Source organism: Crocuta crocuta, unplaced genomic scaffold (genome assembly GCF_008692635.1).
Source record: "Crocuta crocuta isolate KB4526 unplaced genomic scaffold, BGI_CrCroc_1.0 scaffold147, whole genome shotgun sequence".
NCBI lineage: Eukaryota > Metazoa > Chordata > Mammalia > Carnivora > Hyaenidae > Crocuta > Crocuta crocuta.
The window spans coordinates 1,581,420-1,725,598 of record NW_027532594.1 but is presented as its reverse complement, the minus strand read 5'-3'; the positions used below and the strand labels follow the sequence as shown (position 1 = coordinate 1,725,598).

Genomic DNA, 144,179 nt, shown 5'->3' with positions numbered 1-144,179 from the left:
TGTCTTCTATGACAAATTACACTAAAGCCAATAAAAAGCCCCTGCTCCCAGGCAGAGTTTGAGCGAAACATGGAGGAGTGGGGAATATGCAACAAAGACTTTTAGATGTTGGTTCTCTGGCAGCACGAGGAGGAAGTTATAAGGCCAGAACAGGTTGATGGATGAGAGAGAACGCATAAGGAAAACAAAACTTTTTTTTTTACCTTATATTTACAATGAATTCATATTTAATATATTTTAAATTTTCATTGGTTTTGGAGGGTGGAAGAGGAAATGTAAAGGTGCCTCACCACCGTTTTTTGTTTTTTTTTAATGTTTATTTATTTTTGAGAGACAGAGACAGAGCATGAGTGGGTGAGGGGCAGAGAGAGAAGGGGAGACAAAGAATCTGAAGCAGGTTCCAGGATCCAAGGTATGACGTGGGGCTTGAACTCACACTGTGAGATCATGACCTGAGCTGAAATCAGATGCTCAGCTGACTGAGCAACCCAGGTGTCCCTCATCATTTTCTTTTTTTTTTAAGTAGTTAGCACAGATAGCCTGGTGGCTCAGTCAGTTAAGTGACCGACTTTGGCTCAGGTCATGATCTGACAGTTTGTGAGTTTAAGCCCCGCATCAGGCTCTGTGCTGACAGCTCAGAGCCCGGAGCCTGCTTTAGATTCTGTCTCCCTCTCTGTCCCTTACCTGTTCATGCTCGCTCGCTCGCTCTCTCTCAAAAATAAACATTAAAAATTTTTAGAAAGTAGCACAACTTTAAAGCACTTCACAAATACACTGTAGTTCCCATTTTAATCATTTAACTGCCTCAATAGGAACACAGGTTCTCTGAATTCCCACTAGACCCAGCACTTACTTGGGGACATCAGAACACATGCTACAAAAGCAGTAGTTGATAATCACGATCAGAGGTGGGCTCTTAAAACAATTGATATGAAAAAATAAAAATCTTTATTGATGGAGGACCAAACTGCTGTGAATATAAAGGAGCAAGTTGAAGGTACCCAAAGAGCTTACATATGTAGTATCTTTTAGGTCATCATTAGTATCAATACTGGCACAAGTTTATGAATGGTTTTAGCTAAGTCCTCTGTTGTACTTTCACCCAGACTAAGGAGCAAGGGAAGGCATTTCAAAACAAATAAATGGTAACGATGTTATTGTCAAACATCCCACACATTATATAGTTCTAACACTTGTTTCTTTTTAACACATGCCAATTTCTGGTATGTTTCTGTACTTAGTTAGCTTTCTGATGCTTCTATCTCCCCTCCTGTCATCCCTGCCAAAGATCATCAGTAAGAATATAATGGAAGCTTCCTTGCATTAAAAAGAGAGTCTACACTGCCACACTCGATCTGCTGTCATGATTACGGCAGCTGCACCAAGCCAAGAAACAGCCTAAATGTTTAATGAAGCTGGAAAGTCATTCTTCAGTTGTAATGCAGACCCACTAGATGGTCTGAAAAGATCAACTCTGTTTGTTTTAAACTGGGAATAGATTGCTGAATATTTAATGAGTGCCACAGTATTTTGCTCTGTGAGGGGCCAAGCAAGGGTCAGGTTACAGCTGACTGCTGCTTCCTGCAATTCACGATTCCCTCAGGTTTATTAAAGTAGGAGAAATCAAGGTCAAACCAAGACAATGTTTGGCACACCCTCTGTAGCACTGTATACGTGGAAAGAATAACACTAGGTCACATGCCTGTCCCAGTGAAGTGTGTTAGGAATCAGGAGCCACCTTTGAGGAAACCCAAAGTGTAGACTGACACAGGGTGATTGTTGGAAAGACCACCAAACGCCGAATAGAAGCGAAGCCAGATTTTATTTACGGCCGGGCCAAACCTGATCTCCTGATCTCATGGAGAAATGCAGAGAATGACCCCGAACAAAGGTGGCCGTGAGCTTCTACGGATCTCAGTAAGGCAGAATATGTCAATATTCAGTTAACCAATTACACTCTACAGCACACCATGGTAACCAATTGCATTGTGACACTCAGGTGTTAGTTTTGGCAGAGACCTATCGATTTTAAGTTCTTTGTCTTGAAATGACCAACCGTAATTAGACATTTGAGAAGCCGTGGGGTGGTGACTATGTGACAGACCACCAGGGTAGAATGGTGACGTGGTGTTCTGTAACCTCGTGTATAGGGTGTGGGTGCGGTCCCCTAGAACAGGGAAGTACAAGCTTGCCAAGCGGATTTACAGACGCAGAAATAACATGTTAGTATTTAACTGTGCTTGAGGTTAATCAGCTACATAGATCTAGCATTTACTCACCTATTCACAAAAGTGGGGGAAGGACAGCGATGTTAGGAGAGAGAAGCAATTGAAAATCTTGTGATTATGCTGGGAAAGAGATCTTACTTATTTGTGGTATTAAGTACCCTCTACTACCTGGATGATTGTAGGCCAAGAAAAGAGTACTTGTGTGAACAATTTACTCATAGCCAGATTCAGTCTTTACGTGATTGAGAATCTGTTGCAATAATACGGATGAGAGTTGATAGTGGCCTGGATAAGGATGACAGCAGAAGCGGCACCAAGAGGCATTTGCTGGTTGAATGGATATAGAATGTAAATTTTTTAAAAAAATGCATCAAGGATGACTCCAAGGTTTGGGCCAGACCATTTACGGAGGATAAGGAATGAAAAAAGCAGTTAGAGGGGGGAAACAAAGAGTATAGCTTTCAACAATGTTAAATTTGAAATGCCCGTTAGACAACTAAACCTAGATGTCTAACTAGACAGTCAGATATATTGAGCTATCACTCTGAGCCAAGATATTTGGGATTCACCATTGTAGTGATGGAATGTAATGAAATAAAATCACCTGGGGAATGTAAATGGAGAGGTCAGAATGCTGATCTCTGAGGCACTGCAACATTTAGTGCTTAGGAAGCCGAAAGGAACTCTCAAAGGAGATTGAGAAGGAGCCCCACCCAGTATGTAGCAAGAGAGAAGAGATGGGTAAAGTTAGTCAAGTGAATAAAATGTTTCACAGAGAAAGTAACAATGTGTCAAAGGCTCCTGGTGGGTTAAAAATTATGAACTGAGAAACAGCCATTGGATTTGGTGACATGGAAGTCACTGGTGACTTTGTTAAGTTTCTCTGAAGAGTGGCCAAGAAAAAAGCCTGAATGGGGGCGCCTGGGTGGCTCAGCTGGTTAAGCGTCCAACTTCTGCTCAGGTCATGATCTCATGGTTCGTGGGTTCGAGCTCCCCGTCGGGCTCTGTGCTGACAGCTCAGAGCCTGGAGCCTGTTTCAGATTCTGTGTCTCCCTCTCTCTCCGACCCTCCCCTGCTCATGCTGTGTCTCTCTCTTTCTCTCAAAAATAAATAAAACACTTAAAAAAAATTTTAAAGCCTGAATGGAGGGGACTCAAAAGAGGAGAAAGTTAGTGGAGAATGTGAAGTATAGGTGGGTATTTCAAAGAATTTTGGTACAATGGTAAGTAAGGAAATGGAGTAGTGACTGTAATGGGAAAGAGAGTCAAGCAGATTTTTGTTGTTTTGTTCTGCTCTATTTTGAATGGAAGATATTACCCTCTATTTTTAAAAATATAATTTATTGTCAATTTGGCTAGCCTACAGTGTATACAGTATGGTCTTGGTTTCGGGGTGGGTAGAGACCCATGATTCATTGCTTACATACAGCACCCAGTTCTCATCCCAACGAGTGCCCTCCTCAATCCCCCTCACCTATTTTCCCCTCTCCCTCTCTCCCATCAACCCTCAGTTTTCTGTATTTAAGAATCTCTTATGGTTTGCCTCCCTCTCTCTCTGTAACTATTTTTTTCCCCTTCCCTTCCCCCATGGTCTTCTGTTAAGTTTCTCAAGTTCCACATATGAGTGAAAACATTTGATATCTGTCTTTCTCTGACTGACTTATTTCACTTAGTATAATACCTTCCAGCTCCATCCATGTCGCTGCCCCCCACAATGTTTATAGCAGAACTTTCAACAGTAGCCAAATTATGGAAAGAGCCTAAATATCCATTAACTGATGAATGGATAAAGAAGATGTGGTTTATACATTACCCTCTATTTGTAGGATGATCAGAATAATCAGAAGTGAAGAAAAAGTTGACAATGAGGAAAGAGACTGATATCCTTGAGCAAGCAGAAAAGGATGGCATTCACACACAAATGGAGGGGTAGCCTTTATACAGGAGCACGGACAGTCATCCACTGTGGCAGAAGGGAAGCCGGGTGTAGGTACATAGAGGAGCAGATTCGTAGATTTAATGGATGTGTGTTGTAGTCATTTTTGAATTGCTTCTATTTTATAAGGTTCTTATATTTCTCAGGAAGTGGATGGTATCAGGTAGAATATCTTTGTCTGGAAAAAGCAAAATATCCAACCAAAAGTGGCTTAAATAATGGGGATCATTACAAGAAATTCCAAGATAGACAGCTCAAGGTTTTTTTTCAGTAGCTTAGAAATGACTCAGAGGATCTAAGCTCTTACTGAATTTCCATTCCTTGTCTTCAGGGTATTGACTGGGATTTCCAATGTGTCCCTTCATATGTGCAAGATGGCTGCTCCAGCCATAACAGTACCTTACTGAAGAAGAGCGGAATAGATGAGGAATAGCAGAATTGCTTCTCATTTTTCTCTTGTTGCTAGGTAGGAACCCTTTTTTATCCAGCAGGCTTCTCCTCAGCGCCATGGGTGAAGATTCTGTCACAAGCTTGTGTTCTTGTTAGTAGATAGATCTGGGAAAGCCAGCATCTGTATTTTCAACACCTTAGTGGGAGGCAACTCTATGACAAGAAAGATGTGAAGACTAGCCTTTGGGTTGGGTATCAACATCAGACAAAATGAATAAGTGTGAATTCTAAAATTTAAGGATAATTACAAAAATAGAAATAAAGTGAATAATTTCCTTATTTTGGATTGAAATAAAGGACAATTTAGGGAACAGATTCACATAGGCAAAGCGACTCATCCAAGGTCACACAGGACAGAAAGCTGGCATTCACAGATCTGGATGCCTAATCTAGAACTCTTTCCACAAAAACAGCCAGTCTCTTGGTTTATTGTTCATATTGTTATATCCAATGGTTTTATAACTACCACTAAGTGAATAGTCTTTCTGTCTCTCTCTCCCTCTCTCTCTCTCTCTCTCTCACACACACACACACACACACACACCAATCTTCTGATTCACTGTCACAGTGTATTTGTTTTATTTTTCATGAGAAATGAATGATAAATTTATATTGTTCTATTAGTACTCCTTCCCACCTTCTTTAGACCCAAACGATGCATTCACACAGTACTTAACTAGGGGTAATTGGACAGTCAATGTCCAGTAAAGAAAGCTGACAGGTTCATATGAACAGAGTCTATGACCTTGGTATCACCTTTACCAACCATCAAATTTCCACATCTCTCAGAGTCCACCACTACCCACCTTGTTCTTCATGCTATCATCTCAAGAGTCATTGTTCAACTGCCATTCATTCAATTGTAGTTTTTTCGTTGTCTTTCTTTATTTTTTTTTGGTATAGTCGACATACAATGTTACATTAGTTTCATGTGTACAACATAGTTATTCAACTCCTCTATACCTTATGCTTTGCTCACCACAAGTGTAGCTAACATCTGTCATGCAATACTACTACAATATCATTGATGATAATCCCTATGTTGTGACTTTTATTCCTGTGATTTATTCATGCCATTGTAACTGGAAGCCTATACCTCTCACTCCCTTTCACCCATTTTGCTAATCCCCTTAACTCCCTTTCCTCTGGAAACCACTGTATCTATAGGTCTGATTTTGCCTTTTGTTTGTTTATTCATCTGGGTTTTTTTTTTAGATTATACATATGAGTGACATCATATGGTATTTGTCTTTCTCTGACTGACTTATTTCACTTAGCATTATACCCTCTAGGTCCATCCACGTTGTCTCAAATGGTGAGGTCTCATCCTTTTTTATGACTGAGTAATATTCCACTATAGCTATCTATCTTCTATCTATCCATCCATCCATCTCACATCTTCCCTATCTATTCGTCTATCAATAGACATAGTTTTTTCCCATATTCTGGCTACTATAAAAAATGTTGCAATAAATACAGGGGTCCATGTATCTTTTTAAATAAGTGTTTTCATTTCTTTGGGTAAATACCCAGTAGTAGCATTATTGGATCTTATAGTATTTCCATTTTTAATTGTTTGATGAACTTCCATACTGTTTCCATAGTGGCTACACCAATCTACATTTCCATTATTAGTGCATGAGGGTTCTCTTTTCTCCACATCCTTACCAACACTTGTTATTTCTTATCTTTTTTTATTTTAGCCATTCTCAAAGGTGTGAGGTGCTATCTCATTGTGGTTTTGATTTGTATTTCCCTGATGGTAAGTCATATTGAGCATCTTTTCATGTGTCTGTTGCTCATCTGTATGTCTTCTTTGGAAAAACGTCTATTCATTTCCTCTGCTCATTTTTAATCAAATTGTTTGGGGGATTTTGATGTTCTTTATATATTTTGGATATTAACCCCCTACTATATATATCATTTGCAAATACCTTTCTCCATTCAGTAGTTGCCTTTTTGTTTTGTTGATGGTTTTCCTTATTGTGCAGAACTTTTTTTATTTTGGTATAGTCTCAATATTTCTTCTTTCATTTATCTGGCTTGTGGAGACCTATCTAGAAAAACGTCACTAAGGCCTATGTCAAAGAGATTTCTGCCGATGTTTTCTTCTAGGAATTTTATGGTTTCAGGTATCACATTTAGGTCTTTAATCCATTTTGAGTTTATTTTGTGGGTGGTATTAGAAAGTGGTCCAGTTTCATTCTTTTGCATGTTCAGTTTTCTCAGCACCATTTATTGAGGAGACTGTTTTCTCCCCATTGTACATTCTTGCCTCTAGATTAATTGACCATATAAGCATAGGTTTATTATTGGGCTCTCTATTCTATTCTATTGATCTATGGGTTGTGTGTGTGTGTGTGTGTGTGTGTGTGTGTGTGCGCGCGCTAGTACCATACTGTTTTGATTACTATAGCTTTGTAGTATATCTTAAAATGTGTGATTGTAATACCTTCAGGTTTGTTCTTCCTCAAGATTGCTTTGCCTATTTGGGGTCTTTTGTAGTGCCATACAAATTTCAAGATTATTTTTTCTAGTCCTGTAAAAATAAAATAGGTATTTTGATAGAGATTGAATTGAACCTACAGATCTTTGGGTAGTATTGGACATTCATTCTTCCAATCCATGTGCATGAAATATCTTTCCATTTCTTTATGTTGTCTTCAATTTCTTTCATCAATGTTTTATAGTCTCTTACCTCCTTAGTTAAGTTTATTCCTAGGTATTTTATTCTTTATAGCACAATTGTAAATGGGATTGTTTTCTTAATTTCTCCGTTCTTTATTGTTAGTGTATAGAAACACTACAGATTTCTGTATATTAATTTTGTATCCTACAACTTTACTAAATTCATTTAATAGTTCTAATGGGTTTTTGGTGGAGTCTTTAGGATATAGTATGTATAGTGTCATGTCATCTGCAAATCATGACAGTTTAACTTCTTCCTTATCAATATGAGTGCTTCTTACTTCCTTTTCTTCTCTGATTGCTGTGGCTCGGACTTCCAATACTATTGAATAAGTTTGATAATGGACATCCTTGTCTTGTTCCCGATCATAGAAAGAAGTTCCCAGTTTTTCACCACTGAGTGTGACATTACCTGTGGGTTTTTTACATAAGACCTTTTATTATATTGAGGTATGTTTTCTCTAAAGCTACTTTGTTGAGTTTTTAACATGAATGGATGCTGAATTTTGTCAAGTGCTTTTTTGCATCTACTGAGATGATCATATGATTCTTATCCTTTGTTTTCTAATATGGTGTATCATGTCTATTGATTTGTGAATACTGAACCATCTTTGTATCCCCAGAATAAATCTCACTTGATTGTGATGAATGATCCCCCTAAAGTGTTTTTGAATGTGGTTTGCTAATATTTTGTTGAGGATTTTTACATCTATATTCATCAGTGATATTGGCCTGTAGTTTTCTTTTTCCTTCCTTCCTTCCTTCCTTCCTTCCTTCCTTCTCTTTCTTTCTTTCTTTCTCTCTCTCTTTCTTTCTTTCTTTCTTTCTTTCTTTCTTTCTTTCTTTCGGTAGTGTCATTGTCTAGTTTTAGTATTGAGTAATGCTTGCCTCATAGATTAAATTTGGGAGCTTTCTATCCTTTGCTATCTTTTTGAATAGTTTAAGGAGAATAGTCACTATCTCTTATTTAAATATTTGGTAGAATTCACCTGTGGATCCATTAGGTCCTGGACTTTTTTTTTTTTTATGGTGTTTGATTACTGATTCAGATTCATTGCTAATAATTAGTTTGTTCATATTTTCCATTTCTTTCTGGTTTAGTTTTGGAAGACTGTATGTTTTGGGGAATTTATCTATTTCTTCTAGATTGTTCAATTTATGGGCACCTTTTTTCTTTTGTTTTTATTCTGGTAATCTACAAGGTACCATTTTGACCCTTTTTAAGTATATAATTTAGCATCATTAAGTACATACACATGTTGTGTAAACATCACTGCTATCTCTTTCCAGAAGTTTTTAATCTTTCCAAACAAATTCTGTGCCCGTTAAAAATAACTTCCTATTCTCTCCTCCCCATTAGCCCCATGGTAATCACTACTCTACTTGCTGTCTCTACAAATTTGCCTATTCTAGGTACCTGATATAAGTGGATCATACAGTATTTGTGATTTTGTGTCCAACTTATTTAACTTAACATAATGTCTTCAAGGTTTATACATGAATTTATCAGAATTTCACTCCTTTATGGCTGAATAATATTCTATCATATGTATATATCACATTTTGCTTATCCATACATCTATTGATGCACACTTAGGTTGTTTCTACCTTTTTGCCATGTAACCTTCACATTGCCAAGAGTGAAGGATTTGTCTTCCCTTCCTTTATTCTTAACATTCAGCCCCTATTTTGGCTTATTTCTCTACAAGCCTCATTACTGACCTTCCTACCTGCACATAATTCTAGGCTTCTTTATTCTCATTCTCTCACTCGAAGATACAAGACTCCTCTTTCTCCCATATGATTTTGAACACTTCATCTTTCAACACAAGAGGTAATTCCCAGTTGCATCTCAAGTCACACATCTAAGAGCAACAGGTGATACTCTCTCCTTCCCGTTGCCCTAACTCAACTGGATTTATTTCAGTCTCTACTCTGGTTCATGCAACCCAGATTGTTAGCCAGTATTCACATGTGACTTATTTACTCTCATAAAATAGATCTTTTCTACCTAGTTAGAATGCTTCTCTTCCTCCCCTTCCAATTATCTTCTAAAAAACACTCCTAAAACATTTCATTGAATATTCCTAAATCATTTTCTTTAAAAGTCTATGACAATGCCTGGTTGTCACTAACTGTACCAATAATACTCTTGGTCTTTCTTGGTCTTTGTAAGTGGATCTGCCTATTTGTGGTAATATGATGTATGGAGATAAATGGGGTTAACTGGCCCCATGGTCATATGGTTATTGTACAAGTAAGAACTTGGAATAAAGGTGTAGTAATCATGTTTAAGAAAAATTTTTTTTTAATTTCATGATGTTCCGACATCTTAAAGGCCTTGCTGGCTGGGGAAAGCATGTCCCTCTTAGGTCTAGCTAATTCCTAGAGATGCTAAATAACTCCCTGCAAACATGTTTTTCATACACAAACCAACGAATTCCGAGTCCATATCCCCAACCACCCTTTTTATCTAACTTACACACCAAGCCAGTATTTCCCCTGCCCTAAATCATCCCAGGGCCAGGTATCAGAAAACCAGAGACCACCCTAATAGTCCAGAACCCACTGAGATTATCCACACTCACTAATTCTAAACTGTTCCTCCCTCCCTCCCTTGTCTTTACTGCAGGAAACAAGAAAAGGTTCTGGACCATGCTTTCTTTTCACTCCTTCTGCCTCCCAACCCTATCTGGTGCTTTCCTATGTGGGTTTTCCAGGCATGGTGTGCCCTTCCACTTCCTTCTCTTAGGAACTGTAAGGAAAAATTCTTCTTTCAGTGGGATTAGCCTCTCTATTTTGTCACCCAGAGACTTCCCTAAAGTAAAAGTTCTGAAGGGACACCTGGGACAAGAGGCCAGTCAAAACCACCAACGGTATCCATACATTCCAAAGAGGAGAGAGAGTTATGCGAAGATTCTCTATCAACTTGTTCTGCCCAAACAGAATCTAAACTCATGATGTGCAGAAAGAAGTTAATATATCACACCTAATACTCTTTTTTAAAAGGCCTGCTAAGTGTCCATCAACTGACGAATGGGTCAAAAAGATGTGGTTTATCTATACAATGGAACACTACATGGCAATGAGAAAAAATGAAATCTGGCCATGTGTAGCAACATGGATGGAACCTGAGGGTGTTATGCTGAGCGAAATAAGTCAGGCAGAGAAGGACAGATGCCATGTTTGCACATATAGAAGGATTAGGAGGAACTTAATGGAGGATCATGGGGGAGAAGAAGGGGGAAAATAGTGGGGGAGAGGGAGGAAGGTAAACCATGGGAAACTTGAATGCTGAGAACAAACTGAGGGCTGATGGGGGTGAGGGGGAGAGGAAAGGGAGTGATAGACATGGAGGAGGGCACTTGTGGGGATGAGCACTGGGTGTTATATGGAAACAAACTTGACAATAAACTATTTAAAAATAATTAAAAATTAAAAGAACATATTAAAGGAAAAAAATAAATAAAAGGCCTGCTAATTTGACCCTTGTCTAGTGTCTGGGACATTCGGTTTTAGAAGGGCTCTCACCATTAACTGATAAGAGTGTCTTACTCTGTCTGAACTATTTGTATAAACAATGTGGTTTATGGTAAACACATATTTTCCTCCTGGGAGTCTGGATTTGGGGATTTGCTGAGTAGAGGGTGTCCCCAGTAAAAACCCTGGATGCTGGGTCTCTGATGAGCCTCTCTGGTTTCAGCATTCACATGTGTTGTCATAATGCAGTGTCGGGAGCATTAAGCACATGCTATGTGGCTCCGCTGGGAGAGGCCCCTGAGAATCTTTCACCTGGTCTCCTTGGATTTTCCCCATGCACTCTTTCCCTTTGCTGATTGTATTTGGTATCCTTTCACTGCAGTAAATCATAGTCATGAGTACAACTATGAGCTGAATCCTGTGAGTCATGCTAGCCATTCTTCCAGTTCATATGCTGTAATTTGTCCTTACTTTTCTAATCAAAGCAATTCTGGTCCACATCCATCATTCACCAAGGCTGATATATACTGTCATCATTTTCAAGGTTCCTTGCTCTCCCTAGAATTATGGAAGAGCCCTGCAAGAAGCTATCCATCTGTGGTTGCTCTTTCACTATTGCTTCCTTTCCTGTGGCCCTTTCCGCGGTGCTTCCTGCTGCCCACAAGCTGAGGAAGGGACATTCCACTCCACCCCCTTACATCCCGGGTATCACAGTTCAGACAGCCCCAGGATAATATAACTTCTAGAGATTCCATCCCAGTCCCTTCCTTTCTCCCCTTTTCAGACAACTAGCTAAAATCCTTAGCTCCTCAGAGTTTGGTCCGCAGTTCCTAATCATTTAATTCTTTCCAGGGGCTATGGAACACCAGCACAAAGATCTACTATCTAATGTATAAGGGTGAGGGTAGGTGTGTGTGTGTGTGTGTGTGTGTGTGTGTGTGTGTGTGTGTGTTAAGAACACAGAGGGAGAATATTTTTTAATGTTTATTTTTATTTTTGAGAGAGAGACAGAGAAAGAAACAGAGAGAGCACGCACGAGAGGTGGAGGGGCAGAGAGAGACAGAGACACAGAATCTGAAACAGACTCCAGGCTCTGAGCTGTCAGCACTGAGCCTGATGAGGGGCTCGAACCTGTGAGATCATGACCTGAGCCAAAGTCGGGTACTTAACCGATGAAGCCACCCAGGCATTCCAAAAGCAGAGGGAGAATAAACAGGGATAAAAGAAAAATCATGTCTCTATTCACAACACATTTGACACCAAATGTGTGGGATGTTTACCCACACCAACCAATTTTTCAACTCTCTGGACCCTAACTGGGCATCCTAAATTTTAATTTAATTCTGAGACCAACTGCCAAATGTTAGCATCAGACCCTACATTATAAGGGATCAGTCTTACAAGAGTGCCACCATTTTAGATGCCACTTGCAAGTCCTGGGCCTCCAGACTTCTGACTTATTTGGCTACAAAGCAGAGGTTCACTCACACAATCATTCTCAGATTAGGTAATTTGCTATATAGTGACTCACAGAAATTAGGGAAACATTTTACTTAGCATGACTGGTTTATTATCAAGGAGATGCAGATAAACAGCCAAATGAAGAAGTACCTAGAACAAGGTCCAGAAGAGTCCAGAACACAGAAGCTTCTATCCCTGTGAAGTTGGGGTATGTCAGCCTTTCAACATGTGATGTGTTCACGGAAAGTTTTTTTTTAAATCATTTTCTTTAAGTGTATTTATTTATTTATGTATTTTAATGTTTATTTATTTTTGAGAAAGAGAGAGACAAGAGTGTGAGCAGGGGAGGAGTAAATATAGAGGGAGACACAGAATCCAAAGGAGGCTCTAGGCTCAGAGCCAGATGCAGGGCTTGAACCCACTAGCTGTGAGATCATGGCCTGAGCCATAGTCAGACGCTCAACCAACTGAGCCACCCAGGTGCCCTTAAGTGTATTTACTTTTGAGAAAGAGAGGGGGAGAGTGCAAGCAGAGGACGAACAGAGAGAGGGAGACTGAGAATCTGAAGCAGCTTCTGTTCAAGCCTGACCAGGGACCATGACCATGAGATCAGGACCTGAGTGGAAGTTGGACATTTAACTGACTGAGTTACAGTGGGGCTCCCTCCCCCAACATCACTTAAAGTTTTCATGGAGGCTTCATTATGTAAACACGATTGATGAAATTATTGGCTATTGGTGGTGAAGTTGCTCTCTGGCTCCTCTCCCATCCTCAGGGGATGTGGCTGAAGGTTCTAACCCTCTAATGGCATGGCTAGCACCTCCAACACCCAGCCCCCATTCTCAAGAAGTCAGCTCTTAGCATAAACTAGGTATGGCTGAAAAAGGGCTTATAATGAAAACAGAGATGCTCCTCTCATCCCTATCATTCAGGAAATTCCAACTGTTTTAGGAGTTCTGTGCCAGGAACTGAGGACAGAGACCAAATATATATTTCTTATTATATCACAATATCAGAGGAAAGTGAGTGGGAATTAGTTCTTTATTACTTGAATCTTCTACAACAGTATGAATAAAGCATAAAAATTGTATACCAATAGATTATCCTGCTACAAAAATAGTAAACTTGACTTTTTTAGGAAACATTCCGACCAAAGTCATCTACTTATTAGCATCAGTCAGCAATTTTTCTTCAATATCATCTCTCTGCTACTAGAAGACAATTCACTATTCCTCAACCTTTCTCTAATATATAATCTCCACAGGACATCTCCAGCCTGTTTTTTGTTTATAGCTCCCACAGACAACTTCCAACAACAATTTATGTCTGAGAAAAGAGATTTCTAACTGAAACAACTATTGGGATAGTGGCATTAAGATTAATTCTGGAAGACTAACAATCACAGATAACAACCACAAAGGCATATTTTTTTTAGATATACCTAACTTTGGCATCCTAATTCTGTTGAGAGCCTGGGGAAGAGGATACACATCTCTCTGCATCAATTCTAAGAGGCCAAGCAGAGGGGTCTCTGATATCTCACATACAATTCAAATCCTGTGGATCCATGCCCAGTGGCCCCTTGTAGGACCACTTAATAGTGCTGTCCTTTAATTCCGTCTGGGCCCAAGGTGGATCCACTCTGTGCTAAAGTTTTCTCTGTAGAGAACACTGCTGAGGAATCTGGAGTACTATTAAATATAGGAACCAGAGTTTCCTAAAATAATAACTGATATTGGAACTGAAGTTCCATTCATGTATGGAACTTGAGAAACTTGACAGAAGACCATGGGAAAAGGGAAAAGGAAAAAGATAGTTACAAACAGAGCGGGAGGGAGGCAAACCATAAGAGACTCTTAAAGACAGAGAACAAACTTATGGAGGATGGGGGAGAGGGGGAAGGGGGGATGGGCATTGAGAAGGGCACTTGTTGGGATGAGCACTGGGTGTGTTGTATGGAAGTCAATTTGGCAATAAATAATATTAAAACAATAATAGCAATAACTGATTTTAGGCAATGAAAATTCAAGATAAATGGGAAGCATCTTTCAGTGCAAGAAAGGAAGAAAGTGCTCAAAAATAAATAAATACAAATTTAAAAGAAAGGGCATGTTAAAGGGACTCAAGAATGAATCTGAAAGAGCTCCCAGTGAACCAAGAGCTGGAAAAATGAAATAAATAACATGACATTGGGTTATAATGCAGAGTATAACATAAAAATCCATGGGTCCATATTGACAAAAATAAGTGATTGAGGAAATAACTGTAGGAGGACAGATAAACCTTCCTTAAAATGTTCCTTAAAAAGGAAGATCATGTATATAGATACTCCAGCCTCAAGTAGGTGAAGCTTAATCTTCTTTCCCCCACACCCCCAACTGCTATCTCAATGTGTTTCCAAAGGACAGACCATGGCAAGGGGGAAAAGTAACTTTACAGAGGAGCAATCTAGCAAATACAACTCTGGCCAGGTGATCAAGGTTAATATCACTCATGACAAGCCAAATTCATCATGTGTACTCTCTGATATGATGTGATGAGAATGACACTTACCCTCTCTACTATTTTTTCCCCAAACCCCTAACCCCAGTCTAGTCATGAGAAAGCATCAGACAAACCACAAATTGAGGGGCAATCTATAAAATACCTGACCAGTAATCTTCAAAACTATCAAGGCTATGATAAACGAAGGAAGACTGAGAAACTGTCCCAGACCAGAGGAGATTAAGGAAACATGACAACCAGATGCAGTGGACATCTCAGATAGGACCCTGGACCAGACAAGGGATAGTAGTGGGAAAGCTCGTTAAATCTGAATAAAGTCTGTAGTCATGTTAAGAGTATTCCAATGTTAATTTCTTAGTTTAACAAATAGATTACAGGTTATGTAAGATGTTAACATCGGGGGAAACTAATGAAGAGTGTACAGGACTCCCTGTTCTATATTTGCAATTTTCTATATATCAAGAATTACTCCAAAATAAAAATATATTTGATATATTTAATACACTTGTTATATAATAAATAAAGTGTTGTTAAAATATATTATAAAGAGCATCCTCTCCATCTTGGTGTTTCTATTTTATTTATTCTGAATTTGCTTTACCTGGAATCTGAAATCTGATTCCTTAAAATCAACTAGAATGAGCGGATATAAAAAAGAGCTTTGTCCTCATGAACTAAGTGAGTATACAGAAATACTTTCAACCCCATGTGTAGAGCCTCTGATGCCCCAGGACAGCATCTGCCAAAGATGAGCAACTAAGAGTTATAGGTCTGTGTCGAGAAGGCATCATCTCCACCTTTTGTAATTAACAGTTTGCTTCAGTGCCATAATTCAGCATAAAGAAACCACAAAGGAACCAGCTGTCTTTGCCATTAAGAATTGCCAGTGAACATGTTATTTGCAGTTATTAACACTTTCCAATTGTGATCTTTGGTAATTACTTTTATACGCCAACATTATATTCAGTTTTCACTTCAATTCTTTCTAAAATGCTCATGTAACACATAGTGTATTTGGATTAATTTCATTTGCAAAATAAAAATTTTAAAACTATAATTTAAAATATATTTGGGTCACTTCTTCAACTAATATCTATTTGAAAAAATAAAATTCCCTCTTTTACAAGAGATTTAAAGATTTAAACATGTTACTAATTTCATGCTGTACATTTACAACACACCTTTGTATACCTACAATCATCCTTATGATAACCCTTTCATGTAGGCAGGACAAATACTGATAGGGTGAAAAGTCAGGCAAGTTGGCTTATGCCACACTGGGGTCTCAGCAGCAGACAAGTGGGAGATAGGAAAAAGCTATAGTGGGAGGGACTGGAGTTAGGAGAACTAGCATTAAAATTTTTTTAAATGTTTATTTATTTTTGAGAGAGAGAGAGCACAAGGCAGGGCAGGGGCAGAGAGAGAGGGACAGAGGATCCAAAGCGAACTCTGTGCTAACAGCAGCGAGCCCCATGTGGGGCTTGAGCTAGAGAACTGCGGAGAGCTGTGAGATCATGGCCTGAGCTGGAGTCAGACACTCAACTGACTTAGACACCCAGGTGCCCCAGAACTGGCAGTGTAGCAGGCAAAGCCCCTCAAGTGAAAACAAGGGCACACATTACAGAGAAGATGGGCTGCATCTGGCCTGGGCTGGAAGACATTTCATCTGGAGATGGGGAATGACAGAAAGACATCAGAGAGCCTATAGAGAAGTCCAGCTGAGGGATGACTAAGGTCCCCAGAGAGAGAAAGTATGGCAACGCTCTGACCTTGGGTAGAATATTAACCAAAACCCAAGCAGAACACCTCACCGGGTACTTCTTACCATCCTAGATTGTTTCAGAAACTATACAGAATTCAGTCTTCTTCTGGAGACCTCAATACATCAGTTTAGAAGCCTGGAGAAACCAGTTGTAACAGTCACTGTCATTTTCAAATAAAGAAATAGGTTAAGTGATAGAACCAAGGTAGAGTCTGCAGCCAGACTGTCTGGATTCAAATTCAGATTCCTCCACTTCCTAGGGTTTTAGCCAGTTCTGGGTACCCCATGGTAGCAGGTAGAGCTCTGAAGGGGTAACGGTTCAGACAAAGTAGAAGTTTGTTTTTCATCTATGTGATTCTCTAAGAAGCCTGTTCCTGATTGCTGAGAGTGATTCAGGAACCCAGACCCCTTCCACCCATGGCTCTGCTACCCTCCAGTGCCTCTTCATCATCTTCATCTAGCCAGCGACAGGTGCATGGGGAGGGGTACACTAGCTTCTAAAAATGGCACACATCTCTCCTATTCCATCAGCTGGTACTTAGTCCACTGGCCTCTCTCACTGCAAAAAGGCTAGGAAATGTCAGATTGGCTTTGTGTCCAGAAAAAAGAAACAGGTTTTGAGTGAACAATGTCTGCTATACTAGCTATACGACCTCAAGGGACTTACTTAGTATGTCTGCCTCATTTGTTCTCATCTATAAAGTGGGGATTATAATATTACTTGCCTCAAAGAGTTTCTAGTACAATTCATGTATCACCATGAAAGCTTCTGAACAGTGTGCCATGTCATCAGCAAGGGCTCTTACAGATGTCGGCTATTGTCAGCAGCAGCAGCATCTTCTTTGTTGCTAATTTCATCATTACCATGATTATTTGAGAACAAAGTGGCTGGGATTTGCGTCTGGATGGCTCAGTCGGTTAAGTGTCTGACTTTGGCTCAGGTCATGATCTCACGGTTCATGGGTTTGAGTCTCGCATCAGGTTCTGTGCTGGCAGCTCAGAGTCTGGAGCCTGTTTCAGATTCTGTGTCTCCCTCTCTCTCTGCCCCTCCCCCACTCATGCTCTGTCTCTCTCTGTCTCAAAAATAAATAAAAACTATAAAAAAATTTAAATCTACATCTTTTGACTCATAATCTCGAGAGAATTCTTCCTTTTCTTCCTGACTGCTGCTGCAGTCCCAAATGTCTACATAAAATAATTCAATTCTCAGTTTTCCTCCTCAAATGCAAATACTGTTTCTCTAAAAAAACGCAGATGAGACAATTTGGTCACAATAATTGGAAACAACTGTTGGGGCTAATGCAAGCATGCTATAGCCTTATTTGATTTCAAAAGGAATATTTCAGGGCTTCCTCTTATTTTGAGATTTTTTTATTGCAATGAAAGAGAGCATAGATTTGCCATACTGGGGAGAAAATCCGACTAAAGGCTCATTGTTCCCTTGGTCTGTATTTTGAGGGGATAATATACATATTTAATTTTTTTTAGTGAGTAGCTCAGTATCTCTTCCTACATTTGGGACATATTAGAGCAGCCATGGAGTGGTCGCTCAATCATTCCTTGCCCTTCTAGCCTTTTGGCTAAAGCAGATTATATCATTCCATTTTTAGTTAATTCTATTTCATTTGCTCAAGTACTGAGAAGGGTATCAGGAAATGAAATTTTCCTTCAGTGAATAAGCCAGACACTTTTCAATCAGGTAAATAAAAATAGTAGGACAAACATCATCCCTCATGAACAATAAGTTTTTCATTCAATTTTCATTTTCATCCTTGAGCTATTTGACCATCTAATGTGTTGTCTGTCTGCATATAAACTGGGGCTTTATTGTAAATGTACTGTGATTATGATTCATTCTCAGGCTGCCTGTGCATCTTGCCAATGGCCTGGACTCGTTTATTATTTTATCTCACTCGCTGGATGGGAGAACCTGCAAGCAAGTTGATCCAGCCCAGCAAGACTGTCTTTGCTGGAACGATATGATCCTGGGTTGGAAGCATCAATTTATTCTCAACAAAATGGGAAGCATTAAATACGTCGATCTTGAAGTATAATCTGGTCATTTTGTTCACTTTCCAAGTCATGAAGGTAGAAAGAAAGTCTGTTCACACATTCTCTCTAAAGAGACCACCTCTGTACTCAGGAAATTCCAGGAGCGGAATTTTTCAAGAAGGTGCGGAAGGAAAGAATGCTGTGAAGTGCGGGTCTGGAAAGCATCCCGGACACATCTCTGGGTATGCCTCACCTTCTGAGGTTTCTGGGAGGTGCACGAGGGAACTGTAGATAGAGTAATGTGACAGGGACTGTGAGCTGTCTGCCAACATCTGCTCCTCATTCTTCAAAAGTAATAGAATTTTAGCTGTGCACACGGCCTCCCAGCAAGATTGCATTTCGCAGATGTTCTTGCAGCTAACAGTGGCTACACCACTGAGATTTCACCCAAGGAATGTAGGCAGATGTGCTATGTTTCACCTCCGAGTCATCAAAGGGGCCTCTGCCACCCTGCCTTTCCCTTTCCTGCAGGGCAGCTTCTGGATGTGCCAGTGGCTCCGTTTTGACAGTGCAGGCAGTAATAACACCCGGGGGCCTTGCTACCCCGGTGAGGTCAGGGAGCAGCAGCACTGCATCATCAGGGAACTGTTAGAAATGCAGAATCTCAGGTCTCATGCCAGACTTTCTAAAATATAATCTGGATTTTTCACAAAATCCTTGGGGACTTCTTATGCACACTGAAGCTGAAGGCACCCTAGCTGGGAGATGGCAGGGTCATGACTTGGAACTAATCTGGGTCCTCAGATGAAGAAAGCTACCACACTGACCTGCCACACTCACTTTGAAACAACTAGGTGAGAGAAAGAAATTAAATAAAACCTATTATTATAATATTTTTTAATGTTTATTAAACACTGGCTTGTTCAGAACATGGTGGTCTTTTCCCTGTCCATCTAAGCTCCAAAGCTGTTTTAAGATCAACATCTTATCTATTAAGGAGATAAATAAATAAAATTTGCATTCTGTAATTTAATACCTCACAAAGACATGATAGAATTAGAATAGCACCATTTTGCAATTCATTATAAAATGAGATATTTTATACCTATCAGTGGCTGATGACACTCTGTTTTTTAAAAATCCATGGACTTATAATGATATGCTCTCACCTTCCTGAAAAAAAAAATTAAAATCCCTGATGGAAGCAGGCAGAGAGGTCTGCTTTCTTTTTGTGGTGGGAGAAAGGGTCTTTCTTCTCCCAAAGACTTGTATGTTCTGAAAGGTTGTATCACCTGTGTCTTTCATACCTGAGTGTCATTCCTCCTTTAACCTGACACCATAACCTGTCATACTTCAACCAAAACAGCCTTTCCTTACTACAAATACAACCTGCACTTTTGTTTTAATCTGTTTTATTGTGTGTGTGTGTGTGTGTGTGTGTGTGTGTGAGAGAGAGAGAGAGAGAGAGAGAGAGCACAAGCCAGGGAGGGGCAGAGAGAAGGAGAGACAAATCCCAAGCAGGCTCTGCACCATTGCCATCAGTGCAGAGCCCTACATGGGGCTCAAACTCATGAACTGTGAGATCATGACCTGAACCGAGATCAAGAGTCAGATGCTTAACCGACTGAGCCACCCAGGCACCCCCAACCTGCACTTTCTCAACACAACACCTCTCATTAATCACCCTTTGACCATTGTTGAAAACTCCACAGAAACTGCCATCTCGAAATGCATACAGAAGGACTGGGAATGGAGAAGCATTCCACAGATCAAAGATATGTGCACAAGGTTGGCCCAAGTCTATGCCAGTAATGACAAAATTGAAAATAAATTTTCCTCCATCAAGTTTTCTTTGAATATTTACCAAACAGAAGTTATTTTTTTCCTCCCATGAGTTTCCAAAGCACTTGTTTTGTAATTTTTGCAAGCCAGTTAGTACTTCCATCATTTTCAAACTTAAGTATTTATACCCACACTGACAATGGACCAAGATTTAGGCAAAACCACAGGGTAAACATGACCATTCCTAAGTTATCAAATTTACTTAAGTATTTGAGAGATTAAACAAAAACTCAGAGTGTTTTGATGTGAAATGTGGCTATATATACATGGGAGTGCATACTTTGCATAATTTTTTCAGATAAAATATGTAGCAGGCAGCTTCAAATTTGATTCTAAGCTTCCCTGAGTTACACTCCTTGTATGAGGTGGCGAGGATGTAGATGGGCAGGTTTAACATGCATCTGGTTTAGTAAGGCCTTGGTGAGTCTGAAGGCGTCACACACCTCCACTGCCATTACTACATAGAGCTTGAAGATTTTTGAAAATGGTGGTTACTTTTATAAGGAGACAAGAAGCCCACTGGAATGAAAAGATTGAGACTTTGTCCCATTTTTTTTCAAGGTTTAAGATTTGGAAAAATGTGCTGAGAGCCTGGGATGTTCCTAATAAAGTCTAGGTGGCAGGGGAGAGCTACAAGTCTCCTGTAAGACAGCACTATAAAGACAGTGGCTTCTGTACCAAGTGTGAGAGGTCCTCCTGGAGACATCAGCTTGGTCTTCAGGTCCCAACTAGTAAGGGACCTTGGATAAAACAAATGGGCACACTAAAAGACTTCATAAATCCTTCTGCCAATGTCAACTCTAGACTACAGTTCTTTATAGAATGAAGAGGTTGGTGGGGAACACTGAAGGTCCGAGTGTGTCCTTCGTTACTCTCCTGCTGCAAGTTCTTTCCATACTCTTGCTGTAGGACAGTCATGTATGTCTATTTTAAGTCATACATGGTCAAACTAAGGCACTGACTTGAAAAGAAAAGAAGTAGGGGTGTCTGGGTGGCTCAGTCAGTTAAGTGTCCAACTTTGGCTCAGGTCATGATCTCACGTTTCGTGGGTTCAAGCCTCGTGTCGGGCTCTGTGCTGACTGCCAGCTCAGAGCCTGGAGCCTGTTTCAGATTCTGTATCTCCCTCTCTCTCTGACCCTCCCCTGCTCACGCTCTCTCTCTCTCACTCTCTCTCAGAAATAAATAAAACATTTTTAAAAATTAAAAAAAAAAGTAAAGAAAGACGTAGAGGACTATGACAATGGTAGCAGAGATTTTTAAAAATTATGTTAACTGTACTTTCCAACTCACTACTTCCTCTTTGTCCTGAACACAACCAGCACCCCTAGTTATAATCTCTGTATTTAGCTGCAGAAGATCAATAATGATGATGATAATGAAAGTAGGTAACATAGATACGTGTGTATATGTATACACACACATTGTGTTCTTATATGTTTCTCATTTAAGATTAATTACAATCCTTGAGGGCAAAACACCTCCTCCAGTATTTTTCTCCTGATGCTCCAGAGCATGTAAAGTAGGCTTCTACACACTGTGGGTGACACTCAAGGAAATTTATGAACTAATTCATGAAGTTATTGTAGGGAATGTCCTCATTTGCTTTCCTCTTCCAGGAAATAAGAATTTGATTTTTATGAATACCAATAAAAAGCTGCTTCTTTGGGTTTCGAAACATTATTTCCTTCACTAACACATCCATATTCTCAAAACATAATTCTCCAAGTTCAGTGAGAAGAAACCAATGGTAAAAGGTTTAAGAGATTACATCTTATTGCATGAAACAATTCTTTTATGCAGGAATTCAATTTTACTGTAAAAGTTAGAAAAGACCTCGATCTATGTCAACACAGAGATGGATACGATTTAGTGTTTTTTGTGTTGATGCAGGCATTATCAGAATTCAAGGCATGCTTTGATTTCCTTGGTGTACAGAGAATGCAGGAATAGAGAGAAAGATGTGTTCTGCCTGGAAATAAACAAATACATATATATATATATACTGGGATTTTTTACACTGGGATTTTTCAAGGAAAATTGTTTGATTCAGGTAGCAATGGTCTCTCATTGCAAAGCAACTCTCTTCAGGCCAGTGTTCACAGAATCACAAGCTTGTGCCAAAACATTTCGTTTCATGAAGCATTTTGGACGTTGGCCATAATGAGGATTTGTGAATCTAACAAGGTCAGTAAAGGTTATCAATAAAGACCCAGAGTCTACCAATCAATCCTAGCCAACTGAGTTACAGGACTGCTATAATAAGACTACCAGCATCAGCAGAATTACAACCAACAAAGAAAAATAATGACTTTCTCAATCTGAGTGCAGAAAGTGGCCAGCTTATTAATAGGCAACAACAGAACCAGTCTGCATGGACTGTGATTTCTAAGACTTCTCAGAAATGCCCAGTTTGTTTTATTCATTATTTCTTACTATGAGATTCACAGTATAAATTAATGTCATTTGGGGTTTTTCTATCAACTTTCCCCTTATTATTCCTATTCTGTTAGTGTAATTCCAATTCCTAGCTGTAATAAGAAAAATAACTTATGTCCTATAAGTTATTATTTGTAATGATAACCAACCAAAGAGACAAAATGGGAATCAGCACTCACCAATCCGCTATACTCCTTTAATGAACATTTAAATATATATTGTAAATTTCATACTACATTAAAATTATGAAACCTGTCACATCTTTCTCTTATTTCTTAGCAGATAAGAATAAACCAATTAACTTGAAAAATCCACAGCTAACATCATCCTCAATGGGGAAAAACCAAGAGCCTTTCCCCTAAGGTCAGGAATAAGACAAGGATGTCCACTCTCGCCACTTCTATTCAACATAGTACTGGAAGTCCTAGCCACAACAATCAGACAACAAAAAGAAATAAAAAGCATCAAATCAGTAAGGAAGAAGTAAAACCTCCACTATTTGCAAATTATATGATACCATGTATAGAGAAAAAACAAAAGACTTCATCAAAAAATGGCTAGAACTGATAAATGAATTCAATAAAGGCTCAGGATACAAAATCAATGTACAGAAATCTGTTGCATTTCTATACACCAATAATGAACCATCAGGAAGAGAAATTAAGAAAACAGTCCCATTTATAAATTGCACCAAAAATAAGAAGATACTAATGAATAAACCTAGCCAAAGAGATGAAAGACCTGTACTCTGAAAACTATAAAACACTGATGAAAGAAACTGAAGACAACGCAAAGAAATGGAAAGGCATTCCATGCTCATCGTTTGGAAGAACAAGTATTGTTAAAATGTCTATACTACCCAAAGCAATCTACCCAAGTAGTGCAATCCTTATCAAAACATTAACAGCATATTTCACAGAACCAAAAAAAAAAAAAATCCTAAAATTTGCATGGCAGTGCCTGTCTGGCTCAGTTGGGCCTTGATCTCAGGGTTGTGAGTCTAAGTTCCACATTGGGCATAGAAATTACTTCAAAACAAAATCTTTTTTAAAATGTTAAAATTTGTACGGGATTACAGAAGACCCTGTAGCCAAAGCAATCTTGAAAAAGAAAAACTAAGTTGAAAGCATTACAATTCCAGACTTCAAGTTGTCTTATGAAGTTGTAGCAATCAAAGCAGTATGGTACTGGCACAGAAATAGACAGATAGATTCATGGAACAGAACAGAGGACACAGAAATGGACCTTCAACTCTATGGTCAACTAATCTTCGACAAAGCAGGAAAGAGTACCCAATTGAAAAAAATACATTCATTTCAACAAATGAAGTTGGGAAAACTTGACAGCTACATGCAAAAGAATGAAACTGGACCACCTTCTTATATCATACACAAAAATAAACTCAAAATATATTACAGACTTAAATGTGACATGTGAAACCATAAACATCCTAGTAGAAAGCACAGGCAGTAATTTCTCTGACATTGGCCATAGCGATATTTTTCTAAGTTAGATCCCCTGAAGTAAGGGAAACAAAAGCAAAAATAAACTATTGGGACTACATCAAAATAAAAACCTTCTGCACAGCAAAGGAAACAATCCACAAAACTAAAAGGTAGCCTACAGAATGAGAGAAGATATTTGCAAATGACATATCTGATAAAGGCTTAGTATCCAAAATATACAAAGAACTTAAAAAACTCAACACCCAAAAAACAAATAATCCAATTAAAAAATGGGCAGAAGACATGAACAAACATTTCTCCAAAGAAGACATATATGTAGCCAACTGATACATGAAAAGATGCTCAACATCATTCATCAGGGAAATGCAAATCAAAACACCATGAGATATCCCCTCACACCTCTCAGAGTGGCAAAAATCAAAAACAGAAGAAACAGGGGCTCGTGGGTGGCTCAGTCGGTTAAGCATCCAACTTCAGCTCAGGTCATGATTTCACGGTTCGTGGGTTGGACCCCCGCGTCGGGCTCTGTGCTGACAACCAGCTCAGAGCCTGAAGCCTGTTGCAGATTCTGTGTCTCCCTCTCGCTCTGACCCTCCCCTGTTCATGCTGTCTCTCTCCCTCTCTCAGAAATAAATAAAACATTTAAAAAATGGAAAAAGAAAAAACAGAAAAAACAAGTGTTGGTGAGGATGTGGAGAAAAAGGAATGCTCTTGCAACGTTGGTGGGAATACAAACTGGGGCAGCCACTCTGGACAACAGTATGGGGTTTCTCCCAAAAGTTAAAAATAGAACAACAACCCTAGGATCCAGCAATTGCACTACTAGGTATTTACCTAAGGAATACAAAAGCACTAAATAAAAGGGATACATGCACCCCTATGTTTATAGCAGCATTATTTATAATAGCCAAGATATGGAAGCAACCCAAGCATCCACTGATTGATGAATGGATCAAGAAGATGTGATATACATGTACATAAAAGAATGAAATCTTGCCATTTGCAACAACATGGATGGAGCTAGAGAGCAGTAATGCTAAGTGGAAATAAGTCAACCAGAGGAAGACAATAACCATATGATTTCATTCATATATGTAATTTAAGAAATGAAACAAAGGAGCAAACAGAAAAAAAAAGAGGGAGACAAATCAAGAAAGAGATTCTTAACTATAGAGAACAAATTGATGGTTACCAGAAGGAAGGTAAGTGGGACATGGGTGAAATAAGTGATGGGGATTAAGGAGTGCACTTGTTGTGATGAGTACTGGGTGATTAAAATAAAAACTTAAAAAAAAGAATAAACCAATTATTTAAAAAAATTTTTAATGTCTATTTATTTTTGAGGGACAGAGAGCATGAGCAGTAGAGGGGCTTTATTTCTACTTTATTAATAGTTAGTTGCTGGGGTGCCTGGGTGACTCAGTGGGTTGGGTGTCCGGCTTCAGCTCAGGTCATGATCTCATACCACTTGTGAGTTCAAGCCCTGCATCGGGCTCTGTGCTAACGGGTCAGACCCTGGAGCCTGCTTTGGGTCAGACCCTGGAAACTGCTTCGGATTCTGTGCCTCTCTCTCTCTCTCTCTCTCTGCCCCTCTCTTGCTCATGCTCTTTTTCTCTCAAAAATAAATAAATGTTTAAAAAAAACAGTTGCTGAACTTTGATTAGATGTACCCAAGTGTCATCAGTATAAAAATGTCAGATGGTTGTACTGACCATCATTTTGGTTAAACTAATACAAGAAAATGACATTTAAAAGCTTAAAGAATTTGGTAAAGAATGAACATGGTATGATTATCAGGGTCAGTATTACATCTCCACTATTATGGTAGACATGGTTTAAACATGTTTCCTTTTTAGAAAAGTCATTCTTTATTTCTCCTCTCAGATAAGATTTCTTTTATATTTAAGCAATTTTCATTCCTTTTTGAAGATGGTGAGTAAAAAACTATCTTAATATCACTTTCTGGCTGTTTATTCCCTGTCCTTTGCAAGTTGACATCATCCTTTCATGTTCCTTAGAAACAGTGGATATTGTATATAGTTACTGTAAAGTTAAAATTGAATATTTAAGATTTAAAATATGAAAATTGAATATTTTTTATCATTACAATGTTTGAAGGTCTAAATATATATTTGAAACATAAAACAAAACAAGAAATAAAACAGCACATAAAAAGAATTATCCACCATGATCAAATGGGATTCATTCCTGGATTACAGGGCTGGTTCAATATTCGCAAATCAATCAATGTGATACATCATATCAACAACAAAAAAAGATAAAAACCATATGATCCTGTCGATAGATGCAGAAAAAAGCATTTGACAAGATACAGCATCCTTTCTTAATAAAGACCCTCAGGAAAGTCAGGATAGAAGAAACTTACTTAAACAAGCCATTTTATGAGAAGCCCTCAGCTAACATCATCCTCAATGGGGAAAAACAGAGAGCTTTCCCCCTGAGATCAGGAACATGACAGGGATGCCCACTCTCGCCACTGTTGTTTAACATAGTGCTGGAAGTCCTAGCATCAGCCATCAGACAACAAAAGGAAATAAAAGGCATCAGAATTGGTAAAGAAGAAGTCAAACTTTCACTTTTCGCAGATGACATGATACTCTACATAGAAAACTCGACAGACTCCACCAGAAGCTTCCTACAACTGATACATCNACATGGCAATGAGAAAGAATGAAACCTGGCCATTTGTAGCAATGTGGATGGAACTAGAGGGTGTTATGCTGAGGGAAATAAGTCAGGCAGAGAAGAACAAATACTGTATGTTTGCACATATAGGTGCATTAGGAGGAAGCTAATGGAAGATGATGGGAGAGAGGAAGGGGAAAAATAGTTGGGGAGAGGGAGGGAGGCAAACCGTGAGAGACTCTTGAATGCTGAGAACAAACTGAGGGCTGATGGGGAGGGGGGCATGGAGGAGGGCACTTGTTGGGATGAGCACTGGGTATTATATGGAATCCAACTTGACAATAAACTATTTAAGGAAGAACCCCCCCCCAAAAAAAACAAAAAAAGCACGTAATGGTCATTATACAGTAAATACTAATGAAGTAACTTTGTGAAGAAAAACCTTGTTCTTAATTAGGTTTTGCAAACTTCCAATTTCTAGTGATGGCTTCAAATAAAAATTAACTGAAAAAAAACAAAACAAAACAACAAAAGCCAGGGGCACCTGGCTGGCTTAGTCAGTAGAGTGTGTGACTCTTGATCTCAGGGTTGTAACTTTGAGCCCTGTGTTAGGTGTAGAGATTACTTAAAAATAAACAAAAATAACTAAAAACTCTTTAAAAAAGAAATAAAACAAAGAATATGATGAAGAAAAAATTCCAAATCCCAATCTCTGAGAAACTCTGATATATATCTTCTACATAAGTCAATCAGTTCAATGTTTAAAATACTTAGATAATAGGGGCACCTGTATTCACTATCTAAACCAAGAGTCAGTTAAGTGTCCAACTCTTGGTTTCTGCTCAGGTCATGATCTCGAGGTTCGTGGGATCAAGCCCTGTGTCTGGATCTGGGCTACCAGCACAAAGCCTGCTTAGGATTCTCTCCCTCTCTCTCTCTCTCTGATCCTCCTCCGCTCAAATAAATAAATAAACTTTAAAGAAATCTTGAAAAAAGAAAATATAGTTATATACAAAAAAACCTCTCACAAAAAAATTAGTACCAAAAATGAGCTAGAACAAAGCCTTCTTGAATTTCTTCTCATGAAAGTAAAGTTGAAAAGTAGTTTGTGCTACCAAATGGCTAGTGCTATATTTTGCAAAAATGAAGCAAAGCATTTTAATTGAGTGAGCAGAGACTCAATGATAATGTGGTGAGCAAAGCAGATTCCTGGCTCCCGCTGGACTCATATGTTGTAGCAAAGAGGTCAGGGAGGCAGCAGCAGACAACTAAAATTTTAAAAAACACATATTTTTATAATGTCATAAATGAACAAATGTTACGAAGAAATCTGAAGCAGGGTTGGGCATAGAGGACGGCAGGGGACATTTCAGGTCAGGTGATAAAGAGAGGGCTCTGTGAGGACAGACCTAAGAGTGAGGAGTTGCTGCGCGAGGACCTGGGAAGGCAAAGCGCAGATGGAGGGAACAGGGAGGGCAGAGGCCATTCATTTCTGAATGCAGCAGCGCCTGATTCTTGGCAACTATGGTGCAATCGGATCTGAACTGTAGATTCTCCAAAGAGAGTAAAACCTTGCTTTGCGAGCATAGCTCATTCCAGAAAGAAGCTTGTAATGCAAAGCACTTGTATATCAAAGTGAATGTCCCCATAAGAAATAATAGAAACTCAGATGATTCATTCCACAACTCAAACATATTCATTTAAAAATGATTACAATATTGTAATATAATACAAAATAATAAAGAAAATACAACTATAAAGAACAATAAACAAATTAACCTCCATTTACCTTTGAAAACTTTGCGGCTGGTATGAAGGAGACAAGAGAGAAGAGGGTTATTGTGTAGGACGGCTTTCACTATCACCAGCGGAATCAGTGCTATCTCTTGGCTCACTGGAATCTTTCATTTTTTGCAGCTTTAATAAGGAAACTATCCATATACCATGATTAAGTGGGATTTATTCCAGTAATGTAAGGATGGTTCACCATTTGCAGATCAATCAACGTGATACATCACATTAACAAAATGGAGGATAAAAATCATCTCATAAATGTAGAAAAAGAATTTCACAAAATTCAACATCCATTTATGATAAAAACGCTCAACAAAGTGGGTATGGAGGAAACACACCTCAACATAATAAAGGCTGTATGTGACAAGCCCATGCCTAACATGATACTCAACAATGAAAAGCTTTTTGCTTGAAAAGGAACAAGACAAGAGTGCCTACTCTTGCCACTTTTATTCAACATACTACTGGAGGTTTTACCGAGAGCAATTAGGCAAGAAAAAGAAACAAAAGTTACCCTAATCAGAAAGAAAGAACTAAAATTGTCACTATTTGCAGATCACATGATATCACATATTAAAAAAAAACTCTAAAGACTCCACCAAAAAACTATTAGGACTAATAAAAAATAGTGGGGGAGAGGGAGGGAGGCAACCCATGGGAGACTCTTGAATGCCGAGAACAAACCGAGGACAGATGGGGGTGGCGGTGAGGGGAAGGGGGGGTGATGGGCATGGAGGAGGGCACTTGTGGGGATGAGCACTGGGTGCCATATGGAAACCAACCTGACAATAAACTATTAAAAAAAAAGAACTAATTAATGAATTCATTAAGGTTGCAAGATACAAAATCAATATATAAAATTCTGTTGTATTTATACATTAATAACAAAATATTAGAAAGAGACATTAAGAAAACAACCCCATTTACAATTGCATCAAAATGAATAAAATAACTAGGTATATATTTAACCAAAGAGGTGAAAGACCTGTATACACTGAAAACTATAAGACACTAATGAAAGAAACTGAAGACACAAATAAATAGAAAGATAATCTAGGGGCGCCTGGGTGGCTTAGTTGGTTAAGCATCCGACTTTCACTTAGGTCGTGATCTCGCAGTTCGTGGGTTCAAGCCCCGCGTCGGGCTCTGTGCTGACTGCCAGCTCAGAGCCTGGAGCCTATTTCAGAGTCTGTATCTCCCTCTCTCTCTGACCCTCCCCTTCTCACGCTGTCTCTCTCTTTCTCTCTCTCTCTCTCCTAGAAATAAATTTAAAAAAATATTAAAAAAAAATAGAAAGATAATCTATGCTCATGGATTAGAAGAATGAGTATTGTTAAAATGTCCATACTACCCAAAGCAATGTGCAAATACAGTGCAACTTCTATCAATATTCCAACTGTATTTTTCACAGAAGAAGAACATACAATCCTAAAATTTGTATGAAACTACAATAGGATCTTGAAAATTCTTGACAAAGCTAGAGGCATTATAATTTCAAACTATCTTAAAAGGTTATGGTAATAAAAACAGTATGGCACTGGCATAAAAACAGACAAGTGGATCAGTGAAACAAAATAGCCCAGAAATAAGCCCACACACATATGGTCAATTAATTTATAACAAAAGAGCCAAGAATATGCAATTGTATTGGGAAAACTGGACAGCCACATGCAAAAGAATGACACTGGACCACTTTTTTATACCACACACAAAAATTAAGACCTGAAACCATAAAACTCCTAGAAGAAAGCAGAGGCATTAAGCTCCTTGACATTTTTGGTAGTGACTTTTTGGATTTGAAATCAAAAGCAAAGGCAACAAAAGCAAAAATAAAGCAGTGGGACTAGATCAAACCAAAAAATCAATAATAGAACTACTATATGATCCAGAAATTTCACTTCTGAGTATTTATCTGAATGCAATGAAAACACCAAAAGATCTATGCTCCCCCATGTTTACTGCAGCATTATTTACAATGGCCAAGACATAGAGGCAACCTAAGTATGGATGCATACAGGAAATGTGGTGTGTGTATACACACACACAGAGGATTGTTTTTCTTTTAATGCTCAAGTGTCTTTTTATACTGCCATATATTATCACTCATTTCATGGATGGAGAAACTGGCCTGTAGAAAGAGTAGACAAACATGCAATGTACATGTATATGTACATACATACATACATATGCATACACATACACAATGGAATATCATTAAGCCCTTAAGAGAGAAGAAAGTTCTGCCATTTGTAACCACATATATGGAGGGCATTATGCTAACTGAAATAAATCAGACAAAGAAAGACAAATACCATATGATCTCATTTATATCTGGAACCTTAAAAAAACCCAAAAAAACAAAAACAAAAAACCCAAATTCATAGATATAAAGAAAACAGAATGATGGTCACCAGAAGCAGGGGTAGGAAGGGTGGGAGGAATGGACGAAACTGGTCAAAATGTACACACAAACTTATGCTTATAAGATAATTGTCATGGACATGTCCTGTATAGCATAATGACCATGGTTAATAATACTGCATTGTATATGTGAAAGTTGCTAACAGAGTAGACCTTAGAAGTTCTCATCACAAGAAAACATCTGTATCTATATGCATTAATAATATTAACTAGACTTAATATGGCAATCATTTCACAATATATAAATATCAAATAATTATGCTGTACACTGAAATGTAATATAATCTTACATGTCAATTATATCTCAATTTAAACTGTGAAGGAAATTTGAATAAACTATATTGGTTTTCATTAATAATAGTATATCATTATTGGAATAATAATCATTATTGGCTTGTTAATTGTGACAAATGTACCATACTATCATAAGATGTTAACATTATGGGAAACTAGGTGTGGGGTATATAGGAACACTCTATACTATCTTTGCAACTTTTCTATAAACCTAAATCTATTCTAAAATGAGTTTATTTAAAAAGAAGTTGAAGAAAGTTTGCCACTGTGAAGAGTTAAACTGAGAGCTGTAATCTCCAGCTTCTGATGATAAGGATTCCCCGTCTTCCATCCCACACTGGTCTTCATTTTAAATGGAAAAGCACTAGGTTTTTTTATTTGATCACTCGTTTCTTAACATTTGACTTTTAATTCTGAGTCTATGGTCTGCTTTTCCTACACGTCAGTTTCTCCATCTATAAAACTGGACAGAAGATAGATGAAAGTATGGTTAGACACCTTGAGCAATACCAAAAAAAGCAATCCTGTGTTTGGGTATTTTAACCTCTAAGAGTGGGTTCTTACTAACACAGCCAAACATCTCCAACAGTGACAGGCAAATTAGCTGTCACTAATCTTCATGTGAAAGTCAAAATGGACTTGCTGATGGATCCTTCCTTTAGAAGGCCTCATTAAACTCACCTTTAAAAAATGTAACTACCCTACCATACTAGCAATTTCTGAGCCTTCTAGACAATGCAGGTACTTCATAAGGCAAGCTAACCAGAAACTCTTGCAGACCCCTATCAGAATATCACTGGCTCATCTCTGAAGCACAAAGCATTTCCTCTCAGATGTTGTCAGAAAATGTGAGTGGAAAGATTCATCAAGTGACAATGAGAAAAACAATATATAAAAATGTTACACTAAGACTAAGAACTTTTTAAAGAGTCTCTTTGTTTTTCTGCCTTGATGTAGCTTTACACATGGATTTAGCTTTCATAAAGGAGAAAAGCACACAATTAATCAATGACAAAAATGAAAAGTCATGCTGTCTAGTTTTATTTCATTAGGAAACTATTTTCAGCATTGTTTCTTTTGGCACCGCTAACACATGTTGACATGAATTTGAATAATAAAGGTAAGATCTTTAGAAGACATGCCTATTTTTATACTGAGGAATATAGGCTATCGCACCAAGGTATGAGTGTGTGTGTGTGTGTGTGTGTGTGTGTGTGTGTGTGATAAAGAGCAGTTATGACAGGGTCAGAAACCTATAAATTAATCTGAGATGACACATTGGAAAAATAGAGAGTCCTATAGACATTCAAGCTTTCACTACTGTAGGTGTTCACAACAAAATGGCCAGAAGTGTACACAAATGTCAGGAGGAATTCACACCCTTTTCACCTGTAAGTTATCACTGTTTTGCTCTCTAGCACCTAAACACTTCTCATGTCTGGGGAACTCCCCTCCTTACAAGCTCTGGTCACAGGTAAAGGCCACCTCCCTGCATCTAAGCTAAAACTGCCAGATCACCACTCTCACAGCATCATTCACAGTTAACCTCTCAATACACCTGCCCCAGACTTTGATAGAGGACATGGAGAAGCAGTGACAGTAGGGCATTTTCACCAGCAGTGGCAGGAAGAGTATTAGGGGCACCCAGTGCAGAGGGGCTGAGGACTTGCTATGGCCCGACACCAGGGGTGCAGCACCCTGTCTAATTCACGGTCTGTGCAAATCGATGTTCGGGGAGCCAGTGGAAGTGTCCTCACCGGACCGACCATGTAGTATAATTTTAGATGGCTAGGGTACAGATGAATTGGGCTACCTAACTTCAACAGGGACACCAGAATCCAGCCCTCTTGGGATTTCTGTGAGTTACCCCATTTTTTGTCAAAAAATTTTTTTTCTATTTAAATCAAGGTGAGTTGGTTTATGTTTCTTGCAACAGCAACCTAACTGATATGGGAATGGCTACAGGCAATAGATTCCCGGAGAAATAGGGCAGAATCTGAGATTGATTACCTGGCCTGGTCAGGGTAAAAGGCAATAACAATTCAGCCATGATTGAAGGATTGAGGAGGGGGTTGGGCAACTGTGACCCTCTCAGAACCTGCCAAGGTGAAACAATGCATTTCCTTGGTTCCCCCAGGGCTATCAGGAATGAAGTGCCCATTGAGTGGTATTGCCATAGATCAGTTTCTCAGCTTCAGCACTATTGACATTTTGGGCTGGGTCATTCTTTGTTGTGAGGGCTGTCCTGTGTGGGCACTGTAGAGTGCTTACCAGCATCCTGGCTCTGCCCACAAGATGCCAGTAGTACCCCTTTCCACAGCAGTGACAAATAAAAATGTCTCCCGACATTGCCAAATGTCCCTTCAGGGGCAAAATCGTCCCCAGTTGAGAACCACCATCATAAAAGACCATAAAAAAGTGGATGAATTAAGGGACTTTGGGGTGGACAGCTTACTAAAGGAGAGTGACAATCCATAATTTTTAAATTCTTAGTTCAAGGGATGGAGAGAAGACCAGGGACACCATTTGACTTTGCCAAAAGACTCTTTTACCAGTTACAGCTGTCAGGCTATGAGAGCCAAAGGCCAGTCTCACACTTGAGCCTTGCTCTACCAGATGGCTTCCAACCCAGCAAAGCCAGTGGTGCCCAGCAGGCTGCAAACAGGAAGCCATTTGGAACCTGAGGTGAGCTTCTTTTGAAGGACTTGCCTACCCAGCTTCTGGGAGTGGGGGGGTGAGGAGCTTACAGACAGATAGCCTTTAGCTGCCAGCACTCTTTTGGAATTGCCCCAGCTGAAGAGGGTTTGCCCAAGATCATGTCCTTTTCCAGGGGAAGTCAACATCCCATGACTGATGACACAGAGCTATAGATGCCCAGCTCCCTCACATCCCTCACATCAATCCACACTTTGTGGTTTTAGCCAAGGAGGCCTTGACTGAGGCTGCACTGCAGCCAGAGGTTAGCTGCTAAACTGGGCTCTCTGAAGAAGGGAGGAAGCCCTGATTTATAACATTTGCCAATTTCCATGCACACAAGTTCCAACATGTCGCTTGTCACAGCCCAAATTCTCTCTCAGCCCCTTTCTGCTTTCTTCCCTTCTTATCTAGAGGTGGTGATGCCAAGACCATGCCCTGAGTAAACTCTTGGTGATGCCAAGACCATGCCCTGAGTAAACTCTTGGACTCTAATCTCTGTCTGTCTCAGAGTCTGCTTCTGAGCTCCCACCAGAGAAAAGAGTTCACTGTTCAAATCATGAAGAGCCTTGTTCATCACACAAAGTTGTTTGGCAACATTGTATAGGCAATGGGGAGACAGGGAACATTTTAACTAGGGCATTAACAAGATCCGATATATATTTGGGAAGGTTGTTCTGGAAGCAGAACACAGAATTAAGTGGAGTGGCAAAAGACTTACAATAATCCACTTGGGACAGTGACAATGGGAATGGAGAGGAAAGCCCACAGTAAACTGGGATGATTTGATGACTAATTAGATGTGATGATGGGAAAGGGAGAAAGGAGTCAAAGAGTAAGTTAAGATTCCTACCAATTTGGGAGACTAGTTGGATTAGTTCATGGCAGAGAATTTTAGGAAGGGGATAGATACATTTCCAACATGTTGAAATAAAGGTATCCACACATGGATCATCAGGATGGATGGGATAGTCAGGATATTCAGGATATTTAGAAGGGGTGTATATATATGTGTGTGTGTGTGTGTGTGTGTGTGTGTGTGTGTGATATAAACATATGTGTTATATACTATATCATATCATATTACTTATATTCAAACCCCTGACTATCCCAAAGCAAAGCTATATAAATACATACATTATAGCAGGATAAAAATAAACAAATGGATGAAAAACTGAGGTGAAAGGAATTAAGAGAGAGGTGATACACAAAAGTCAATGAACAGACTCTAAACAACAACTATAGACAGGCCACGTAGGTTAAAAGCAAGTAGGTGACTCCAGAGAACCACCCATTCCCGGGTATTGAGATCTGACGGGAAACATCTTCCAGGACTAAGCAACAGTTGGAGGCTTTTAAGTAAGGCCTATGATAGAAATGGAGACGTGGGAGTCAGGGGGTGTGGGTGGTGGTGATAATTGCAAGTGTGTCTTATAATGTTACTCTTTATGTCAATGACAATAGAAACCTTAGTTCTTGAAATATACCAATAATAATCTTCAAATGTTTCCTTGGGGTGGGGGGCATAGGAGGGAACACAACAATCTCTTATCTGTATTTTAGGAAACATAAATAAAAGCCACTGTCAAAATAAAACCCAAAATGCACAGGAATATTAGGTTATATCAATGATGTCATGGTTATTATGATATGACTAAACATAACAGGCAGTAGCAGAATGTCTCTATGACTTTAATAATAGTTTCTATCTTAATTCTAATTTTAAAGTGAAAATTACAGTTTATGTTCACTTCGGAAATAACTGAGTCTTCAGAAAAGATACACATCTTTGAACAAAAAGTTTGTTCTAATATCCTGTTTTAAGATTATACAATGGGTTTTTTTGTTTGTTGGTTTGGTTTGGTTTTTTGTTTTGTTTTGTTGTTTTTTTGGTTTGGAGGTGGGGGTTGCCTTGCAAATCAATTCTGGTCTATATCCCACCATAACAAAAGAATCCCTAGGTTTACCTGGGGATTAGCTGATAAATGAAATGAGGTAATCTCTGCCCTGAGGAAATTTGAGACCTGCCTACTCTCAGAGAAGGAAGGCTTGAGAAAATCAGATTGAGAGGTCACTGCAGGTGCTCCTTTCCTTGAGGGGTTTGGGAAGAGATGAAATATTACAACATGCAAAGATATAATTAATGTAGATAGAAATCATGGAGTCCTTGTAATTAAAATAGTTTCTGATGTCTTTAATCAATGGAAATGTTGTGGAGAAAACCACACTGTTTTATACCAGATTTTAAAACAAAGTAGAAAATAGGAGTCGTCTGTGCATCTTGTATGAAGAAAGAATGAACAGATGTAAAACAGGCAACCAGATGAAAAGCCCATTGAAGAGAACTGGATGATTAATACACTACAAACAGGCTGGGACAGCGTGATTTATCTCCATCTCCGAATGGAAGCCTATGATGCAGAAAATGAGGTTAAAATGAAAAATGTAGGAATCTTGACAAACAACAGGACAAGAGATAATCTATGTTTAAAAGAAGGGGCATAAATTAAAATGGAGAACCAAAATTCTTGTAAGGAATCCAGGAATCTACTGACAAGTTTTGGCGAGTAAACGGAGTTGGAATTTTTCTTTAGAGAACTTGGGATTTTTCCCCAGCCCAAGACGCACTGTAAATCTAGAATGAAATGACCCACTGCCTTCCTTAATAAAATGATGCCACTTTGTTGGTGGTGAAGATTTTACAGAGAGGGCCGAGGAAGCCACTTTCCTGTGGCACAAAGATCTTTCCTTGTGCTACATGCAGAGGAATAATTTAGGGTTTCCAGAGAGATCGTTGCACTCAGGTGAAGAGTCATTGCAGAAATCAAATAAAAACAATCTAAAACCAGACTCAAAATTCTACAGTATTCTAATATTATTAATAACCAAAATAAAAGACCAGTTACCAGGTGGCTGACAAGGTGGTAGGTATGCATTTTCTTTCTACAGATGAGGAAGCAGGTTTACAGTGGAAGGAGGTCGATGTCAAAGAATAAGGTTAACACACAGCTCTGACCTCTGATGTCCAAGTGCGAAGAGTGTTCCGGAATTCAACAGTGTACCTTATTTGGGAGAAAGTAGTGATTTCCTACACTTGGAAGGAAAAGTGCTGGGAGCCGCATCAGCCTCGCTGGATGACAGTCACAGTGAGGAAATGGCAGTGTTTGCACAGCTCCTCCATGAGAAATGAAAACTGGTATCTCCTTCTGCTACTACTGGCTCATGTTGGAAATAAGCCTGCTGGTATTGACCAGGCCTCACAATATTCCAAATCAGACCGATATTCCGCACACAGATACCTCATAAGGAAAAGCATATTCCTGCCTTTTCAAAAGAGGTTTTAGATAAAAGCTCTGTGGATGCTTGTCAAAAGACTCTTCCTATGGGCCTTGCAGATCCAAAGGGGGTTGGAGGGGGTTAAGGACACAGGAGTTACAACTGAGCCTGGCCCCGAGACAAAGAGCCTAATTTAGAGTTAAGCAACAGATAAGGGCAGAACTTCAGTTAATACGTACACCTTTTCTAACTGCTGATGTCTGGCAGTCCCTTCCCTAAGGCCTACTTTCCGCAAACACCCTCCCTTACACTTGGCAGCTGGGATGAGGATAGATAAGAGTAGCTAAAACATAACCCAAAAACAAAGGCTGACACAGTTAGGGCCTCCATGGTGTTTACACATTCAGCATCAGGTCAAAACGGTTTCCACAAACAACTTATTAACCAGCTCAAAACCATTCGTCCTCTTGTGAGCCAGACAGAATGACTCCCAGCCTATCTATACACTTAACCTATGACCTAATCTTAGCGTTATTAACTTAGAACAAATATGTGTGTTATCCTGTTTTTCACTAAGAAACAGGATATTAACCCTGCTAATTCCTTAGTTGTAAGATTTACTCAACCTCACTATGATTGGAGTAGTTCTGCAAGAATATTTCTGTAAAACCTGCTTCTGTACACGTTCTAAAGCATCTTATCACAAAGAGTATCCATTGTAAAAATTCCTTTTTCTGATCTCATGTTATCATTTGACCTATAAATAAAGACACCAAAACCGACAGGACGGAGATGTCTGCCTGGTGATCAGAAAGGATCTCGGGACTCTCTCACTCACTCTTGCCGACACTGTCCACCCTTCAGGGACCCCTGGACCTGCTGGAGCCGGCCTCCGGCAGAAAAGTATCTCCACTTTTCCTATTCCCACTTTCCAAGATCAAGGCTCCAAGCTTTCTGGGAGAAGTCATTAAACAGTAAAATCTCATTATGGTAACACTTTGTTAGCACAGCCCTTTTTTCTTTTTAAACCTATAGCAGTATTCATGGCTTTTCATATTTCATTTTGGATTTTCTTTGTAATGTAAGTTTTATTGAAGTGTATATACAGAACACAAACACAAAAAAGTGGACAGTCCAATTAATTTTCACAATTTGAACACACCTATGTAACAAGCTTTCAGATAAAAAACTAGAACATGATCAGACCCACAGAAGTCCCTTGTGCCCATCTCAGTCACTCACCTCTCAAGGGTCACAATCACTTTGAACAGTAACACAATAAACTTGTTTTGTCTGTGTTTGAACTTCATAGAAAAAGAATCACACAACTTTATATCTTATTGTGTTGAACTTTTCTCATTCGACATTGTGGGATTCTTTACATAGCTGCCTGTGGTTCTAGTTTCTTCATTTTTGTTACTGTGCAGTATTACACAGTTTATGTATCTGTCCTACCACAGATAGGCATTCGTTGGTTTTTTTTTCTTCTGTTTTTGATGGGAAAAGCACTGCTATGAGTACTTCTATGTATCTTTTGGGGGAACATGAGGAGTCATTTGGGTTTATTGGCTTTATTTTTGATGATTTTAAATGGAACTTAAAACTATATCCTTTCGGGGCACCTGGGTAGCTCACTCGGTTAAGCATCCGACTTTGGCTCAGGTCATAATCTTGAGGTTCGTGAGTTCGAGGCTTGCATTGGGCTCATTGCTGACAGCTCAGAGTCTGAACCCTGCTTTGGATTCCGTGTCTCCCTTGCTCTCTGCACCTCCTCCACTCATGATCTGTCTCTCTCTGTCTCTCAAAAATCAATAAGTGTTAAATTGAAAAAAAAAAAAACCTATATCCTTTCTCCCTTTTCAGTGTGTATTTCTTTATTAGATGGTGGTTAATACTTGAGAACATCTACTCTATGTATTTTATTTAAAATTTTTCCTTAACAGTGTTTCCAGTGACTGCCTTAGGACATGCCAAAGCCTTAAAGCTCCTTGAACATGTTACTTACTGCATCTTACAGGAATTCGACAGTAATCAAATAAGATACCAGTATAGACTCCTATTAATGGACTATGGCAGATGAGGTTCACAGCCAATATAATGTATTGAATGATACTGCATTGTAGTGCATTGGCAAACTGGCCAGAATAGACTGTAAGGAACACGCGGGTCAAACACTAAAGGGGTTGAGGCGCCTGGGTGGCTCAGTCAGTTAAATGTCGACTTTGGCTCAGGTCATGATCTCACAGTTCATGAGTTCAAGCCCCGCGTTGGGCTCTGTGCCGGCTGCTCAGAGCCTGGAGCCTCCTTCAGATTCTGTCTCCCCCTCTCTGCCCTTCCCCTGCTCATGCTCTGTCTCTCTCTGTCTCTCAATAATAAAAACATTAGAAAATTAAAAAAAAAATAAAGGGGAATATGCAGAGAGGAGAGAACACTGAAATGGCTTTCCTCTTGCAGGTTTGTGCTGAAGTGGGTGAACAGGAGCCTTGATATGCACTGCATTCTGGAGGTGGGGGGGGAGGGGCAGACATAAAACCCAGGACCCAAAAGGTATACCTTCACTGGAAGGATATGCTAGAAAATAGCCCCTACCTCCCAGGAAACTGCAAAGATAACTGGCAATGAGTGGAAGAAGATGAAAAAAATTGTAATAAAAAATAACTCCATATAGGGCACCTGGGTGGCTCAGTCAGTTGAGCAACCGACTTTGGCCTTTGGCTCAGGTCATGATCTCGTGGCTTGTGAGTTCGAGCCTCACATTGGGCTCACTGCTGTCAGTCTGTCAGTGCAGAGCCTGCTTCAGATCCTCTGTCCCCCTCTCTCCACCCCTCCCCTACTTGTACTCTTCCAAAATATAAACAAATATTTAAAAAAATAACTCCATATAGATCATAAAGTAAGTGTCAACAAATTTCAAAGGAATGGTATAAGACAACTACATAGCGTAGAAACCAGCAACAAAATAATAACCAAAATTTCCCATATTTGAAAGTAAAGAAATATACTTCTAAATAATTGCTCAAGGAAGAAATTATAGCAAATTAGGCACCAATTAGAACTAAATAATAATGAAAATTCTATATATCAAAACTTTTGGCATGCAGCTAAAACAATGGAGAGATATATAACCTTTGTTGCATCTATTTGAAATGAAAAAAAGGCCACATATTAGTGAACAAAGAATTCAACTTAAAAAATTAGTGAATGCAGGGCGCCTGGGTAGCTCAGTCAGTTAAGCATCCGACTTCAGCTCAGGTCATGATCTCATGGCTCATGGGTTCGAGCCCCATGTTGGGCTCTGTGTTGACAGCTCAGAGCCTAGGGCCTGCTTCGGATTCTCTCTCTCTGTCTCTCTCTCTCTCTCTCCCTCCCTCCCTCCCCCCTCTTTTTATCTCTCTCTGCCCCTCCCCCCACTTATGCTCTGTCTCTCTCTCAAAAATAAATAAAACATTAAATTTTTAAAAAGAAATTAGTAAAAGAACAGCAAGATAAACCCAAGAAAAAAGATGGAGGTAAGAAATAATAGAGATAAAAGCAAAAATTAAAAATCAGGAAACAAATGTACAATAGTGAAAATGAACAAGTCCAGAAGTTGGTTCTTTAGGATGATTAAATAAAACTGACAAACTTCTGCTAAGACTGATAAAGAAAAAAAGGGGCACAAGTAAACAATAACATGAAGGAAAAAGGAGACATAACTAGAGATACTATAGACATAACAAAAGGGTATTATGAGTGACTTTATGCTAATAGATTTTAAAGCTTAGACAGAATAGATTCCCAGAAAATGTAAACTTACCAAGACTGACTCAAAATGAATGAAATATCTGACACATCCTAAGGAAATTGACTTGATGGTCAAAATCCTTCCTATATGAGAGATATTAATAGGTTCTTTTTAAAAGTCTCCATGTTGGGGCGCCTGGGTGGCTTAGCCAGTTGAGCGTCTGACTTTCGCTTAGGTCATGATCTCATGGTTCATGGGTTTGAGCCCTGCGTCGGGCTCTGTGCTGACTGCCAGTTCAGAGCCTGGAGCCTATTTCAGAGTCTGTATCTCCCTCTCTCTCTGACCCTCCCCTGCTCACGCTGTCTCTCTCTCTCTCTCCTAGAAATAAAAAGAAAAAAAGGAAAAAAAGAAGTCTCCATGTTTTGGAGCAGTCTGTCACGCAGCATGAGGATACCACAGTATCCATATTTGTGATAAAGGTCTCTAGGTAAATTGGAACATAAACTAGACATTGATATTAAGGACTTACGATTAATTTTATTTATTATTAACTTATGATTCTGCTATTATGTTTAAAAACAAGTCTTTATCTTTTAGAGATACATTTTAAATTATTTGTGGAGGAAATGATATGAAATTAGAATTCCCTTTAAAGTAATGAAATAGGTGGGGGTCACATGAAACAAGACTGGCCATGTACTGGTAGCTAATGGAGGTGAGTGGAGGTCCAGGGATTCATGATATCATTCTCTTCACTTTTGTATGTACTTAACATTTTTCATAACAGATTTTTTTTTAAGTTCCCCAGGATGATACCATAGCTTACATATATTTTTGTAAATATTATTTTGCTCTATTCAATAGTTAATTGAAAGCATTTAAAAGTGAACTCAGCATTGCCAACATAAATTGGATACAACTTCTTCGATAACTTGGATCCCTCTTATATATATGTTTTAGGGGAAATACATGGTAGTTTTATCTTTGAACACAGTTCAAATACTTTTTGGACTAAAACATCTATAACCAATCATTTTCCTTGTATGAAAAACACCCCTCCCCATCTTCTTGCGAAGTTTGAATCCTTACCTCCAAACTCAGCCTCTTTCCATCACTAACAGCAATTTCTGGTCTCAATTTGCCCACTATAAACCCACTAGAACGCATGCCACTCCCTTTAGAACAGGGACCTCATTATAGTTACTTTGTGTGCATGGTCCTAGCAGAGTCCCCAGCCCATGGTTCATGTTCAGTAAATAGCAGGGTTCTCTACTGCATTTTGCCAGCTCCCACGTCCCTCCCTGGCTTATGGTAAGACTTAAAACAGATGAAAATAAAAGCCTTGGGAACTGAATGTCTAATTGCTCCAGATCCTCTGCTCAGGTAGAAAGCAGACAGTTCTCATCTTTTCTTTTAAGAGAGGCTCCTCTGCTCCAGATTCGGCATCTCCCTTTCTCTGCTACCCTCCCCTGCTCTCTCTCTCTCTCTCTCTCTCTCTCTCTTTCTCTCTCTCTCTCTCTCTCTCTCTCAGAAATAAATAAAAGACATTAAAATAAAAAAGAGAGAGGCTCTTTTGAGTGGAGGAGGAAGCTCCTTCCCTCACTCACTCCACTACCATAAGCAAATGGAGTGCTTCCTTGTTCCCTCACCCACTGGCTTCCCCAGCAGGGGTGGAGAGCCTAGAACCAAAGGAGGGCAAGGCCCTGGTTTGCTGCCTCTCTCCCCATCGCTTTTTCCATAGGGACACTCAGAGCACATTTTGGAATAAACTCTGGCACTTCAGTTAATTCAGAAGGGGCATGGTGAGCACCTGTGAAGAAGCCCCAACATGTCTAAAGGGCACAAAATAATGAGTGTTTCCTGTGTGGCCTCACCAAACTTAAGGTATCTTGTTTTGTTTGTTTGTTGAGAGAGAGAGAGTATGAGTGGGGTGAGGGGCAGAGACAGAAAGAGAGAATCTACGCTCAGTGTGGAGCCCGACATGAGGCTTGATTCCTTGACCCTGGGATCATGACCTGAGCCAAAATCAAGAGTCGGATGCTCAACCTACTGAGCCACCCAGGTGCCAATACCATAATAAGGTATCTTCTTAAGTAGCTCAAGCAGTAACCAGAAATCCTACAAGTCTCAACTTCCCTCATTCCTTTGTTCTTGCCAAGGTAAAAAGAATTTGAGAAAAGCTTTTATTTTATTTTTAATTTCTGCCTTTCTTGCCCTTCCATATTTAAGACAAAGCAAAATACTGGATTATTACGCTTCACAGGGGCATAAAATAATTTCGGTTAAATTTAAGATTGGTATTTAACATGTCAGTTCATCATTTTAAATTGATTTCTGTGCAGATCAAGAAAGACAAAAGGATTTGGGGATGAATACCAAAAGACCTGAATAACCAGCCATCTTGTGTGGATATTTTTAAGCCACAATTGAGAGGCAGTCTACATAATCTTGTTTTTTACTGTTCAGATGAATTCTCCTGACTTTTCATTTGTCTCATCCATACTTGTTTTCCTATATGGTCTGAGTATGATTACCTCAAGAGTTTCATACCCAGGACCAGCTGAAGGATAATTTTACATTTGAGTATCTTCTTGAGGCCCTACTTCGCTTCCTACAGCTATTGCAAACTCTACTTCTCATGCCCTCCTGTTGTGACCCTGGCCCATCTCCTGTCCCTCCTAGAACATAACTGTACCTTTTAGTCAACCTTATTCCACAGGAACAAATAATGCACCCTTGTAGCTAAGAATTATTATAGCTTCCAGAGAGGAGCTCTCCACTCTGGTCCCAGAGATCAACTATTTATTTATTTATTTATTTTTAGGTTTATTTATTTAGTGTGTGTGTGTGTGTGTGTGTGAGAGAGAGAGAGAGAGAGAGAGAGAGAGAGAGAGAGCTCATGAGAGGGGCAGGGGCAAAGAGAGAGGGAGAGAGGGAGAATCCCAAGTAGGCTCCGTACTGTCGGCACAGAGCCAGACGTGGGGCTCAAACCCATGAACCATGAGATCAAGACCTGAGCAGAATGAGCCATCCAGGTGCCTCTATGTTTTTGTTTTGTTTTGTTTTGTTTTGTTTTGAGAGAGAGGGGGGGGGAGAGAGAGAGAGAGAGAGAGAGAAAGAGAGAGAGAGAGCAGGGGCAGAGAGAAAGAGAAAGAATCTCAGGCAAGCTCTATGCCCAGCACAGACCCTGACACAGGGCTTGATCTCAGAACAATGAGATCATGACCTGAGCTGAAATCAAGAGTCAACTGTTCAACTGACTGAGCCACCCAGGCGCCCTGCAATAAACTGTTTAAACCAATAATCCTAATTCATCAGGAGAATCATGCACCTTATATACTTTATAAAATTTACCTCACTGGAAGAGTTATCTTCTAGGAATGTCTCACAGGGTCATACACATGGTGACAAGTTCTGTTTTCTTTTGCTCCATAGGAAATTGGTGTTTCTTGAAAGACGGCAAGGAGGAACAACCTCTCTCACCACCCGTTATCAACCAGCTTTGCTCTCTTTGTCTCCTGTGTCAGCTCAGGACTAGCAGAGAACTGCTACTGCCTGTCTGCACACCTGAAAACTAGATGTGACCCATGTGTGTGCCTGCCTCCGACACAGAGGGGAAACAGGGACAGCTCAGGCCAAGATCAATTGCGTTGGTTTCCATTTCTACTGTGGATCGATTCACTTGTGTTTTCTTCTCTCAAACATCCATTTTGGTTTGTGAACACAATGAAGAGACTCATATGGCCTGGAATGGTGTGTGAATGTGCGTATGTCCCTGGGTGTGTTATTTAGGTAATTTAGAAAAGAATGTACGTGAAAGATGAACCAGGAAGAACCTGGAACTGCTGTCTTGTAACTAGTTCCCTGTTGCATTAAGTGTCTATTACCATCAGGTACTTGTGGGCCAACGGGATTCAAAAGTGAAACATGCATAACACAGACTAACACAGCCCTTCCCCAGATTCTGGAGAACAGCTTGTGGAGAGGCTGTTTCATCAAAGGAAGCCCTGCTCTGCTGCAAGAGTGGCTTTGCTCATTCTGCTAATGAGTTAGTGGTATTCGCGTGCCAGGAAGGAAACAACAATCTGGGGATGATTTCTATACAGCTCGATGTTTCATCCAAAAGTGATTAACCCCCAGCCAAAAATTTTTGCCCCCGCAACTGTGAAATAACTCAGAGCCAGAGGCTGAGTTGATGAGAACTAATCTTTTGTCCACATTTGAAGAAGAGTGTCACCTGATTTTCCTTTCTGCATAATAGTTTTGGAGAGAAACTCTTGGGTTTTTTTCCCCCCAGTTTGAAGGTACTTTTTAGTGAGAATCACACAAAAGAATCTTCCAAATTAGAGATTAATTTGGAGATGCAGGATACTTGGGGGGGAGGGGAATCAACAACTGTGCAAATTTTATAACAAAAGAGTTATTAGATACATATTAGACAGTGACCTTTAAAGCCACAGTGCAGCAGGTCAGAAGCTATAAATATAACCTTATTTTTATCTGTTCTTTGGAAAGCAGTAGAGGATTGCAGTAAAATATATACACATGGGCATCAGAATTATTCAAGGTTTTTACAATGCCCGGATCACTTTAGGCTACAGTGGGAATCGCTGGAGACTCTCTGTGGTCCAATTTCCCATCAACAAAGAGGGATCAAGATACCTACCAACCTCATTAAGAACCTGAATGAGATCGGTTAAATAAAGCTCCTAGCACAAAGTGAGTACTCACCAAGCGGTTGCTATTCCTACCAGCTGCTTAACTCTTCTATGCATATTGTAACTATGCTGTAAGTGATAATGAAGATTATGCAGCAAATTGGAAGAAATAGTAAGAGTTTATCTCATTTGAATTAGCAGTAACTCAAAGTGTTAATACATGAATGTTCTTCATAATTCACACTGCCTTATCCATGTATCCTTATCCTTAGTAGATTATTAAAAATGAAATACCACTTAATGCATCTGAGACCACTGATGTCCAAGAAACTTTCTGTCTGAATGCATGATGATCTGACTACAGCAAGCTGACTCAGAAAGTGGCGAAACAACTCAGTGTTCGGGTATGGAACATGGTTTCTGTTTTAAAGATCTTGATCCTTTAAACCTCAGTTTCTTCACCATCCACGGTTTCAGATGGAGGGAGCCGGGAAGGCAATTGCTTGCCGCTTCCTGCTTCTCCACTAAGTGGTGCAGCTGGGATTAAAGGATGAATCTTTTTGACACCAAACTATGTGCATTTAACTACTGTACTATGCTGCTTCTCAGAGTGGGGATAAAGTCAGGGCTGTGCCAGAAGTTCCCAGCAACACTCGAGAGAAGTATTGAGGTTCAGGGACAAAAAGTGTGGCCTCCTAGACCCCACTGCCTGAGAGGGTTTGAATCCAGCCCTGCCACATGGATTATAAAACCTTTGGAAAATTACTTAATCTTTGTGCCCCAGCTTCCTTCTCTGGAAAGTGAGGATGGAAACAATACTTGTTCACAAATTCATAGGAGGATTAAATGCCCTAATATATGCAATCTGCTTAGAGCAGCACCTGACCTATAATAGCAGTTGCTACCTGCTATTTATCTTGATGAACATATGGGAAAGATACTAAGGTTTTGTTTCCTTCTTCATTTGTTTGTTATTAGATCTGAGGGACGTTGACTCATTTGCAACAAACTTTTTACTTTGTCCTAAAAATCTGGGGATATGCCTTTTATCTCATAAACATTCACTACTTCAAACACGGCTCATATTTATTTTTTTCTTCCTATTTCACAGGGATTTCTGGGGATTTAAGGAGATATTTCTAAATCAAGCTATCCCTCCTTGAGGACTGCAAGTGTTATTTATCTTTGGGCAATGGTTTCAAAATCACTAGGCCTAAAAAATGGGTCATTGCAACCTTTTGTAAACTGCTAAGAACTGTGGAATTGTAAGGGAAGCTCTTTCTTAAATGTTTATTTCTTTTGAGAGAGAGGAGAGCCCAGGCAGGGGAGGGCAGAGAGAGAGGGAGAGAGAGAGAATCTCAAGAAGGCTCTATGCTGATAGTGGGCCTCAAACTCACAAACCGTGAGATCATGACCTGAGCCGAAATCAAGAGTCAGACGCTTAAATGACTGAGCCACCCAGGTGCCCCTGTAAGGTAAGCTCTGCGGAAGTTGGACCTTACCATGGAGCTTGACTTTAAAGTCAGCATTTAAGGTGAAAAGATTTCTCACAGTTCTTCTGTTGAACACCAAATAAAATAACTGGCTTGTATTTAAGTCAATTTTGTACAAAAAACATGCACAACATAAACCAAACACTTTATATATATACTATCTCATTTACTCCTCACAGGTGCCTTATGAAGTATTAATAAGTCCTTTTTTACCTGTGAAGGACTGAGGCAAAGCAAAGTAAGTGGCTCATCCATGGATGACAGCAGGTAGACTGTGATTTTAATCTCAGTTCTCTTGGACCCAGAAGCCCCTATTTTCCCTCTGCATGTTCTCTCTGCCTAGAATCACTCTTGCATGGCAGTGAGGGAGACAAATTGTCCCTTACTCTGCTCAAGACTACTTAGCATCTATTAGGAGGAAACACTGCTCTGCTGTGTTTGGATGTCCTCAACTTGAACTGAATACAAAGAAGCTGGAGGAAATACAAAGACTAAGGAACTGGTTTGAAAAAAGTCCCAGGAGGGCTTCTGTTTAAGAGTGGAAATTTAGGGAGGGACAGAAAGGACATTACTGACTCCACTGGGTTTTAGAGACATAAATAAGTCATGCAGGGAAGCTGAGAAAGAGTCAGCCTGGACGTCTGTGTAGGTTGGTGGCAACCCTCCTTGAAGAAAGGGCTGGATGGGGGCCTCCTGAGCTCTGTTCCATCTTGTGGTTCTAGAACTCCCCCGGGAGCATCACTAAGAACTGTAGGGAAGTGTGAGAGGTTTTTGGCAGAGGCTAGCTACAGATAGCACTCAGCTCATTCCTGGAATGCTGTTCTGAAGGGGAAGCAGACATTACTGTCTTCCTCTCATTGAGTGATGGAGAAATAAGACTCAGGCACTCAATTCACAGGGAAAGTGACCATTCTACAGGTCCACTAGTGCCCTGTGAGAGTGCCCACACCTACCCTCCAGGCCTGGACAAAGTGTACAAGGCATGCCTAGTAAGCCTCCACCTGCCTGAGGGAAGTTACCAGGGCACAATCAGGGAATGTTCCCCATGGCTCCTCCCATCTACCTGAGGTGACCAGAGCAGCCCATCACCTTTGTATAAACAGGCCCGTGAAAGGGACCATTTACTCAAATTGCTGGTCCACAATAAAGGCAGGATCCTTTCTTGTGGTCTTATTCTTTCTAAAGGGTTCTTTTCCTTTTCATTGTGTTTTTCAGAGTATACATAAAATATAGTGAATATAAAAAGGAAGAAAACAGAAAAGTATACAAAATAAGATAAACACTATAAAGGAGACCATGTATTTACTATATGTATTTATCTTTACAAAACTGAAATATATTACAGTTTTCGCCATGGATAATAGCAGGAGTAATACTGATGAAATAGCTGATGTACCAGGTGCTGTGTCACAGGTTTAATCTCCATCATCTCACTTAATGAAAGCAATCCTGGACAGGAAATATTTGACACTTTCTCCAGGTCCAATCCAGTATGGCACTTTTAAGGAGTCAGATTTTCTCCCCCTTTCGAAAGAAAGAAAGAAAGAAAGAAAGAAAGAAAGAGAGAGAGAGAGAGAGAGAGAGAGAGAGAGAGAGAGAGAGAAGGAAGGAAGGAAGGAAGGAAAGAAAGAAACAAACAAAAAGCAAAAAAAAAAATCTAATGATACTAAATATTGAAATGACCTAGATCAGTTTATCATCCTAATTATAGCTTCATACATATGATTAATATTAAAATCCAAGAAAGGGGCACCTGGGTGGCTCAGTTGGTTTAGCATCTGACTTTGGCTCAGGTCATGATCTCATGGTTCATGAGTTTGAGTCCTGCATCTGCTAAGCCCATGCCCCACTTCAGGGAAGCCCCACTTCTTTCTTTCTTTCTTTCTCTCTCTCTCAAAACAAACAAACAAAACAAAACAAGAAAACACCTAAGAAGAACAAACAAAAATTAACATGAATGATAAACCCTGGATCTGTAAGGCCCCTCTGGCCTCTACTAACCTAAAAATTCAACAAGCCCACCACACTTAATCACCAGGCCAATGGTAAATTTATCAGTCTCATATCAGAACTGATTATAGAGTTGGTGCTTCAGCCCCACTTAATGTTGGTGACCTTCTAGAAAGGCTCCTTATCGTTCTGCAATTGTTAGTCATGTAATTGTGTTTTTTTAATGTTTATTTACTTATTTTGAGAGAGAGAGTGCACGTTGGGGAGGGAGTGGGAGAATCCTAAGCAGGCTCTGTGCGTTCCAAGGGGGCTCAATCTCACGAACTGTGAGATCATGACCTGAGTGGAAATCAAGAGGGGGGATGCCTAACCATCTGAGCCACCCGGGTGCCCCGAGGTTGTGTAACTGTTAAACATGAAGCTGATATAAACATTTTACTAAACTTTATGAAGGTTTAATAAAAAAGACCAACACATCTAAACAATAAAGTTTTCACCTATAATTTCTAAACAGAAATGTGTATGGAATGTAGAAAAATACTGAAAAATAACCCAAAATATTTTAAAGTCATTATAGAGGAATCCACATTTCCATCATCTTGTTTTCCTCTTCACTTTAGTGGGTTGTTTATATTTGTATTTATATTTTTCAGTGTTTTTCCATTTCTCTACTAACTGTAACATTAATTCTCTCCTCTGGAACTCAGAGATAATTTGTAATTTAAAAATCCTTTAAGGCTACTGAATTTTAAAATATGCTTTCTTAATTAAAATCATAGCAAAAAACAAGCCCTAACAGAGGGCTTACTATGGTGAGACACTTACATAACAAATTTGTCTCTTTGCATTGTGCCTCCATTCCAGCTATCACCCATAATGCAGAAAATTAGACATGTCCCACTCACTATTCCTATACTTTAAAGCAACTATATCAAGTCATTCCAGTCATATTTAAAAATATGAGGGGCACCTGGGTGGCTCGGTTGGTTGGGTGTCTGACTTTGGCTCAGGTCATGACCTTGTGGTCTGTGGGTTCAAGCCTGGCATCGGGCTTGCTGCTGTCAGCCTGTCAGTGTGGAGCTTCTGAACCTCTGTCTTCCTCGCTCCCTGCCCCTCCCCCAAGCGCTCGCACTCTCTCTCTCTCTATCAAAAAATAAATTAAAAAACATTTTAAAAATGCCATAATAAAAAAAGATGAGATGAATGAATTTGCAACTGATACAGCGATGTGAGGAACACAGACAGAAATGGGCAATTCTCATCTCTACCTTCCCCCCAAGCCAAGAAAACCTCAGTTCTTCCCAGGTCCCATAAATAGCAGTGTCACCCCAGTCACTTGGTCTTGGCCAAAAGACTGGCTGTAGTTGGGATTGTGCCTTGGAGCAGAATGAGGTCTCTTCTCAAATGCTGACCTGGACCTCAAGTGCTGACCTCATATTTTTTCTAAGAACCTCTCTGACACAAAGAAGAGAAATAGAGGTTAGATAGCAGTTAGCTATTCAATTTTCTGGGAAAGAACAATTGCTTATATGACCTAGACACTAAGATCTGTGTTCTAATTACAGCTACTCGTTGTCTTTACAGTATGCACCAAAAAACTTTCTTTTCAAATGGTTGTAATACTTTAAAAAGTGTTTAGTTAGTGGGGTGCTTGGGTGGCTCAACTGGTTAAGCATCTGACTTCAGCTCAAGTCATGACCTCACAGTTCATGAGTTTTGAGCCCTGCGTAGGGCTCTGTGCTGACAGCTCAGAGCCTGGAGCCTGCTTTGGATTCTGTGTGTGTCCTTCTTTCTGTCTCTTCTCTGCTTGCACTCTGTCTCTCAAAAAATCAAAAAATTTTTAAATAAAAAGTGCTTTGAGCTAAAGCTATGAAATGAACTTGGTATTTAAATGGGAAAAATGTTCAGCTTCAGAGACAAAAATAAAAAACAAAAACCCAAACAAACAAAAAACGAAAAAGGAAGGAACGCCTGGGTGGCTCAGTCAGTTAAATGTCTGACTTCGGCTCAGGTCATGATCTCACGGTTCATGGGTTTGAGCCCCGCGTTGGGCTCTGTGCTGACAGCTAGCTCAGAGCCTGGAGCCTGTTTCAGATTCTGTGTCTCCCTCTGACCCTCCCCTGCTCACGCTGTCTCTCTCTCCCTCAGAAATAAATAAAACATTTAAAAAAATTTTTTTAAAGGAAAAGGATAGATGGAGAATGAGAAAAAAGAGTTGGGGATACATTTAACCAAGGAAGTACAAAATTTGTACAGGTAAAATTATAGAACATTGCTGAAAGAAATTAAAGAAGACCTAAGTAAATGAAAGACATAGCATGTATATGGATTGTAAGACTTAGTGTTGTTAAGATGGCAATACCACACCAAAATAAAAAACTTTTCCACAGCAAAGGAAACCATCAACAAAATGAAAAGGCAACCTGCTGAATGGGAAAAGATATGTGCAAATGACATACTCAATAAGAGGTTAATATCCAAAATATATAAAGAACTTCTATAACTCAACACCAAAAAAATAATAATAATCTGATTTAAAAATGGGCAAAGTACCTGAATAGACATTTTTCCAAAGAAGACACACAAATGAGTAACATTTGTATGCAGAGATGCTCAACATCAGGGAAAAGCAAATCAAAACCACAATGAGATATCATGTCACACTAGTCAGAATGACTGGGCAGGAAAAAGACAAGAAATAACGTGTTGGTGAAAATGTGTTTGGAACCCTCATGTGCTGTTGGCAGGAATGTAAACTGGTACAGCCACTGCGGAAGCCAGTATGGAGGTTCCCCCCAAATTAAAAATACCATATAATCTAGCAATTCTACAACTGGAAATTACCCAGAGAAAACAAAAACATTAATAAAATACATGCACCCCTACGTTTATTGCAGCATTATCTACAGTAGCCAAGCTATGGAAGCAACACAAATACCCATGAATGGTAGATAAAAGGTGTATACGTATACATATATGTATAATGGAATGTTACTCAGACATAAGAATGACATCTTGCCATTAGCAACAACATAGATAGACTTACAATATTACGCTAAGTGTAATAAGCCAGACAGAGAAAGACAAATACCACATTATTTCATTTATATGTGGAATCTAAAAAACAAAACAAATGAACAAACAAACAGAAACTAGACAGAGACTCATAAATACAAAGAATAAACCAGTGGTTGCCAGAGAGGAGGGAGAAGGGGGACGGGCAAAATAGGTGAAGGGGATTAAGAGGTCCAAACTTCCAGTTATAAAATAAATAAGTGATGGAGATGAAAGATACATTTAGCATAGGGAATATGGTCAATAATATTGTAATAATGTATGGTAACAGATGGCATCTACAGTTAACTGTGGTGAGCAGTGCATAATATATAGAATTATCAAATCACTATACTGTACAACCAAAACTAATATAACATTTGATGTCAACTGCACTTCAACAATTAGATTTTTTTAAAAGAAAAAAGAAAAACTCCTCCTTTGGAACTACCTTTAACCTATATCTTCTTTTTTTTTTTAAAAAAGAAAAGGTAGGAAAAGTAGATGGGGATACTACTCCAAGTGATATACAGATTTATTTTAACTCCAAACAAAATTTTTATAATCTTTTTTGCAGAAATGGAAAGATGATCATAAAATTCATATGGAATTTCAAGGGTGCCCAAATAGCCAAAACAATCTTGACAAAAGAAAAACAAATTTTGAAAACCCACACTTCCTGACATCAAAACTTACCAGAAAAAAAACTTATTAGTAATCAAAACAGTGTGTGGTACTAACATAAAGATCAATGGAATTGAACTGAAAATCCAGAAATAAACCCAACCGTCTGTGGTTGATTGATTTTGATGAAGGTGCCAAAACCACTCAAAGGAAAGAGAATACACCTGTCAACAAATAAAGTTGCTGGACAACTGATAACAACATGCAGAACAATGAAGCTGCGGGGTGCCTGGGTGTCTCAGTCGGTTAAACCTCTGATTCTTGATTTCTGTTGATGTCATGATCTCATGGTTCATGAACAGGATCCTCCCTATCGTGCTCTGCACTGACAGCGTGGAGCCTGCTTGAGATTCTCTCTCTTTCCCTCTATCTCTGTACCTCCCTTGCTCATGCTCCCTCTCTTTCTTTCTCTGTCAAAATAAATAAACTTAAAAAAAAATGAAACTGGACCCCTACCTCACAATATACACAAACATTTACTCAAAATGGATCAACAACCTAATTGCAAGAGTTAAAACCATAACACTCTTAGAAGAAAACATAGGGGTAAATCTTCATGGCCCTGCGCTCAACAATTTATTTCTTTAATTAATTAATTAATTAAAATTAATTAATTTTGTGTGTGTGCGTGTGTGTGTGTGAGAGAGAGAGAGAGAGAGAGAATCTCAAGCAGGCTCCACACTGTCAGTGAGAAGCCTGATGGGGGGCTCGAACTCATGAACTTTGAGATCAGGACCCAAGCTGAAATCAAGAGTCGGATGTTTAACCAACTAAGCCACCCAGGTGCCCCAGCAATTGATTTTTAGTTATGACCTCAAAAGAACAAGCAACAGAAGAAAAGATAGATAAATTAGCCTTCATCAAAATTAAAAATGTTTGTGCATCAAAGGACACCATCAAGAGAGTAAAAAGATTCCACGGAATGGGAAAAATTATTTGAAAATTATATATCTGATAGAGATCATCCATTATCTGGAATATAGAAACAATTTTTACAACTCAACAACAAAAAGACAAACAACCCATTTAAAAATAAACAAAGGACTTTAACAGACATTTCTCCAAAGAAGGTGTACAAGTGGCCAAAACCACATGGAAAGATATCCAAAATCATTTGGGGAATACATATCAAAACAACAAGATACCACTTCATACCTACTAGAATAATTAAAACAAAACAAAACAGGAAATAACTAGTGTTGTCAAGGATGTGGAGATATAAGAATGCTCATACTTTGCTTGTGGAAATGTAAAATTGTTCAAGTGCTCTAGAAAACAGTTTGGCAATTCCTCAAAAAGTCAGACAAGAAAATACCATATGATCTAGCAATTCCTATCCTAGATATAAATCCAAAAGGATTATTAATAGATATTCACAAAATCTTATACACGAATGTTCATAGGAACACTATTCTCAAGAGTCAAAAGGTAAAAATAACCTAAATAGTCATCAGCTGGTAAATGAATGGACAAATGGTGGCATATCCACTCAATGGAACATTATTCAACCATAAAGAGAATAAAGCACTGATACACTCTACAACATGGATCAACCTCACAAGCATTAATGCAAAATGAAAGAAGCCAGACATACAATGTCACATAGTGTAGACTCCATTTATATGAAATGGTAAGAATAGGTAAATACTTAGAGACAGAAAGCAGATTAGTGGTTGCCAGGAGCTGGGAGAAGGGAGAAATGGGAAGTGACTGCTGTGTGGGTATGTGGTCCCCACCATTTCTTTTGGGATGATGAAAATATTTAGGACTTTAATAGAGTGGTGGTTGTATAACACTGTAAATGTACTAAATGCCACTAAATGTACACTTTAAAATGGTTAATTTTATGTTATGGGTATTTTACCCCAATCAAAGAAGAGATGGGGGTGCCTGGGTGGCTCAGTTGGTTGAGCATCGACTTCGGCTCAGGTCATGGTCTCATGGTTCTTATGTTCAAGCCCCGCATCGGGCTCTGTGCTGACAGCTTGAAGCCTGAAGCCTGTTTCAGATTCTGTGTCTCCCTCTCTCTGCCCTTCCCCTGCATGCATGTTCTCTCTCTCTCTCAAAAATAAATAAACATTAAAAAATTTTAAAAAAGAAGAGTATGATGGGACAGTGATATAGAATATACTGAAGCCTTGAACAAATGAACATTTGCTGACACATATTTTCATGATCTTCACTGAGTAATAAATTAGATTATAAGTTAAATTTTTAAAATTAAAAAAACATAAATTAGAAAAAGAAAGAGGAAACAAAAGAGCAAAAGAGAGAGAACAAGAGGTAGGGAAAATGAGAGAGAGAAATAAAGAAAATAAGGAGGAGGAAGAAAAGGATGAGAAAATAGAGAGGAGAAAAGAAATGAGAGCCAGAGAAAAAGCCTTTAAATTGGGTAATATCAAGTGTCAGTGGGCCTGTGCAGAAAAGAAAATGGACAAAGGAGCTCTCTCCTACATAGCTGGTAGGAGCGTAAGCTGCCACAGCCACACTGGAGGATAATTTGTCTGTAGTTAATAAAATTAGAACGGACATATTCAGTAATTTACAGCATGGTGACTATAGCTAATAACACTTTATGGCATATTTAAAAGCTAAGATGATAGAGCTTAAAGGTGCTCCTCCTAAGAAAAGTTCTGTAACTGTGCATGGTGATGATGTTAACTATACTTACTGTGATGATCATTTCACAATATATACAAATATCAAATCATTGTGTTGTACATCTGAAATATAATGTTATATGTCAATTATACCTCAATACAAGAAATTAAAATAAAACATAAAATGGACATCCTTAGAATTCTACTTCTGGTATCTACCTTGAGCAGATCATCACGCATGTGACCAAGGAATCATGCACACAGCATTTCCTTATAATAGCAACAATGTAAACATTATTAAGGGAATAGATACATTGTGATATACTAATACTATGATAAACTCATGCAGTAGTTTTGAAGAATGATCATATATATGAAAAGAGAAACATACTCCAATTACTTTGCCGTCTGAAAAAGAAAGTTGACAAATGTAGTTTGATGCTACACAGGATACATTAGTATATGATGTCATATTAATCTATTACTTGTATAATGAAATATTTATAAATTAAAAAGCAAATTAGGGATATAGAGAAAGAGAACTATGGACAATTATACAGGGATTAAAAAATGAAAGAATCATGGAAGAAAGAAGACAGGAAAGATGAAAGGAAGGAAGGAAGGAAGGGGGAAAGGAAGGAGGAAGGAAGAAGCAGGGCTTAGAGAACAAACCAGGCTGGATTCACATCTGGACTCAGGGGCAATTCACAAGCAAACACAAAAATCTCAAGGATTGAGGTTTAGAAGAGGAGCAAGTTGATGTCAAGGAGAAGGAAAGAGGAAGACTCTGCAAGCCTCATTTTAAAGCTTTCCCAGGGTAAGTGGATTAAATGAATCCTGGTTTAGTACTTAATCTGCTCCTAGTTCTTTATCACAGTATTCCTCACAGACTGTGGTTCTGTCTAGCCTCAGAGGTTTAGCCAAGAGAATATCCCAAAGGACCTGAAGGATTGAAGGCTGTAGATTGTGGACACATAATCTCTGAAGCAGAAATGCAGCTGGAAATCTTAGGGAGGCCTAGCCCGTGGCTGATCTCTGGGGTATCATTTCATTGGAGTTTCTGTTTCTGAGACACTCTGGAGAGAAGATCAAGGCAGGGATATGTATGTGAAATAATAATAAAAAGAAAAATCAGAATGCAAAAGGGCAGCAGTATTTAACACAAAATTTACCACAAAGGGACAACACTATACGTACTAACATGCTGAATAGCTAAACAACACATATAAGCTGTACTAGGTACCACAAACTGAATGGCTTAAAATAGCACACATTTATTAACTCACCAATTTGGTGGGTCAGGAGTCAACTGGATCCTCTACTTAGGGTTTCGCAAGCCACAGTTAAGGTGTCCTCTGGTCTGCACTCACATCTGGAGGCTTGACTGGGGAAAGACTCTATTTCCAAGGTTACTTAGATGATTGACAGAATTCATTTTTTTATGTTGTAGAACTGAGGGAACTGACTTCTTGCTGGCTGTTGGCTGGAGGCTGCTTTCAGCTCCTAGAGGCCACTTAGACAGTTCCTTGCTACATGGACTTCCCCAAAATGGCCACTTATTTCATCAAGCCAGAGATGATGGTCTCTAGTTGCCGGNAGCAGTCCACCTGAAGAGGCTGGCTCCGTGTCTTCTTTCGCCGACAGCAAGCATCACTCTCTGGGCCAACCCTGGCTTGCAGAGGCTTGTCCTCTGCATCTAGTGAGAGTCTTTTGTAATGTAAATTAGTCACAGGAGCGACATCCATCACCTGTGCTATTCTTATGGTTTATAAGCAAGTCTCAGATCCCAACAGCATCTCTGCTGTCTTCTATGCCTTTCTCAAGCCCAGCGATTAATTTTATGACTATTGTTTTAAATTCTTGTTCAGTTATGCTGCTTGTATCTGTTTTGATCAGTTCTTTAGCTGTCACTTCTTCCTGGAATTTCTTTGGAGGAGAGTTCTTCCGTTTTGTCATTTTGGATGGCTTTCTGTCTCTTGCCAGTTTTAAAGTCTTGTTATGTGCTCTGCACCTGCGAGTACTGCTATATTAAAGGGGGCTCATACCCTGTCAAGGGCCTGGCCGTTCAGGAAGTGTTCTTTTAAGGGTGTCCCTTGGTCTTTCTTGTTGTGCCTTTCGTTATTTTATTTCCCTACTCGTAGTGATGTTTTGGACTCTTCCCCCATGTGTGCGTTGGTTTGTTCCTTGAAGTAACCCTATGAGGCTGTCTTCCTAGCAGACTTCATCTCCTTTCCTCCCAGACTCTTGGGGTTCAGAGTCTTTTGGCTTCAGCCCTTCTTTGTTTGAGAGATGGGGGCAGGAAGTAGAATCCCTCTATTTCTCCACCATCTTGGCCTCCCTTTTTCGCAAGTCACAGGTCCCAACTGCACTCAAAAGGAGGGGATCCCACAAACGTGTGAACACCGGGAGGTGCTGAGAATCATGGAGCGACCTTAGTGTCTGTCATACAAGCATATCTTTGCTGCTTCTGAGTTTTTAAATTAAAAATAACCCTGAATATAATCCTTAAAAAATGTGATGTGCAGGGGCGCCTGGGTGGCTTAGTCGGTTAAGCGTCCGACTTTCGCTTAGGTCATGATCTCGCAGTTCGTGGGTTCGGGCCCCACGTTGGGCTCTGTGCTGACTGCCAGCTCGGAGCCTGGAGCCTGTTTCGGAGTCTGTGACTCCCTCTCTCTCTGACCCTCTCCTGCTCACGCTGTCTCTCTCTCTCTCCTAGAAATAAATAAAACATTAAAAAATTTTTTTAAAAATGTGATGTGCAACACTAACAAGTGAAGTCTAAACCCAGAGTACATCTGGTATCAAAGCTTGTGACCTTCTCATTTCCCTGCCCATATTTCAAATATATAAACATATTTGAAACCATGGACTAGATCCAGTTCAAACTATTATTTCAACATTTCTGAGTAAATCTCTACAATGAAGAATAAGAGCAGAGGCTGTTTGCAGTAGACTGCTTTCTAACTATGTATACTGTGTAGGAATATGGGTATTTTTTGACCCTCTGTTTCAGCACAATTAAAGGAGCTTAATGTTACAGTTTATATTAATTACTTTTGCGATTACTCTGAGGACTAGAAGAGACATTGATTATTCAGCAAATGTTTGTTTCTCGAATCACTGTCCCCAACGTGGTCATACAAAATGCAAGTGAGGGTGCTGAGAGAAGGAACAAGAAATCCCTATGTAAGTTATGTGTTTCACTGGCCGCTCACAGACCACCCTATGGTTTGATCACTGACACAAAACGAAACTTCACTAATTTCATAGGAGGAAAAATACATTTGAGCTTTGCTTTAAATTGCATGTATTTGGCTTAGTACTGATTGGAACTTTTTTTAAAATCATCTGTATTTTTATTTATTTTTTTTANGCGAGATCATGACCTAAGCGAAAGTCGGGTGCTTAACCGACTAAGCCACCCAGGCGCCCCAATCATCTGTATTTTTAAATTGTTCCTTCTATGGTTGTCTATGCTCTTCACCCATTTGCTTTTGTTTTTTTTTGTTTGTTTGTTTTGTTTTGTTTTTAAGATGCCCACTTATTTGAATCAAGAAGCTAACCTTCTTGGGCACCTGGGTGGCTCAGTCAGATGAGTGTTGGGCTCGGCGCTGACATGTGATAGCATGGAGCGTGCTTGGGATTGTCTCTCTCCCTCTCTCTCTGGCCCTCCTCAACCTGCACACTCTTTCTCTTAAAATAAACTTAATTTTATTTAAAAATTTTTTTGATGTTATTTACTTTTGAGAGACAGAGGACAAGTGGGGGAGGGGCAGAGAGAGAAAGAGACAAAATCTGAAGCAGGTTCCAGGCTCTGAGCTGTCAGCACAGAGCCGGATGCGGGGCACGAACCCACAACCCCGTGAGATCTTCACCTGAGCGGGTGACATCCTGACCTGAGCCCAAGTCGGATACTTAACCCAGGCGCCCCAAAGTAAACTTAATTTTAAAAAAAGAAGTTAACCTTTCTCTGTCCTATAGACCCCAAATTTCCAACCCCACTGTGGTCATTTATCTCATTTTGTTTGTGGTGCGGGGGTGGGGCGTGCGGGAGGGACAGGGCACACAAACCGCTGCTTTTCATTCCAGTAGTCCATTCCATGTGCCTAGCAGAACAGCGAAAGCNGGTCCGCTGCTGCGGGCTCTGCGCGCGCCGGTCCCCGGGAACGCCTGTCGTCCGCCCTGGAGGCGAATCTCTCCCCCAGCTCTGTTGGCCCCACTCTTCCACCAGGCACCTTGGAGCCCAAGGAAAGAGACCGGATTTCCAAGGGCGAAAAGCTGGTCCAAGGGGCTCGTGACAGTCTTCGGCTTCACCTTGGGGAAGTCGTGCAGCGGTAGGGAGTCCCCTTCTCTCGTCTGCAAAGGGCGCGACTAGGGTCAGTGTTTTCACACTGAATTGGGAACACTGGAAGACTGCCTAGTCAAAGGTCACGCTGACCTATTTTCTCTATTTGGGGATTCTCCTTGCCAAAAAAAAAAAAAAAGGGGGGTGGGGGGAGAAGCAGAAACCCACTAAATTACCCCATCACCAAGGTTGCTTACAGAGGTGTAATACATTTTGAGGGTCTGTATTTTAGAAAAAGATTAAAAGCACAGTAATGAGAGTATGGCAAAAAAAAATTTTTTTTTTTTTTTGGTTTTAGCCAGTAGACATTTGCAAGAAGTGAAAAAGTTCTACATATGAATAATGAATGGAAAAGTAGAATTAGAAGCCCACTTTTGAACATAATTTAATTTGATTTTAGTGAGCAGCAAACGGGGGAGGGGGACAGTCTCCCTTCCCCACTTTTTATTCTAACTCTTGTAGATAGGTATTTTGAATTTGCAAGCTTGGACACAGCAATTGCATTTTATGGCAGCCTTGAAAAATTCTTGGTCTCTGCTTATACTAAGGTTTGGTGGTGGCTGTTTTCTGTTACCAGGGACTGTTGCATGGTCATGTCCCTTGGATGACAGTATGCTACAGTAACTTGGCATTGTTCTTTGTGGCAAAAGAAAACCAAACAAGAGCTACATGAAACAAGATATAAACAAAATGAAAAGTGGCTCTCTTTCCACATGTGCAAAATGAAGAGGTCTGGCTGATCCCAGATGATCTTTAAGGCTTTCCTCCCCTGAAGACTGGAGAGTCTAGGATGCAAATACAAATTGAAATCTAGAGTAAGACAGTTTTCTGTCCTAAAATTTCATACATATAAACTGGGAGACACTGGATAGTTGAATTTCTTTAATCTCCACGGTGTCTCAAAATAGCTGAATCATTGTGCATCCTGTGCTTCTAAATGGTGACATTCTATGCCATTAAATAAAAATGTGTCATGGAAAACCAAACTCCCATGCTTCTTACTGCAAGACTGACTAATAGCACTGACCCACTGGGGCATTCACATCTGCTTATCTTGAAATACTCAAGCTCAAGAATGGCTGGGATGGTTAGGAAATGTTTGCTGTAATGTATGAGTGTAACAACACGTAAGCAACATGGCAGGCAAGAAGTTTCAAAACTGCTTTGGAAAATAGCCATGCTAGATCTGCAAGTGTGCAGATTGCAGTTGAAATTGTTTTTTCCAATTATAGTTGTTGGTCAACTGGGATTATGAGTTATACAGAGTAAGAATTTACAGTAGTCTATTGAATCATTAATTTGACTTTTTAAAGGAAAAGGGGAAAGGTTTCTCTCTTTTATCTAAGTGGCCATAGGTAAATGTCTTAAAGTGAACATTATAACAGGTATTTTTAAAAATTAAATAAATAACCAAAAGTTGCTGACTTAAATCCCCTGCAACAATGTTGAATCCTCCTCCAAACCTAAGAATACAGGGATTCATTCAATAGACCCAAATTGAGAACTTCTCACTTTGTGTTCTTCAACAGAATCCTAACCTCTGGTGACTTATACACACTATGAAATTGGTTCCAGAAAGACAATCACTGGTTGAGCTTATGCAAGAATCTTCATTGCTCTGAGTCTCATTTTTCACTCCAGACAATGCTGATAAAACTACTGAGGTTGCACAGTTGTGACTCCTTAATGGGTCAGTAAATGGAAGACCTAGTGCCTGGCACATAGTAAGAGCACAATTGTCATTTTCTCTGCCTCCCTTAGTAGGTGTCTTGTTTACTGACTGAGCAAACTATAGTGTGGATAGTAGCTACAGTTTTCGCTTTTAATTTCAAAAACTCTGTGTAGCAAAATCTTGATAACTGTCAGATCTGAGTAATGGGTATATTGAGATTTATTATATAGTATTTTCTCTGTTTTTAAAAATATTTAAAGTTATTCATCAGAAAAAAATTTAAGTATGGCTCTGGAAAAAATACATGAAATACATTTCTAATCTTGCATTTCATTTTAAATTGCAATTTTACAATTATTTTGTATGGACTGCAGGGGTAAACACAATTATATATAAGGAATGAGTGGGTGGAGAATGGTACTTGAGAACAGCCATGATGATCTTCAGTTTTTCATGACATTTTTTTAATTATAAAAAAGATTTTTTAAAAGAGAGTGATGTTTGTTAATTCTGGTTGTTGGGTTTGTGGATTTTAACTATTTGGGATTTTTGTATTTAATAAAATCAACTTATTGTTTTAGAAAATTGTTATGAAGAATGAAAACAATCCAGATATATACAAAGACAAAAGTATAGTAGTATCCCACCATCTAGAAATCATCATCTTTGACATTAAGATGGTTCAATGTCTTTATTTGCATTTATACAAATGGAAGGATATAGATCATGTATTAATTAATACATATGTATTAATGTTATGTGCTACTCCAAGGACACATATAATTTCTAGGGTTTGTTTGCCTGTTTGTTTGTTTTCAATCTTTGATGGACATTCTAAAGAACAAGCTTGTTTGCATTTGATTTTTAAGACTGTAGACTCCTACAATGTAGTACAATACTTACTTAAAAATTTAGTATGCAACAACTAACTTTAAGTGAATTTTAAGTAGCCTAAGTTTATGCATAGAAGAGGTATTTTTTAGGTATTTAAAATAGATCTTATAATTCAAAGTAGGCTTAAATTGTAGCAACATTTGAGTTTCACTAAAATGCAAGCTCTAGGAGAGCAGGGATTTATTGAATTTTTGCATATAATAATATTTTCCTGGCCATTTGAAAGTTGATGACACAATTATGTTATAATGTTTGTTTTGAAAATAAGCCTCATGTCAATGCAATTTAAATCATAGGGAGCAATTTGAGCATAACACACATTTTGTGCTTGCTTATGCATCATTTACTCAGCCCGAACACCAGGTGGACACATTAAGCTATAACCAGTTGACCTAAGCCAGGTAGGAGTCCACAAAACACAAATACACATACACCTGAAACATCTTCCAGCTACCGTGGTTCACCACACATTATCCTGCAAGATTGTGTTTTGCTATTCTTTGGCACCCGTGAACTTTTCTGTATAAAACACACTCCTTTAGCATCTCAAGAATGTCTAAGCATCTTGATTCAAAGTGTCAAATAGTGCATGCAAGAAGAAAGCTTCAATATTGAAGAGAAACTTGAAATAATCAAACATTCTGAAAGCATCAAGAGAATCTGTGTATTTCCTGAGCAGCAGGCATAAGAGAATAATCCACATTGCTTATCCACAGGCAGTGCCACAAAAGTAGAAGAAACCTCTGTGGTTGGAATAACTTCAAGTATTACAAAGCCAATAACAAGGTTGAAAGAAAGTGAAGAAGTGGAAAGATTGTAGACCATGTGGATTAAGAACCAAGCAGGGAACAGTCTCCCACAGTCAGAGAGAAAGCTCCTATCTCCATGTAAACACCTTGAAAGGAAATCACCAGACCCTGCACAAATGCTCCTTTTCACACTAGTAGTGGCTGGTTTGGTTTCAAACTTCACTGACCCTGGTGTGTGGTCCACCTGGTTATTTAACCAGAAAAATTGAAAAAGAAAAGACTATAGCCATTTAGCTAGACCACATGAACTTGATAGGTGTGTTTGCCAGGAAGAAACATGAGGACCTGAACTAAATAAACGTAGGAAAAGTGAGTTCGTTTGCATATAGGTCACTTGGAATAAAGGGAAGGGGAAGTGTCTACCTTTGATTCATATCAAGAGGAGACTGTTGGGGCGCCTGGGTGGCTTAGTCGGTTAANCCCAAAAAAAAAAAAAACCCTTAAAAAAAAAAAAAAAAAAAAGAGGAGACTGTTTCATGGATCCATGGGTCCAGCTTGCCTTGCATTTTTCATCAGGAATCTCTGGTGCACTACTGCATGACTTGATAGCAGCTGCTCAAAAGGGAATGGCGGGCTCATGCCATTTCTAGCTTATGGAGAAATCAAAAACTTGAAGCAGAGCATGGAGATTGTTTTTTTAATGTTTATTTATTTTGAGAAAAATAGTATGTGTGAGCAGGGCAGGGGTGGAGAGTGGGGGAGAGAGAATCCCAAGCAGGCTCTGTCCTGTCAGCATGGAGCCCGATCCAGGGTTTGATCTCACAAACCAAGAAATCATGACCTGAGCTGACATCAAGAGTTAGACGCCTAACTGACTGAACCACCCATGCGCCCTGGGGATTGTTTATTAAAAGCAACCAATGACATACTAGAGAAGAAGAGGTTTACTGAGGTTTCTTCAAATCAAGAATTACAGGACACAGTGATTTAACATAGGACCCACCTTCCTACCCCTGCGTTGCTCAAAAATTGTAATTTCTTAAGAAGACATTTAAGTTTATTGAATCTAGAACAGAAGGGAGAAACCAAGAATGTTTGATTTGTTCCAGTAAGTCCAAATACTTAGATTTCAAACTGTACATGAGGCAGAGTGTCATAGTGGCTGAAAGAGCAGATGGCTGTATTATTTGTATCACTGCCTGGGAGTGAATCTGGGCTACATCATTTGTGTATCCTTAGGCAACTTACTTAACTTCCCTGTACCGCAGTTTTCTCATCAGTAAAATGGGAACAATAAAACTATATACTTCAGAAAGTCGTGAGGATTCAATGACATATTTTAAAATTCTCAGAACTGTGCCTGGCACATAGTGAGTGTTTCATTAACTGTTAGATGTTGGTGGTAGTGGTGGTGATAGTAGTAGTAAGAGTAGTAAATGAGGTTAAAGAAGATGGCAACTAGATACTACATTAATTTCCCATTGCTCAACTCATCTGAACATGGTGGAGTCACACAATTAGAAGAATTACAGAGCTTTTTGAGTGTCTGAAGTCTGTCTTTTGAGTGTTATCTCCAGATGTGTCTGAGACTTCAAGTATTGGCCCTGTCCGTAGACATCAAGTATTTGCTCTATAGGTATGGTTCAGTTTTACCAAGAACTAAGCTGGAATTCACCCAAGGAAACATGGTATTCCAGGAATTCTGGAGATTGTTTATGAATGACATAGCCATAAATTGCCCATGTGACCAGAATGCTTAATAGTGTTTGGGTTATCTGATTCCATGAAAGGAGAACCTATAATGTAGTGCTGGGAACAACAGTGAATTTAAACGTAATTCCCAGGGCCTCTCTTAGTGTCTTGTTTTCCACACACTATTCTTCAAAAGTATTACTATTCTTATATGATTTTCCAGACTTAAAATTTTTTTAATGTTTTATTTATTTCAGAGAGATTGAGAGAGAGACAGCATGAGCAGGGGAGGGTCAGAGAGAGAGGGAGATACAGACTCTGAAACAGGTTCCAGGCTCTGAGCAAGCTGTCAGCACAGAGCCCGATGCAGGGCTCGAACCCATAAACCATGAGATCATGACTTGAGCCCAAGTTGGAGGCTTAACCAACTGAGCCACCCAAGCACCCCCTGGTTTTCCAGAATTGCAAGGATTGAATGTCTTCCGCTCCATTGATCTGTATTCCAACTCCATCACAAAAGGTAGATTATCAGAATAACGAAAAGCCTTGTGCATAGTGAATTCATGAGTGTGTATGTGTTTCTTCATTTTCTGTTTTGAAACAAAGTACCACAAACTAGTGGCTGAAAACACCACAACTCCATTATCACACAGTTTGGGTTTTTTTAAAGATTTTATTTTATTGTTTTTTAATTTTTTTAATGTTTATTTTTGAGAGAGAAAGAGAGAGACAGAATGCATGCAGGAGAGGGGCAGAGAGAAAGAGACAGAATCCGAGGCAGGCTCCAAGCTCTGAACTGTCAGCAAAGAGACCGATGCAGGGCTCGAACCCACGAACTGCAAGACCATGACCTGAGGCAAAGTCAGATGCTTACCTGACTGAGCCACCCAGGTGCCCCATATCACAGTTTTTGCAGGTCAGGGGTCCAGGCATGGCTGAACTGGATCCTCTGTCCAGAGCATTTAAAGCCTGCAATCCAGGTGTCAGGCACACTGCATTCCTCATTTGGAGTCCAGGGTCCTCTTCCAAGCTTTTCAAATGGTTGGCAGAATTCAGCCCCTTGTGGTTGTAGGACTGATACACCCATTATCTTGGTAACTGTTAGTTGCAGACTTCTTTAGCTTACAGAGACTGCCAACCATTCCCTGGCTTCTTGCCCCCATAAGCAGTCCACAGCATTGTGTTTGCTTTCTTCCAGGCCAGTAGAAACACAGCTCTCTAATTTTCAATACTTCTCCAGTTCTGCAGTCTTATGTAACTTAATATAATCACAAGTGACTATTCCAGCACCATTTGCATATCATATTGCCTAATCAAGAAAGCATCTGTCCTGTCCCATTCATAGGTTCTGCTACACTCAAGGAGAAAGGATTATAGCATGTGTACACCAATGAAGTAGGAATCTTGGGCACCATCTTGCAATTCTTCTTACGTGATAAAGTGAGAAATCAGACACAGCTGGAGGTAATCAATGGACTTTAGCTAAGACATGAGAATCAGAGAAGTCCAGCATAGCTTGTAGGCACGTTCTCTCATTTTCTCAGGTCTCAAGACAAGCCAACCTCTCACTGGTATGGAAGGTCGAAGGCATACCCTAGCCTAAGGAGCCTAATGGTGCACGAAGAAACTCATATGTTATATGGAAGCAAATGCTGGTATGGACCCTATGAAATCCAGAAGGCCACAATTCAATCTCCACTACAAAATTTATGAGGTTATCTGTCTGAGATTTCCAATGAAAAATGAAACTGTGATATAATTGCTTGGGAAAGTGTAATTCTCCTAAGGCAAAAGGAAAAAGTAGTGACTTCCTTGGTAGGATAAAGAGGCCAGGAGCTATAGTGGGGTTGGCCACCTATGTAGGCAGAAACCAGATGGTGATATCTATGTCATGGGTAACATCTGATGACTGTAGCATATGAATATTGTAGCCAATATCATTTACATTTATATCAACTCTCTGTTCTTAATCTTAGATAATTCTTCCATATTTATACACTTATACATTATACATATGCACTGTTTGCACAGTGTCATGCCAAATCTTTTTCATTTCCTTTCTCTGTTACGTGATAGGCTCTAGACCAGCGCTGTCCAAGAGAAATATAATGTGAACCGCATATGTATTTAAAATTTTCTTTTTTTTATGTTTGTTTGTTTTTTTGTTTTGAGAGAAAGAGAAGATGCATGCATGCAAGCATGGGAAGGGCAGAGAGAGAGAGGGAGAGAGAATCCCAAGCATGCTCCACACTATCAGAACAGAGCCTGATGTGCATCTCAAACCCACAAACCATGAGATCGTGATCCGAGCCAAAATCAAGAGTGGGATGCTTAACCAATTGAGCCATGCAGGCATCTCATAATATTAAGTTTTCTAGTAGCAACATTAAAAAATAAGACAAGGGCAAAATTAACTTTGATGTTTCATTTAACCCATGTCTAAAACATTATTATTTCACCATATAAGTAGTATAAAAGTTAATAATGACATATTCTTTCCCTTTGTTCTAAGTCTTTGAAATCCATTGACACATTTCAATTCAGACCAGCCAGTGTGACTAACAGCTCATATTGGACAGCACACCTCTAGAGTTCTAAAGCCTCTGATCATGGGCATTTGATTTCAACTCAATTCTCTCTGCACTCACTTTCTAGAAAATCTTGCCAACCCCAGTCTTTCCTAAGTATTTTTCTGCATCATAGTAACTGCTAAAGATCCCTCCATCCTCCCCTTATCTTCTACTGTGAACTATGTTGCTAGACCAAGAGTATTAGGTTATTTGAGCGTAAAACTGTGTTCCCTTATCCTCTGATTTCTTTCTGAACTTTGGGATCTTTTTCAATTCCAGAGGGTCTTCAACCCTTCTTTGTTCCTCTATCTCAATAGAAACACTTCTTCCTTTCACTTCTTCCTCATAGTATAATATATGCTTTCCTGTCTTTATAGTCCAACAAGTAAATCAATGATTCAGGTATTGGTTAGATCTCACCTAGGCTTCCTGTTTGTTCCCAAACTGTATTCTGAACACTGCTTTTATACCCAAGCATTGTTATCCTTATCAGTCCATGAACCATATAACATAATATGTGAACATTTATTGAGGACTTACTGTGTTCTAAACAGAGGCGAACTCCATATATATTTACACACACACACACACACACACACACGCACACACATACACTAACCAAACACTAAAGCTGATATTTTAAAATATTCGGAGCGTCTGGGTAGCCAGTTAAGTGTCCATCTGACTCTTGATTTTGGCTTAGGTCACATTCTCTCAGTTTGTGAGTTCAAGCTGTGCGTTGTCAGCACAGAGCCTACTTAGGATTCTCTCCATCTCCCTCTTTCTCTGCCACTCCCCTGTCATGCTAGTGCACACACACTCTCTCTCAAAATAAATAAACTTAAATAAATTAATAAAATACTATGTTCACTTCTTTTATAAAATTACTTGATTATGTTCCCCCACTAAAAGAATAAATAAATTATGATGCCTTAAAAAGGAAATACATATAATGGTCAATATAACATAATATGTGATGGAAACCACACATAAAAATTCAGAGCTAGAAGGCGCGCTTCACGTCACCCTGTTAAGGAAGGGCTGCCGTAAACTACCCACCAGACTTGAGCCCTCTTGGAATGATGAGTGCTGAGGAAGGAAAATGCCTTCTCACCTGGGCAAAGCATGGAAATGGGAACACAGAAGGAGAAAATGTGTCTTTCCAGCAAATTAAAATTAGATCCTTTACTCTACAGTATGTCCTGGTGTCTCTCGCTCAGCCCCCTGATAGTTCTTCACCCTGGATGCACATCAGAAGATGCCAGTGTCTGGGCCCCAGCACAGGCTGTAAGTAATTAAGTAAGCAATCTCTAGAGTGGGGCCCCTATCATAAACCTGGTGTTAAGACCTGCAGTCTTAATTCAGTTCTACCACGCAGCTCTATATTTTAACTCATGCTAGGAAAAGTCTTCTATTCCTCATCATATAGAGTCATGTTATTTTAGAGCTAAATGGACCTCACATTATTTTGTCCAACTCTTTCCTTTTACCAATGAGAAAACAGGTCTAGTAAGATTATAATCATACAGCTATTTAGGGGCACAGGTAAGACTAGAACCTTTCTTTTAAGTAACAATGCTAACTGAACAGACTAGACACAGAATGGTGCACTGATACCAGCACTACCACCCTGGGCAGACAGTGAGGGATCAGAAACACACAGAGTAATCAGCACAGAAGGACAGCCAGGAATGAACAATGCTGAGGTCATGCAAACAAGCAAGGATAATTCAGAAATCATTTAGGAACAATGTAGAATAATGGCTCTCAAACCTTAGTGTGCATAAGAATCAACTGGGAGCTTGTTAGAAAGGTGTCTTCCTGGGTCCTTTCCCAGCTCAGTAATTTTGGTGTGGGGGCCAGGGAAGGGACAGTCTACCAAGCTACCCAGGTGATTCTGATGTAAGTGATTTGAGGATACCTGCTGGGAAGCACTAAACACAAATCAATCGGAGGTAGAAGACTATTGTTGGATTCCAGAGACTGGCTTCTTGGCCATTGGGGAGAGTAAAGACTCAAGGATGTGTTGGTTATGGGTCTATATCTACCAGCAGTAGGCGGTCAGGACACAGATAGGGAAGAGTAACAAAGATCACCCCTGCAGGAGTGAGTAAATTTGAAATTTAAAATTTAAAGTTGGGTAGCGGCCAAAAGTAACACTTGTATTTCTGTGTTCAATTGTAACCCTCTGGGTGAAAGAAAGCTTTTAAAAACTATATTCTCTGACTGGCTCAGCTCTGTAAAATATAAGCAACAAGTACAGTGATTCATCTCTATATTATTTTAAAATTTGCCACGAAGTTTTAATATAGATTTTCTCATCTGAATCTTCTAGCACCTTTCAGAGTGGCCAGAGTAGGTGATATTACCTCTGTTTTACTAGTGAATAAACATTGCCTGATTTCATCTAGGTGGCAAGGAGGAAACTAATGCCTGTTATTTCTAAATCCTGGTGCTGTGAAAGCCGAAGAATAAATGTGGTTTAGACTGTGAGCTTCAGAATCCGGCAGAACTGGGTGGAATTTTAATACCAATGTTAACAGTGTGACCTTGAACAATTGACTTACCTTCTCTGAGTCTTAATTTCCTCATCTGTGAGATCAAGATATAGTACCTTTCTCATGGGCTGTTGTGAAGATTAGATAATTTTTTAACTATGTCTGGCAGATAGGTCCTGAGTAAGTGTACCTCCTTGAGGAGTAGAGAAAACCAGCTTTAGGTAAATTCTTATTTTGCATATGAAACACATACCAAAGTTAGGACCTATTCCAATTAATTGGTAGAATATTGATGGAATTTTTATCTTCTGGGTTGCCTAGCAACCAACACTAACTCAATAGCACTAGCTATGAGACTTGTTGTTTTTAATCAGATTAAGAATTCAGCTGCTCTTAAGGAACTCAATTTGTATGAAGACAAAAGGATTCCCCTATGAATTTGGAGCTGTGCCAAACATTTAAATAAGTAGTGTCCCAATTCCTTAGTGATTCTGTACTGAACTATCTTGGGTGTTGAGATCCTCCCTACTTCTTTTACCCTGGGTGGCAGAAGATGTTAGAACATCCATTAAATTGGATAGAGAGAACGGAGAAGGCAGAGTCCTTGCACCTTGATACCAGTGTATTCAACCAACATTCATTGAGTGCCAGGGGTCAGGAATACAAAAACATTTGTCTTTGTCCCTTAAGAATTTCAGAGTCTAGGAGAGCGGTCAGGCAATGTTGAATAATAATAGAGCAAATCATTTCATGAGTGGCTTTCTACGTCTGTTTCCCTGGCTGTACTCTAAGCATTATGGATTGAGCAGTGCAAGTGGATATGACAGGTCTTAAATATTCACTGTTAGGATTATTATTTTCCTGGCAAACCAGCCCTGATGGAATATCCCACTGTCTCCCAACACATTCATGTCGGATTCACAGCCTTAAAAGGCGGCACTTCCTGGTGGAGAGAGCATGGAGCTGAGTGGAGAGGGTCTTCTCCCTCGCTGCTGTGACTCACTGCCTCTTTCACCTGAAGCCAGTTACTAAGACACTCCTGTGGCCTGCTTTACTTATCTGTAAGCAGGGCATAATGATTTAGATTCTTGTGGCAACAAGTGTGATGCAATGAGATAATAAATGTACAAGTTCTGAACAGATACATGCAATTTCTGAGCCAGTCTTAATCACTTGGCACCAAGCTTACATCACATTTCATGCAGCATTTAAATTTTTTTAAATTTCCTTTAAATTTCCTTATTCCTTTATAACTCAGGGTCATTTGATTTAAAGAGTAGAAAAGTGGGAGCTTGGAATTATTGTGTTTATTTGCACTTGATTTTGGCTCCATCATTTTGTATGTCCGTGTGCTGACTTCTTTTGCAGGGAAGATAGGCTTTTTTTTTTTTTTTTCCCCTGAGAAATCCATTGGGCCACTCTGGCATTTCGGCATTTATTTACCCAAAAACATGACTTAAGGCCTACAGGCTTTCAAGCAGGCAGCTGGCTGATGAATCATGTTCAGCGTTCCTATAGTGCTGCTGGCACATGTCAGAGGAACACTCATGCCCATCACCTGCCCCTGTCAGTTCTTTCTCTTCTAATAAAATACATCTGTTTTGGTGACTGAATAAAAACACCATGTGGAGAAAGGCTGGGTGTGGAGTAATTTAATCAGGGCAAGTCAGCACTCTGAGTTGAGTGATACAGTATCAAGGACAGGAAGGTGATTTGGTAGCGGCTTATGGCAACAGGAGCTGCTGGAAAGGGCCGGAAGCGCAGTTCTTGTGATCATAATGGGTCACAGTCCTGGAATGCAGGTGGCCCAATCTATCCCACAAGTCAGGGTCTTCAGGGCACAAGATTCCCATAAGCTCCTTTCAGAATCGCCACAAAGGTTTTGTATGGCCTTTCTCTATTAGCATCATTTTAACATTTTTGCTGAAGATTATAAATTTTTAAGGAAGTTCAAACCAAAGTTCAGAGCTCTGCCAGCAGTGCTTTTTAACATTGGCTTTAGTGGCTACGTTTGGTATCCTGAGGAACTGATTAATTTAAAATACCCTCATTTTAAAAGTAAAACAGCGGGGAGACTGACATTTGCAGTCTGGTGTTTTGCCGTTCTCACTGCTCATTGTATTTAAAAATTTGTTTTCTTTGTTGTGAATATCCAGTAGTGTGTATAATTTTGTGTTGTGTTAAAAGAGGAGAAATTAAACATGCCCAGGGTGCTGGTCTGCCCCAAGCCTCATCATCTCACAGAGTGATGGGGGAGGCAGTAATTAGGGGCCATGGGATGTTTAAAGTGCCTTGGAAAGTAGCTTAAGTCAAAATAACAATGTAAGTTATAGGTCTTTTTTTTTTTTTCTTTTTTTAATGATTCGCCTGGCAGTATTCCTAAAGTCATTATTTGCTGAGAAAAGAATCACTGTCCAAGATGAAAAACCAACAACAGCAACTCCTTTGTTTCCATCTCCAGTGCTGTTGGTGATCAAACTGTTCCCTTTTTTACTTCAGCTAAGTCATTTTTACGTCTCTTTTTTTCTATGAGACAAGATCTGTGATATCTGATATTTTATTAACAGGTGTTCTAGAGATAATCTAGCTCAAAAATAAAAACACTAAAGATAGCATTCAAGTTCAAGGCTTCTGAATGTTATTATGGTTTAAAAATCCAATCTCATGAATGCTTCACACTGAAACTATTTATTGTTAAGAAACCTGGTGGTAAATGATATGTATCCTATAGCTCTATCATCTTGGTTAAATCTCTCCTGACTCAGATCACACATTAGCATTCTTACCATATGGCTCAAAGGGTAGAGAATATATGCACAGAGGAACAAGTTGGTAACATTTTTTGACCATCTGGTAAATAAATGTGTAAGTAGCAGGAATTTTAATATTTATTTAGTTGCATGGATACAACCTTTAACCTAAGAGAGGCTCTAACACAGTAAAGTAGAACTGAATTTACATTTCTCAGATATTTTTGATATAATTCAGTAAATATATTCATAGTCTACTATTATGCTCTTAAAAATCCAACACCTAGTCATGTGTTTCTTATGTTTATTGTTTTATCAGGACTCCTTACAGTGCCTAATTTAAAATATTTTTCATGAGAGGCCACATGTTTGGATCCAGCATACAGGCTTAAGTGCTGAAGTTCTGCTCTACCCTGACCACTGTGTGACCTGGGATAAATTACTTGACCTCTCTGAGCCTTGAATTCTTCATCTGTAAAGAGAAAATAACATTGTCAAACAGTTATCTCTCAAAGGGTGGACCATGAAATGCCGTGGGTTTGATACATCAAAATCATGTGGGGGGCACTGTCCAAATACCAACACATAGGCCTCACTCTCAGAGATTCTGACCCAATATGCCTGGAAACAGCCTATGAATCTGCATTTTTAGTCACTGTTACAAGTGATTCTGAGGTACACTGAGCTATTATTATGAAGACTAGTTGATTATAGCACCTACTTTTCTAGGAAAATATGTAGTTAGCAAATTCTAACAAATACTAAAATTCTGTAAATAATTTGTTATTATTATTATTAAGCATAACCCTAAATATACACATTTTATATCTTAAAAACTTAACACTTGACAGCATTGTTGCTTAAAATATTCTAACTTCATAGAAAATAGTGTGTCAGTTTGATTAAGTAATGCTGGCGATTCATGAAATATACCTCTCAATTTTTCTTGTTTAATTAGATCCTTCTTTTTTTCTTGTCCAGGAAACCACAAAACATTTGTGGACTAGATCTAAATCAGGAGCCCAAATGAACTTAAAGAAGCTAGCATGGGATTTTTAGTTTCTCAAGACCCATACACGCAAAACCCTTAATTACTACAACTCTATCGTCCAGGCTTTAGCGGGTTTTCTAAAGACTTTGCGAAACTCTGATGATGGAAAAGTGAAGGACTTGCTTCGATATCATTCAACCTCAACGGAAAAGCGACCAGACCACAGTCAGCCATGGAAAGAAATTCAAGCTTATGGAAGAATCTAATAGATGAGCACCCAGTCTGCACCACCTGGAAGGAAGAGGCCGAAGGAGCCATTTATCATCTGGCCAGTATTTTATTTGTAGTAGGTTTCATGGGTGGCAGTGGATTCTTCGGGCTCCTTTACGTCTTCAGTTTGCTGGGTTTGGGTTTTCTCTGCTCGGCCGTCTGGGCTTGGGTCGACGTCTGTGCCGCCGACATTTTTTCCTGGAATTTTGTACTGTTTGTCATCTGCTTCATGCAGTTTGTCCACATTGCCTATCAAGTTCGCAGCATAACCTTTTCTCGCGAATTCCAGCTATTGTACAGCTCCCTTTTCCAGCCTCTGGGGACCTCTTTGCCAGTCTTCAGAACAATTGCTCTGAGCTCTGAAGTGGTTACTTTGGAAAAGGAACACTGTTACGCCATGCAGGGGAAAACCTCCATTGATAAGCTCTCCCTTCTTGTTTCAGGAAGGTTTGTACTCACTGCTTGCTCCATCTCAGTTATTTCCTGTTAGTTACTAGCTGGTGTTTCTTTCGGCTGCGCTTTTCCATCTCAGCAGAGGATAATATGTAGCACTGTCCATGACATGTATGTGAGTCATGGACATAGGCATTTAGAGGGCATGCTATCCTTTACTTGAAGCAGGACATAATCTAGAGCCTTAATATTTCTTCTTAGAAACCAGATGGACAAATGGGTTTGTCTGCATGTGTTATTTGTTTCCAAGCTAATAACGGAGGACCAGGAAGAGGATGATGCCAGCTTGAATTAACAGGATACTTATGTTCACATGTAAAGTACTTTAAATAGTCTCTGATAGGGTGCTCTTTTAGGTAACAGAGAACATTTAAGCTTTATAATGATCGATGTTTTTCAGTGAATTCTAGAATTGCCCACTTGTTACAAGCAGGGGGTGCACCATATATATATTTTATATTTATATTTGTACGTAGGTAAATTTTGAAAACAAAGTTTCAGAGAGGAAACAAAAATGTGATGATTCATGTATTTAAAAAGTGTAAACATTTAGTTTACAGAGGCATTTACAATATTATGTGTTCTTCAGTGTTCTACTAAATTTAAAATCTTACTGAGGCCATTGAAATTTTTTTCTGGAAGTATACCATATGCACACAAATGGGCCCATGTCATCAAGGTATGCCGTGACACATTTTCTGATGAATTTCACCCAATATTCCCAGAATCCTAACTGTGTGAGAAATATCAGTGCATGAATCTTACAGATTTTGTCACTTACTGTCATATAGAAATTTAATATTCATCCTACAAAATTTTAAAAGCCATAAAGGTTATAAGAGATCTGCTTGTCCCCGATTATGTGCTTGCTTTCTCCTTCTCTCATAAATGATGTTCTTTGTGTTTGGGTAGGATCCGAGTGACAGTTGATGGCGAATTTCTGCATTACATTTTCCCCTTCCAGTTCCTGGATTCTCCTGAATGGGACTCCCTGAGACCCACAGAGGAAGGCATTTTTCAGGTAAGAGAGAAGTAGGCCCCAGAGTGAACGCTGCCCCTTCCAAACAACGTTTGTTTAAACAATGTTTAAAAACAGGCACACAAACAAAACAGCAGGTGACAGAGCAATAATTTATACTTACCTTTGCAGCATATGTGACTTCCCAGTTCTGTTTGGCCCTTGCTGATTACTGTTACTGTACAGGTCCAGCGACAAGAAGAATGGGCATTGTGTATGACAGAAAGGAGTTTATGATAGATATTCTTAAATTTTCCTTTGCTCAACTGCATATATGGGGATTAAAATATGATTACTTGAGATTTGACTGCAAACTAAACACTGCCATTTTGACAGTTTAGAGAAACACCAAGAATTTAAAAGTCTGCCCTATTACAAAGTAAGTGATTCTTAAAATTTTAAGTGCTAATGGATTTCAGTTGTTCTCCAGGAAAAAAAAAAAAGAGAGAGAAAAGAAAAAATGGCAACTTTACTGTCACTACTATGCTATTGTGTCTGGTACTTTTGAAAGGTAATCATTTCAGTGGATGCTACCTATTATGGTGTATTGATTAATACATGCAACATATGTGTGCGTATACAAATATAAAACCATATACATATGCAAAATTGGTAAATACATTCAGTTTTGTACTGTAGAAACAATTAAAGTTAAATGTCTCAGTTTTGGGGATTGACTTGGAAATACTTCTCTAACATTAGCCCATTTTATTATTTTTTAGTATTAGGTAGCTCTCACTTCAGTAAAAGGCAAAAATATAGATAACCAGATTTTAAAATAGTTAAATTGAAAATGGGCACAACATTGTGATTGTTTGCATTATGAATTATATATATATACATATATATATAGCAATGTATATATGTAGTTTCTCTCCATTTTTTCCATATATTATGGGTCTGTGAGCTTTTTTAACCTAAAAAAGGAGCCAGTGAAATTCATTTAAAATTGGGGCAAGAAAGAGGTGGCAGAACTTGTCTTGCTTCTTAATCTTTGTCTTCTTTGTGGCCTTACGTTTTCATAGGTGACCCTCACAGCAGAGACTGATTGTCGGTATGTGTCTTGGAGGAGAAAGAAATTATATTTGCTCTTCGCTCAGCATCGTTACATCTCCCGCCTGTTTTCAGTTTTAATTGGCAGTGACATTGCAGATAAACTCTATGCCTTGAATGACAGAGTATATACAGGGAAGACATACCACTATGATATTCGGTTACCCAACTTCTATCAAATGTCAAGTCCAGAAATACGCAAATCACCCCTGACAGAACATTTCCGGAACTCCAGACCCTATTGTGATAAATGACTTCGAAGTGTGAAGTTTTATAAATATAAAAAAGACTCTCTTCATCATTCCTCAAATGAAATACAGCGAATTGTGCTCACTAATATTTTTATAACTCAAATTCCGAGGCAAGATGCCGCTGCCAGCTGTTTTATTCATCTCAACTTTTGCGTTGTGAATAAAGTTTACAAATTTCTCTGTATTTCTTATTGGAATAAATGGGAGGGAGTGAATAACTCGGGGCAGTTTGTCCTTTTCTGTGTCAGAACTGGGAGAATGAAATTTTGCATTCTTGAATATTTTGTCATACTTATTCAAATCTTATGTCGTGCCATACTGAGTTAGGCACTGCTTCTTAAGAAGCAGCCAGAAAGTACTCACAACATGAGAGTGGGTTGCTACGGTCCATGTCAGTGTTTCCAGAATTCACTTTTTGCTACAACCTCTGATGAAAGCAAGATGTAGTCTTGTGGTGGGCAGCGATTATTTATTTTAAATGTGAAGTTATTTAACATGACTAGAAAGTAGAATAAATGCAAGAGATGAGAATATGTCAATCTTGAAGTCTGCTTTATTGCTACAAATAATTTATCAGCTTCATCTTTACAATACCGTATTTTTAACAAGGCATTTCGTGAAAAGAAAAGCTGCATAATAATTACTAAGTGAAAAGAATACCCATGAACTAATAGTAAAAGTGTTGCATGGTATTTCAATTTCACATGCCTAGCTGAAAGGGCAGGAGTGAGTGGTTTGACTGGATAGTGACGGACTCGTAGCGAATGCTCTACCCACCACACAAACATGGGTGTCTGCCAGGGCACATGGGTGGCTCAGTTGGTTGACCTGCTCTTGATTTCAGCTCAGGTTGTGACAGCTCAGGTCATGATCCCAGGGTGTTGGAATCAAGCCCTACCTCAAGCTGAGCATGGAGCCTGCTTAAGGTTTTCTCCTCTCTTTGCCTCTGTCCCTCTCCCCTGCTCTCTCTCCCTCTCTCTCTCAAAGTGAAAACAACAACAAAACACACTGGAGTCTGCCTTACAGCAGTCCCTTCAGAGTCAGATTGCTCAGTCACAGATCTGATCCCTATCTTTGGAAAACACATTTTCTGGAGATCATATGCAGGCCATGCTCTTTGGTTGAAAGATAAATCATCATGCATTTAACAAATATGTATTGAGCGCCTACAAAGGCTCTAGGTGCTGACCTTGGCACTAGGGATACATGAGGTAACAGAGACTCCATCCCTCATAGAACTTGCATTCTGGGAGTGAGAGGGCCAGATAATAAAATAAAACAGAAAAGCCTGGAGTTAGAAAGAGTGTCATAAAGATAAGTTAGGGAAGGTAGGTGGGAAGGAGCACTGTAATTTTAATAGGATGGTCAAAGAAGCCCTGAATGAGAAAGTAATATTTGACCAAAGATCTGAAAAAAGCAGAGGAACAATCCTTGCAGACAACCGGGGAACAAGCAGTCCAGGGGGAACAGACAGAAGAGCAAATGAGGAGGCCTTTAAACATGACCAGGGGCAGCTAGATGGCCTGGATGGCTACCACGGAATGAACACTAGGGAGACAAGGCAAAGAGGTAATTTTGGGCAGATTGGTGGAGTCTAATAAGTCACAGTAGGGACTTTGACTTTTATTCTGAGAGTGACCAGAAGTCACTGGGGAGTTCTAACTAGAAAGGTGGTGTGATCTGCCCTATTCAATAGAATTACACTGGGTAGCCTAGTGAGACTAGACTGGGGGAAAAAGGGACAAGAGTGGACTTGAAAGGGAGATCAAGGTCAAGTGCAAGATGCCTACTACGAGACACAGAAGTAATATAAATAGCTGGATGAGTCTAGAATTCTAAAGAAAGGTGTGGGCTAGAGATAAAGATTTGGGAGTATGTCACTTACAGATGATATTTAAAGCCATGAGACTAGATGAGGTGGCCAAGAGACTAAGTGTAGATTCAGAAGAAAAAATGTTGGAGGACCTTTCCTTGGGGCCTTCCATTGTTCAGAGGGCAGGGAGACGGGGAAGGGGCAGCAAAGGATACGAGAAGGAGCAGCTACTGAGGAAGGAAGAAAATCAGGAGTGTGGAGGCCTGGAAGCCAAGTGAAGCAAATGGTCAAGGAGAAGGGAGCAGTGAACTATCTCAAATGTGGCTGGCAGGTCAGGTGATGTGAAGGCTGAGAATAAACCGCACGGTTGAGCAGCATGGAGGTCACTGGCGAATATGACAGAAACAGTTTGAGAGGAGTATTTGGGAACAGACACTTGACTCAAGTAGGCTGAGGGGAAATGAGAGGCAAGAAGTTGGAAGAGCAAGTATAGGTAAGCTTTTCAAGGTGTTTTACTGCACCAGAAAGTAGAAATGAACAATAGCCTGAGCAGAAGGTGGGGTCAAGAGAGAGGATGGTTTTGTTGTTGTTGTTGTTGTTGTTTTTAAGATAAGAGAAATAACAGTATCTTTGTATGCTGATGGGACTGGTCCCGAAGAGAGGGATGAATTGCTGGAGGAATGACCTTGACCAGGTGAGTGATAATAGGATCCCCTGACCTTGAATAGGAACGTGGACAATCAATCATTAGGAAGGAGAGCAGGCAGAAAATAGGTGGGAGCACACTTGCTGGCACGTGAGAGATGTACTGGGGGCTTGTGAAAGTTCTCTCATAATTACTTCTATTTTCTCAGTGACCTAGGAAGCAAAGTCAGCAAGGAGGGTGAGGGAAGAAGTATTGGGGTTATGTAAAGTACATTACTTTTCTGTACATTAGCATCTGTCTTAAGCGCGACGATATGACAAGGTCTGAATCATTAGTCTGGATGAGCTACTGAGCTCATCAAGTTCAGCATGAGCTGAAGGAATAGTCAGAGGGGTTCTGTCTCCCAGCCATGCACAGCCATCATGGGCAGTCATCACACAATCAGACACAATGGCTGCTCTCTGCTAGATACAATAGAGGCCTCTCAAATATTAAAGTCCAGAGCTCCCCAAGGAGAATCCACACCTTAAGTTAGTACCAGCTAGATAATTCAGCAGGGGTTAATTATCAGATAGCTATCTAACTGTGAAAGTCCACTGGGAACAAAGCCACATGGAAATGGGATGTAGATTTTTGGCTCAAATCGTGTTGGTGGAAGGAGAAGAAGAATTTTCATATGAGTTGTCCAGAAATCTAACCATGTTTAGGATGAGGAGATAGGAGTACAAACAGAACAGGATAAAGGGATGTTGAAAAAGAAGGTACAGAGATGAACCTCACCATCTTCACACTTGTGTGTAAGGCTGGACCCAGAACTCCTCCATAGGAACAGACACCTATTATCCAACACTTTGGTTTGCACCCTAGTGTTCTCACTTTAGCAACAAGAAAATATGAAAAATCCTAGAGTAACCTCTATGTAGATACTCCGTACGTTTGGTTTGGAAAGTCTAGCAAACCACATTTTACTATCTCAAAATTCTCTGACGAGATGGAAAGAAGAAATCAGAGATTAAAAAAAATAATAAGTACCTCTTATTTATTATTATGCACAATATCACAGTGCACTTAAATTTTAATTTCTATTAAAAATTGGGCTCATTGTGGGGCACCTGGGTGGCTCAGTCGGCTGAGCGTCCGGTTTCGGCGCAGGTCATGATCTCATGGTTCGTGGGTTCGAGCCCCGTGTCGGGCTCTGTGCTGACAGCTTAGAGCCTAGAGCCTGTCTTTGGATTCTGTGTCTCCCTCTTTCTCTGACCCTCCCCTACTCACGCTGTCTCTCTCTCTCTCTCTCTCAAAAATAACATTTAAAAAAAAAATTGGGCTCATTGTAGCTTAATAGTTTCCAGCCCTAAATTCCTTTGATTCACTTATTACTGGTAAAAGTACAATAAAACGAGGAACTGGCTTTTTCCCTGTGTTAAAAATGATTTATGGCTTTGTACACAAGACCTGTATATGCATAAATAAATGAAACACCTTGTTCAGAAAGTATTAAGAATTTTAAGACCAAGAAAGTAGGCCAGTGAACCAAGTGCAGGGCTTTTGTTAAGTCTGACACCCTTTGCATGCCCATGGAGCTGGCCCTGGAAAAGAGCTGGCCCTGTGACCTAAAGGAATTGGAGTGGCTGAGATTCTCTGTCCTAAATTTTGTGGTCAGGAAGGACCCTGAGAAGTAGCCTCAGGGGGCAAAGAAGTGGCTTAAAATGAGCCCATGAATATCCTCATCTCAATCGCCAAAGAAGTTCCCAGTTTATACAGCCTTTACTTCAACTGGATATTTGGAGGCTTCTAGTCCTCCTCAAGAGCTCGTCCTTTGAACTTGATTTGACCTCAGTACAAAAGTGCCCTTATGATTTACCCTGGACTCTGCACCCCTAGGAACTCATGGTGCTGAGATTAATCTACCATAAAGCATAGTATGATGCTCTCTCAGCACTTACGGGCTGAAGAATTTTCTCTCTTCTTCAACAAAGGAGCAGAAGGCAATCCAGTTGCTCTCTGCTCATCTGGATAAGCTCTGGATGTCATTTTGTTACACTGCACAGAAGCAGAAGGACAGAATTGATCTGACAGAACAGTTATGAAGTGGAATCCTTTAACTAAGCTGGCAAGAGCCATAAGAAAAACGTACCAAGCAGACAGTACAAATTATAATCAGAGAAATACATTATACATCATGTACTTGAGACTCATGGTTTGACCAAGGGCATAAGAATACATGTGGTATTAGATTGCACAAACTGGATTCCACATTATTATACTACATATGGTTACAGAAGAAATGATCCTTCAGAAACGGGGTTCCCAAATTAATATTTTTTAGTAAATGACACCTTACTAAACTGTGGGCCATCAGTGGGCCCAAGTCCATTATTTTTCTTCATTCTACCAAAATTTCAATACCTAACATATCAATAAAAAGTACAAATAAATACCAGTATCTTATAGACTTATAATAAAATATAGGTTTAATTTGATAGAACCACATATTTTTTGAGGTTCAAAAAGTCTTACAATAATGAAATGATGTGGCAAGAGGGAAATATTACTTTAGCTCCTGTAGTCATCTCACTGTATTACCATCATTCTACTGCGGATTGTGCATTTGCATATAACATCAGCATCGTTTCAACATAATTTGAAGCTTTATTATTATGCTAAATTTGACTAGTTTTAAAACCTGCTAGCTATTAAAGATTGACAGGAAATTTTTTTTCCCCTGAAGAACTGATCATTTGTGTCTTGAAGTAAAATTGTTCCCATTTCTCTATTTCAACTCAACCTTTAGTGATCTTAATAAATTAATTTTATTTTATATATCGGATTCCAAAACTTTGTTTTTACATAATTTTATGGTAGGATTTTAGCTCTGTTTGATATAACAAGATATTTTGAGCTCCTTAACTTGTGATAACCACTGTTATTAAATATAAAATTATCTCCCCAATTATACAATTAACAAACAATATCTTACATTGGCTTAACACTTTGTTGTTTACACAGCATACCTACATATGACTTAATTTGCTTGTTTCTTGGAAGAATTCCACTTTATGGGTAAAGGCAGAGAGACTGAATCACAGTAAATTGTGATGCTCAACTTAAGCCAGTTCTTCCAAATCAGTGTCCTTGCATTTTTCATGCTACACTGACCAGTGGCCCTGAGTGATTTGAAGAGAACTGAAACGCCCCCAATCTGAACTGAAAGAAAAGTCAAAGCCAAAATGATAGTTATACATCTGCTGAATTTGTTGGTGATAGTCCAGGGAATGTTATCTAAACATGAACCTTTCTTCTTCAAAACCATCAGCAACTAGCTTGAGCTCAATGCGGTTTACAAGTAAAATGTGTAATTAAATGTAACTCTGTTAAAATGGCTATATGTTAACGTAATGAAAGAGCATGGCCAACCTTCTTTGATGCAGTTTAAATAAATTCTTTAAAATTTTGGATCTGTCCAATATCATTTCAGATATTTCCATGTCTCATTTGAGATCTCACAGAAATTTACTGAGAAGCCTTCCTTATCTCAGGCCACCAAGCTTGATGCGCCAGCTCCCTAACTTATAGGTAAATTAATTTAGTGTACCCTTGTAGCGCTGTTTCTCTCTCTTTTCTAAGATGGAAAAAACTTTATGTACAGTGAAACTTTGTAAACTGAAACATCTTCAAATAGTAGCTAGTACGGTCCCCAAGATACAAAAGATATTTTTTGGTGGACGTTTCTGAAGAACGGGGCATTACTATGGGATATAAATTGGTTCATCCAAGATAAAAGGTTAGCCAATGGATGAGCACAATATCTATTTTTTTTGAGAAAAGGAATTTTCTTTTCAAACTCCCCCACTGGCCTATATCTGTTTAGGAACAGTGCCTGCACATGGTGGTTGCTTTGTAAATATTTGTTGAAAGGAAAGTAATTGCAACTGTCCCTGAATCCATATATGACTTTTAACACCAACTCCCCCTCCCAACTGGACTTCACTATGCAGTGCCATCGGCAGTTTTCTCATGAAATAAAATTAAAGACCTGTGATAATATCATTTTTCCTACATGTCATTTTTTCCTGCATAACACAGAACTATCATATCTTTAAATGATTTCAAAGCCACATTCTTCCAACTGATATTGTTGAAGGGAGTTTGAGCAGCACTTGTTCAGAATGCATGGTTATTAGTTTTCAGGTTCCAAGATTACTCTATGGGTTGAAAATCTGTAAGCTGATTTAGCTTAGAGGCTCTTGGTGTTAGAAACATGCAAAGGATTATTTGTCCCCTGAGAGTAATTCCATTAAATAATATAGCTGTTTTTGTATTTCATGATTCCCAAAAATAGAGTTTGTATAGTTTGAGCTCCTCTGACCTCACTTAAAGCCAGTCTCCAAACTTTTACTCTAATTAAATTTTTCCTATGCAAAACCCATTAAATGGTCACTAAATTATTTTTTAATGAATAAAATATACAGCAGTATAAAATGAGGAAACACTGGTCAGGCATGTGCAAAACACACCTTTCTTTTGTTTATTTTTTTAATGTTTACATATTTTTGAGAGAGAGGCAGAGAGTGAGCAAAGGAGGGGTAGAGAGAGAGGGAGACACAGAATCTGAAGCAGGCTCCAGTCTCTGACCTGTCAGAACAGAGCCTCACACGGGGCCTGAACTCATCAGTGGTGAGATCATGACCTGAGCCAAAGTCAAACACTCAACCAACTGAGCTATGCAAGAGCCCCAACATACCCTCCTTCTAACCTGTTATTGACTTCATCCTGTTCTCATACCCTCTTCTCCATGGTGGCAGAAAATTCTTTATCCTGATCCTTAAAAGTAGTTTCTTTTCATTTTAAACAGTCATTTAAAGTAATTCCATCAACCTTTCTGCTTCTCTTCTTGTTCTACGTACAGAGGCAAGTTTACAAGGCCCCATGACAGAGCAGGAACATGTTTAGCCGCTCTCTATTTTCTGAGTCCTCCGTGAATGGACTGCAATGTTGCTTGGCCCCTTGGTCTCTAGGACTCTGGGCTGATGGACCCAAGAGTGTGACTGGTCCTGTCCGTGCCTCTGACATTGAGATCTCTGCCTTCTTCCTCCACTGCACCCTGACCCCAGGCAATTTTCACCATTCAACCACTCATTATTTCTAAATGAATGAATACATCTCAGGGTTAAGCCATCATCTCTTCCTCTCCTTCCAAACCTATCTTTTCCAACTTGTTCCTGTTCCATCATAAATCAGCTCGGTGGGAAGGGGAAGGAGAGGAAGGTGGTGAAGGGGGAGCATGAGGGGGTCAGGGGAGTGAGATGTCACTGTTATGGCAGAGAGGTCACCACAATTCTAATAAACTGATCTAAATCTAGTAGAACATTAAATGTCATTTTGTTGTTATTTATTCCTAATATGTGACCATATTATAAATAATTTGGAATGGAAAAAAAAGGACAATAATTCCACCACTCCAACACAACTTCTATTAACATATTGGTATATATTTCTTCTGTTATTTTCCCCATTCATAAAACAAAATTTAAAAAAAAAATGTAGTGTTTTTTTTTTTTTTTTGGGAGAGAGAAAGAGCACAAGCAGGAAAGGGGCAGAGAGAGGATGACAGAATCTGAAGCAGGTTCCAGGCTCTGAGCTGTCAGCACAGAGCCCAACGTGGGGGTCGAACTCACAAACTACGAGATCATGACCCAAGCTGAAGTCGTATGCCTAACCAACTGAGTCACCCAGGTGCTCTAAATAACAAAATTTTTAAATATTTACTCTTTCCTCTATTGGAGAATAATAGTACTTGAAACAAATGCACTCAATTATTCCATCAACTAATAATTACTGAGTTCCAAATATACGCAAATCACGTGCGAGGTACCATGGAGATGTGAAAGATAAATCAGACACACTTCATACCCTCCAGAAATTTACAACTTAAAAGGAGGAATGACTTGTACATTGATAGGCAAAAGATAACAAGTGACAAAAGCAATAACAGAGATAGAGACTAACTGCTCTGGAGAATGTCATTTCTGTAATTTCACTTTGAAATGCATGAGAATCACATACCCATATTAATATTAATAATCATTAATAGTGTAAGTACCAAATGCCAAAGGCATGTTTAATGATTTCATCATATGGCATCTTCTAATGGTCATTAATAGCAATATTTTCTACTAGATTTTTCCCTATTCAACATAAATCTTCTAGGTACTGAAGTTTTATTTGTTTGATTAAAACAGTCACATGAAGTAATCCGCAAGATTTCCTGAGTCACTTTGAGATGCTTTGTTGCTTTTAGATGCCATTTTCTGAGCTTATAATATATTCATTATACTTCTCTCAGAGAGCTTGAAATGGTGTGTTAATGTAAAAAAATACTAAGAAATCCCTTAGTGGTGGCATGCATTACAACTGCATAAGAACAGTTTTATACATGGTATGAAAACCAAATTGGTGTTCTGTGAGAAAATGTGCTTCTCCAAAGTATTTCTATCCTTCCCTTACTTCAGAGACTCAGTGATTCTAAAATCCTTACCTTGTCTAAGCACGACCTTTTTCTCCTACGGAAGTGTGTGAGGGTCTCTATAGATATCAAGCCAAATACCATCATAATCATTTCGTGTGGTTCTAAATTGTACCGAATATGTTTGATCTTGGACTAAATATCTATTTCATGTTGTTTACCACTTTTTATGCCAAATGATAAAACTGCTGGTAGCGGGCTCACAAATTTTTTATTAGATTTCATATATGTATTAAACTCAGGACATGTCTTATTTTCATGAATTTATTACAACAATTTAAGTAGTAGTAGTAATAATAATTTGCATCTAAACAATTCTTTTCTCCTGAGAACTCTGAGTGCTTTTGCACATCAATTAATGCCGGATGGCAGGGTCATTATTCCCAACTTTATTTTATTATTCCATCTTTATAATGTGTTGTTCTGGGTTTTTGTTTTTAGCTGAATGCCAATTACTAGGCTGGCTATTATCGGACTTCACATTTGCCTGCAAAACTAGCCCTTTTTGAGGATTAATTACATAATGGGATGATACTGCGCAGTAGAAACTCTATGACTCAAGTTCTGCTTTCACCAGGTATACATTAAAAGTCAGGCCATGGCTTCACCATCCATCAAAACCTTATCTATACCACAGATGACATGTTATCAACAGCTGCTGGAAGTTATTTTTCTGTCATCAGCAACTTTTCCTTTAGAACCACCAAACGCCTCTTATAACAAAGTTATTTACACACTACAAAAAACAGTACCTTTGAAAGTGTCCTCCTCAGAACTGTTGTGTTTCTCTTCTTTAAAAGTAGAGGCACTGAACTGGAAATTCAGAGACAAGGTTCAGTGGTCTGTGAATTTCTAGAAAGTCCCAAAAGGGAAAGAACAAAACACAAGAAAGGTCATCATTGTGGTTGGAACCAGACTTCTGAGACTGCTGTTCTGGGGTATCTGCCGAGCTCCAAGACCCAGTTTTGTTTTCAGGAGCCAACCTGGGCCCTGGTTTGAGGCCTTTTTGGGAAATGATTGTGAATTCAGAGCTACTTCTCTGATCATTTTTTCACACTTTTTTAAAAAAAACTGTAATTCTGTTATGCTCAGCTTCTTATAATAAATTCATTCTCTTTGAAATAACTTCCTAGAAGATTAGGAAATCTTATTACATGTTTCATCTAGGGCCTTTATTTGTTGCTGTTAATATTTAAGGCAAATAACTCACAAAAAATCTTCTAGTTTAGAAGGAAAGTGATGTGAGGAAGAATAGACAGAAGGAACATCAGGCCTCTACTCTTTGACATTATAGTCACTGTATGCATGTTTCTGCCAACCCCAAGATGGTAAATTACTGTAACTTAGCTCTGCCAAGTGCCCGGTTGCTAGAATCTATACTACTGCATATTTCATGAGTTTGCTTTTGATGCCAATATCTCATTTCTGGCTACTCCAGGGAAACCCCAAACCACTGGAAATTTTAGCATGTGCCAAAGTCTTGCAATTTACAAATTTTGTTTGAAACATCAGTCTTGTACGCAGGCTATATTCCATCTATTTTAAACAGGCAAACACATAAAAAATAAAATTACCTCTTAGCTATTTCATGTGTTCATAGAATATTTCAACTATTTAATCAGGCTAGGGAACTTTGATGATTAAAATTCTAATAATTTTTATTGATCATGTACCATGTGCAGAGCACAATAAGGGGATAGGAAAAAATATACAATTAAGCTATTAAAAACTTGATGCCAGACATTTTTTAAAAACATGGTCTCTAAAGGTCAAGATAATCCCATCAACTAAGAATCATTTGCCTGAATTTACAGACAAGTAATTGAGGCTCAGAAAAGTTTAATAAATGATTTCAATTCACCCAGCTTATTAAATATAAAACCATGGTGTGAATCCAGATGCAGGNCACCACTTTTGATTATCTCCATAATTCACTGTCCTCTTAAAGTTCTGGGTCACTTTTCACTTAGGAGTTTTACCTTTGGGGTAAAAGCTCATTTTTTAATGAATCAAATGTGATCCAACTTCTTTATGAATTTAGAAATATTTAGTTAGACACTGTTTTAACCATTTCTTAAGACTGAGCTTTGGCATACAACAATAAAATGAAAGATCACATCCCTTTGCTTTGAGATATTCCTTGATTTTTATTCAGTGCATAACCTGTTCAGTTATTTTGAACAAATTAATCAACTGAGTCCTTTTAAAAAGCAAAAAACATGCCCACTAAAATGACTAAAATAAAAAGCTTCGATAATACCAAATGCTAGCAAGAATGTGAAATAGCAGGATGTCTTTCACTTATTGCTGGTGGGAAATGGAAAATGGCACAGCTACTTTGGAAGGCAGTTTGGCAGTTTCACATAAAGCTAACACAGTCTTCCTATGCAATCCAGCAACTGCACTCCTTGGTATCTACACAAATGAGTTGTAAACTCATCCACTCAAAAATCTGCACACAAATGTTTATAGCAGAATTATTCATAATTTTTTAAAAAGTTTTAAGTTTATTTATTTATTTTGAGAGAGAGACAGTGAGCCTAAGTAGGCAAGAGCAGAGAGAGAGAGGGAGAGAACAAATCCCAAGCAGGCTCTACACTGTCAGTGCAGAGCCCAAAGTGGGCTTTGAACTCATAAACTGTGAGATCATGACCTAAGCCAAAATCAAAAGTCAGATGATTAACCCACTGAGCCACCCAGGTGCCCTGATTTATTCATAATTGCCAAACCCTGGAAGAAACCATATGTTCATAAAATGGTGAATGGATAAACAAACTGTGGTACATCCATCCTATGGAATATTATTCAATGGTTTTAAAAATGAGCTATTAAGAGTCAAAAAAGGGGTGCCTGGGTGGCTCAGTCAGATAAGCATCCGACTTTGGCTCACGTCATGATCTCATGATTCGTGGGTTGGAGCCCCGCTTTGGGCTCTGTGCTGACAGCCAGCTCAGAGCCTGGAGCCTGTTTCAGATTCTGTGTGTCTCTCTCTCTGACCCTCCCTTGCTCACGCTGTCTCTCTCTCTCTGAAATAAGTAAGATATTTAAAAATATTTTTTTAAAGAGTCAAAAAAAAAAAAAACAACCCATGGAGGAATCTTAAATGCATGTATCTTAGTGAAAGAAGGCAGTCTGAAAAGTCAATATTCTATATGATTCCAATTATATGACATTTTGGAAAAGGCAAAACTATGGAGACTGTAAAAAATATCAAAGGTTGCCAGGAGTTAGGGAAGGGAGGAAAGAGAGCAATGAATAATTGGAGCACAGGAGATTTTTAGGGCAGTGAAACTATTTGGTATGATACTATAATGGTGGGCTCATGACATTACTAAAGGAAAGCTCTATTTCCTCTACTTAACACTAGACATCAAGTGTGTGTGTGGGGAGGGGGGGTTCCTCACACCAACCAGTTCTCCAACTCTCCAGACACCAAAAGGATGTCCTACAATTCAATTCTGACACTAACTACCCAGAGTTAGTGCAGTTCCCACTTGTTAAGGTCTCAGTTCCACAAGAGTACCTCTTTATTTCAGATGCCAATCACAAGCAGTGGACCCCGGGGTCACAATTCTGTCTGGCGTGGCTATAAAGTGGGGTTCCCATGACCTCGTCCTCAGGTTTGATAATTTGCTCTAATTACTGACAGAATGCAGGGAAACACATTTACTGGTATATTATAGGGGATATAATAAAAGACATAAATGGACAGCCAGATGAGGAGTATAGAAGCTTCTGTCCCTGTAGAATTATTGTGCACCACCCTTCCAGTATGTGGATGTGCTCACCAACCTGGAAGCTCTCCAAACACCTTAGGTTAGGGATTTTTATGGAGGCTTCATCATGTAGGCAAGATTAATTATTCATTCAGTCTTCCAGCCCCTCTCCCTTTCTCAGCAGATGGAGGGTGGGGTTGAAGTTCCAAGCTTTTAATCATGGTGACCAGGTCCCATCCAGAAGCTACCCAGAAGTCCACCCAGAGTCATCTCATTAGAATGAAAGATGCTCCTCTCACCCAAGGTATCTAGATTCCAAGGGATCTAGGAATGATGATCCTATCATCCCCATTCCTCAGGAAATCGCAAAGATTTCAGAAGTACTATGTCAGGAATTGAGGGTCAAAGACTAAATATTAGAACAAAAGATGCCCCTAAAACCTCTACTCTAAGGAAATTACATATAAGGATTTTAGAAGCTCTGTATGAGGAACTAGGAAAAAAAGACTAAATATATATTTCTTATTACATCACAGGTAGATACACGATATTATACACTTGGCAAAACCCTGAGGACTATATAATACAATACAACCTAAAGTAAGGTTTGTTAATAGTAATGTATCAATATTGGTTCTCCAACTGTCACAAATGTATCACACTAAGGCAAGATGTTAATAACAGGAGAAACTGAGTAAGGGAGAAGAGGGTATATAGAAACTTTCTATACCACCTGCTCAATCATCTGTAAAACTAAAATTGCTCTAACAAAACAAAGTCTGTTAATTATGAAAGGCTTTTTAATCAATTTTTGTTAAAGAAAGAGAAATTTTAACAGTCAATCAGGTTGGTTGTCAAACTGGTCAATGAAAAGGTTAATGCAACATTTAATGAGAGGGATTTAGGTACAGAAAGAATCTAGTTAAGTCATTGTTTAATAATCCAAGTTTGATCAGAACTGTCTGCCTTGAGCCCATATCAGAAGAAGCTTCGGTCTCCATACAGTAAGAAAGTCTACACTAATGTAAACCATAGGCAGATATAGATATGAAAGATAAGGCTATGTACTTCTAAAACCAGTGACTCCCTCGGGTCTTGTTTTATTTTTACAAAACTTATTCTATCTGAATTTTGAAATTTCATCAAGGCTTTGCCCAAATAGAAAAAGAAGACTAGGATGCCCATAGAGAAATAAAGGGAGAAATAATTATGTCAGTATAAGCTGTGATAGCCAGAGTAGTTGCAGAGGAGACAGGCTGCTCTATATATTTTTTTACACCTTGTGTGCTTTTCCTTACATACTTCTGTGCAAGTTATTTCCTTGTATCGTATCAGTTTTCAAATAGTGCTCAGAACCTTTCAATATGACCTTTCTCCATGACCAGCATGAAGAGACCAGGGAGCCTAAAAGGCATTCCCAAAACCAACTTTTTTTTTAATTTCTTTTTTTAAAATATTTTTTTATTTATTTCTAGGAGAGAGAGAGACAGCGTGAGCAGCAGAGGGTCAGAGAGAGAGGGAGATACAGACTCTGAAATAGGCTCCAGGCTCTGAGCTGTCAGCACAGAGCCCAACGCGGGGCTCAAACCCACGAACCGCGAGATCATGACCTAAGCGAAAGTTGGACGCTTAACCGACTAAGCCACCCAGGCGCCCCCCAAAACCAACTTTTGTGCCTAGAATTCTTATTTTAAATTTTGTAGAATTAATATTCATACATTAGTGATAAGAAACTTAAATATAGGGGTGCCTGGGTGGCTCAGTTGTTTAAGTGTCCAACGTTGACTCAGGTCATGGTCTCAGCATTCATGAGTTCAAGCACACCGTTCTGTGCTGACAGTTCAATCTGGAGCTTGCTTCAGATTCTGTGTCTCCCTCTCTGTCCCTCCCCTGCTCATGCTCTCTCTCTCTCTTTCTCAAAAATAAACATTACAAAAATTTTTAAAGAAACTTAAATGTAAAATCCTGTTTTAATTCTTAGATGGGTTATAGTGAGGGTCTTAGGTTTCATTCAGTCTCCTCTTTCTGTGGAATACATACTCAGAGAAAACACAGGCTCTATCAAATGCCAGTTCTCAAGTCTTATGATATTGAATCCACAACCCTTTTCATAAAAATATACAATCTTTATATGATCGAAATGCCTTACAGGCATCTTATTCTGCAAGGTAAGGATTGAGTATGTCCTGTAGCAGCTGACTCTGTAATCATACCTCTGGAGTCTGGCCTTCTCATCTGCAAAAGCCAGAACCTGGGCTCTACTATTTTAATAAATGTCTTTAAATTATTACAAAAGTACCATATAATCGTCATTGAGGAAAGTTTAGCAGAAGGAGAAGCAGGAGGAGGAGTGGGAGGAGTTGGAAGAAGAAGGGGAAAGGAAGGAAGGGAAGAAGGAGAAAAAAAAGAAAGATCACTTATAATCTCCCCACTCTGCGGTAAGGGTAACGGTAAGGGTAAATGTAAGCATTTTAGGTTTTATCATTGTGGATGACTTGTAATATCCTACATACTCTTGTAACTTAGCCTTTTTCTACCGACATCTTTCTATGGGAAGCAGTGGAACTAAAGACAGAAGGTAGCAGACACTTGTAGCTAGTGAACTCAGGAACTAGACTGCCTGGTTCATATCCTGGCTCAGCATTTCCTTAGCTGTGTGACTCTGAGCAAACCACTTTGCCTCTCTGTTACCTCAGTTTCCCATCTATAAAATGGAGATCAGTATAGCAACTATTTCTTCAGAGAGTCCATTATGAGGATACAATGGCTTAATATAGCTAAGCCACTTATAACAGTGTCTAGCACAAAAGTATACTCTTTATCAAGGAACAATAGTAAGCCTTTTCAATAAAGAACTAGTAAGTAACTATTTTAGGCTTTGCAGGGTCATATGGTTTCTGTTGCAACTCCTCGATGCTGCCGTTGTAGCACAAAAGGAGCCATAAATGAATGAGGATGGCTGGCTTCCAGTTAAACTCTATGGACACTGACTTTGAATTCCACATAATTTTCACACATCATGATGTATTATTCTTTTAATTTTGCTTTCACTGTTAAACATGTAAAAGCCATTCTAGCTCATAGGCTGTCCAAAACTGGACAGTGGGCTGGGCATTTAGACTACAGTTTGCCAACCTCTGTTCTATATAATTAGTTGACATTATTATATTTCCAACATTTCTAAAATATTTTTTAAAGTAGGCTCTACACCCAACATGGGGCTCGAACTTATGATCAAGAATCCCAAGATCAAGAATCTCAGGCTCTACTGACTGAGCCAGCCAATCACCCCTCTACAAATTATTATTATTATTATTATTATTTTGGCTGCTGAGAACAAGATGGTTTGGATGTTCTATAATTAGTTCTGTATGATTCTAACTTAGGGTTATTCCCAGGGTACTTTATTATAAGCCATCCTCCAATGCACATCCATGCAGAATCTTTATGCACAATTGTTATTATATCTACACCTTAAAATGTATTTAGTTGTAGCTACCAAATGGCTGGCAGAGTATCTAGAAAGAAACAGACTCTGAGGAAGTAGCCTTGAAAATTAATCTTGTATCTTTATAACAAATTTCAGACATGTTAGAGGAGCTTTATCAGTATAATGTATATTCATATACGAAGAACTCACTGTGTACCACAGACCATTCTGAGCCCCCTGCCTATGTTAAATCATTTAGTCCTCAAAACACTCCAATTAGGTATAGGTGCAATCGTCACTGTCATCATCATCATCATCATCATCACCATCCCCATGGTGCAGAAAAGGAAACTGAAGCACAGAAAAGCTAAGTAACCTTCCAAGATCACACAGCTAGACGGTGGTAGAGGCAGGTTTCAAATCCAGCCTGTCCAGCACTAGGCTCTTGTTCAGAGTTACCCTGACTCTTCAGAGATTTGGTGAGTGTAAACTTCCAGGTACTTACCTTACAATGGACCTGTGTTCTTTTTCATATTTAGATCATGTCTGTCATACATGAACGACGTCATACTGTAATAATCGGCACAAATTCTATCCCACCATGGGGCACTTCGGTGGACACTGAAGGTCCGTCTAACCGTCCTCCTTTGTCTTCCAACCCCTCCCCCACGCCAACTCTTTATTAATTTGCCCTGCATTTCTTACCCCAAAATGGTTGTCCTCTATGAACAGTAAAAATTGATTGGAGCACACTTTCATATCTTGCTGTCCAGTTTATAGTCCCAAATCTACCAAATTCACTTGGCCAGCTGAGTGGAGCTCCGCTTTGAGCGGAGGGCCCTGCACCGCCATGGGAATGCACATTTCGAGTAAGTACCCTCTTTCTTTGAAACCAAACGTGGCTTGTGTCAAAAGTCTCTCCCGCGTGGTCCCCGCAGCAACGAGGCTAGCTTGCTCCGACCCGGGTCCTGGAGGGCGGCGTCCTGCGTGCGTGTGAGCCAACCCGCCAGCCTCCGCCGCGCGGCTCAGACGCGGAGCTGCGCGCTCTCCCGGCCCTTCCTGCTGGTGCTGAGATGCGAGTGTCCCAGAAAAGGAGTTATGCGAGTGGGTCATTCAACTTGGAGGGGAACGAGAGTCTAGTTCTCGGTTTTATCCTGATTTCTCTCCCTGCTGGGGTCCTACTGCTTGAGTTCACGAGTTATCCCCAAGGAGATGTGCCACCAACGCCGCTGGTCCCAAGATGTTGCCCGCCCCCCACTGATGCCCAAACAAGGAGAGACCGAGAAGTCGAGAGGAAACGGGGAAAGACCTANGAGGCTACCGCCTCGGGCTCCCGTCGAGCCGCCGCGTCGCTGTCCCCCGCGCCCTGCCGCTGTCGCCCCAAACTTTGGCCAGCGCAGCCCAGGTTCGGTGCCAGGGACGAGCCAGGTAAGGAGCGGGAGGCGTCGCTGCCGTCGGCTCCCCCCCGCGCGCCCGGATGTTTGCAGCCTAGAGCTCCCGGGGCTAAATCGGGAAGCGAAAGTTGGATCCCTGCTCCACCGGGAGCAACTTTGTCAGCCTCCGCGGCGGCTCTGGTTCTCCAGCCGGGCCACCAGGAACCCCGCCCTCTCCTCCCCTGGCCGGGCCCTCGCGGGGTTCCCTGGTCTCTGAAACCGCCCTTCTCCCCCGTCTGGGGTCCACGGCCACAGCCCCTCAGGTGTCGCCTGCTGCAGCACGGGTCTGGCAGCACCCGCATCCCCTGGCGCACGAGCCCCCTCCGGTGCCGGTTCCCGCGCTCTGCCCTGAGCAAGCCCTTGGTGAGCTCGGCGTCTCCTCTCCCCGCTGCACTCGCGGGGTTCCGGGCCCCTAACCCACTACCACTCGTCCTCGCCCGCAGTAGGACCGCCAGCTCTCACGCTGAGGCTGCGAGCAGCTGGGCGCACCGTGTGGCCTGCCCTGGCCCCGAGCGGGCTGTGCCAGGCGGGGCGCGGCGCTCACCCAGCACCCGCGTGGCCCCAGAGTTCGGGTCAAGGAGAACAGTAGACACTGAGTAGACGCTGAGCGAGGTGAGCGGGCTCCCTGGGGAGAACCGATGGCTGGGGAACCCGAGAACCTCGCCACCCACCAGCGCCCTCGTTTCTGAGGCTTTGGGGAACGTGTTGTTGGCCAGACACGTCCCAGAAACGGCTTGTCTTAACACAAGAGTATGTGCGACAAGTCCCTTGGCAACGTAATGCTCTTTGCCATTCTGAAAATGTGCAAAGGTTCGGTTCGATTTACAGAATGAATTAAGCCTGCCAGCACGACTTTTGTTCAATGCTGCTATCTTTTCCATTTTTGTAGTTTGGTGAAGGGTTAATGTTAGTTTCACCATTTAGCCATTTAATACTGCAGACACGTAGCTATTGAAAATCTATAAAAGAACAGGACTTTACTAGAGCACGTAATTAAAGGAATTAGATTCTGAAGAACTAATAGGAGAAAGAAGACTTCTCTTGACTCAGTCAAAATTAACCTGAACGTTTACCAATTTACCAGTCTAGCCTTCCTCCTTAGACACATTGTATAAGGCTACTTCAGTGTAAACGATTTAAGTCCATTAAAAGTGATCAAAAGAAGCTGAAACCAGTAAACTCTAATCAATATTATTGACAACAGGTAACTGGCATTTCAAAATTGATGTGGAGATAAATATACAAGTAAATAATAAATTATATAATAAATGTATTATACAATATTAGTTATTCTATAAGCTATTAAGACATACAGAAAATAAAAAATATATATACATATTTTTAAATAAGGTGTTGGGCATCAAAATATTTTGTAGGATGATTCCGCCTTTTAAAAATTCCTATTGCTATTTTCCTAGTTCTTGCAGCAGTGGATCATAGTTTTTCTATCATTTCTCTTGGAGCAGAAGTTGGTACTTTTAGTGCCACTTGAAGAACTTTTACAAACATGAAATTGAGCTAAAGTGGATTAGTTGGCAATACAGGTATAATTGGTTGGATATGAGAGGGAATGTGTCTTAACTAACTTCTTATATAAATGTGTTAGAGCCTCAGGCTATTAAAACTTGAAAGGGTTTCAAAGACCATCTAGTTCATCCACCTCTGTTCCTAGGAAGAAGCAGACCCAAGAAACAGAAGTGACTTTCCCTGACTTAATGTGGCTCCCCAGGGCTTTTGGTATAGAGCCTGATTCTCTTATTCCCAGGAATGCTGGACACTTTCCTGTCTTTACTCTAAAGTTTGGGGAGACTAAAAATGATTTCTAAAAGTGTTTGTCATGTTTGTGTCCCTTCTGTATGGCTTTTAGCCCTGGCATTCTCTACAGAGCCTAGGCCTTGGGTATACATAGATGAATATGACAACACCCCTGCCTAATAGAGAACACAGGGTAGTTAGAAAAGCAAATAGGACAATGGAAGTGGAAGCCATAGAAATGTAGTTATTAGGGGCGCCTGGGTGGCTTAGTTGGTTGAGCGTCCAACTTCTACTCAGGTCATGAGTTTGTGGTCTGTGGGTTCAAGCCCTGCGGCATCCGGCTCTGTGCTGACAGCACAGAGCCTGGAACCTGCTTCAGATTTTGTTTCCCTCTCTCTCTGCCCCTCCCCTACTTGTGTTCTGTCTCTCTTGTTCTCTCAAAAATTAATAAATGTTTAAAAAAATGTAGTTATTAGTTTAGGTAATGCTAATGCATAAGCAGATATTGACCTAGCTTTTGAGTGATAGAGGACCTTTAATATCATTCTCTATCCTGCAGAAATTATAAGATTAATTCTGATTTGGTCCTTGAAAGCAAGCTTTATATAAATGGAGTTATTCAAATAATTATACCTTTCACTCCAATAGGCTCACATTTTTATTGATTCAAACATTTGGAAAGTAGTTAAATATTTGTAGTTTCTTTCCTTTTTGCAGAAAATCAACATTTAAGTCAACTATTTCTCTTATGTTTTTGAACTATTTCAGAATTACATGAAGAGATCTTTAACTGACTTGATCATTTCATTCATAGTTTGTAATGCATGTCTGTTTTTATTTTTATCATCTTAACAGATGTAGAATTCCTTCAGATTTGTCTAGTAGCATCCTTTCAGAATGCCCAACCTATACCAATTAATTATTCTACCACCTAAAACCTGTACTTTGGTATGATGGAAAAAATGAATGGAAATATATAGTTAAATTGTGTGACCTTATTTTGGAGAGAAATACTTATCAGATTAAATTTAAAGATACTTTTGGTACCCATTTGGAATTCTTTTTCTGAAGCAGAATAACTCATATAAATCTATAAATCGACATGGTTTTTTATCAGGGACCAGTTTGTATAACTAATAATAGAAAAAGTTTTTTAAGTGCCAGAGACGGAAGACAGATAATTTAGTCAGGAAATAATGCCATTTTTTTAAGGTTTATGTAAGCATGTGTAATATGTATACTTTTTGAAATGTATTTATTATAGATATTTATTGTTATTAAATAGTTGAAAGAATATTCATTACTTCTCTTACATAAAAGTAAACCAAAAGTTTGCTACATTTTAATTTGTGATATGCTATCTAGTCGAGTTTTTATGGGAAAGAAAGTAGAGACTTAAATTGGACAATGAAAGAAGGAGTAAATATTGGACAATGAAAGAAGGACTAAATACATATCTGTGTATGTATAAGTGATAAGTAATGTATTATGTGCACACAGGATAATATAGATTCTATATATGTATGATACAATGATTTAATGACAGTATAAAAGTAGAGCCTTCTCAATATCCTAAGCCTTCAAATAGTAGATATGAGAGTATTAATTTTTTGGAAACTATTTAAAAAATCAGTTTTTCCATTTACTTTTTCTGTGTTTGGAATCAGTGTCATAGTGGGAATGTGATAGAAAACCTTGCAGTTGCTATGGCTTATGAATTATTGGTGATTGCCTTTTAGACTAATTAATTCCTCATTCCTTTCTCCCCCACTGTGTATGTCTATGTACAGATATACATGTCAGTGAATAGTTATGAACTATGCTAAATATTTCATGTATTTCATTTCATCTTATTAGAAAGTCAAATGAAGTATTACTATCATCGTTTAACAGATAAAGAAATGGATACACTTAATATGTGACTGGTGGGGTTCAAACCTGGCTGTAATTCATAAGCACAAGAAAAATCTATTTACCAATATTTAGTTCACAGAAATAATTTTGATATAATACCTATAGGGGTAGTAAGATATAGCTGCCATTTTTATGATTGTCCTTTTGTTTCTTTTACAGGGTTTTCAAGATGAATTATACTGAGTCAAGCCCATTGACAGAATCAACTGCATTAGGTTTTACACCTGAGTTAGAAAGTACCATACCCGTGCCTTCCAATGAGACCATATGTGAAAACTGGAGAGAGATACATCATCTAGTTTTTCATGTAGCGAATATTTTTTTCACAATTGGGTTGGTTATTCCAACTAGTCTTCACCTTCATATGATACTTCTTCGGGGGATGTTAACTATAGGTAAGAAACCTAATTGAGATGTACGTAAGTTCTCTGTAACTGGCATCAGATGGGCTCAGGATTGGGGGCTTCAGAGTATTCCTGGTCAGGTCTATGGCATACCATAAATAGAAATCTTTGTCAGCAAGTAAGCAGTACGTAGATCAAGTAACTTATAAGGTAGGCCTTCACATGCCATATTTTTCCATATTTATTTTAAATAAGACCATGTATGTTTTCTATGTTGTTAGATTTTCCAGACATAAAAATATCCAATTGTATATAGGATAGTGGACTGTGGAGTATATTGTGTAGTTCAAATCCTGGTCCTACCACTTGCTAACTGTGTAACTAGGGCAAGTGATTAAACCTTTCTATTCCGCAGTTTTCCCATCTGTCAAATAAGGGTAAAAATAATACTACCTCCTAGAGTTGTTGGAAGGATTGAATGAGTGTGTGTGTGTGTGTGTGTGTGTGTATAAGAGTGTGAGTGTGTGATATTTGACTTATAATAGGCCTGGCACATAATAAATACTATCCAGTCTTAAGCACTGTTAAATAGGCATTTACTTAATGATCTGTAATGAAACACTGGAAACAAAAGTAGTTTCCTAAACACAGTACTTCAAAGAAAACATTTTTGGGCATCTCCAATAATCCTGATGAAGCAGATTAAATTGATTCACATCAAATAGCAGAGCAATTAAATTTATTATTTTAGCCAGTGATTCTTGACAAATTACTCTCTATGTGATTGTTTCCTTGATAATTCCTTTATTCAGGTGCATTTTTGAGCACCTATAATGTGTCAAGCAAAGACTGAAGAAGGCAGTGACCATTTTTGAAAAAGATACTTTTGGGGGGCTAGGGAGACACAGACGGACAGTCACGTGGGAGGTGTTGGAGGCTGTGATGCACGTATGCACCCAGTGCCAGGGAGAAATGGAGAGGGTGACAGGCTCAGCAGGAAGGTGGAGCAAGGTCACACTGAGGAGATGACATTGGAGCTGGCTTTTGGAAGATGAACAGGATTTCTCTGAGTGTGAGTACGTGTGGTATCCAAGAAAAGGCACAGAAGAGAGAGAAATTCATCATATCTAGGGAGAGTGAAGAGTAGCTCATTATGCCTGAAATACATGAAAAATTACAAGGAATGGTCAAAATAAATCCTAGAAGCAAAAGACATGCTTCCAGTTGTGGAATGAATAAGTTATGGGAATAAAAGGCACAGCATAGGGAATATAGTCAGTGGTATTGTAACAGTGCTGTATGGTGACAGATGGCGGCTACACTTGTAGTGAGCACAGCATAATATATGTGAACATGTAGAATCACTATGTTGTACACCTGAAACTAATGTAACAGTACATGTCAGTTACACTCAAAATAAGTAGGTAGGTAGGTAGGTAGGTAGACAGTGGATAGATACATAAAATAAGAAGCGTCTGGAAGGAAAGCTAGCAAGTGGCTGGTGAGGTTTCTGTGGCTGTAACCTCTGAGTAAGGTAGGGATTGCAGTAGACACGGAGAGTGTTGAATGAAAAACAAAACCAAACCACATCTTATAAAAAAGCAAAAGCTAATTTTAAATTTTAATACACAGTTTCAGAGGTGGGAAGGGCCAAGGAGATCATCTTGTCTGACACTATAAATGAAGAGACCTGGAGAAGTTAACTGACTCATCCAAAATTAAGATGGAGAGAATGTGGCTAATCCAGGACTGTAATTCAGATCCTCATGTTCCCAGTCAGCTGAAGCATCATGCTTCCCTGTCTTCTTTAAATAATAATATTTTAAAATTCAAAAACATTTGCTATGAAATATTTTTTAAAGAACTTATAAAGTTTTACATTTTGGTCTATTCAGATGCCCAAAATCATTCTGATAAAATAAAAATTGCAAATGAGTAACTTTTTAATGTGGGAGTTTAGCTTTCATATGCATATTTGTTGTTGATATATTTGTATCATATTGATCATTTCATTTCTAATGAAAAATATATATTCACTCTCCCACCATTCATTAATCAAAATAAAATGGGGTATTTTTCCTAAATTAAGATAATTGATAAGAAAAAGCAAGAAGATTTCCACAGGTGAATGGAAAATCATCAGGTGAAGATTGAGATGGTTAAGTGTTTTATAAAATATTCAGACTCACCAGTAGTCATGAAAATGCAAAATCAACTAAAACACATAATTCCTCACTATCAAGTGAAAAGACTTCAAATTTTGTAATATTGACAACTTAATGGTAGCATTCCCAACTAGTAGGATTGCAAATGTCTATATTACCTTTGGGAAACAATTCTTTAGTCTCATCAACACTATGAAGCTCATTTCCTTGACTTACTGTTAGGTAATCCACCCTAAGAAAATAGTAAAAAACAAAACAAAAAAACACATCAATTTTTAATGTATAAGTATGTTTTGATGATGTATCAATAATTACACCTCAGAAATCTCATCTATTTACCAGTTGGAAAATGGTTAGATAAATTAGGGTTTAGTCAGTTGTAAGCTGTAGTCTTTAAAAACTATGTATACGAAGAGTTTTGACACAGTAGGGAAATTACCACAGTAAGCAAAATACGTTAAAGACTGGGTTTTAAAATGTTATAGATGGTAAGTTTGCCATCAGGTAAAAAATGCATTAAAACTGTAAAGAAGTATAAAGTATTGACAGTGGTTTTTCTTAAGTAGTAGAATTATGGGGGTTTTCCCCTTTAATATTTTCTATATAAATTTTCCACAATGGAGCACATTTTCCTTTTGTGGTAATAAGACAAAGAACAAAATGGAACTTAATGTGATGTTTGGCTTAGGTATTTGTAAAATGTGCTTGACTATTTTTATATACAGAGAATAAAAAATTTATTAAGCTACATGTGATGCTATTCCAGTCATCTAACATGTTAACTTTGTTATTCAACAGGATGTACCCTTTATATTGTCTGGGCCACTCTCTACCGATGTGCCTTGGATATCATGATCTGGAACTCTGTGTTCCTGGGTGTCAACATTTTGCATCTGTCATATCTTTTGTACAAGAAAAGACCGGTAATGACTAAAATTAATTAATTAGGAAGAGATTTTATTTTATTTTTAAAGTTTATTTTGTTATTTTGAGAGAGAGTGCACATATGTGGTGGGGGTAGGGGGGCTGGAGAGGAAGAGAGAGAATCCCAAGCAGGCTCTGTGCTGACAGATGGGCTCAGTCTCTCAAACCTTGATCTGATAAACCATGAGATCATGACCTGAGCCGAAACCCAGGGCCAAATGCTTAACCAACTGAGCCACCCAGGCGCCCCTTAAGGAAGTGATTTCAAAGCCAAAAAGCTTTTAAAGTGCTTTGTTCAGACTTAAGAATGAACATCTAACATCTTTGGTCCCTTTAATATCATTTCTCTGATTTTGTTTATACATAAAGTGAAATATTTGAATACTATGAAATTTGTTCTACATAGGAGTTTCTTAAACTCTTTAAATCATTAAGGCAACTTGGACATAAGAGAACATGTCAATATTCTCTGTCTTTTTAGTCATGTAACTTCATTATTTCTTTTGTCTATTGACACTTGATGTCACTCGGAAATATCTTTGCCTACTTGTAAAATCAATTACAGGTAACTGCCTTGAACATACTAATGATTTACAAATAGTTCATGCTATTTTTTATTTTTATTTTTTTGAGTATATATATTTACTTTGAGAGAGAGGGAGAGTAAGAGAATTCCAGGCAGGCTCCACACTGTCAGCACAGAGCCTAATGTGGAGCTCGAACTCACAGAACTGTGAGATCATGACCCGAGAAGAAATCAGAAGTCAGATGCTTAACTGATTGAACCACCCGGGCACCCCTCATGCTATTTTTTAAACGTAGTGACTTTATTTTTTTCCTTATGCCCAAAATACTCATTTAAGGAGATCGCCATTTGGTGAGGATATTGCCAAAACACTAGTATTTAACTCTAGTATTTAACTTTTTTTCCCTAGTTCTGATTTATTTTGTGTTTCCTTGGTCATTCTAAGACAAAAAGACGTAAATAGGATTAAGAAAACAGCATAGCTACTGGAAATCACTCCATAGGTGTTTACTAACTGTTCAAATTCCACATGATTATCTAGTAAGGTAAAAGACAACACTTGTACATGTTCAAAGCCAGACATGTACACATAAAACTATTAGAAAACAACATATTGCACAGGAAATTATTATTTGAATGATATAGATGATATGTAATAGGCATTCTATTACACTGTCACCTCATCGTTACTGTAACCCAGGCTGTTTTGCTGAGTGTATTAAGTTTCTCTAAGTTATCCTGTGTAATAAACAATCAGAAAATCTCAGTGACAAGTAACAGTGACAGGTGTTTTTTTTTTTTTTTCCTCACCCACCTTATACATGGACTCTGGCAGTTGTGTGTCAGTGGTGATTCTGCTCTATGGCTTCATTTCAGGGTCTCTGCACCAGGTTCTGTTTAGATATACATTTTCATGGCAGAGAACAAATGAGAAACACCCGGTGTCTCTTAAAATTTCTCAGAAGGAGCAGATGTCACTATGCTCACATTTCATTGGCTAAAGCAAGTGACGTTGCCAAGTGTGATAATGTGAGAATAGGGTGGGATAAAGGGATGGATAATCTTTTTATGGGGGGATAGGAGCACCACATAGTTGGGAACAAAAACATCATCTACCGCCTAACTGTTGTATTCCATGTTCCTGTCAACCATGATTGTCACATAACAAGTGCTCAGAAAAACACTTGATGAGTGAATGCTTTCAAAAGAATTAAGAAGGCTTCATGAAGGAATTGGGACTTGAGATAAGACTTGCAGAATGATCAGATGATGATCATGAGTCAATAGATTTGTTTAGTTCCTATGTTCATTACTATGCCACATTGGCTAGTATGTGTCCTGAAAGTGGGACATATCTGTGACTAAATTATTTTAAACACTCATTACCAGAACTCTGAAGTGGAGGGTAAAAGTTCTGAATATCAGAACTTGTTGGAAACCCAAGTTCTGAACATAAGGTTCAGAAGTTGCTGGTGTGATGGGTAGTAGCGTCAAGTAAAACATTCACACAGTATCTGTGCTTTTGTTTCTTCTCAGATTATAAACTTACTTTTTTTGAAAAATATAAATGCTGTTTCTTTGTTGAAATGGAACATGGCAAGAGCTTAGCAAAGGCTATAGTGACATCTGAGTGGCTCTCATCATCTGGGTCTATAAGCTCCATGTTGTGTTTGCCATAGATTTTTTTTGGATGGATGATCATTTAAACCCCAGAGTACATTCAAATGCTTTACAGTTTTCCTAGACTAATGCTGGGCCCAAATATGGAATGTGATCTGGATCTTGACTGAAAGCAGAGGTGATTGAGCCATTTTGCTCTTCCCTTCATCTGCTAGCCAGACTTAATTGGTGGGTTCTCCATTCTACAAAGTATTTTAGCTTTGGATGAAATTACTATACTGAAACCCGTTTACTCTCTTCACTTTGCTTCAGAATAAATAAATTAGAAGCAATGAATGCAGCCGTGAATGTTTGTTCTCTTATTCCGATGCATTAAATAATACTTACATATAGATAAAATGCTTAATGTATGTATTTTCATAATTTTTTTTCTCTGTTGGTTCCTATGTTATGTGTTTCTTTTTTTGCTCTTCTATTTAAAAGTTCATGTAATTTCTTTCTGTGAAACAAAACTGTTATAATGACAAAAAGATTCTGTGTTATTTATAGAGAGTGCTAAGATTGGGAAGGTGCGTGTTGTGATAACATTCAAAACCTCCCCAGCCGCTTTACAGCGCCTGGGAAGAGATGTGATCAATAGTGCAAATCTTTCCCATATGCTCTTGGAGTTGTTTAACTGCAAAAGTGCCCTTTTAGCATCTAAACTTATGTCACCACTTGGTCTCTGTGTAAGATTCTATGTACTGAAATACAGGGCCATGGTATGTATCGAAGACGTGTTTACTCTCAAAACTGTATTGAGACCACAGAGCCAATGTTTCAGTGTTGCTGGGTGCTTACAGCATGTGGTCATTGCTGCATTTCAGGTAAAGATTGAAAAGGAGCTCAGTGGCATCTACCGCCGATTGTTCGAACCACTCCGTGTGCCTCCAGATTTGTTCAGAAGATTAACTGGCCAGTTTTGTATGATCCAAACATTAAAAAAGGGCCAGGCTTATGCTGCAGAGGATAAAACCTCAGTTGACGACCGTCTAAGTATTCTCTTGAAGGGGAAGTAAGTGCTCTATGGAAATTGAAATTCCCAGTTTGCCCTGAATCTTTTCATGTCCCCTGGGAAGGAAGTGACTAAAAAGGAATGATACCAGCTAATGGCAGAAACGGTCACAGAGTTTGCTGGTGGTGAAATTCCATTTTACAACTGCATTTTAGAATGCTACAGAGCAACATGTTAGAGTTACATAGAATTGACTACCCTGATTCTTGTTGATGTTAGGATTTTCACTTGTGACTATTTTGAACGCTGATTGACCCATTTTTAAAGTTAATGAATCAAAATTAAAGTAGGTGTAAGTTGGGCATTAAACTTCCAAAAGCCTGTGCATGTTTCAGAGGTGATTTGATTATTTTTTGAATATCACAGACATATAACTTCTAGAAATACCAGTCTTCTGGGGAGAGAGAGCCAGTGTATATTGTTTTGGCATAATTATTAATTCCAACCATTTCCTTCTCAAAAGTATCTGAGTTTGAGTGATAAATTTATGGCCACTCCAGCTACATGAGCAATGATAACCATTGGAAGGCACATGTCTGTTCAATACTGGAACCTGTCTTTTTTTTTTTTTTCTTGTTGATGAAATTTATTTTGAAGTAAATATTATGCTTTTCAGGAAGTGCTTTTAATTATGTCTGTCATCTCTGGAGTCTTTAAAACTTTAGTACAAGATACAGACCTGTAAGATTAAGGATCATATGTTATTTGTGAGATGTTATGCATCTATTAACATTAATTTCTGTTATCAGAATGAAGGTTTCCTATCGAGGACATTTTCTGCATAACATTTACCCCTGTGCCTTTATAGATTCACCAGAATTTAGATCAACTCAGATGCACAAAGGTGAAAAATTCCAGGTATGTTTTGGCGTGATTTTTAAGAAGATTGGAGCTAGTTCATGTCTCATTCAAAATCCAAAGAATATTAATAGAAAAGTGATTTATTGACGAAAAGAGATTACTATATGGTATATATAGCATGATCCCACTTTTGTAGAACTTAAACAAAATAGTGCCTATACATGCATAAAAATAGATCTAGGAAGATATTTCCTACTTTGGGCATAGTGTTAACACTATTATTTCTGGGTTGTGAGTTTGACTACTTTTTTATTTTCTTCATTTTTGTTTATTTGACTTTCTATAATTTTTTCATAGAGGACATCTAATGCTTTGATTATGAGAATAAAGGAAAATATCAGTTGTGGATAATCAGTGTTTCTAAAACATGTAATTGGTTACTTTTATTGGGAAAAAAGAGAAACTGGCTTTGCCCTAGAGATCTTCTGTTAATCTTTATGAAATAACCTAATCACTTTACAATTTTATGTTTAATGAATATTTTAAGGACAAAATATAAAGTTCTTCATAGTTAAAAATTGTTCCATTATGGGCACTTTGTTTTGATTCTTTCTGTAAGTGTCCAGCCCTATTTTATCCCCCCTTGATTAATAGGAAAGTAACCAGGAAAATGGGTGAGAATATCCTTTGATCTTAGCCTCTAGATAAATAGCAGAATAGGGATGCTTATGAGCAAGAGGGTAATTCTATGTAGGTAGAAAATGGTATAGAAGGAATGTTATCATCTGAGGGATGAAATGTCAGTGTTTCTTGGTGACCGGTATTACTTTTGAGTTTCATTTTGAGACTCTGTACAATTTGGGAGGCCACATGGAGATAAAAGGGAAAATTTACAAACATACAGTTTAGTTTAGTTTAGTTTATATATAGTGGTTTCAGCCTTGCCCCGCTCCCATTCTGCCTGAGTTAAAAAGGTCTGCGTAACCACAAAACTTGGTACAGTTATGTGTATTTACTACAAGGTCTCATGTAAGTTCATTAACTGGGTGTAGTACTGTTCCCAAACAGGCTGAGCTTAAGATACAGAAGTAGAAGGCTAATGCTCTATTGTGACTTCCTGAATTTACACTCTAACCTTTTGTTTGTGAGGGTCAGCTATGCATCGAGACTTAATGTTCTTACTATATCCTTAATCACCACCATTTACAAATGAGTACAGGACCACTTATTTCTTCTCTCCTTCTTTCCTCTGCCCTTACATTTCTTCGTCCAAAGCCCATTTATCTGTGGATAGTATACACATTTATCTGTTGCATCCATTTCTCTATGTATAGTAGCAAGTGGTATTACACAATGACCCAGTGTCATTATACCCTGAAGAGACTGGGATTTGGCAAGGGGGTAGAAACTGAAACACTTCTGTTTCCAGAAGCAAATGCTCCCTGAGAATCCAGGGATATGAGCGTGTATTGTCCTTTCCACCGGACTTCAAATTATATTTTAATTAAGTTAACAAAAAGGAATTCCTACCACTAGCTACAGTTTCTTCTTGGGGACCAGGGATTGGGATTTGCTAGCTGAGAAGTGTTCATGATAATTTCTGTGAAGGTTCCAAACTATGAGCAAACTCAAGGTATCCATAGCTGGTAAAGGATATTTATTCAGCCTTTCCAACACCAGCCATCTCTTGTCTGCGTAGAATGTACTGAGGCATTTTCTGATTGGTCAATGGAAAGAAACTACTCTAGCATCATGGAACTTGTGCTCTGTACAATTGGAGCAGACTCCGTCAGAAGAAGCCCTCAGGAGAAATTGTGTTTTGATTGTTTACAAAATGTTCCCTTTGGCAGATACTCAAGAGTAAAAATAGCTGTTGCACATCTGTGTAGGAGTATATAGTGCCTCTTTGTGAGGCATGTTCCCAGAGAAACTTTGCTGCAACCTCTCACTACCTGTGCTCGTAACAGAAGACATTTGAGAGAGTCAGTGGTCAGACTTCTCCACCCACATGCTTTTTTTCCTGCTAATCTCATTTTTCTTTAATTCTGAACAATTAATAATATTCTGACAAAGGAGCTACTTCCTTTGAATTTGTATTTCTTTAAATGCATCTTTGGTAGGGGGTACTCCCAAAGTACGTTTCACTAAAGTGAAAGGAGAAAAGAAAGGCAAATGAACTCAATGTCTGTCTCTTGAGATTGCACAGCAATTGTTGGTTGGGTACATGTGTGAAGCTTGTGACAGGCACAGTGACAGGGATGAGAAACAGATTCTGAACTCACAGGTACTCGAGAGGTGCTTACAGCCATTTTGTACTTACGCACAAAAGTTGCTACTTAGAACTGTTGATAGAATCTTGGGTATTTTTATTATAAGAGGGAGAGGTAGTCTTTTGTGTTTGGTTTCTTTTTCTTCATGCAATTGCTTTATATCAAGTGCGCTTTACCATTTTCACATATATCTTTTGTATTCTGTCTCCTGCTATTGCTTTGCCGTAGTCAGTTGCATGTCCTGTGCTGGGAAGCCTGAAAATCAAAGCTTTATTGACTTGAAGGGAAGAAGAATGTCTTGGAAATCCAGGCTCTTGTGAGATAAATGAACACTAAACTTTCACCTGTATTTAAATCAAATCTTATAGTATTAAGTAAATCTTTTGGTTAAGTGGTGAAGCAATTTAATCTGCCAGCTTTGACTCTACTGTATTTTGGTGCTCATGAGAACTCTAAGCCTTGGCTGAACACACCAGTCCTAGGACATTTTCATGTTCCTGATGTGTGAAATGTGATGCAGTACACGAAGAAAATAACACATTCTCTCCTGAAGACACTCATCAGTCATATTGTTGGACCGCTGTTTCCAATTCTGGCACATTCAGCTATTCCCCTAGACATCCTTGTTCTTGTGCAATGTCTTCTCATTCTGTGAGGGTGTAGAGTCTAAAGTGAGGGGCAGGCCTAGTGCCTTGAAGTAATCAGGGCAAACCCGACTGAAAAGCCTTAGTCCAGTTCTCTCCCTGAAAGAAATCCCTTTGTATCTTCCATTGCCATGTTTGCTTTTATTTCTTCACAAGAACTGAAGCAGGGCACTGCCGAGGTGCCCTAATGACTAAAGAAGCAAATTTATTTTATGGAAGCTTTAAAAAAATCTTACATTGCTTTGTAGAAATTCCTCATTAAAATATGTTTTACTTGGCTCTTGTGACAGGAAATCGTTAAACACAAATGTCTTTTGGCAGAAATGAAGCATCAGCCATCACATAAAATGACCTCAGTCAATATGCTAACTACCCGCTTCCAATTAAATGCCTGCGCTCATGGACTTGTGAGTTACTCATACATACTCTAGGTATAGCTTATTATTAGAATGCTGTTACTAAATCTAAATGTAATAACAATTTAAACAAGTTCACAGTATTTTTCAACCACCAATAAGAAATGTATTTGCTAAACAAATGATTGTATCAGAAGTGTCATTGCCTCCATGGAAACTTGAGGTTATTGGAATGGTTGAAAAGAAGTTAAATGCATTAAACATCACCTAGGTACAATTCATTTTTCTTCTCTTGGATTACTTCCAACTCCTCTTTTAACTTCTTTCCCCATTGCACATGAATTATGTTTTCCAAAGTCACAGATAACCTCTTGCCAAATGAAGCAACAGTGCTCGGTTGCAGGGCTGTGCTACAGTGAGTACCAGTGCTCACCCTTCTCTAATTATTCCTGTGGAATAGTATTTAGTCACCTTGCATTTATTTGCCCATATCTTAGCGTTTCTGGGAACCCCTAGTACTGGCTTGACCTTATACTTCTCTTCTTAGAAATCTNTTTTGTAACACATCTTTACTTATTACCAGCTTTCTCCATTAAGTGTAGGCTTCATGACATTGTGTTCAACTGTTGTTTGTATGAGGAACTTTTGATGGACTCTGAGCCAACCTTGTGGTCACTTAGCAAAATTACTTTCAATGTGATTGTGTTGGTGAATATTGGACACATTGGGTAGGATTTGGCTGGAAATGTCGGGGCTGGAAGTCAGAAGTACTCACGTCACCACTAGGTAACATGTGCTCATGAATAACTTTTGGGTTCTTCTCATCTGGCATCTGAAAAATGAAGAAGAATATTACTTGCTGTATCTGAAAGGCAATTTTGAGGATCCACTTATAGATGTAAAAGCACCTAAAAATATTTAAAAGTACAATACGCTTTTAAAGTGAGTGGTATTACGTGTGACTGTCATTCCCTAGAGATTCTCTACTGCTTTCCCCTGTTGTGTATTTATCAAAACACTTGGTGCCACCTGAGGGCATCATATTTCTTTATTTATTATCTACTTCCTTCACTAGAATGTAAGCTTCCTAGGGCAAGGATCTTGTCTTTCTTGTTCACAGTGTAATGTCTATGCCTTTAACAGTGTCTAGCATAAAGTAGGTACGTAATGTACATTGAAAGAATGAGTAGAACTTTGTGTCTTATCGAGTCATAGAGTTGGTAATGAATTTCTTAAATCCAAATGTGTTTGGTTTTTGGAGATTCCTACTCTCAATACAATAAATAAATGCAAGCTTTTTTTCTAGGAATATTGACCCATTTTTTAAAGCAGTTAAACCCTCTACTTTGCTACAGGTCAAATTTCAGCCATTAACATTAGTTTAGAACCTGGGTTTTCCATTTTGTCTCTTAGTAGACAAAGTACTGCCTCATAATCAAAATATGTTTAATTTTGTGACAAACCAAGGGGAAATTGGAAATATTTGCTCTGACAGTCAGATATGATTTCATGTCAATTCAAAAACCCTTCATTAATTGACCAGGACAGGCATTGGGTTTAATGTTGAGGATATAAAAATAGTTGTTGCCTTCAACAATATTTGTGTTCATTTATTAATTCCTTCATATAATAAATACACACTGAGCACCACTCTGTTGGAAGCTGGGCAAGCAGACATAAGATGCATAATCCCTGCCATCAGATTGGAGGTGCCTGGTGGAGACAGATGTGTCCACAGATGAGTGTGTGTTCAGTGATATGAGTGCCATATGAAGCTCAGAGGAGGAATACTAACTGATGGAAGGGGACCGCCATGTGGGAAAAGGCTCCTGGCACTGAGTTGTGAGGCTTAACCTCTCACCCTGGAGAAAGGATTTATTTGAAGAACTTGAGCTCTACGCAGTGCAGTTACAGTGTTTCACGCTTTCCTGTGGAACAATGCTCAAGGAAAAGATATAGTTTCCCAATACCCTGGACCTAGCCCTGAAAGGTCACACTCAAGAATTATCTATGACAGAAGGATGCAGAGAAGGACCCTCACTAGCCATATTCCTCAGCAACAGCCCAGACCTAAAACCAATTCATAGGAGTCTGTTTTCTTATTCACTAGTATTCATTTGCAGAGTTGGCTGGGCAGGAGATCTTTCATCTATAAATTGCCTCATGAATCTTATTAGCTCAGTTCTCTTGCTTGAAGCCGTATTCTTAAACCTCTGTTGTAATCATCAGTGTGTAAAGAAATATTTAACCATAAATTATATGTCTAATTGGAACATTGGTCTAGTACACTCTATAGCAGTGTTTTTGACACCAGACCTCATAGAACAGCACAGCAATGAAACTTGGAGAATTTGCTTTTAGTCTGCAGATTTCTTGGTTTTAAACATTATTTTATTTTAATTTAACTAATATGATAAATCATTCCTATAATAATATCCACTAACTTATTCTACTCTTCCTTTCCCCCAAATTATTATAGTCCTAATTCATATATACAGATGTACTTTTTTCTTTCTGTGTTTGTTTCTTGGGCAGGTCACCATCATTGCAGATGATAACTGCAGATTTTTATGCTGGTCAAGAGAAAGATTAACTTACTTTCTGGAATCAGAACCGTTTCTATATGAAATATTTAGGTATCTCATAGGAAAAGACATTACCAATAAGCTCTACTCGTTGAATGATCCCACCTTAAATGATAAAGTAAGTGTTTTTCTGAGGCATACCTCACTGTATGCAATATATATTTTTCTGAATTTTAATTAATTAATCATAAGTGAGGTGGCAATGCTTGCAATTTAGAGACCTTCAGGGGAATCATTTCTCAAGAGCATGGAAATATTTTGTAATTATTATATTTGCCATTACCTGGTGAGTTGTCTTCAGATGTCAGGGACCTCCATTTGTGGTGATGTGGTGCTGATCTCTCATCAAGAGTCAGTCAGTCTAAGGAAGATGGTAAGTGAGTTGGAGGGATGGATGGGAGGTAGAGTAGGCCAGGGAAGACGGGGCAGCAGGAAGGTTGCAGACTGAGAAACACTGACAAACTCAGACGAACAGGAAGTTTGCATTTTAACCCTGGTGTCTTACATGTCCTCCTGGTCGAGCCCCCTTCCAGAAAGCCCATAACTGACAAGAGGGGGAGGGGAGGGAGCCTGTGGCAATCCAGTTAAGAACTTCAGAGCTGTATGGATCTTCAACAATTTGCAATTTGATCTTCATTTCCCCACAATTGCGTAGAAGGAAATTAAAATGATGACAGAAGAGAAATCGCAGAACATCAATTCTGTGATAAGTAGCAATCTCCAGGGACTATGCATATGGGTATGTGTTCTCTAACATCTTCTAGTCTAGGCCCTTTGTCAAATTAGGTTGGTGCTTGTCATTTTTCATTTTAATAAATAAGCTATTGAGTATGTTAAATTTTTGTAATGTATGTATAGTAATAGCTTATGATAAAGGTTATACCTAACATTTTTTGGCCACTTACTATGTACCAGGTAGTTTTCATTTCAAGGAAAATAAATGCTGTTTACAGGGAATGTCTGACCTAAGTCCCAGAGATCTCTGAAATCTTAAACCTTTGTTTTGTAGAAGGCCAAAAAGTTGGAACACCAGCTCAGCCTGTGCACACAGATCTCCATGCTGGAAATGAGGAACAGTATAGCCAGCTCCAGTGACAGTGAAGATGGCTTACACCAGTTTCTTCGGGGCACCTCCAGCATGTCCTCTCTCCGTAAGTTTTTCCACACTGATAATACTCCAGGACTCTGCTGGATGTCATTGGAAATAGACAAAAGACAACTTTGATCAGAAAAGTAACTTTGCAAGTAAAGATTTGGCAATCTGTCAATAAAAATAATAATTTTTTTCTTCTTTTTATGTTTATTTTTGAGAGAGAGAGAGCACGCACAGGTGGGGGGGGTGCCGAGAGAGGGGGAGACACAGCAGAATCCAAATCAGGCTCTGGGCTCGGTGCTGACACAGGGCTCTAACCCATGAACTGTGAGATCACGACCTGAGCCAGATGCTTAACTGACTGAGCCACCCAGGCACTCCAATAATAATTTTTTCTTGCTTTTCCTTTTCCATATTGCACATCCATTATATCCAACTTTAGAACTCTTATTCCTGTTTCAGAAACTGTTCCCTTGTTTCGGCATGCACTTTCTTAAATACGGGTTCACTGGGATAATGTGAAAGAGTCCATATGGTTTGCTGGATATTCAGCATTATTGTTTTCATGATTTTCATGTAAGTGAAAGCCTAGACCCAGCAGTGTGTTAAAGATGATAGGAAGTAACTGTTGGATGTTTTACTGCTGACTGGGTATCAGTATGAGCGCCAAGAGTTAACAGGTGTTCGGTAATGGAATATTCCTGAGGATGAAGGAAACCACTCATTACCCCTGTGAGTTACCTCTTTCACACACACACCCACCAAGAGGCGAGTTTTCCAAGATTGGAAACATTAAATCTTTTCCAAGATTTAAAACATTTTAAGTAAGTAACATTTCAAAACAGAGATGTTGAAGATTAGTAAGTAAAACGGGAGAAACTGAATTATTTTAAGAATTAAGTGCTTAAAATTAATGTTTAAAATTATTGTAAGAATTATCCCAAGATTGGTAGTATAAGTAGAACTTTGAACAAATTCATTTGTATTTTTAAAGTTTTTTAAAATGTTTCATTTATTTTTGAGAGAGTGCAAGCAGGGGAGGGGCAGAGAGAGGGATTAGGGGATCTGAAGCAGGCTCTTCACTGAAGGCAGTGAGCTTGATGTGGGGCTTGAACCCACAAAAATGACCTGAGCTGAAGTCAGACACTCAACTGACTGAGCCGCCCATATGTCCCTAAGTTTACTTTTTATTTTTATTTTGAGAGAGAGTGCATATGTAAGCAGTGGAGGGGCAGAAAGTGAGGGAGAGAGAATCCCAAGCAAGCCCTGGGCACTCAGTGCAGAGCCTTATACAGGGATAGAATTCACAAACCATGAGATCGTGACCTGAGTCTAAGAGTTGGATGCTTAACCGACTGAGCCACCCAGGTGCCCTGTGAACAAATTCATTTGAAGTAGCAACAAGTCAGACAGATTCTACCACTGCATAAACTAAAAACTATTAATGTTTCCAATTGTGTGTTAATCCAAAATAACTTTGAAGGAAATACAGGTACACATTGAACAATCCCTAAATGTTTATGTAAATTATCCTGTAACGTTGGATGCTTCAGATAAATTGGATTAAGGATTGCATAGTTGGGAGAGGCTGGAATTGACAAAGCCATGTAGGCGTAAGCTTCCAAAGCAAAGTCTAGGCATAGAAATGTGTTGTGGACCAAAAGGAGATTTTGGGAGTAACACAAGTGGGAAATGGGAGATGGTTGTGTCTTATTCTAATGTAACTTTTGCAAGTACTGACTGGGGCCGACCAAACTGCAATCTGCCAGCATATCAAATGCCTTATCTGCCAAACTGTTAAAACAGTTTGAAGGTCAATAAGCATTCTCAAATGGACCTATCTTAATGACATGTACAGTGATTACTATACAATGAAAGGTCTGCAGGAAGAGAATTAAATAATAATTAATAAATTTTTATTTTTCTATGGTATTTCATTGTATAATCTAAATCTTTGGGGAGTAAAATAACATTTTAGAAAAAATGTTTAGAGTATGTTGTTTAAATAGAATTAAAACATGTGTTTGAGATTAACATTTGTACTGTTTGTGCCACCAGAAATCTACATTTCCAGGTGGATTGGTCACCCATGTTGTACATACAGACTTGGATTCAAATCTTGCTCTAATAATTAATAGTTGTGGAACTTGGAGTCTCCAAGTCACATGACCNCTTTCTAACCTGACGTGAGTTGTGATATCTCATCACAGGCTTGGTTCTGGCCACAACTTCTCGTCTCTTTCCTTCCCTCTTCGTTCTAGTGAGTCGTGAGTTTAATCCAAACAACCATTCTCTGCATGGATAATTGGTACTTCTGTGTTTGTACAGAAATGTGCTCCCCTTGAGTGCGGGGTTGCATTTTACTTCTCAGGTCCCTTGTCTAGTTGTTTTTCGCTGTGTTAGAAATATGTACAACCTGGGGCGCCTGGGCAGCTCAGTTGATTAAGCGTCTGACTTTTGATTTTGGCTTAGGTCATGATCTCGTGGTTCCTGGGATTGAGCCCCTGCCAGCTCTGTGCTGACAGCACAGAGCCTGCTTGAGAGTCTCTCTCTCACTCTCTCTCTGCCCCTCTCCTGCTTGTAAGCACACTCTCTCTCTCAAAATAAATAAATACACATTAAAAATAGAAATATGTACAACCTGCTTAAGTTGCTTATTTAATTATTTTAGCCTCAGATTTATTATGCAAAATCTTACATATCGATACAAATGTATATGGCTACACGTGAGAGCTTATTTTTGATTGTGGGTGTATGTGAATTGCACAACAAAGCCATGCTCATATGTAATTTCCTTTGACCAACCCTCCTTCTAAGTTTCCTGGCTTCGCTTCCTGCAGTTTCATGAAAGACATTAGTACTTGACCACATCATGGATACTATGAATTATTTAATTCATCCTAGCATGAAATTCATCAGAAACTAGTTTCTCTTTCTTAGGTTTTAGCTCAGAATTCCTGGAGTCTGGGTGTTTTGTTTTGGTTTGGTTTGGTTTTAGGGTTCTTTTTGCCAGGCCCATCCATATGCCATCTACTCTTCCATAGTACAGATTATATTTTATGTAAAACAGAGAATATAGAACCAATCTCATAAGATTGTTGGGCTGGAATAACAAAATTTCCACTTTCTGACTATGTGGTAGGTCTTCATAACTGTGAGGCCCATAAAGCAAGTGACCACGCTCTTACCATTCTGGGTTTCTGCCATGCACATGGGAGCATTTATGTCAGCCTTACTCATCAGTGCTGGCGGCTTCATGAATGCTGAGGAGAGAAGGGAGCAAACATTTATGGACAAGAGTAGCTATTGTTTTTTCAGGTACTGTCTGTACATAATCACATGTAGTCTTCATTGTAATCCTGCATAGAGATGCATTCTAGCTCTTGCTAGAAGATACAGCACTACTTCCCAAATCCCTGGCTGTGATGAAGGGGCTGCTCTCTCTCTCAGGTGTACACGGGGTGCTGCTCCAGGTCTGTGTCCTCTTCACTCTGGGATGCCACAGAGCAGCTGCTGTTTGGGTCATTGTCACTTAGTGCAGAGGGTTTGTTTTGTCTTGTTTTGATTGTTCTATAGAACGTTGATTCTGAAATGTAAATGTGAATCACTTGGAGATTTTATTACAGGTTCTAATGCAGCAGACTGGGGCGGGGTCTGGCGTTCCCATGTTTAATAGGAGCCCCAGCGATGCTGATGTGGCTGGTCCCTGAACTACACTTTGAGTAGTGAGAAGTAGGACTCACTCCCTACAGCCTGTAATTTTGCTGATCGCCTCCCCGTGGCGGTGATTAAGATGTTTCTTGTATTTCCCATCTACTGGTAGGTGGATCTACAGGCCGGCATAGATTCCTGTGAAGGCACGAAACAAAATTGCTGCTGATCCTATTTCTTACGTTGTGCTCCATTTTTACACATGTCACATGATGCTAAGTCCAGAGCAAGATCTCTACTCTTTGCCACACAGATTCTGCCTTCTACTTCAAATGATCCTTTAAAGACAAGAAAGTGAAGTAATGAGATAGTCTGACAAAAAATTGCTTCCTACCTGTTTGTAGCCTGTAATCCAATTAATTTAACTCATTTTCACTTTCCTGTTGCTTCATTACTTGTCTCATGTTTGGAAGTGTGATTATGGAACAGAAGGACAGGAAGGAAGGAGACGTCCAAGAGGTGTGGGAAGGATTTCATGCCCTCATGTGTATATGTGTTGCCGAAGCGAGCACTCATGCCCTCATGTGGACAGAAGCTCTCTTCTCTCCGCTCCTGGATCAAGTGCTCATCAGCATACCTCGCCATCTTCTCTTCCTTTTGAGGTTTAGCTCCCTATGTGGTGTAGAAAACACACGACACACAGATTGGTTGTACTGGACAGGTCCGTTGCTGATGAGCGGCACCGAGTACAGCATCGTCATGGCAACTGGAGAGCATATTATGCTTCCTTAAAAGTTGTAGAACTTTATTTTCATTGCTTGGGGTTAAATAACCTATTGTTTCGTTTGTGTGTTTGTTTCTTAAATTCTGAGGCAGTATAGGCAATGCAGTCTGTTGGAACTCATCTTTGAAAGGTTTTGTTAGTTTAAACCATGTATTTTTTTGTAAGTTATAATTTAGTAATAATAGATAATTGTATAAATTTATGAGTTTTAAAGATACTACAACATATTTAGAGAGATACTTCTTACTGAGAAAAAAGTCTCTTGAGATTTTTTTGTTATTAATATCAACATAGTGTTCTGGACAACCTACTAATTTCATAAGACCTACTTGCACAAATATGCTTTAAGTTCGCTTGCATCTGGTTAGTATTCTTATCTGCAAAGACGAATAGCATATCTGACATAATGAGTTTCTCTCAGCCATCTTTCCCGTTTATTTACCTGGAAAGATAGAAAAAACCAATACAGAATTCTTAGTTTCAAGGCCAGTCTCATGAAATAAACTGTTCAACTCAATTTGTATTCCATTCCCCCTTATAAACAGCTGTGCACATATAAACAAGCTTTCCATGGATTTTATGGAGAGGTAGAAAGGAGACATGATCAGGCAGCAGGAATACCCAGGGAACAGTTCGCAGATCCACCAAGAGGGCTTAGAGAAAAGCAGTGTCCCTGCTTTGTACGTAAGTAAAAAGTGGCTTAGGGAGGTTAAGTAAACAGGGGTCAAGGTTACTGAGATAGCTCTGAAACAAAGAAGTGTTGAATTTGTTATATGTTCTTGTCTTGCTTTTTACTGTGCAAATATCTATATCCATGTGGGAATGATAATCTGTTCAGGGGTTCTTACCCGCTGCTGTGGCAGCAGCCACGTCTGACCATGTTCATAGATGCTCTCATGTCATCTTCACAACCACCCAATCAGGTGTGTGTGGTGTTTTCCCCTTTTAAGGTTGAGAAATTGGACATTTCTCTCCTCTGGGTCCTTGGTCCCCCAGCCAGTAGGGACTGTGCTGTGTGACTCCTGAATTCATCATCACCAATCCATTCGCTGCATTTTCACTCTATTTTCACATAGTGTTTTCTCACCTGTAAAATGACAGTCAAGAGATTTTATACAGTTACACATTTTTCAATAATAAAAGAATTAAAAATTAACAAGTTAATACATACACACAGATAAGTAGTAAAATAAAAAAAAAAAATTTGCAAAGAAAAGAACTGACCCCCTCCAACCTATTTGCTCCCTAGGAGCAATCACATTGGAACAATATTTGTCCAAAATGCAAAATAATGTCCTGTTATTTATTGATTTATCCACTTAAACTGTATCAACTAATCTAACTTAGCTCATTTTTAAAAAGTTTTTTTAACTTTTTTTATTTTTTTATTTTTTTGAGAGAGCACAAGCAGGGGAGGGGCAGAGAGAGAGGGAGACACAGAATCCGAAGCAGGCTCCAGGCTCTGAGCTGTCAGCACAGAGCTCCAACTCACAAACTGAGATCATGACCTGAGCTGAAGTTGGATGCTTAACCGACTGAGCCACCCAGTCGACCCTAATAACTTAGCTCACTTTTAACTTCCCTTTGCCCTTCTGCTCAATATGGTGTTATCACTAGTTTTTATTCTTTTATTATATACCTTTGTAACATTAAATAATACATTTACATCTCAATTTTGTTTTCTCTCTGAAGCATTTTTAAAGGTGAGGACATTAGCATCTCTACCCTTTCTTATTCTTTCCCCTTCTACCTTTACATTGTTGTGGGTCTCTTCCTTAACTTCTAAACACTCAAGGTTGATAACAAATATACTCTGTTATCTCTTTTTTTAAAAATATTCTTGTCATAAAATATACATGACATCAAATTTACCATCTTAACCATTTCTAAGTGTACAGTTCAGTGGTATTGAGTACTCTGTTCTCTTTCATAACAGCAATTAGGTCTTCCTTGCTTTCCCTATGATTTGTTTTGCAAAGTTTAAGCAAATAAACAGAGTTGACTTTATTACCCTTTATTCAGAACCAAATAGTGGGCTACGGCTACATTTCTTTCTTTTTGATTTCAGTCTCATGATTCCTGTTCTGTTCCAAGGAGACTGTTTCTAGTATCAAGTTCAAATGGGTTCTCCTCTCACACAGAGCACAAAAATCAATCACAGTTTACTTCATACCTGACCCTTTTTTTTTTTTCCTGAATGTTTTTTATTGCCTTGCATCGAGGGCCATTTTATTCACCATATCCCTAGTATCTTCTAGCTTTTTGTTCATTCTGTCTTTGGGTTAAAACCCAATTTATTTCTTCTTAATGTCTGAGCAGGTGTTTCATATTTGAACCATGCCTTTTCATACTGCTTTTTGTCTTTATAGATATTTCTAGTTGCCTTTCTTTTTCCTCATCCTTGAATTTTTTTTTTCTTATAACTCTACTCTCTCAGTACATCAATTCTGTGTGCCCTTTTTCTCAGAGATCTTTCTCACAGAACCTCCCATTCTCCTATTTCATTTTGGACTGGTTGTTCCCTGGGTCTGTGCACAGGTGCCATCCTGGAACTGGCTTCTGGTTCTGAGTTTATCCACTATCTCCATGATGTTACAGCTTTCTCTTTGTGAGCAAGAAGGGGCTACAGGACTTCCACTCTTCTTTGGCTGCTCACACCGTGCAGCTCAGGGCCCTGACCACCCATGGGAGTAGTTAGAAATTGATCTGGGAATGACCCGTTGGGCCAGAGAAAACCTCATGGGAACCACTAACCCCTTTTGATCTCTCTATTTGCCATAATTTGCCATAAACTTCTTTGCTTGAGTTTTCAATGCTGGTGCTGAGTTTCTCCAAGGGAAATTAGGTATGAAAGCCATACTAACCGTCATCATTATTGTTCAGAAAGTTTCAATCCAAACACAATCCTTCAATTTAAAAAAAATATTATGATATACTTAGGCAAGGCAGGAAACGGGATGATAATCCTCTCTAGCAAAGAAACCATTAAATCCTTCCCTATCCCCATTCATCAAAAATTGTATAATCTAATTAAAATTCTAAACCCTTTGTAAGGTTTTTAATTACTTGCTAAAGCAGTTGGCCAGATGGTTAAACATAATAAACATAGGAACACTTTGAAAGGAATGAGGAAAATGTCATGAAAGTTAACAGAAGAAAGGGGGAAAATCATATAACATTATATTAGATAATTTACAAAAGTGTTTGCTCTTTTTAAAATTTGTGGTTCTTAAGCAGAGAGAAAAAGTCACTTGACAAATTTCATATCATGATATTCTATTTATTTGAAGAGCAAACTTGAGGCTGCTTATTCATTCTGTGGAACAGGTGTGACCTTCACTCTGAATTTAAGAACAACAAATATGTCTATTTACTTTGACTTGCTAAGAGATGCCCTCAGGTCCTCATGTAATTAGAAGCACACTGAAATAGAATAAGCTTAATAAGGACAAAATTCTGTCAAAAGGAATTTCTCTTCCCTAATTTTTCACTTCTCTGGCTATCCGAATTTTGACTGATTGTTACATAAGATCTCCTTGGTCTGGATGTAAAAAGCCTTCCTGTGTTACTTTGGGAATGTTAGAAAGACAGGAAAGGGTCAGGTGGGGCAGGCTAAGCCCCATGACTTGCTTATACTTGCAGGACACACAGCGGGCCTCAATGCAAACTCCTGTCCTCCTCAACTAGGATCCGGCACTGGCTGCTATCTGAACAAGTCTGCTCAGAAGAGACTCTGCTTCCAAATCTTCCACAAGTGTTGTCACCCCCTGTGATCTGGCATGAGTGAAAGGGGCCACTATTTGGTTCAGGGCTCTTACTTCTAAACCTACATCTTCTACATCAAAGCCTATATTTTTGAGTTTGAGTTTTTCTTCCTTCTGCTCAGGATTGCTGACTGATGCTGCCATTCTCTCTCTCAGCTGAATACACTGAACGTGGAGCACAGCTCAGAGGAAATTCTGCTCCGCAACTGTGCCTTCTCGGTGCCTTGTAAGAAAGCAATGTTCTGGGTGCATTGTGATCTATGGAAGGGATGTAGAAGTCTTTTTGACAGAAGATTTTCTTGCCGTTTGGTGTAATAGATAACATCCCCAAACAACAGTAACTCTTGACATAACTGTTTAACAATTTCACACCTGATAAATCTGTATTGCAGCTCAGCCTGAGACTATTTGTTTTACATATTTTTATAATAAACTCTGTTAACTGGCACCCAGAGCCAAGTAGAAGATGATTATAGCTCATAGCAGAAAATAATGCTAATTATCTCTTCTTAATTATAATAAATTCCAAAGGATGTAGCTAACCACTTCTGTCTCCCAGCTGTAAATGTGGTCTTAATGGAAGAAGGATAAAAATCAGTTTTCTGGAAAATTTATGGATATAGAATGATTTGCCTCTCTAGAATTGGGAGGAATAAATGAAAAGTAAAGCATTGTACAAAGGTCACGTATCTCGTGGATATGTCCTTGAGGGGCAAAAGTGATTTGAAAAGCACTTAAGTAAAGATAAGCTCCATTTCTTCCTCACTCCTCTCCTCATGCTCTTTCCTCTAGGTAAGGTTGGGCCTTCTGGGCAAATTTTTGCTGATACATCAGTGCATAAAGTTAATGAAAAACCAGGCAAACTTGTAGAAAGAATTTATTAATGCTCAGCTTGTGATATGTTAAGATGGTTCCCTTGAAGCAGAAAAGTCTCTCTTTCTCTTTTACTAGTTTTTAGGGGGTTGTTATTGTTTATACTCCAAATTGGGTTTGGATTTATTAGCGGACAAAGAAATTCTTTCTAGCGGCATAGTAATGGCGACTGAGTCTTTCCACTGAACCAGTGGGTCCCCTGCCAAGGTCAGAGGGCATAGGGTCTAGGGCAGGTGAGCTCCTTGTTCCTCAAAGCCTGTCTTTGTCCTGGCTGTCCGTGACAGTGACAGATCCACAGGTAGACCGGGTGAACATCACCCTTGGCCCTCGGAGGTACAGGAGGGTCAGGCTAAGTGAGGTTGGGACAAAGCATGGGCACTCTCTCTGCAGCCGTGATTCCTACTGAGGGTTCAGGTGGCCAGCTGGCACTGGGTAGCTTGCCGTGGTTACAAGGCAGGCTGAGTTCCTGTTGCCTTCCAGGGCACCTGCAGGGGGGAGGGAGAGCGCCAGGGTGCTGTCATGGGAGCTGGGACCAGAGAGGCTTGTGGGCGCCGACCCAGCCACCAAGCCTGAAATGAGAGTCTATCTAGTATCCTGTGAAAAGAATGGGAGCAGAGCTGTTAGGGGCACCCGATTTATCCTGCCGGATCTGATTGTGCCGAGGCAGTTCACTTGCTGGTGAGGAAGGTGTTCACCCACAGCAGCCTCCCCACTCTTTTCTTCCACGGGCTGTCCAGGTTGTCTTTGCTTTCCCTTCTGAGTATAAAGTAAAAAATAGTATGGATGTGGTGAGCATGAATTGCTCTGAAAAGTGTGCTGAGTTCCTGAGAAATAAAATAAGATCGAGTCAGAGACCCCATTTGATCCAATTTTATTTCCCTACCATTTAACCCAGCCTCAAGTGCCCTGCCATCACTCAGGGACTCTTTTTGCTGATTGGATGAAAACTCTGTGGCAGGTGATGATGATACTGCCGAGCCTACTGATGTTTACCTGAGGGGACGGCGCTCTTGCCCATGCTGTGAGCACTGTCCAATCATGCTATATGCACTGTTGTCCATGCTATAAGCACGTGCTATAACCTGGGCTATAAACACTGTTGTTGAGTCAACCATATAAAAATGATTTCCCTCAGTGAGCACGACACAGAATATAGTAATAGCAGTCTCTGTTCATAGTGAGGTTTTACTGTAGCTGGAGACCTGTCTGCACTTAAGGAATGCTGGTGATTCCCCACTGATGTGGTGGGGAATTGATCCATCAAGCATTAAAGGTGATGGCCGTGTGTCTTTCCCTCAGCCTCAAGATCAGCAGGAGGGGAAGAGGTCTACAGCCCTCAACATGCTTGTTTCCCATTCAGGGATAGAGGCTCGTACTTGTGCTCACAAAGAAATATAGAATGTGAAAGGGCTGTGGGTTTCTAAAGAATAGAATCTCCCCACACAAGGAATTACGGAAGACTCCAGATGAAGGTGGGGTTTGACCTTGACTTTGAGGGATGGATAGGAATTTGACAGGTAGAGATGAGAGTGGAGAGGCCATTCCAGGTAGGGAGAAAAGCAAGAGGAGAAGAGGGAAAGGAGGGTTGGATTTGGGGAGCAAAGAGTTTGCCAGAGCTTGCACTGTAGGAAGTAGGAGGCCCAACTTGGACACATGTCACTGTCGCCCCAGAACTGTCAGTGATTCCTGCATTGCTGTTTTCTTAATGCTATGTAGTACGCACCCCAGCTCTTCCTTGGCTGAGGCAAATGTACCAGGGACTGAATTAGGTCTTTCACAGAGAAGTTGAATGTTCTCGGATGGTTGTCACCACGTCATTTCCAGTTCTGTTGGGTCCCCTCTTTATTCTCCCTCAGTAGGAAAATGGACTGATTGGTGATGGAGCTGAGAGGGTGGGGAGCATTTTGGCCCACGTGTAGATAGCAGCCACAGGGTGCTATGGAATGTCACCCCTGGTTTGATAGATGGACTTAAAAACCAGATCAATTAGTCTTACTTCCCCAGTCAAACTTAACTGGGTGTGTTTCTGTTTTGTGTGTTTTACAGGTATGTTTGATTGCTTTCTATTACTGATCTGGTTTATTGCTCTTAGGTGTGCCATCTTGTTGCTTTTTCTGAGAGGTTTTTTTTTAGTTTATTTATTTATTTTGAGAGAGAGAGTGACAAGAATGAGACCATAGGAAGAAGCTGCTTTATTGTGGGAGTAGCACCAATCAGAAGTCTTGGTTTCTTGTTAAAAAAAAATTTTTTTTTAATTAAATGGGCANGAGGGAGTCACAGACTGAAACAGGCTCCAGGCTCTGAGCTGGCAGTCAGCACAGAGCCCGACGCGGGGCTCGAACCCACGAACCGCGAGATCATGACCTAAGCGAAAGTCGGACGCTTAACCGACTAAACCACCCAGGCGCCCCTCTATTTTTTTTTTAATTTTTTCTTAAGTTTATTTATTTGAGAGAGACAGACAGTGCGAGTGGGGGAGGGGCAGAGAAAGAGGGAGAGAAAGAATACCAAACAGTTCCATGCTGTCAGCACAGAGCCCATCACACGGCTCAATCTCAAGAATTGTGAGATCATGACCTGAGCAGAAATCAGGAATCAGATGCTTAACCAACTGAGCCACCCAGACACCCCTGCTCTGAGAGTTTTATCTGATTGTGGAAATTCAGCCTAAGCTAATGTTTTATGAGGCTTGACTACTACTTGAAGCTAGACATATGATGAAAGCCATGGCCAGTCTTTTTTTTAAGACAATTTTACTGCACTCGGGACAGTTTAGAATGAGAAACACAAATCCCTATTCAAGTACAGTTCCCACTTCTTTTTATTCTTCCTAGAGGCAATAATGAATTTTAGCAAGTTTTCTAATTACTCAGGCCATTGTCCTCCAAAGACCATATTAATCACTCATTTTATTGACCTACAAATTGACAAAATGATTATTACATCCCAGGCACTGATGTAAGAACTATACAAATATTAAACCATTTAGTCCTCTTAACAACCATATGAAGTAGATTATTAGCATTATTTTTATTATACAGATGGGGCAGTTGAGGGACAGAGAGTGAAGTAACTTGCCCAAGTTCACACTTAAAGCTCACATGTTCATTGCCCTCTGAGTAGACATGCCCATCAGAGGTTGTGCTTAGTGGTCATGCTGTCCTCTGCATTAAAAAGGATAAAAAGCTTTCCTGGGAGATTCTGCCAGGCTTGCTCTCTGACAGAGTTGTGTTCCTGGACCATTTTAATAGAGCCTTATTTTCTACAGTTTATATCGGTAGTTGTCTTTCAAAAGACTCAGTATTTTTATTTTTTTAAGATTTATTTTTATTTTATTTTTAAATAATCTCTACATCCAACGTGGGGCTCGAACCACAACCCTGAGATCAAGAGTCGTACACTTAGCCAGCTAGGTGCCCCCCAAAAACTCAGTATTTTAATTGACCATAAATGCTTGAAAATGAACAATTTCCATGTATGTCCAACAAGCACATTAGCCAAACCAAAGTCCGGCCCGGTGTAATTAATATCCTTTTTATGCTGGATGATGTGACTGTTGGGAGCGGCATCTCCCCAGTGCGTGACTGGGACTGTGCAGTTAATAATAAACATTCAGTGGCATTCTCTGTGTGCCCAGCACAATGCTGAATGATTATTTTGTTTCATCCCCCCAACAATGCCATGAGGCAGGTCCTTGGAATATCTCCTTCTACAGATAATGGAACCTGAGGCCTAGAGGGGCTTAGTAATGGAGTGCAGGTCATAGAGTTAGGAAGGAGCAGAGCAGAATTTTGAACCCAGATGTGTTTTCTGATCCTCTGGCCTTGACTACTCTGCACGCTGCCTGTGCTGTGTGGCTTTGCTGGCCCCGCCCCTCCTCGCTGCCGACTGCATCCGCTGTCAGCTGGCCGGCCCTGCTGTCTGCTGCTGACTCTTGCCAGGGATTAACAGCTGATCTTGATAAATTTCTTACAGCAGTTCTTCATGTTTTAGCAAGATCCCACCTCCGTCCCTTACTCTATACCAGCAAATTGAAAACTCAGGTTTCACTCGTTGTGCTTCCATTGTCAACCTCACACCCAGCCTAAGTTCAGTATTGGCTAATTGACAGCCTACGGTTCCATCCTGTTAGGGGACACCAAGAGCACCACACAGGTGTGGGTGGGGCAGAGGAGACCCTGATGGAACAAATGTGAGAATTGTGTGGAAGGGAGTTTATGCTTTCCCGGGAGTTGTTCATTAAGCACCTCGAGAACTATTTATATTTTATTTATAAAAATTCTACCATTTACAGTAAGTTCTACTCTTACTTTTAAACCATATTTTTTTTCTGCATCAATCATTTTGTCCCTTATGTGGTAAATGCTCAATAAACAGTTGGCAAATGCATGAACAAATGAGGGACTGACTGATCATTTGTTACCTGGCTCCTGCCATTGGTTGTAATGGCATCCTAAAAGGCTTTAGGCATGCTCCTGCCCCCTCTGCTACTTGAGATTGTATTTTCTTCACCTGGCTTTACTTTCCTGTGTGCTTGGGCTCTAGCCCCTTCCCCTGCCCCTGTCCCTCTCTCCTCCCACCTCCTTTCCACCCCTCCCTCTCCCGTATCAGTCCAGAGAGTGGCCGGACAGGTGGTAGCAAGATGATGGAAGGTGGTGCTATAGCTGATGTTAGCATCCACAACTTTAGGACAGAACTATTCATTATGGAAACTAGGAGTTAAATCAGCTTTTGTGGACCCCGAGCCACCATGTATGATATTAATGTAGAAAGATGCATTCTGAGTCCTAATCAGACTTTAGGGCAGCCCACTGGAAACTGCATGTGTTTGAGAAGCTCATATCATCCAAGCACGTGTAGTGGAATCCATTCCACGTGTGTTCTTACAACTGAGAGTAATTTCTTGACCTCTGTTTTACTGAAATACTGAATTGCAAATACAATATGTAGGGAAATTGTATTGCTGGTACCAGCTGTAGATTCCCAGAGAGTTTTACTTTTCATTTGGAGATAATAATTGATACATCACACCAACATCAGGGCAGACTATCCATTAAGTGGTTTTTCTTTCTGTGTCTTTGACAGATGTGCCATCCCCACACCAGCGGGGCTCTGCCAAGATGAAACCAATAGAAGAAGGGGTGGAAGATGACGATGAGGTCTTTGAGCCTGAATCTCCAAATACAGTTAAAGTCCATCAGTTGCCTTGATTGGATAGAGGAGCCAAGTTACCAGGATGGAGGCTGTCTTGAAGAGATCCTGAAAAATACCAGCACTTCTTCATGGCTTATTGATCACTCTGCTTGAGCATTGGTAGTCTGAGGGCAAGAAAGTAAGGAAGGGTCAAAACCTGCAAAGGTTATTTTAGCTCTCCTTTTTATTGATCAGCTTTTTAAGCAATTGTTTTACTGAGTCTTCTGACTAAACCTAGTTCTATTTTGAGATATATATTTTCACAGTACTTTCTAGATATATTATTGTTTTAACTTAGCACTCTGTCAATGCAAATGCCTTTTCACTTACTTTTTCCGAGTTGTGGTTCATTTTCCTCACAGTTTTTTCTCCACTGTGGCAATGGGGTTGTCTATTTGTAGTTATAATGAACAGTAGAAGTTTGAAATCGAAATTGAGATAGGATTCAGAAGCAGGGATTCTTAGGCCTTGTTCAATTGACTTTTTAGCTGGAAAATTTCAAAGAAAGACGTGATTTGACTGGCATTTTTTTATGGTTTTTTTTCCCCTCCCAGGTCAGACACAGTACTCCAGTAGATCACCTTACTTACTGGGCATTGTGTAGAGAGCTTGATAATGAATAAAACTCATCAGACTTTGCTCACATTACCCTTATATCATACTATTTATAATCGGGTCTGAAACCCACAGCTGGAAAGATAGTGGATGGAAGGATTCAGAGCTCAGTTTGACCGATGGCAAAACGCAATGTACTTGTGATTTGGAGCCATCTTGTCCTACACACCCTGGTGTGGGGAGTGCTTCACTCAGGGTAGGGAGTCAAGTGGCCAAGCAAATGTTACAGAATGAGGTGACTGAAGGAGCAATTTTCATTCTTTGGTCGGTATTCTGAAGTTTCAAGCTGTTTCTCCAGAGCTGTCGATGTCTTTTTAAAATGTGTGCCAGATACCCAGTGCCGCAGTTACAAATGTGAACACAGCTTTGGGGGCAGACAGTTCCCCGTAAGCCAGGCGATGGGGACCCAACCTAGATGTTGCTGCGAGGGCTTTGATTCCAGATCCCTCTTTTCTACTAGAATCACATTTCAAGGAACAGTGGCATGGATGGTGGGAGATGAGAAATTTGCTGAAATCATCAGTCAAACAGGTCAGTGTGGCTGTGGCATTTGGTTGGGCAAAGCCCGTTGACTGGCTGTGCTATATTATACATCATGTTGATTTTATTTTATCCACCAGAACCAACTTGAGTCAGTCTCCTGTTATATTAAATAGCTAAGAAAAATTGCAAATGAAATTATTTTCAAGTGAGCTGAGCCAAAAGCCTCATCTCTTGCCAAGAGGTGATTTCTGGTAGAGAAGGTAGATAAGCTAGTCTGGGGTCACCTCATTTTCCTAAACCCATTTTTTTGAGGCTAATTATGTTAGTAATTTCACTTGAGTTAAATTTACATGCTCGGCTCATTAAAAAACATTTCCACAGTCTGGGAATCCAGCTTCTCACGTCTTTATCAAATGTTGATTTATTAACATCACAGTAGAAAGGCTAATTTCACTTTCCTATGAGAGTGGCTTCTTCAGTTTTCTAAATTATGAATTTATTTGGGGGAACTGAAGCACAGATGAACAACTTAGCCTTGGCTTTGAGATTGTAAAGATTCATTGGGGCGAAGTCTCTTGTTGTGGCCAAGATCACATGTGTGGATAACTATAACGTAATGGCTTTAGAACCACTTTCCTCTAACTGTTAGAGTAAGGTCATGTCGACCACTTAGTTTACACATGCGTAAGACTCATTTACAAAATCACTCTATAGAGTAATTAGAAATACATCCTTCCCTGAATAGAAAGTAATTTTAGATTCCGTTGAGGCCATGATTTTAATGTTCTGTGGATTCACAGAACCTTGGGGTTTCCTTAGCCTGACCCATCTTCAGGTGTAATTCCCTTGGTTCAGCTCAGACGCTGGAAGGGATCATCTCTCATGATCAACCTGCATGTGTTTAGAAGTTTTTTTCTGTGGCACTGGGAACAAGCATTTTTAAAGGCATACTGCTAATGATATGATACGAATTCATTTACTGTTTTTATTAAAATCCATGTGTGCGTGTGCACACACATCCGTGTTGTTGATGACAAAAATTGTAATCACAAGCTTAGGAATCTTAAAAGGGCCACTTAGCCTGAATGGGAAACACGAAACTATTTTTAAATACCTCTAAAGAAGACAGTGAGACTCAGAGAAAAGGAGACACAAGCCACTGAGTAGCCCTCCCACGTAGGCTTCATAGCAAAGAAGCAAGATAAGAAAACAGAACGGTTTTAAGTGTAAGATCTCCTATGGATGACTTTGAATTCATCTGTACAGATGAACAAGTGTGTCTTTATATAAGGCATAAATACATAGACACAAAACATGTCTGCTGCCAAAGCCACCACCACTGAGATGCTTCCTGTGTTTTTCAGTGTTCACTTAACTGTGTGACCAAGGTTCGGAAAACGATCTGCAAAAATTATTCTCTATATAACCCCAGATCTACTATGTTTAATTGTAACATCAAATCCATTGTATGAATCAGGAGTGTAACATTTATATGAGACTGTATGTGTCATTTATAATGTTTTGAAAGCCCTCGTATTTCTATTTATAAAAGGATAGCAGAGATACTAGATAGAAACTCAATGCTGTTTATGGATCTTAAATTAGCAATAATGGGTGCTATATAATGGTCAGCTACCAACTGTTGCTTTCTGAGACCTTTTCCACTTCTCCCTATGGTTCAGTTGCCCTTTTGTCATTGGACAGCCTTGTGCTTTGCTGCTAATAGTGCACGCACTGGCAGATGCCACCTTCTTCGTATTTGGCTCTCCTTCCACGCATCTGAAGCTTTTCTGATGTATAACTTGGAGCTGCCAATTCCTGCCTCCCAGTCCCGTCATGGCCCCAAAGACAGAGATTCTTGGATGCCGGAAAAGGCCTTTGGGGAGAGTTGTTGTAACCTACACATTCTGCACTGTCCCTGGTGCACCCAGGCAACGACTCCAGCTTCCAGGGACACCTGGCCTGCCAGTGCGTGTGCGACAGCTCCCAGCAAGCACTTGGGCACGCAGGTCAGTCTCTGCATGCCCCCAAGTCCTGCTCGGTGCCCTCCTCCCGGCAGACCCCATGGTGCAGCCCCAAGGAGTCACAGTTCTTTATTTCTTTTATCCATTTCTTTGGACATTTCTAAAGCTGCTCTGCAGAAACCTCTGACCTTGCCATGCCTCAATTTCCCCTCCCTTCCTTTGTTCCAACCCTCACTTCCCAATCTCTTTCTAATTATTCCCGACCAGGGTGATTAGAAATTCTCACCTACTCAATTCAAATTCCTGAGGACCTGAAAGGAAAGAATACTGAGTAGGGAACTCAAGGTTGCAGTGTGAACACGGCTTCAGTTTTGCTCCAGGGATGTCACGTTTTCTCACTGACAGCCATTCTTCCATTCTCACAGAAGTCCCAAATACCTTGTGTGCAACGATTTATTGTGTCACTTTGAAAACCTGCTTTCAAGTGCTGTTTACAGGTTATTCTGTTATACTTGCAACCTAGTTTTAAAGTACACAAGGACTTTATTAATAGTTTATACAGACACGTTTATAGGAAACCCGTTCTTTCTGTTTTTAGGTGCCACTTACATTGAAAACATTTACTTTATAATCAATTTACATTTTGTCCAAATAGAGCCTTCTGGTTTGAAATATCTTCGTATACTGTCATTTGATCAAATAAATTTCTTACTTAGAAAATATGCATATTTTTATTTCATTCCTCTTACGTAGAGCTGATTTGTTGTGACTCCGTGCCTGAGGGTGGGGATTGGTGCAGTTACCTTCAGGTTGTGGAATTTGCTCTGGTTTAGGAGTCTGAGCAGATGTACAAAGGGGGTGGCCCTGGGTCAGTTCCACTTAATTTCAAAGCTTTGCCATCTTGGCTGCCTTTGGCCACGAACAGAGGCAGTGTGACAGTGTTATTGACTAGATGCAGCAATTGAGAAGCCTTCAGAGTTTCGCTATGGGGATATATAGATCTCAACATTTTACTCCCCTTTATTTGAACATTCTCTTCTAGTTTCACAAGGTTTAACAACAGAAGGAGTCACATGAAGGAGGTAGAAAATCGCCCCTGGATCTATTCTGTGGCGGGCAAGAGGGACCCGTTCTCTTATTCTGTTTTTTTTTTTTCAGTTATTTTTTTAATGTTTACTTTTGAGATACAGGAACAAAGTGTCAATGGGGGAGGGTCAGAGAGAGAGGGAGACACAGAATCCGAAGCAGGCTTCAGGCTCTGAGCTGTCAGCACAGAGACCGACAGACATGGGGCTCGAACCCACAACCCGTGAGATCATGACCTGAGCCGAAGTTGTACACATAACTGACTGAGCCACCCACACGCCTCACCAGTCTTCCTATTCTTGAAGGAACCTACATTTTCTTCCCTCATCTGTCCTAGAAATTGGAATGGGAATTTGAGAGCCCATCTCTTGGCCCTTAGTAGCAGGTCCTTGGCACCCAACAAACTTGTCCTGATCAGCCCCAAGACCAGACCCAAATGGGAGGGGCATCTTAATACTGCCATAAAAGGAATTAATTCTGTTGCTCAATAAACCATTTCACCTAAACCTAAAGTCAGGTGCTGGGCCCCATACTTCTTGCTAAGTTTGACGCTGGTCTAAGTCTGTGATGTGGGACCTAAGAGTTTCCATCTGTGTTTACTTAGGGGATTATTGTGGACAGATGTGGCTACTGTGCATCAGAAGGTAAAGCTGACAGGAGTAAGTATGGACTTGTGGGAGCAGATGTGGTGAGAGAGAGGGCATCTCAAAGGTCCATGCCTCCAGTTTCTACTGGTGATTCCCTGTCTAGGGACATGGCACAGGACCAGGTTTGAGAGAAAGACTAAGTATACTTTTGTCATGCTGAGTTTGACGAGCCATTGAGATAGCAGAGAGATGTCAAGTAGGTAGCCGAGTGAGTCAGTGTGGAACTCAGTGGAGGGGTCTGGGCTGGAGATACAGATTTCTGAATCGAAGCTAGCACTGTGAGCTTGACAGCTTCCCAGTACAGAAAGATTTTTCTAATGAGGTGTGTGTGTGATGAATGGGATTTTTTATTTTCTATTTTGAAAAGATATATTAACATTTAGAAACCTGTATAACTCACTAGCCAGTATTTCCTTTTTTTCCTTAATGTTCATTTATTTTTGAAAGAGAGAGAGAGAGCAAGGGGGCTGGGCAGAGAGACAGAGGGAGACAGAGAATCCAAAGTGGGCTCCATGTTGACAGTAGAGGGCCTGATGCAGGCTCTAACTCAGAAACTGCGATCTCCTGACATGAGTCAAAGTCGGGAGCTTAACCATCTAAGCCACCCAGGCACCCTTGAGCCAATATTGTCTAAGTGACCAATGCATGACGTTGCAAAATATGTAGATATAAGATCTGTTCCAAGTGCAAGCTCAACCACTGTAACAGTAGAAAGGGGTCGTTGATACAGTTTCAGATTTGGTATTCCAACTAACCTTTAAGAAACTGTCACTTGTTGGGGCGCCTGTGTGGCTCAGTTGATTGAACATCTGACCTTGGCTCAGGTCATGGTCCCACAGTTCGTGAATTCAAGCTCTGCATTGGGCTCGCTGCTATCAGCACCGAAGCTGTTGGTGCAGAGCCCACCTCAGATCCTTTATCCACCCCCCCTTTCCTTGTACCCCCCGTCACTTGTGCTCTTCCTCTCAAAAATAAATATTCAAAAAAGAAACTATCACTTTTGAGTTTCATTGTAGTATCAAGAATATCGACAAGTATCTCGAAAGGATATTAAAATACTCCTCTGTGAGGCCAGATTGTCTTCATATACTTCCACCAAAATGATGCAAGAGCAGGTGTGAAAATCCAGCTCTATGTTCCATGAAGTCAGCCTTTTACGAGGTTTGCAAAAGTGTAAAACAATGCTGTTCTTGCTTGTTTTGCTTTGTTTTGTAAAATAGCTATTTTTCAAGAAAAAATGTTTATAATAACATGAATTTAGGTTTTTATTATTATTTTTAATTTTTTAATGTTGATTTTTGAAAGAGAGAGACAGAGTATGAGGGGGGAAGGGGCAGAGACACAGAATCCAAAGCAGGCACCAGGCTCTGAGCTGTCAGCACAGAGCCTGAGGCGGGGCTCAAACTACCAACCATGAGATCATGACCTGAGCTGAAGTCGGACGCCTAACCAACTGAGCCACCCAGGCGCCCCTAGTATTATGTTTAAATAAATTAACAAGCATCACTATCCTCTGAGCACCTCCACACCTGTCCTCTGTGGCTGACCCCTGGCTCCTCCATTAGAGCCCCAATGTCTCTCTCAGCCTGTAGCCTTGCCTTTGCCAGTCAATCTTTGTGTTAACCATCAGAGTAACCTGAAGATTTGCAAACCGAAACGAGCACTTTCTCATGGAGCCTCCATCTCTGCAGAGAAAAGCTTGCATTCCTAGTGGGACCATCAAGCCCTTCCAGGTCCAATCATCCCTCCCCTGCACACCAGCCAGGGCGGGAACTCTGCACCCCTCTTCTCTGAGCTCATCACACACTGGTCCATCTGCCCGAAATGACCGCCATTCCTGCTTGGGCAGTGGCCTGGGGATGAACTGCCGCTCCCCGTTGAGACGTGGCACCCTCTGCCCAGCCAGTCCTTCCCCACTTCCCACTTTTGCTGCGGGTGGCTGGTCATGTGCTGTACGGTGGCCGTGACGGGGACATTCATTCAGATTCTCCAAGTCCCTTCAGATTGTTGCTGAATTTGCCAAAGCCCTTTCCCTTAACCACTCAGTATCTGACCCCTCAGCAGTGCTGCTGTGACAGGTGACAGGGCATTAACTGTCCCATTTTAAGTGAGAAGAAAGTGCAGAGAGGACCAGTGACTGGTCCGAGGTCACACGGCTTACACACGAGCAGGCAGGAGCCAAGGACATGTGCTTGTCCTGGGGACGTTCCTCGTTCCACCTGACAACTCGGAAAAGTAACGTCTTCCCAAGGACCCCATCCTCTGCTACGAGGCCTTGTTCCCAGTCCACTTTGGGGCCATATTCTCCGTGCCAACATTGCCTAGATCAGCATCCTCTTGGTCGCTGCCCCCCTGGATCTCAGATTTGACACTACCTTAATCTTTCCTTGCCGTTTACTAGGGACGAAGGTATCCCCACGGATGTGGAAGCTGTCCTGGCCTCCTCCTTCCCCCCGTCATTCGCAAATTCTCCTCCTTCAGCTTTTAGCTGAGGCTTTCTATGCTTCTTCCCCTATTTGCCTGTCTCAGCCGCGTGTGACACTGTAGGACTCCGCATCGCGGGGTCAGCTCCCAGAGCCTTCTCCAGAGAAGAAACGTGTGGCTCGCGTGACTCCTTGCGTGACAGGCCAACAGAACAAAATGTGATTTGACCAAGCTACACTACCTCACATCTGATAAATGGAAGTGCCACAACTATAAAACAGCTCTTAGAAGGAAGGCAGCCTTGAGGCGAAAATGATTATAGCCATTTACTTCTTGCTATCCACCCACAGACCGACTCACGCCTGTTGGTAGTTACAAATAAATATGCCATTTTCGCAGAGACTGACTGGGGTGAACATAGTCCTTTTGAAGGAGCTCAGGCAGGGGACGGGCCTCAGGCTCAAATCTCCAAAGGGCCAGCCACACTGCACATAAAACAGAATTACCAGATATTCATCTGCTCTGAATATTCCTCTGAAAATGGATTCTGTTATCTTGGGCCCTTGGCTAAAGTTTTTCAACGTGCTTTTCACTATTTTTGCTGTTCTAATCTGATCTCTTTTAATGCTTCTCCTTATGAGTACCGATATGTTTTGTTGGTGACCATAATTATAATACTTTACATTGTTTGTACATGTACTATACAAGAGGCATATTTTTTAGAAAAATTTAAAACTGATATTGACCTTCAAAATAATCCATCCTAAGGGAAAAAATGTATCCTTTATATGAAAATGTGGGTCTTAGTTGCATGTTATGCCAAACAGATTTCTTATCTCCGTTGTTCACCTCAACCTACCTCTTAGCTCAAAGGAGCTCGAAAGCATTGGCCTGAGTGATGCCCTTTCTGGTTGGACATGGATTTGAGGTCAGTCAGATGCAGTTCTGAACAGTGTCTCTGACCATGTGATTTTAGACAAGTTGTTAAACTTTTAAGTCTGCTGTGTCCTCATGTGTATAGTACAACTTTCCCCAGCACGTAGCTGGTACTCGGTAAATATTCTCCTCTGTTTTCCTTCTGTCCTTTGGTTGTCAAGTCAAATCCTTAAGGTTTCTGAAATCTTGGCAACCACAGTCCTTGTAAAGAGCTGGGGGTCAGTGCCAGGAGGACGTGAGGGGCAGGCAGGGCAGAGAACTGTTACCACGGCCCCCTCTGCTTACAGCAGAAATAACTGAATGCCCAAGAGTCCAGAGTTCACAGGCTACAGTCTCGCGGGACACGTTTGGCCGGGGCAAGAGAAGAGCCCATCCAGACTTGAGCAAGTGGCCCAGGAAGCAGCAGGCAGGGGAAGAAGGCTGTAGGCACCTCTCTATGGTGGCTTGCAGGTGGAAAACCCCAGTATTAGGTTAAATGATGTTCTCCATGAGGTTCTACTCCCAGAGAAGGAAGTATATGTTGAGTTGTGGTCAACACTTGACATATTATTTTTTTAAGTTTATTTATTTTATTACTTTTGAAAGAGAGAGAGAGAGAAAGCATGAGCAGGAGAGAGGCAGGGAGAGAAGGAGAGAGAGAATCTCAAGCAGGCTCATGTGCTGTCAGCACGGAACCCAATGTGGCGCTCCAACTCAAGAACCGTGTGATCACGACCTGAGCTAAATGAGACGCTTAACTGACTGAGCCACCCCGATGCTCCTACTTAACACATTATTTTTGAACGAATAACCTTGCTTGTCTCCCCATGGTGACCATTGAAGAACTGTGAGCAGGTGGGATGGGTATGTGTGAACACCCCCAGGGCACGTTTTGACAATAGGAAGAATGGAAGGAAGTTTATCTGGACCCCAGAGAGAGTGAGAGAAGGAAGAGTACTCAAATGCTCAGAAGAATTTTATTCCTGATGCTGTTTGATTGGTAAGGACAATTTGATTGCTAGGACATTGGGAAGGTCACGTCACCATCCGGATCTCAGTTTCATCTGTGAAATGAGGTTAAAACAGGTGAGGACTCTTCTAGCCCTGACTCCGTAATTCCAAGTGTGTGTCCTCCTTAAAGGCTGATGTGGTATCTCCTTGCCACATGTGTCCCACATCATCCAGCTGAGTCAGGACTTTTTTTTTTTTCCTGGTTGGGATGATTTGGGGGGTTAGGCAAAGAGTCAGCAACAGCCTGACCGTCCGGGTGTCCTTCCTGTCCAGGGAAGTCCCGTCCTGTCCCTGTCATTCACAGAGGCAGTGTTGGTTTGAAGTCACGGTGGCATTATCAGTACCCACAACTGTGTTGAGCCTTTTCATCAGCAAGCATTTAATGTTTTCTTTTATACCATTGAAAGGAGTGAAGGTTCTTATCAAAGCAGGCAGCTGGCTGAAAAACCCCTTCTTAGCCCTTCTCAAATGGTGGTGATGGAGATTTTCCTCCAAAGGGGACCCAACTGTAGAATTTCAGAGCACAGAGAGTATGTAAAATTCAAGTAGTCCAGAAGTTCTCAAACTTGAGTGGGCACCAGAGTCACCCAGAGTCTCTGTAAAGGGCCCACCGATCAAACCAGTGTTTGATTTAGTGCATCTAGGGAAGGGCCCAGAAGGCTGCATTTCTAGTAAGCTCCCTGATGGTGTGGGTGCTGCCATTAATATGGCCATGCTTAGAAGTCCCCTTAACTAGCCCAACTCCTTTATTAGCAGGTAAGGAGACTATGGCTAGGAAAATTGAGCCCAAGAAAAACTAAGATCCGAGTATTCTCAGTCACAACCCAATGGCTTCCAGTAAAACACAGCCTTTTTTTCCCCTCTGGGCCAATAGTTTTCAAGGTTTTATTTAAAAAGTCACTTAGGGAACCAGTTTAAATACTCCAGGAACTCTTAGGTACTGACTCAATACACCCGGAATAGTGGTTAACCTGCTGCACATTGGCATCAGAGATTCTGATGTAATTCACCTGGGTGTTCTCAAAAGCTCTGCAGATGACTCGGTGGGTAGTAAATGGGAGAAGCTACAGTTTGGAGGAAGGTCCAGGCGTCATAGGTGATTTGGGTTCAGCTGTGGGCTGGTCCAGATATTGTAGGCAAACGCTTTCCTGGTCTTGCTTTTTGCTTTAGGAAACGTAAGGGAGCAGTAGTGGTGCTAGTTTGGGGTTTGAGGAATGAATGCAGATGGGGGTGGCATCGATGGAGACATTCAGACCAAAGCAAATGTAGGCAGTCTGGGTGGTGTGCCGTTTTTGTTTTTGTTTTTTCATTTTTGTGTATGTCAACATTTTTTTTAGTGTTTATTTATTTTTGAGAGAGAGTGTGTGTGTGTGTGTGTGTGAGCAGGGGAGGGGCAGATAGGGAGAGGAAGACACAGAATCTGAAGCAGACTCCAGTCTCCAAACTGTCAGCACAGAGTCCCATGTGGGGCTCGAACTCACAAACTGCGAGATCATGCTCTGAGCTGAAGTTGGTTGCTTAACCAACTGAGTCACCCAGGTGGACCTGTCAATGTTTATTTTTAAAATATTTATTCTTGGGGCATCTGGGTGGCTCAGTCACTTGAGCACCCGACTTTGGCTCAGGTCATGATCTCATGGTTCATGGGTTTGAGCCCTGCATCAGGCTCTGTGCTGACAGCTCAGAGCCTGGAACCTGCTTTGGATTCTGTGTCTCCATCTAGCTCTGCCCCTCCCCTGCTCGCACTCTGTCTCTCTCTCTAAAATAAACAAAAACATTTAAAAATTTTCTAAAAATTAATCTTTTTTACTGAGATATAATTGACATCTAACATTATATTACTTTCAGGTGTACAACATGATGATTTCTTATATGTATATATTGTGAAATGATCACCACAGTAAGTCTAGTTAACAACCATAATCATACACAGCCACACATTTATTTTCTTGTAATGAGACCTTTTAAGATTGACCCTCTTAAGACTGCCTGGATGGCTCAGTTGGTTAAGGGTCCGACCTTGGTTCAAGTCATGATCTCATGGTTCGTGGGTCTGAGCCCCACATCAGGGTCTAAACTGACAGTGCAGAGCCTGCTTGGGATTCTCTCCCTTTCCCTTTCTGCCCCTGACCCCCTCTCCCTCTCTCTCAAAATAAATAAATAAATACACTTAAAAAAATGGGCCCTCTTAGCAACTTACAAACATACAACACATATCATTAACCACAGTCACCATGTTGTACATTACACCCTCAGGACATATTTATGACTGGAGGTTTGTACACTTTGACTACTGTTGTTGTGTGATTTTGATCCTTTAAGCTCCCTTAGTCACTTTCTTTGGCTCCCTGTAGCTTCCTGAATAATAACAGAGCCACAAGGAAGCTTACTGCCTGGTTCTGATGTGCAGAATGAGAGAATGCTTTGAATCCTGAGGTGACTCTTCTAGCGCCAAGCCTGATCATGTGACGGGAACATTTACTCCTTTGTAATATAGGAATATTTATATCTGCAATCTTTACCTTAGAATGGTTTTGTGAGAACCCAATACAAAGCACTGTGGAAACAATAGAGCACTATACAAATGAAAGCTATTATATTAACCAGTTACACATACATGAAAGCTGAAGATGAAAGAAATATCTCTTCACTAAAGTATACCTGGAAATTCTCTTGGAACTCGTATCTAATTTTTCCTTGCTTCTAGGTGCACATATTCAAATCCAAAACCCAGAACACCTGAGAGTGATTGTGTGAGCATTTTAACAAGATAAATTTCTTCTCACATAGTGGAGGACCATACCTGTTAAGATATCTGAGAACAGCATCCAAGTTCCAAGTAAGGAATAAAATCCCAACTAAAAATTTTAGAGGTCTTGTATTTCTTATTGCTTGGAAGGTGGATGAGGGACTTCTGGGTTAGTAATATAGCATGTATGTTTATGCGGTTGGGTGTCTATAGTTTTGAAATTTCTTATGACAAAACGACCTAGAAATGCTGAAAAATTTTTGTCCTAGACAAGTTACCAGTATCAATATAACTTCATTATCATGAACTCTATACTGACAGCCTTTGTCTTCTGCATAAGAGCCCATAAATTCATCACTTATAATTGCATATTTTTCCTGGGGGAAATTCTCCTAGGTAAGTTTATCAATCATATGAAATATTGAGAAATCCAGTAATTGCTATGAAGCAATGTAAAACTCTTTCAGAAAGCTAGTTAAGAGTGTCCTCTGGTGGCCGTGTGTAGCAACTGACATGCATCATACTTGGTCTTTAATCACAGAATCCTTAAACTACAGTTCCACGATTTCTTAAAGTTAGACTTTCATCCTTTACACTTCACACACCCATTGTACCATGGACTACATTAGGACATGCTGTTTAGATTGTGCTGAGTTATGTGGGTTATCTTTTACATCCTAGGGACATCTTTTACTGTCCCTAGTTGGGACAGTGCTCCATTAAAAATAATTTTTAATTAAAAAGAAGCACTATATGGGGCACACGGGTGGCTCAATCACTTGAGCATCAGACTCTTGATTTTGACTTAGGTCATGATCCCATGGTTGTGGGATCAAGAGCCTCAAGTCCACACTCAGCATGGAGCCTGTTTGAGATTCTTTCTCTCTCTCCTTCTGCCCTTCTCCCCTGCTCACACTTTCTCTCTCTCTCTCTCTCTCTCTCTGTCTCAGAAAAGAAGGAGGAAGAGGAGAGGAAGTGGAGGGGTAGGGGAGGGGAAAGAGGAGAAGAAGGAGAAGGAGGAGAAGATTCATTATAGGTTTTTAAAAATGCTTATTTATTTATTTTGAGAAAGAGTGAGCGACTGAAGGAGGGGTGGAGAGGGAGAGGGACAGAGAGAATCCCAAGCCGACTCTGAGCTGTCAACACAGGGGCTAATGCAGGGCTGGATCTCACCAACGGCAAGATCATGACGTGAGCGGAAATCAAGAGTCAAACGCTTAATTGACTGAGCCACCCAGGCGCCCCACACTACAGGTTGTTAACACTGAGTTTTCAAATGAGATTTCTTAAGTAATTAGATAGTGGCCTACAGTTTATTACTGCTTGTTTTGTTTTGTTTTTGGGGTGGGGTTGGGTTTGTGTTGGAACATTAGACATTGTGGTGGGGGGCTAATGGAACGTGTGGAATCTTGGGTAGGTTTTGGAAATAAACTACCTGGGATAATCTGGTGTGATTCTGGATGAAGACAGAATATTGGGCCAAATGATATTCTGGGGTCTCTTCCAACCACTTTGTTCTGCGTTAAAATTTCCCTGGCCATCTGGTGTGTCTCATCAGTTTATAAACATTGTACGGTATTTATAAACAAAAAGAAAGTGCCAACCTAGGGGAACAGAGTGGATCATGGGACACCTCCAGAATGCTTCAACAACAGTTCCTCACATTTCAGCCCCTCCTTTGTATTTTCCAAAGTTTCTACCTTGAGAAAGTTTATTATGATCATATTTAGATTCTATCATTGTTGTTTTAAATGGATTGCTTTGGGTGAGTGACAGAAGCAACTTTACTACAGGACTAGCTAAACTTATATCTGGGCTAGCTGATGAAAGTTATTTGTACAGAATTAATTTCATGAAGAAATAAGAGAATTTGAAGAGCCAATGTAGAGATCACTGCAATGGCCTGAATATGTGACATGGTAATCTAAGCAAAACAAGGGCTAAAAAGGACTTGACCTATCTGACATGTTAGTAGTGAGGGCACACTTCTAGAAGAAAACATGAAACAGTCATTAGAAAGGACCACTTACCAATAATACATCTATTTGAACTGATTCAAATGTAAATATGGTTTGATTCTTAAGCTGCCTTTCCTTGTACTGGCTTCCCAGCATTGCGGCTACCTTAACACTTAAGGGAGAGTCCAGTTTTCTTGACAAAAGAGCAAAAGTAACCATGCCACCTGGGGTGTTAACAAAATCCCCAAGGCTGGAGTTGGTACGAACCTGGGATCGTGACCTGAGCTGAAATCAAGAGTTGGACACTCAGCCAACTGAGCCCCCCAGGGGCCCCAAAACACATTGTTAATTTTAGAAACAAAGTACACACATGTATCCTAGATAAGAAACTTTTAAAGTGAATATTTTGTTTTAAGAAACACACAGCCTCAGATGTATTGACCATTTTCCAGAGACCTAAAGCCACTTCAGAAAGTGTGTGTGTGTGTGTGTGAGTGTGTGTGTGTGTGTGTGTGTGTGTGTGGTGTGTTGGAGGGGGAGGATTATAAAGGTTAACATATGCTGATTTCTAAATTGAGGATGACAGAAATTATATTTGAGTAGCAGTAAAAAAAAAAAGTGTTCTTTTAAATTCGATGGTTTCTAGTTTAAGTAAAGCAGACAAGAGAACCCATAGCTTTCGAAAGGAAAAAAAATCAATTTCATGAAAATAACAAGAAAACAGGAGCAGAATCTATCACAAAATGATGGACTGTAATATGAACTTTTTAAATTTAGTAGCCTACCAAGCAAAAGCTTCATATAAACATTCTTATGAAAAGCTTATATAAGATGCAAAAACTGGGGTAGGTAGAATTCTGTGTATACATAAGGAAAGCCCAAGATTGATTCTGGGACTTTCTATTATTCTGAATGGGCCCTATATTTGTTCTTTATTACAAAACAAAAAAGAAATATTAATTATGGAAGCATACTGGACTCCCTATATTTTACTTGTCAGTCTCCTATCTATCAGTGAAGCACTATATTCTTTTCCCCAGGAACTGCCTGGAGAAGATGAATGTAGTGAACAGCCTTCTCCAGATCAGCACATGGGTGTGCCAGCATACTGCTCGTGTATTTCTAAGCATTTATAAATCCTCAGATCACCTGAAGCCAAAGCTTCTCAATGATGGTCTAGAGAGCTCTATTATCATACCAAAATTATCTATGTGCCCTTCCCCCCCAAAGTCTAGAGCCCTCCAAAATGGCAACCAAAAGAAGTGGTGAGAAGTCCTGTCCCCCATGTTGTTTTATGAAAGTAGTTCCATTCTTAGGTTGTCTTCTAGAAGCTTCCACCTCTCTCTACACTGGTTTCCCTCTGCCTCCAAATGTGCATTCGGTATCCTTAAGGGTAAATGACAAGGTCATGAGAAGATACTATTAAGAGAGTAAAGCAAAGAGCTGCTTTAGACTATTAGAATCAGTCTATCTTGTCTTTCTGCCTCTCTGTTTTATTGTCAGATTTGCTAGGTTTCAAACCCACAGTGAGGTGGGAAAGATATCCGCCTTGAAGGATAAAAACAAAGAGCAGAAGTCCAACGGGGCCTCTAGCTACCACTTTAGCAAAAAGTTGGGAGGCAAGGCTGTAGTAACATTGTAATAATTTTGTCAAGAAAGAAACTTTGTAATACTTTTGTCAACACTTACAGATTTTCCACAGTATTTCTGCTATATTTTGACTTTCCCCGTGATAAAATAAAACAGAAACGAGAAAGTCAATTTTTTATCTTGAAAAATGCTTTTTTTTTTGTTAGATGTTTATTTTTATTTTTGAGAAAGACAGAGCAAGCACAGAAGGGGGGGCGGCAGGGGATCTGAAGGAGGCTCCATGCTGACAGCAGAGAGCCCAGTGTGGAGCTCCAGCTCATGAACCATGAGATCACAGCCTAAGCCGAATTGGGATGCTCAACTGACTGAGCCAGGCATCCCTATCTTGAAAAATTCTTAACTCTTACCTTTCCTAGTTGCTGCATTACATTTATTCACCTCTTCATTTCCATTTACAAGAAAGGATATCAACCATGTTGCTATATTTTTTAAAAAGCACTGTAATTGGGTTTCACTTATATTGCCCCATTCAAATGTTTCTGTCCATCAATCTGGATACTTTCTATAGACTTATCTTCACTCATTTGTCCTGTTGCTTTTAATTTGTTGTTACACCCATCTGTCCAATTCTTAGTTTCAGTTACTATAATTTTTGGTGCTAAAATATGTTTGACTTTTTATATCTTCTCTACTTATTTACCAGTTATTTCTAAAGTCCTTGTATACTTGCAGTAGCCAAATTACCTGTGTGTTTTGATGTGTTATTTTCCTTTGTTTCTAGCCAAATGGTCCTGTTTATTTACATGCTTCATACTTTTTAACTGAATGCTAGACATTGTAGATGAAAATTTGTAGAGACTCTGAGTGCCATCTTCTTCCAAGGAGGGTTGTTTTCTTTTGGTAGGTAGGTAGTGTACCAACTGTCATCTTGGTCCCATCCAGAGTTAATTTTAGGCTTTGTTAGGGCTGGTCTACTTATTTTTGCACTTTCCCTAGTGTAGGAACTGCATTATTCCTAGGGGTTAGACCTTCTGAAATCCAGACACCAAGCCAGGTGTTTACCAAAGCCCATTTATCTCTGTGGCTTGAAGTTCAATCTCTAGTTCTCTAGCACTAGGTAGTTGGTGAGGAGAACACCTTTAACTCCGTTAGCCTCCCAGTCAGGGGCTGGACTAGGGTGAGAAAAGGGAGGTGCTTAGGGCTAGGTACCATCCTGATCATGAGCACCTCTTTAAATTTTACACTCTGGGCACCTCTGGCCTCATCCTAGTTGTGGCCTTGATCTCAGCTGTGGTTTTCGGAGGAGTCTTTTTATTCAATGACTTGAAAGGAATCTACATAACAGTTCCTTCTCTGTGATCCCTCCTCTCTGGGATTTGTCTCTCCCAATTTTCTGTTGTCTTGACACTACTGAATTTGTTTTCTCAGCTCAAAAAGACCTCCACTTCCTTTGGGGGCTTTATCATTCTGTGGCACCTCAGGTAGCTGGGAAGCGCCCTTAGGGTCAAAGCAGAGGGTAAATGGGGTGCTCACCTCCTATTCTTTTCCTTTCTTCCAAAGTTGGTGACCTCTATGGGTCCTGGCTGCTTTGGCTGAGCTCTAATACATTCATATAATTTGTCCCACCATATTCATCTCTTTACTGGCTGACTGAACATGAACTGCATCTTGACTCCAGTCTTCTGTTCATGCCGTCTCTTCTGTATTGGACTCTCTTCCTTCACTATCCAAACCAGGCCCCTCCACCTGGTTCTCACGTCCTCAAACTGTACATGCAATGATCTGAAACATTGTTTTTAAACAATTTTTGACATGACACATTTAATGATGTTAATGTGTAAAGTTATACATTAATGATGTAAAAGTATAAAGTTCCCAATCATTTATTACCTAATTTTAAGAATCTATCTCTAAATTTTTTATTGGAAAGAAATTAGAAGAATATTAAGAAAAAATATTAATGCTTATTTCCAGGTGATGGGATTATGTACTACTTTAATTATTCTTCAAGGTTCTCCATATTCTTTATGGTAAAGTACAAATTTTATAACAAAGATTCTCTTGTTAATAATAATTACCCATGAAAGTAAATAATTATCAATGAAATTTTTATGCAATCAC

General features: G+C 39.7%; 2 protein-coding genes across 3 annotated transcripts; both read left to right on the top strand.

Annotated features, from left to right (window-relative positions):
• Window positions 1–68,666: 68,666 nt before the first annotated feature.
• POPDC3 (popeye domain cAMP effector 3) lies at window positions 68,667–76,963 on the top strand. 2 transcript variants are annotated; one of them, XM_077779988.1, is made up of 4 exons: window positions 68,667–68,742; window positions 73,685–74,411; window positions 75,330–75,438; window positions 76,461–76,963. In XM_077779988.1, exons 2-4 carry the CDS (start codon window positions 73,927–73,929, stop codon window positions 76,740–76,742), a joined length of 876 nt encoding a protein of 291 aa, XP_077636114.1. In that variant the 5' UTR covers window positions 68,667–68,742; window positions 73,685–73,926; the 3' UTR covers window positions 76,743–76,963. The 2 variants fall into 2 exon arrangements, with proteins under 2 accessions (XP_077636114.1, XP_077636115.1); XM_077779989.1 differs by lacking the exon at window positions 68,667–68,742 and adding an exon at window positions 72,409–72,418.
• Window positions 76,964–98,138: 21,175 nt separating this feature from the next.
• On the top strand, window positions 98,139–126,746 carry POPDC1 (popeye domain cAMP effector 1). Its single transcript, XM_077779987.1, has 7 exons — window positions 98,139–98,364; window positions 101,277–101,401; window positions 104,415–104,602; window positions 105,352–105,460; window positions 111,209–111,376; window positions 112,268–112,409; window positions 126,509–126,746. Exons 1-7 carry the CDS (start codon window positions 98,139–98,141, stop codon window positions 126,631–126,633), a joined length of 1,083 nt encoding a protein of 360 aa, XP_077636113.1. The 3' UTR covers window positions 126,634–126,746.
• The last annotated feature ends 17,433 nt before the right edge of the window (window positions 126,747–144,179 follow it).

Bases quoted from the DNA above. Each gene is read 5' to 3' on its own strand.
- POPDC3 (XM_077779988.1), top strand. From the start codon at position 73,927: ATGGAAAGAAATTCAAGCTTATGGAAGAATCTAATAGATGAGCACCCA. The intron at 74,412-75,329 runs GTTTGTACTCAC...GTGTTTGGGTAG, and splicing joins TCCCTTCTTGTTTCAGGAAG to GATCCGAGTGACAGTTGATG. The intron at 75,439-76,460 runs GTAAGAGAGAAG...ACGTTTTCATAG, and splicing joins CAGAGGAAGGCATTTTTCAG to GTGACCCTCACAGCAGAGAC.
- POPDC1 (XM_077779987.1), top strand. From the start codon at position 98,139: ATGAATTATACTGAGTCAAGCCCATTGACAGAATCAACTGCATTAGGT. The intron at 104,603-105,351 runs GTAAGTGCTCTA...TTCTGTTATCAG, and splicing joins AGTATTCTCTTGAAGGGGAA to AATGAAGGTTTCCTATCGAG. The intron at 105,461-111,208 runs GTATGTTTTGGC...TTTCTTGGGCAG, and splicing joins ACAAAGGTGAAAAATTCCAG to GTCACCATCATTGCAGATGA.